We start from the raw sequence: 144,179 nt of genomic DNA, 5'->3' as shown, positions 1-144,179 counted from the left end.
GTCTGGCTGCTTTAAATATTGTTACCTGTCTGAATTCCTTGGGGTAGGATAGGGTAGGGTAGGGTAGAACATATCTATATGATGATGATGCATTAAGGGTAGAGTACAAAACAAGGTACTGCTACATCCAAAGAATGGCGATGGGTATTTTATAAAGCTCTTGGCCTCTGGCAATCTCCCCACAGTCTCCCTGACAATCAAGCTGGAACAAGACATTACAGGACCTGTGTAGCTGCTGCAGAAAGGAACAGCTCTGCGTCTCTTCCTCTTCTCTCCACAGTAACATAATTGTACAATGAAGACATCCCATTTCCAGTGGTGGGCGAGGAAAAAGGAAAGGTTCCTCCTGTGAAAGCACCGAGTCATTGCTGACTCCTAGAGGGACGCCGCTTGCACTGGTGTTTTCATGGCAGACTATAGTGGGGTGGTTTGCCATTGCCTTCCCCAGTCGTGACTACCTTTTCCCCAGCAAGCTGGGTACTCATTTTACTGACCTCGGAAGGATGGAGGGCTGAGTCGACCTGAGCCGGCTACCCGAGACCTGGCTTCCGCTGGGATCGAACTCAGGTCCCTCAGGATCAGGATCAGGAACTCAGGATCAGGTCTCAGTGGGGAGAGTTTCAGTTGCAATGCTGCTGCCTATCACTCTGCGCCACACAAGGCCAAAGGCCAAAGGAGCGGGTCCGAAGGCAAAAGAAGCTGGGCTGCAGTGACCAGCCTGTTTTAGCTTTAAGTTCTGTCTGCCAGTAAGGAAGCTTTAGGAGAGGCACTTCAACCTTTCGGAATGGTTTAGAACTGCACAAAAGCCAGGAAAACACCAAATGATAGGAGGTTGGGGGACAGGGCAGGGAAAGGGGGTGTGGTTGTCTGGGGAGCCCCCAAAGGCTGGATTGTGACCCCAGGCAGGTCAGATTTGGCCCCTGGGCCTGCGTTCTGCACCCCTGTTGTATTAATCAGAATGCATGATCTCAATTTTTATTTTCCCGGGGAGCAGCCAATGAGGTGGAACCACAGCAGGGAAACTGGAAGGGGAAGGTGTGTGGGGTTCCTGTTTTCAGCAGCAACCATGTGGTTTCTGAAACATCCAGGTTTGGCCTCAGATAACACACTATTACCTTCATCAGTTTTAGGTTTGGGTTTTTGCTTTTGAAAAATGGCTTGTTTGTTGGCGAGAGGCACCTGGAAATAGAACAATCCAACCTTTGAATCAGGGGCGGGCAACTTGTGGCCCTCCAGATCTTTTTGCCTACAACTTCCATCAGCCCTAGCCAGCATAGCCAGTAGTGAGGGATGATGGGAGTTGCAGGCCAAAACATCTGGAGCGCCACAAGTTGCCCAGCCCGTATTTAAGTGGAAAGGAACCCACCCTCTTTCAGTTAGAGAGGAAAGCCCACATGGTTTTTGTACTTGCTGGAATCTCACATGACCGGGGTGCGCATTTTATGCCTTTGAGTATATGTGGGTATTTCCACACTACACAGGACATGGTCTAGAAATGATCAGTATGGAGAGACAATTAATAAAGGCTGCTTTCAGACAGGTTGCTCCTTGTGCTAATAAATCATTGCTCTTCCGCTGTTAGCTACAAGAGGAATTGGAATCGACTTTACACACTATTGCGGACATTGCGCTTTTCTCTATGTTCATTCTGCTATGTTCCACCCACACCAGTGGCATGGGTGGAGAAGGGGAAGATCCAAGTCATTTGAGTGGTTGTTTTAAATCAACAAGTACAATCAATCCTTTAAAAATGAATAAAAGCCAATTATTTATTTAGTGCTCAACACTCACTCATTCAAATGGGTTCACATGTCGCTATCCATGAAATGTCAAAAAGCAATGTGCTTTAAGGTTGTTTTGGATCAGAAGTGTAAGCTGGATGTATTTAGTTAGGGGGGAAAGCATGTTGCTAAAATGGCAGTGTCAGGAAAGGTTTTTTTCTTAATTTTTTCCAATTGGTTGTATAGTGTTATAACACTGTAACACTCTTTCATTTAAGTAGCATTTCACTAATATTTTAACATTAAAAAAAAAACAACTATAGCCAGAAAAGCAAGTTAGCACTAATTAAAAGACTGAGTTTAAAACAAAAAGGGCAGATATAATGGTACCCACCACAAAGCGAATAGTGAATGTGTACTTACCTGTGATAGGTTCACCTGCCCAATATCAAAACCACATCAAAACCACTCTACTTTTTTTTTTTTTAAGGCAGAAGAATAGTGCTAAGGGCAGCTACACCTGTGGTGATCACGCTACTCTTCCTTCTCAAGAGGTTGGACTTCCTGCGGTAAGAAAAATAATGGAAGCAGCACTGGCAAAACACAGAAGGATTAGACAACACAACGTTCTGTGGACCCCCTGTACAATGTCAGTGAATGAGGCATGGCGATTCCACACTAAACACCTTGTGTGGAGGTTGTCCTGTCTTAGCTCGTGAGACCTGGGGTTCCCAGAGGAGACTGGGTTGTAGTGTTGGTACTGCCTGGGAAGTCAGGATCACATCTGGCACAGCCAGGTCATGTACAATGAAGCAAGGTCTCATCCAGTAAGGCAAGGTCAGGTTCCCAACAGGCAAGGCAAGGCAAGGTCTGTTGAGACCCTGGAGAGATCACTGGCTGAAACTCACCCAAGAAGAGCAGTTGTCTCAGTAACACCTAGAGGTCTTATGAAGCTTTATGAAGACTGGCAGGTCTGGACCAGCTGCGGTCTACTTCTTAAAGGATCATTGTCCGAGTTTGCAGCCACTGACTCCTCTGGACTGCATCATAGGGATGCTCTCTGGGTCCAAGGAGTCTGGTAAAGCCATGTGCTCTGGCCTGGAAGGTCCCAGTGTAGTATATGATAGACTGTACCCATAGGCCCAGTTTTGGTGCTAGCAGACCAGGGGCCAAATTGCCAGAGACAGATGACGTGGCTGAAGATGGGCTGGTAGTCAGGTTCTGGATCAAGCAAGGGGAGGAATAGCAGTCTGTGTGACTATCCAGTGAGACAAGCGGCCCGGGCTGAGGAGTAGCCTTGGACTACAGGGCTTTAGAGGTTCTGGTGGGTGACAGTTGGCTCTTGGGGTCAGCTGACAGTATTCAGGCTAGTACTGCAGGCTAGAGGGCACCCCTGAGCCACAGTCTCACTTGCAAGAGAGAGTGGAGCATCGATATGTGCCGGAGGTAGGCTGGTACTGGAGACCCCGGTCTGAGCCCATCCCTTAGGACTGGTGGTGAGGAAGAGATTTCAGTAGGGATGCCAAGATTTGCAACAAGGTCAAAACCCCCACTCTTAGGGAGCAATCCGACCGGGATAGGCAGCCGCCTCCGAACTCGGAGGTGACCGCCTTTGCAATGCAGAGCAGGAGAAGTGCGGAGGGGATCAGCCCCTCTGTGCTTCAGCCACCCTGCATTTGCGGCTAGACAGCCAGTTTCGGCTGTCTAGCCGTGGGAAAGCGGAGCAGGGGAAGCAGCTGCCGGAAGACATGTTGAATGTGATGTACCGGCATTTCTTCCTTCTCCGCCCTGGAATGCCCCCCGGAATGCCCTGTTCCTCTTCCGAGCGCAGGGCCATTCCGAGCTGCCTGTGAGGCAGTGTGGGAGAGGGGGAAGATCGGTTCCCAGAAACCGACATATCCTATGGCTGTCTAGCCACTGACTAGTGGCCAAAGGATTGCTCCCTTATATATATTTATTTTTTATTGTTACATTTATATCTTGCCTTTTTTTCTCTTGTAAGGAACCCAAGGCATGGGTTCCTTACAAGACCTTACATGGTCCTCATTTTCTCCATTTTAACTTCTCAACAACCCTGTGAGGTAGCTTAGGCTGACTGTCAGTGACTGGCCCAGTGAGCTGAGTGGGGGACTAGAACCCAGATCTCTTGAGTCCTGGTCCAACACGCTACACTACACCACACTGGCTCTGCACACTGCTGAAAAGAAAAGAAGAGTATTTTACAGTCATTTGTCATGGTTCTTTTTTAAATAAGGAAATTGTGAATGTGTACTTAGCTGTAATACGTTCACCTGCCCAATGTCAAAACCTCTGCCCACATCAGAACTACTCTTTTTTTTTTTTTTAAAGAAAGAAGATTAGCGCTAAGGAGATTATGCTACACTTCCTTCTCAAAAAAGTTGGATTTTCTGTGGTAAGAAAAATAACAGCACCTTGGAGAGCTCCTTTAGAGTTCTGACTGTTTCTGACTGAAACTAGGAGCAGATGCACCACCCCACTGACATTGGAGCCACCAGCCTCCACTGACTTAAAGGGATCTGATGGAAAATATAGAACAACTCTCTGGATGTAGGAAACTAAAGTTTTATTCTTCAAGTAGCCCAATGCTTTTCAACCTGGTGGCATATATTTCTGGGGCTTCTTCAGGGGCTGCAAAATTATCGACAATACAGCACATTATCCTGCATTTATATACATGACCAATTTAAAATATCATATTGGACTACATAAATGTGCTAATGCTATGCCTATGTGTACTGATTTAAAATTAGGAAATAGCCAGCAGAAATCTCTGGAAAGATGTCTCAAAGATTAAATCCTGCGATTGGTGACATACAGGCTATGAAAGCTGTCAATGGCTGCTAGAAATGGGTTGGAATTCCATGGCACACATGAAGCTCTTGTGTGCATATCGGCTGCCCCAAAGGAAGAAGGATATAGTTATATTATGGAATTCACTTCCACAAGATGTAGTGATGGGCACCCATTTGGATGGCTTTAAAAGAGGATTGGACAAATTCATGGAGGAGAAGGCTATCAATGGCTACTAGTCTTGATGGCAACATGCTACCTCCAGTGTCAGAGACAGTATGCCTTTGTACAGCAGTTGTTGGGGAACATGGGCGGGAGGGTGCTGTTGTGGGTTTCCCACAGGCAGCTGATCAGCTGCTGTGTGAACAGAATGCTGGATTAGATGGACCCTTGATCTGATCCAGCATGACTCTTATGTTCTTATGTTAATTTGTAAGCAGCAGTTTTTATATGTTTCCTTTAAATCATTTCAGCTGTTGCCATAATTCGAATCATAGAATAGTTGGGTTGGAAGGGTCCTATAAGACCATCGAGTACAACCCCCTGCTCAGTGCAGGAATCCAAGTGTCAGAGCATCCCTGACAGACGGCTGTCCAGCCTTGTCTTGAACGCCTCCAGTGGGGGAGAGCCCACCCCCTCCCTAGGTAGTTGGTTCCATTGTCGTATTGCTCTAACAGTCAGGAAGTTTTTCCTGATGTTCAGCCGGAATCTGGCTTCCTGTAACTTGGGCCCATTATTCTGTGTTCTGCACTCTGGGATGATAGAGAAGAGATCTCGGCCTTCCTCTCTGTGACAACCTTTCAACTGTACTGATTAGATTCAAGGTCTTTCATTTTTGGATGTATGCCACACTCTTAAGGAGTGTCTAGAAAGCTCTGTACCTTAACGAAAGTATGTGTGCGTGTGTGTGTGTGTGGGTGGGGGGAACTGATCCATTCACTGAGGCCAGATCCTTCTCTGTCTGAAACCCTGGAGAGCTGCTTCCAGCCACTGTAGACAATACTGGGTTAGATGAAGGTTAATCCAAATGTGATGGAAGTGCTGTGTGTTAAATCTGCTAGCCTGGATGGAGGTTTGGATGGGACTCGGGATGGGCTCACAGTACCCCTAAACAATCAGGTACACCGTCTGGGAGTGTTCAGTGGAAGCTGGTGGCTGCAATGTCATTGGGGCGGTGAATCCGCTCCAGTTTTCAGTCAGAACCAGTCAGAACTCTGAAGGAGCTCTCCAAGCACCTTGCACCTTGGAGAGCTCCTTTAGAGTTCTGACTGGTTCTGACTGAAATCCAGAGCGGATTCACCGCCCCAATGACATTGCAGCCACCAGCCTTCACTGGAAGTGTTCCTGGGCTCCATGCTGCCCTTGGAGGTGTAGGTGGAGCTGAATGCGAGGAGTGTTTTTTACTGACTTAGGCTGCTTCGGCAGCTGCAGCCCTATCTAGAGAAAACTGACCTAGACATAATGAGACATACCATGGTGACATCCCGCTTAGATTACTGTAATATGCTCCATGTGGGGCTGCCCTTGGAGATGGTTAGGACACTGTAACTGGTACTGGACATGGCAGCTGGAATGCTCGTGGGAGCTAGGTGCCCAGATCATATGACACCTGTTCTGTATCATCGACGTGGGCTGCCCATTTGCTTCCAGTCCCAAATCAAGGCAGTGGATGGTTTGGGCATTTAAGGCCCTAAATGCTTTGGGACCATCTTAAGGACCACCTTCAGCTGTATGAGCCAGCCCCACATCAGTGTCTAGACTCTGGCCTGCCAGTAAGAGCCATTCGAATGTCAGGTACTGTCAAGGTTGCCTCTGAGCATATAGAGTGCCAGAGCAGTTCAGATTCTGAGGAAGAGCTGGAACATGTGGGGGAGGAACTTTCCCAGGCTTCAGAGGCACAGCTGGATGAGGAGGCCCTCCCTTTACACAGCCCTGTGAGTGATAGCAAACAGGGGGAGGCGAGGGAAAGACAACCTGAACTCTTAGACACAAGACACAGATGCAGGCACAAGCAGGACATTGCAGGGGCTGAGCTTAGGTGCTCTGCCCGATTGGCTCAGTGTCAACAGCTGTGCCTAGAGGTGTCACGGGAGAGGGGGAGATCTTCCCCTCCCACCCCTTAAGTTAGGAGAGTTTGCCGCCTTTTTCCCAAACAGACCAATGTTCATAGTTTCCCTTTGAACTCCTTGAAGGCTGTTTCTTTTGTGTTCTGTGAGTCTCTAGCAATTTGCATCTGTATGCCTCATTAGGGTAAATGGAATTGAAGCCTTGGAAATGCAGCCACTGGTCTGAGTGTTGATTTGGCTCTTGGAGTTCTGAGCAGGGCAAAAGGGAATCCTGACAGGTACTAGGGATGAGGCTTTCTCAGTGGTGGCCCTGCATCTTTGGAACCCCCTCCCCTAGGGAGATGCCCTGAAAGGCACATTCAGACATCTTTTAAATAATAAAATGTATAATAAGGGCACGATCTTATGGGGAAGGTCGTCCGCCTCCGGACTCAGAGGCGGCCGACTATCCAATGCAAGGCAGGTGGGATCCTCTCCTCCGCACTCCGGCCACCCTGCATTTGCGGCTAGAAAGCTGATTTCGGCTGTCTAGCCAGGGCGGCTTGGAGAGGGGTGGGATGGGGGAGGCCGGATGGTGCATAGGAAGCATCCTACCAGCATTTCCGCTGTCCCCTTCCTTCCCCGCCCCCAAGAATGCCCCCTTTCCCCCCCGCTCCACACTGCAGTTCCGAGCGCACAGCCAGGGACCAACTGCGTTGCCTACAAGGCAGTGGGGGAGGCAGCAGGAAGGCAGTTTTCTGGGAACCGACCTTGGAACGTGGGCTCCAAGGTCGGTTCCTGAAAAATGAAAAATTCTATGGCCGTCTCACAGCTATAGGATTGCGCCCTAAAAATGTAGTCTTCCTTTTAAAAAGACACACTGATGAATAGCAATGCTTAACTTATCAAGGCCACCCTGTCGGCAGTTCTTGAAATCATTAAACACCAGTGCCAGGGGCAGAGGTGGGCACTATTGGGCAGTTGCAGAGGTCAAGATCCTCTTGGCGCTGCTCTTCCTTGCTGTGCCAGTGCTCATTCACCATTCTGAGCATGCAAGCCGTGAGGGGAGTGAAGAGACTGCGCACCGTCCTTCGTGTGCCCTGCCCTCTCCCTCTCGGGAGAATGCAGAGGGAGAGCAGGCAGGGAGAACAGACATGAGGAGAAGGTGAACCCGGGGAGGGGGCCCATCTTGCCCAAGAGCCCCCCAAAACCATGCAGCCGGCCTTGTTGCATGCCATTTCCTCCTCCTTCCTGCCAATCGTCCTTTTGGTGACACATCGGCTATATGTAGCTGGTATCTCAGCATAATACGTGCCTTGAAAAGTTTTTGCTTGAAAAACACCATTTCAGTCGCAAGCGGTGTTGTTTTTAAAAAGTACATTATTCTTAAAGCTCCGCTGAAACAACGCGTAAGAGACCTGAGACTGTTTAAACACTGCTGCCAGAGTTTCCAAAACTTAAAGAGTCAGAAAACAAAAATTTGAAGAATCGAGGGAAAACTCAGACACGAAGGAAGAAAAACTTATTTTGAGGGGAGAGATTTACTGGAGCACAATGGGCGGATGCAGGGTTGAGGGGTGAGCGGAATAGCATTTCTTGGTGTGGGTTTGGGTGTTTGTATTCACAATATGATGCAAAAGGACGACAATAGCAGGTGAGGTCAGCCAGTGCTTAGTCAGAGGGGGGCAGTGAGGCAAAGTTCTAGAAAACGGTGACACCATCCTGTTTCCCCATATCCTTCATCCTCTGGCCACCTCATGTTTTCCTGGAAAGCTCTGTGTTTGTGTGATACACTAATAGTCATTCATGCTATCACGCTACAAAACCACCTCGCCTCCAACACACAGCATGGGCCGCCTCTCTCTTTACTGGCAAGACAAGGTGGGCACTATTGTCTTCTCATTTCTTCGCCTTCCCTTTTCACCCCTTTCCTGCGCATCCGCCTTTCTGAGAAACATCAGAATCATCTTCTTTTTAGCAACATAATTATCATGGAATTAGGAGATACGTTTTTTCTTTCCTTTTGGTAACCCCCTCCCCTTAAAATGCAGCTGCAAAGGGTGCAGATTCAAGAAGAGCAGGAACACAGTGGGAATCTTTGTTTAATCTTTACCCCTGCAGGCCGTTTCCCCAATGAAAATCACACACACACCCCACCCTGGACGGACACACGGACACACACACACACACACACACAGATGTACACGCACACACATACAAGCCTGTTTTTCCACAGGGTGGGAATGTTTATTATTATTTATGATTTATTTAGTTTATTGTTAAGATGTATACCCGATTCACATCATCAGGACAGCTTACAATAAAATATTAAAAACACCATCAAATAACGCATCACATAAAAAACAGCAAATATTATTAATTAATTAATTAATTAAATTTATTAATCGCCCATCTGGCTGGTCACCCAGCCACTCTGGGTGATGTACAGAATATATAATAAAACAGTTTAAAACAATAAAATTCCACAGTAAAAACATCATTTTTCTAAAAATACCCTAACCCACCCCAAATGCCTGCCTGAACAACCACGTTTTTAATGTGCGGCAGAAGCTCGTTAAAGAGGGGGCATGGTGGAGTTCCTTAGGGAGGGAGTTCCCCAGAGTGGGGGCCACCACAGAGAAGGCCCTCTCCATGGCCAAATCCATAAAAGCAGCATAGAAATAATATATGAGCCAGAATAAAGTCTAAAAGCCTAGGAAAATGAAAAAGGCCCTTTGCCTGGCACCAGAGAGACATCAGAATGGGTGCCAGGTGAGCTTGTTGGTGGAGAGTGGTCCAAAAGTGGGGTGGCGCCACTAGCAGGACACTTGCATGGCCAGGCAGTCTTGCACCATGGTGGTGCTCTCTTTCATCCCACGGGTTTGACTGGTAGCACCAATGCCAGGACGCTTGGCCATCAGTGGGCTAGTGCTATTGTTGGCTGCTGGTAAGTATACGGTTGTATGGCTTCTGGGTTAGTTTAAAGAAGCCTCCCCCAAGCTGAGGAAGGGCCATAGCCCAGTGCCAGAGCCCCGGCTTTGCATACCAAAGGTCTCAGGTTCCATCTCCGGTATCTCCAGGTAGGGCTGGGAGACATTTCCTGACATTAGCTGTGCAGACTGGAGCTTATGGGAGTTGAAGTCCAAAACATCTGGAGGACACCAGGTTGGGGAAAGCTGGCAGAGCTTCTCTGTTCAGAGAACAGAGGGGGAGGAGGAAAGGTGCCTTCTGTATAGTGAATGAACTGGATCTGTTTCCGTCCAATACTTCTGTTAGCAACCCTTTTCACACCGTGGCTAAGCTTGTATCTGTGTGTGCGTGTGTATAGAAACGCTTGCTATTATGTATTTTTTCCTGGTCCTAACCTTTGTCTCATCAAGCCAATGATTCATCCTGTTCATTAGCTGAACTTTGTCTCTTCATCTGCTGGATCTCATTCAGCCGTGTTTCTCGTAATATAGCTGGTTCCCTGGCAGCTGATGTTCTCTCTCTCCCTCCCTCTCTCCTTTCCTCCCACTGTTTCCTCTTTGCTCTGGATTGCAACGCAAAAAAAGCAGTGAAGCAGCGTCACTCCTGGCCACATCCGCCTCTCACTCCGAGTGCCTCTAAATAGAATAAGAAAGGAGGATGTACCTGCTTCGAATGCCTGGGAGGCCTCTTGGTTAACTTTTTTTTTTTTAATAATAAAGGTTTGAGCTTGATTTGAGGCTAGCTGACACACACGAGACTGATGACTCTGCCTGTAAGAAAAGCTGCAAGGCAGTTTAAGAGCAATTGCTTGTGCCAACAGCTAATATGCAACACAGCTTGCAGTAAAATCTGTATTTGATTTGTCCCAGGCTCCACAACTGCAGGACCTGAAATGTTAATATTCCATAATATGCCTGAAAAGCAGGGTGGTCTGGATGGCCTATTCAAACCCTGTCTGTCTGCTCTAATTTTCTAATTAAACTTCTTGACGGAGTGTTGATTTGACTCAGGTCTCTAACTGCTACACCGTGTTGAATCCCCGCTGTTCTGTTTCCAGCCAAAACTGCGCTGATATTATGTGCAGTTCCAATGGTTCAAGTCCATCTCTTCTCGTCTTGTTTTGTCTTTCTCCTTTCCTTCCTCTTCTTGGGTGCTTCCAGACAGATAGCCCCTAGTGCTACCAATCAAAAGGCACTAGGCAGCTGTTCTGTCTTTCCCTCCTTCATGCAGTCCTTTGTGGTAACGAAAAAAAGTCAGAAGCATTGGTAGGAAAACGGAGGACTACAAATGGAAGACTGAATCTGGGCCACTCCTAAAATTCCATGTTTGAAGCAGGGTGATTGCAGAATAAAAGCCTCATCTGGAAGAAGCCTCCTCCATCCATCTATCCGTCTGCCCTGCTATCAAAATTTAGATTGCAAATTCCTTGGGCAAAGACGCATCATTATCTTTCTTTTTATTGTGTCATCCTGTAAAGCATCATGCACACTGATTGCACTATAACGATGGTGATGATGGTGATGTATTGCACAGAGAGCTGATCATGGCCCTCAGAGACAGACGACTTCAAATCATGCCTCTGCTGTGAACGTACTCAGTGTTGCTGGACAGGATGCAATCTGTCAGCCTCAGTTGTTCATCTGAAAACTGGGCTTTAGAATAATGTAAGAAGAGCCCTGCTGGATCAGAGCAAGAGTCCATCTAGCCCAGCATTCTGTGCTCACAGTGGCCAGCCAGCTGCCTGTGGAAAGCCCACAAGCGGGACAGGAGCGCCACAGCACCCTCCCGCCCATGTTCCCATAGCTCACGAGGCTGAACACAATGAAGACTCTGAAGCAATTGTGACAGGAAGGGTGATATGGAAAGTGTGAATAGGGCTTTCAAGTGAAGATAAAGATTTGATTGCTATATGATCAATGAAATGTCAATGTATATGATGAAAACTTCATTTATAGCACTGTTTTGATAATATTTAGGCAAGCTAACACCTCAGGCAGACCAGTGTCATTTGATAAAAATGCAAGCATTTGGGTTTCAAGGGTTGCTTTATTAGACAAAGAAGAGGGCTGGCTTCTTAACAAACAGGTTTGGGAGAAGGTGGGGCGGGGCAATATATGAGCAATGTCAATACACCATCTCAATATGAAATATGTACACAAGGAAGTCTAACTGAAGTAACCATCAAGTTTTTTGCCCTGTACCTTCTCCTGGTTAGACTGTTGTTGTTGTTGTTCAGTTGTTAAGTCATGTCTGACTCTTCGTGACCCCGTGGACCAGAGCACGCCAGGCCTTCCTGTCCTGCGCTCTTTCCTGAAGTGTGCTCAAGTTCATATTCATTGCATCGGTGATGCTGTCTAGCCATCTCATCCTCTGCCGTCCCCTTCTCCTTTGGCCTTCAATCTTTCCCAGCATCAGGGTCTTTTCCAGGGAGTTTTCTCTTCGCATTAGGTGGCCAAAATATTTGAGCTTCAGCTTCAGTATCTGTCCTTCCAATGAGCACTCAGGGTTGATTTCCTTTAGGATGGACTGATTTGACCTCCTTGCAGAGTCTTCTCCAGCACCACAGTTCGAAAGCATCAATTCTTTGGCGCTCAGCCTTCCTTATAGTCCAGCTCTCACAGCCATACATTACTACTGGGAAAACCATAGCTTTGATTTTTTGGACCTTTGTCGGCAAGGTGATGTCTCTGCTTCTTACTATGCTGTCTAGGTTTGCCATAGCTTTCCTCCCAAGGAGCAAGCATCTTTTAATTTCATGGCTGCAGTCACCATCTGCGGTGATCTTGGAGCCCAAGAAAATAAAATCTGTCATTTCTTCCCCTTCTATATGCCAGGAAGTGATGGGGCCAGATGCCATGATCTTCGTTTTTTTAGTGTTGAGTTTCAAACCAGCTTTTGCACTCTCCTCTTTCACCCTCAGCAAGAGGCTCTTTAGATCCTCTTCGCTTTCTGCCATTAGGGTGGTATCGTCTGTGTATCTGAGGTTGTTGATAATTCTCCCGGCAATCTGAATTCCGACCTGTGATTCATCCAACCCGGCGTTTCTCATGATGTACTCTGCATATAAGTTAAATAAGCAGGGCGACAATATGCAGCCTTGTCGTACTACTTTCCCAATTTCAAACCAATCGGTTGTTCCATGTCTGGTTCTTACTGTTGCTTCTTGACCCTCGTACAGGTTTCTCAGGAGACAGGTAAGGTGGTCTGGTACTCCCATCACTTTCAGAATTTGCCACAGTTTGTTGTGATCCACACAATCAAAGGCTTTAGCATAATCAATGAAGCAAAAATAGACATTTTTCTGGAATTCTCTTGCTTTCTCCATGATCCAGCGAATGTTGGCGATTTGATCTCTAGTTCCTCTGCCTCTTTGAAACCCAGCTTGTACTTCCGGTAGTTCTCGGTTCGCATACTGCTGAAGCCTAGCTTGTAGGATTTTGAGCATCACCTTGCTGGCATGTGAAATAAGTGCAATTGTATGGTAGCTTGAGCACTCTTTGGCATTGCCCTTCTTTGGAATTGGAATGTAAACTGACGTTTTCCAGTCTTGTGGCCACTGTTGAGTGTTCCAAATTTTGAGTGCATTTTGAGTGCAGCACTTTAACAGCATCATCTTTTAGGATTTTAAATAGCTCAGCTGGAATACTGTCATCTCCGCTAGCTTTGTTGTTAGTAATGCTTCCTAAGGCCCACTTGACTTCACTCTCTAGGATGTCCAGCTCAAGTTCAGTGAGCGCACTATCATGGCTATCGGGGACATTCAGATCTTTCCTGTATAGTTCTTCTGTGTATTCCTGCCACCTCTTCTTAATCTCATTTGCTTCTGTTAGATCCCTGCCTTCTTTGTCCTTCATCATGCCCGTCTTTGCACAAAACGTTCCCTTGAGATCTCCAATTTTCTTGAAAAGATCTCTAGTCTTTCCCATTCTATTGTTTTCCTCGATTTCTTTGCATTGTTCATTTAAGAAGGCCTTCTTGTCTCTCCTTGCTATTCTCTGGAGCTCTGCATTCAGTTGGATATATCTTCCCCTTTCTCCCTTGCTTTTCACTTCCCTTCTTTCCTCAGCTACTTGTAAAGCCTCATCAGACAGCCACTTGGCTTTCTTGCATTTCTTTTTCTTTGGGATGGATTTCGTTGCTGCCTCCTGAACAATGTTACGGACCTCCGTCCATAGTTCCTCAGGCACTCTATCTATTGGGTCTAATCCCTTAAATCTATTCCTCACCTCCACTGTATATTCATAAGGGATATGATTTAGGTCATACCTGAATGGTTTAGTGGGTTTCCCTATGTTCTTCAATTTAATCTGAAATTTTGCAAGAAGCAGCTCATGATCTGAGCCACAGTCAACTCCATATCTTTGTTTTTACTGACTGTATAGAGCTTCTCCATCTTTGGCTGCAAAGTACATAATCAATCTTATTTTGATATTGACCATCTGGTGATATCCATGTGTACAGTCACCTCTTGTGCTGTTGGAAAAGTGTGTTTGCTATGATCAGCGTGTTCTCTTGGCAAAACTCTATTAGCTTTTGTCCTGCTTCATTTTGTACACCAAGGCCATGCCTGCCTGTTATCCCGGTGATTTCTTGACTTCCTACTTTAGCATTCCAATCCCCTATGATGAAGAGGACATCTTTTTTTGGTGTTAGTTCTAGAAGGTGTTGTAGGTCTTCATAGAACCGATCAACCTCAGCTTCTTCGGCCTCAGTGGTTGGGGCATAGACTTGAATTACTGTGATATTGAATGGTTTGCCTTGGATTCGTACTGAGATCATTCTATCGTTTTTGAGATTGTACCCCAGTACTGCTTTTCCCACCCTTTTGTTGACTATGAGTGCTACTCCATTTCTTCTAAGGGATTCTTGCCCACAGTAGTAGATATAATGGTCACCTGAATTAAATTCGCCCATGCTTGTCCATTTTAGTTCGCTGATTCCCAAGAGGTCGATGTTCAATCTTGCCATCTCATGTTTGACCACCTCCAGATTACCTTGATTCGTTGTTCTTACATTCCAGGTTCCTAAACAATATTGTTCTTTACAGCATCGGATTTTCTTTTCACCACCAGACACATCCACAGCTGAGTGTCCTTTCAGCTTTGGCCCAGCCTCTTCACTCTTTCTGGTGCTACTTGGAAATTCCCTCTGCTCTTCCCCAGTAGTATATTGGACACCTTCCGACCTGAGGGGCTCATCTTCCGGTGTCATCTCTTTTAGCCTTGTGATACATTCCATGGGGTTTTCTTGGCAAGAATACTGGAGTGGGTTGCCATTTCCTTCTCCAGTGGACCACATTTTGTCAGAACTCTCCGCCATGACTTGTCCATCTTGGGTGGCCCTGCACGGCATAGCTTATGGCTTCACTGAGTTACGCAAGCCCCTTCGCCAGAACAAGGCAGTGGTCCATGAAGGGGTGTTTAGACTGTAACACGTCCTTAAAACTAGGAGCACCTTTTATCAGCTTTGGTTAGGTTTGCTAAGTTTGGCCTTTCCAGGAGAAGAGAGACCAGGGCACAATCCATCTTGCCCTAGTAACATCCAGGTTGGACTCTATGGGATGCTCTATGTGGGGCTACCTTTCAAAGAGGCTTGGGCATTGCAATTGGCCCAGAATACAGCTGCCAAGTTTTTGACCAGGTCAAAGCATACAGAGCAAATTACTCCAATATTGTATCATCATCACTGGCTCCCAATTTGTTTCTGAGAGCAATTCAAATTGCTGGTCTTAACATTTAAGGCCCTAATGGTCTGGGATGGGGATATCTTATTATTTATTTATTATTACATTTATATCCCAGTTTTTTTTCCTCGTGCAAGGTACCCAAGGTGGCTTACATGAGCCTCCTCCTCTCCATTTTATCCTCAGAACAACCCTGTGAGGTAGGTTAGGGTGAGAGTCAGTGACTGGCCCAAAGCCACCCACTGAATTTCATGGCCGAGTGGGGACTTGAACCTGGATCTCTTGAATCCCAGTACAACACTTTAACTGCTACACCACACTGGCCCTCTTAGAGACTTCTCCATCTCTAACTGCTTAGAGGTATATTTAAAAAAAATGGTAAGGAGTATGTAAATCTATTAAATAACAATTTAATAGTATTATTAATCATCATCATCTTGCTGTCTCCACCCATATATACTATTATTTTAGAGCAACATCAGAGATCCTTCCCCACACACTGAGCCATCATCTGAGATACAGCAGACAGAGACATGGGACAGGGCCTTTTTAATCATGGCACCCCAGTGCTGGAATGCTTCTCTGAAAGAGACCCCACTTGGTCCTGTCACTGATGGCCTTTAGCTGTGCTGTAAACTTGGCTTTTGGGGGGAGTGGGGTGGGGGAAATGCATTTGGCAGGATGATGAATTGTGATGAGCTTGGTAGGATGGATTGTGCCTCTTGGCTGGTTTTCTTCTGATTCTCTTCTTGATACTCATTGAATTCTCTTTTGATTTGTTAAAATGTATTACTGATTTTGTTGGCCATCTTGAGGAATCTTGGGTAGACTGGGATCTACTGGTAGATCTCTGGGTGATTTGCAGAAGATCATCAAGGGTTTCTGACTTCCAGTTGTATAACAATAGCAGCAACAGTATGATTTTTTACAGTTACGATGCACAACTGTGCAAGGGCTTTGACACAACTTTGATCACATAAAGAGATACACAACTGTGATTTTTGTGCTGTAGGATATAAAGAAGAATATAATTTTGGCAGGCTGTTAAGGAATGAGATGTGAAAGTCCTTTAGCAAGTGCTCACATCCTCAAAAGGAAGTCTGATCAATTTAAAGTCCTGTGGACATTATTTTTTTTACAAAAAAATGGGGTTAGCTAATCCCATTTTCCTGAGTGCAAAATGTCTCTCTTTACACACCCACACACACACACACACAGTCTTTATAATATCGGTTTTATTTACAAATAATCATGCAAACTCCTGATGTAGATCACTCAGTCACTAATCATGTATTTACATAAATTTGCACTGATCACTTTCTGTTTCTAGGCTGCTTCTCTGCCCCACCCACTCACTAAAGCCTGAGTCATTCCAAAGGTCTGGAGAGAGATTTCCAGCCATTAAGGAACATTAAACCCTTTAGTTAAGCTCTTAATCACCCATCAGTTGCCAGGTGATAGGTCCATTTACAATAATCATGACAACCCAAGCTTCTAACAATATTATTCTGGAAGGCAATCCAGGATCTATTGATTTATGGAGTTCTATAGGGAGTATTTTGATGTAGTGCAATCTTACATGATCTCTCACTGCCCCCCCTTTTAAAAGAACCTCTCTGGTCCACTGATGAATGTTTCATTTGCTAATTTGCAAAGCAAGTGTTCATGCTCTGGATCTCTTGATAACAAGAGGCTACTATGCTTGCAAAATTCACCCAATTACGTGAAACAGCATTTTGTTGATATCCAATGATAGTCAACGGGAGGCTCAAAGTTTTGGATTTCTACACTGTGATTCGCGTTCAGCCTCCGACTCAAATGGGTGGCCTCTGAATTGATCTGAGGCAAATTGGGCTGTTTTCTGAATCATCGAATTGGGGTCCAAATCAGATTTTGTGGTTGGTGCACACCTCTAGTAAGAATTCATAAACAGGATACTTAGAAGGATGCAGGTAACTACTTAGACTGGTGCAGGTAACTGAACGATACACTATCAGCTGATTTCTCCATTAAAAATGATGGGCCCTTGTGATATACAACAGTCCAAGTGTCATGGGCCAGAACCCTGAACCGTAATCTCAGTGGGTTGCGACCTCTCATGCTCAGAAGAGGCTCCGAAGTCAGTAGGGGAAGACCAAGCCACGGAAAGTCATCACAATACTTCTTTCTCCCCAGGATCCACTTCTCCAGAGGAAGCCCGGGGTGTGGCTCCCCTGCGTGCAGCTCTATGACTGTCCTCAGACTCGGAGGATTAGAGATGTGAAGCCCCAACCACTCCCATGTCTTGCAGCCTGAGGCTGCTTAAACAGGCCTGGCCCCCTCCAAAGTCAAAGCCTCAGTAAAGATAGAAGCAGAGCTAACTAGCCTCAATGCCAATAACTTCATATTTAAGCCTCAGTCTTGCTCTGATCTTGGTTGAAGTGACATACAGACAGCCCAGACAGGTTTGGGGTGCGGTGTCGTCAATATGCTGATGACACACAGCTCTGCCTCTTGTTCAAATCTTCACCAGGGTTGGCTGTGGAATCCCTGTCCAAATGCCTGGAGATGGTGAGTGGCTGGATGGGGCGGAATAAGCTGAAGCTGAACCCTGACAAGACCGAGGTACTTTTGGTGGGAGACAAGAGGAGGTTGGGAGATGTTGACCTGGTGTTGAATGGGGTACGGCTGCCCTTGAAAGACCAGGTCCGCAGCCTGGGGGTCATTTTAGACTCCCAGCTGTCCAATGAGGCTCAGGTGTCAGCTGTGAGCCGGGCAGCGCTGTACCAACTCCATCTGATATGGCGGCTGCGCCCCTACCTTCCCGACCATCTGATCCCAGCGGTAGTACATGCCCTGGTCTCCTCTTGTCTAGACTACTGTAATATGCTCTACGTGGGGTTACCTTTGAAGACAGTTTGGAAGCTGCAAGTGGTGCAGAACATGGCGGCTTGCCTGATTAAAGGCAGCCACCGGCGAGATCACATCACTCCAGTGCTGAAGGAGTTGCACTGGTTACCAGTTGTTTTCCGTGCCAAATTCAAGGTGTTGGTTTTGACCTTTAAAACCTTATATGGTTCCGGCCCAGCCTATCTGAAGGAACGCCTCCAGCAACACCAGACAGGCCTCGGATGGCCTTCTCTCTGTCCCATCAGCCAGGACAGCTAGGCTGGTGAGGACGAGGGAGAGGGCCTACTCTGTGGTGGCCCCCACTCTGTGGAACTCCCTCCCTAGGGAACTCTGCCATGCCCCCTCTTTAATGAGCTTCTGCCATGCACTGAAAACTTGGTTATTCAGGCAGGCATTTGAGGTGGGTTAGGGTATTTTTAATGTATGTTTTAATGTATAATTTTACTGTTCTAAATTGTACTGTACATCACTCAGAGTGGCTGGGTGACCGGCCAGATGGGCAATTAAGAAAATAAATAAATAAATAAATAAATAAGCCTTGTCAACTTCAAGCCCAAGCACCACATGGTGCTTTCCATGGTGCTGATCTCTGTCTGTCTTGCTTCCTGAGGAACCTGACCAAACCCGATCCCTACTTCTGATCAGAGCCATAACAGAACCCCACAACCCAACCTACACCTCAGAACATCATCAGAACCCCAAGGCTGAAATGGTACTCTGAGTCTTAAAGACACATCTGGGTTCTTTGGTAGTGATCCTGAGTATGTACTCTTCCTTAACCAGTATGATCCTGAATGTGCCCTCTTGCTGTATCAGATCTAGGAGCACGCAGTCCAGCATTCTTTGAAAGAATCCCAGCAAACTGCAGGTGGTAGCTCAGGATTCACAAATTCATGTGGAGTGGGAAAATTCCATGTTTAAAAGAAGGATGCCACTGAACACTAGTTTTTGGAGAACAGCAGGAGAGAGCTGTTGTATTCATAGCCTGTTCGCGGACTTCTCAGAGCAGGGGTTCCCAAGCTTTTTGGGGCCAGTGGGCACATTTGGAATGTTGAGAGGTCATGGACACTCTCATAAAATGGCTGCCATGGGGGAAGGGCTTGCCCATTCATAAAATGGCTGTTATGGTGGGCAGGGCTGGTCACAAAACAGTCCTTTCCCAGAAGGCAAAGTGATGAGATGAAAAGAAAAGTAACTAGCCCAAGGATCTAAGTACAAGGCAGAGGTGGTGGTTGAACTCCAAAACACAAAATCACTCTTTTGAACCCAAATAAAGATGGCTGGAGGGCAGCCCTTTGCTTTGCAGCATGCAGCCTCCCAGTTACATTCTTTAAAAAGAAAACAAAATGAAATCTTTTTAAAAACATCAGAAGAGGCAGGGAGTCTGAGGGGCTCCAGGAGAGGTTTTCTGTGGGTGCATTGTTTCCTGTCGGCACCATGCTGGAGACACCAGTCCCACAGGCATCTGGTTGGCCAATGCAGGAAGCAGGATGCTGGAACAGATAAGAGTTTTGGTCTGATCAAGCATAGTTCTTCTGATGTCTGCCACATGCCACCAAAAAGGGGGTGAACAGACTGTGTCGGACTTGGGCTCCCATGGAACTCACTGGGGTGCACCACGGTCTCTCAGCATAACAACTTCACAAGAGGCGAATAGAATGTGATACATGGTGCAAGGGGATAAGCGCATGAGCCAAATCCTCCATCCATTCACACACACATGCAAGCACCCCATGCATCCTTCATGCATGCATGCACACATATATGCACACACGCCCCCTCCCTTCTCCTCACTGCAGGCACCTGAAGACTCAAGCTCATTCTTTTTTTAAGGACCCCTCCTTTCCCAATCCCTGCCTAAACCCTTTCTCTCTCTGTCCCTCTTTTTAACACAACGAAGCACCCATCCATTCAGACACACAACCTGCCCCACCCCAGGCTGCTCCCAGCTCGCTCCCCCAACCCTCACTGGCTTCCTGTTGGGTTCCCTGCTGGTTTCCCACTGCCCTTCCTAGCTCCTCCCCACTGTTCTCTTTAGCTCTGCCCCCACCCTTACCAGAAAGAAGTGACAGGAGTCCCTTTTTCTTCCTGCCCCCTTTTATTCTTGGAACCTGGGTGAGCATCGGCCTGCAGCCATCTACCATTTCCTAAGAATGTCCCTGAGCCTCATGTGTGGCCCAAAAGGATTCTTGGGAAACGAAGATGGCAGAGGCTGGTGGCTCTCACTTTGCTTTGAAGTGATCCCAATGGCCAGTAAGAATATGAATATATATATATATATATATATATATATATATATATATATATATATAAAGTCCCAGGCATGGTCTGAAGGCACACGAGGCGGCCACCTTGCTGAAGCTAAGCAGGACTGGCTCTGGTTAGCACTTGGAGGGGAGACCACCTGGGAACCACCTGGACCACCTTCAGTTCCACTATGGAAGAAAGGTGGGATATAAATGAAATAATGAATGAATGAATGAATGAATAAAATTAAAGGTGGGAGGGCCAGGACACCTCGATGGGTGCCAAGAAAGGTGTCTGTGAAAACATTGGTGCCCAAGGGTGCCATGTTGCCTACCCTCCGGGCCCTGGATGCTGGTGGCTCCGATGTCCGTGGGGCAGTGAATCCGCTCCGGGTTTCAGTCAGAACCAGTCAGAACTCTAAAGGAGCTGTCCAAGGTGCTTCTGCACCTTGGACAGCTCCTTTAGAGTTCTGACTGGTTCTGACTGAAACCCGGAGCGGATTCACTGCCCCACGGACATCGGAGCCACCAGCCTCCGCTGTCAGTAGCTACCAGCTAGGTGCAAACTCCAGCTCCATTGGCAGAGTACCTCAGACTGTCACTTGCTGGGAAGCAACCCTCAGACAGGGCGGAAGCCTTCAAGACCAGGCTGTGGGACTTCTCGGTAGTGATGTGGGTTTCCACACCTTGGATAGCTCCTTTAGAGTTCTGACTGAAACCCGGAGCAGATTCACCGCCCCACTGACATCGGAGCCACCAGCCTCCACTGCCTCCCAGGGGAACTATACAAACTACAGTCCCTCTAAACCAGCCTTGCCCAACCTGGTGCCCTCCAGACATTTTGGATTTCATCTCCCATCAGCCCCAGAGAGCATGGCCAATGGTCGGGAATGCTGGGAGTTGTAGTCCAACACATCTGGAGCTCACCGTTGGGGAAGGTTATTCTGAACTATCTTACCATAACTGTAGAGGGGAAACTGTTCAAGGATACAAATGCGACCAAATAAACAAAGTACAAAAAGTGTTTTGCCTGCCATAGGCGAGGGCGCACTATTGCCACAGACAGCAGCTTCAAAGGGTAGTGCTCTTTCTTAAAAGGGAAACCTGCCTCAGTGAAGTCATATCCGGACACTACCACCATCCCATGCGTTCAACGGCATCTATTGAAACCCAGACTGCCCCTGAGATGGGTGTTTCCTACCGGGCCTGCCTCCGTGGGTGACCAATAGTGTTTCCAAGCATCAAAGCTCCTGAACCAAGGAAGAACAGAGCCATTGCTGTTCATCACGTCTGAGTGGCAGGAGCTGAGCTGCCCGCTCCGCGAACTGCACAGTGAGGTCCAAAGTTCCTAAAAAGAGCAGCGTGCTCCCCTGGCCAGCCTGGGCTGTTTGAAGGCTGTTGAACACCTGAGCGTCCCAGGGCAATTTTCTCAACAACTTCTCATTTGGGGCTGGAAAAGTCATGCTGGCTGGGAATGATAGGTGTTGCAGTCCAACACAGCTGGAGGGCACCAGTTTGGGGCAGGTTGTCATATACTGTCGAGCTACATCCAGAGTAATGACATTTGAAGGCATCTGAGAAGGGGTTCTCAGTTTACCTTAGGGTTCCCAAGGGGACACAGTGGAAGATGCCCAACCATTTTGGACATTCTGCTGCCTGAGGACAAGATGGCACCCCGCTACTCCACATACAGAAGATGACTGGACTGCCAGCTGAATCTTACTTCACAGCATCCTCCACCACAACTGAGGGCAGAGGGTTGGCTCGGGGGACACACAACGCTCTGCCTTCCAACACCTCGCGCTGCTCCCTGTCCCCAGTATCTGCCACCTGAGGCAGCTGCCCCATTCTACCTTATAGCAGGGCCAGTCCTGTGCAGTACAGTGACCTTGGGGATCCCCAGGATTCCTCATAAGCTAGTAAGGGGGTTTCCTGGAGAGAAGATCAGTTATGATGGGAAAGCATGCAAGCAGCTTGATTGTTTCCTGCACTGGGAGAGGGCAATCTCAGTTCACGGGCAACAGTGGGCCCTCAAAATACTGGACAGGATCCAGGGCAATGGGCAGTTGCGCTCTAGAATCCCTTGTTATGTGCAGGAATTCCTCGGCAGATAAATTGACATGGGAAGGGTTTCCTGAAGACAGGAAAAGGATGGGCTTAAAACATTTAGGGATCTGCAGGTCCAGACTTGCTTTACAATTATTATTTAAAGGTAATAACCTTAAATAACTGAAAGCCAATATGTCACTAATGGGGGCTCCACAAGTCAAGGCCCATTTCACACAACCAACAGCACCACTAACTCATTCTCCTTTGACTGGAGGAGGGCCAATGTTGTCCCTATCTTCAAAAGGGTAAAAAGGAGGAACCTGGGAACTACAGACCAGTCAGTCTGACATCCATCCCTGGGAAAATTCTGGAGCAGATGATAAAGCAATCAGCCTGTAAGCCCCTTGAAAACAATGTAGTGATTACTCGAAGCCAACATGGATAAGTGCCCCATGATATCCTGATGAGCAAACTAGCTCAAAGTGGGCTAGATGAAACAACGATCCGGTGGATCCACAGTTGGCTACAGAATCGGACTCAAAGAGTGCTTATCAATGGGATCTTCTCCAACTGGGGAGAGGTAAGGAGTGGGGTACCGCAGGGCTCAGTCCTGGGCCCAGTGCTCTTCAACATTTGTATTAATGACTTGGAGGAGGAGGTGCAGGGAATACTGATCAAATTTGCACATGACACCAAATTGGGCGGGATAGCTAATACCCTGGAAGACAGAAACAGAAGTCAAAGTGATCTTGATAGGCTAGAGCACTGGGCACAAAACAACAGAAATAAATTTAATAGGGATAAATGCCAAGTTCTGCACCTAGGAAAAATAAACCAAATGCACAGTTACAAGATGGGGGATACGTGGCTCAACCACACTACAAGCGAGAAGGATCTTGGAATTGTTGTCGATCACAGGCTGAATATGAGCCAACAATGTGATGTGGCTGCAAAAAAGACAGATGCTATTTCGGGCGGCATTAATAGAAGCATAGCTTCCAAATCCCAGGAAGTACTGGTTCCCCTCTGCTCAGCACTGGTTGGGCCTCATCTGGAGTGCTGTGTCTGGTTCTGGGCACCACACTTGAAGAAGGATGCAGACAAACTGGAGAGGGTTCAGAGGAGGGCAATGGGGATGATCAGGGGACTGGAAACAAGGCCCTATGAAGAGAGACTGAAAGAACTGGGCATGTTTAGCCTTGAGAGGAGAAGACTGAGGGGAGATATGATAGCGCTCTTTGAGTACTTGAAAGGTTGTCCCAGAGAGGAAGGCCAGGATCTCTTCTCGATCATCCCAGAGTGCAGGGCATGGAATAATGGGCTCAAGTTACAGGAAGCCAGATCCCAGCTGAACATCAGGAAAAACTTCCTGACTGTTACAGCAATACGACAATGGAACCCATTCCCTAGGGAGGTGGAGGGCTCTCCCACACTGGAGGCGTTCAAGACGAGGCTGGACGGCCATCTGTCAGGGATGCTCTGACTTGGATTCCTGCATTGAGCAGGGGGTTGGACTTGATGGCCTTGTAGGCCCCTTCCAACCCTACTATTCTATGATTCTACGACTCGCCCACCCTTTCTCATTATGCTGGGCTCTTCCACCATCTTGTATTCCTCCACCTTGAACCCAATGACCATACACATTCTCCTTAGCTCACTCCCTCTCTTTTCCTCTTCTGTATCTTCCACCTAAGCCACAACTGCTTTTTTGTCTTTCTTTTCTTTTCTTTTCTGTTCTTGCCTCGGAACTCTTCTAGTTCAGCAGAAGTTATTTTTATCCTTGGAGCTCTGGGTATTCCCTGGAGGAGCATTAGCACTTGTACTTCTGCCGCATACCTTTTTTTGTTTTTGTTTTTGTTTTGTTCATTCATTTAAAAGAATGGCAGCATTTTGAATCTTAATTACTATGTGGTTACAGATTTCCTGCACATCTACTGTTAAGCTGCATGTTTAGTAAGTCATTAGTCACTTTAAGAAAGTTAACAGAGAGCTGTGCTGGCCTTATTCCTTCACTTCAACCCTAATTTACATTTGATAACATGGAAGTTAAGGACATCAGGACATCAGAAGGGACATGCTGGATCAGCCCAAAGGTGTATCTAGTCCAGCATTTATTGATTTATTTATTACATTTCTATACCACCCAGTAGCCGAAGCTCTCTGGGCTGTTCTGTTCCCACAGTGCCCAGCCAGATCGCTGTGGGAAGCCTACAAGCAGAACAAGAGTGCAATAGCACCCTCCTGTCATCTTCCCCAGCAAGTACTGAACAGAATGCTGGACTAGATGGACCCTTGGTCTGATCCAGCAGTGTTCTTCTGATGTTCCTATGAGGTAGTATCTAGCCATCATACCTAGTAGTGATTGATAGCCTTATGCTCCATGAATTTGCCTAATCCGTTTAAAGTCATAGAATCATAGAATAGTAGGGTTGGAAGGGGCCTATAAGACCACAGAGTCCAGCCCCCTGCTCAATGCAGGACTCCAAGTCAAAGCATCCCTGACAGATCGCTGTCCAGCCACATCTTGAATGCCTCCAGTGCCCACAACCTCCCTAGGGAATGGTTTCCATTGTTGTTTTGCTCTAGCAGTCAGGACGTTTCTCCTGATGTTCAGCCGGAATCTGGCTCCCTGTCACTTGAGCCCATAATTCCGTGTCCTGCACTCTGGGATGATCGAGAAGAGATCCTGGCCTTCCTCTCTCTGACAACCTTTCAAGTACTTGAAGAGCGCTATCCTGTCTCCCCTCAGTCTTCTCTTCTCAAGGCTGAACATGCCCAGTTCTTTCAGTCTCTCCTCATAGGGCTTTGTTTCCAGTCCCCCGATCATCTTTGTTGCCCTCCTCTGAACCCTCTCCAGCTTGTCTGCGTCCTTCTTAAAGTGTGGCGCCCAGAACTGGACACAATACGCCAGATGCAGCCTAACCAGTGCTGAGTAGAGTGGAACTAGTAAGTCATCAGATTTGTTGCCTTTGCAGCTGACCCTGCAATGCAGAGAAGCTTGAATATGGCTGCCACTTTGGGCATGCTCCATAGCCCTGAGAGATATGATGTGGCTTTCAGACCATTGCACCTGGGACCCTCTGCATACAAAGCATGTGTTCTGCCACTGAGCTATGGTTCCTAAGGGAGGGGCTAGAACAGTAGCAGGGCGCCTGCTTTGCATGCCGAAAGACCCAGGTTCAATCCCTGGCTTCTTCAGGTAGGGCTAGGAAAGGAACTGGCCTGAAATCCTGGGGAACTGCTGCCAGTCAGTGTTGACAGTACTGGGCTAGATGGACCACAGATCTGACTCAGCATGAGGCATCTTCCTAGGTTCCTCCGCCCTGTAGCCCTTATCCACCATATGGAATAGCAGTGACCTGCCTTATCTGCCATGGACGTTGGTGGCTCTGATGTCAGTGGAGCAGTGAATCTGCTCTGGGGTTCAGCACCTCAGACAGCTCCTTTAGAGTTCTGACTGGTTCTGACTGCAACTCAGAGCAGATTCACAGCCCGAGTGACATCGGAGCCACCAGCCTCCACGGCTTACCTGACTTTGTAAAGATTGCTGAGGTGATGAATGTGAGGCATTGTGAACATTCAGAGAAAGCTATATAAATCCCAGTCACAATAATGTATTATTGCATTGTTAATAATGAGGTACTTTAATCTCAACAGGTTACATATATTTGCTGATTGCAAAAACTCCCAGGCTAACTGCTATTGTGAAATAGTGAAATTAAAAGTCCCAGTGAAATCCTAATGAAGATACTAATAATGTTGGGTCACTACGAAGGAGTGAAGTGCTCTTTGATTCCTTGGCTTCTATCCTAGAAGCAAAGGGTCAGTCCGAACAGTTTCCAAATTTAGTAGGAATTAAAAAGGAACTGTAAAAGGCAAATGTTGATTTTTAATTATTTCTGTTTTATTCAAACCACTTTTATTATACATGAAACCATAGCAAAGAACAATGACAACAATAGAGGAAATTCTCTGTCTTTCACAAACGTGGATTAAATCTGGGGATGATGATGGTAAAGTGGGGAACAGGAATGAGAGCATTTTGGAGTTCAGAGAAGGGAAGAATAAGTACATCAGGAGAATAAAGTTGGGAGGGAAACATGATAATGAATTCAAAATGGGGAATGTATTATGGGGGAACATAGGATAAGTAGAGGACATAATTTTTATTATTGATACATGCTATCAGTATGGAGGTGATGGACTCGACCTTGGGGGAGCTGGGGATGGTGACGGCCGAAAGGAAGCTCTGGAGTGGGCTGGTCCATGAAGTCAGGAAGAGTTGGAAGCGACTGACCGAATAAACAACAACAAATCAGTATGTTAGGGACTTCACAGTTTAAGCAGACATTCAGGTCCCTGCCCTGTGGCACTTTCAATCACAATTTTAAAAGCAGGGAAACAACAGCAGGAGGGAGAGGCATGGGGTATCACATGCCAAGTGAGGGTTAAAGGAGAATTCTGTGTGTGTGTGTTAGGGCACAATCCTATGCATGTTCAGACAGAAAAAAGTCCTACAACTCCCAACATTTCCCAGTAAGGCTGGCTGGGGAATGCTGCGAATCATAGAATAGTAGGGTTGGAAGGGGCCTACAAGGCCATCGAGTCCAACCCCCTGCTCAATGCAGGAATCCAAGTCAGAGCATCCCTGACAAATGGCTGTCCAGCCTCGTCTTGAACACCTCCAGTGTGGGAGAGCCCACCACCTCCCTAGGGAATGGGTTCCATTGTCGTATTGCTCTAACAGTCAGGAAGTTTTTCCTGATGTTCAGCTGGAATCTGGCTGAATCAGTCTGAGGTACTCTGCCAATGGAGCTGGAGTTTGCACCTAGCTGGTAGCTACTGACAGCGGAGGCTGGTGGCTCCGATGTCCGTGGGGCAGTGAATCCGCTCCGGGTTTCAGTCAGAACCAGTCAGAACTCTAAAGTCAGAACTAGCCCACTTTGAGCTAGTTTGCTCATCAGGATATCATGGGGCACTTTGTCGAAAGCTTTGCTGAAGTCGAGGTATTTGATGTCTACAGCATTCCCACGGTCTACAAGGGAGGTTACTTTATCAAAAAATGAGATTGAGATCAGATTTGTCTGGCAGGACTTGTTTTTGACAAATCCATGTTGGCTTCGAGTAATCACGGCATTGTTGTCAAGGTGCTTCCAGATGGATTCCTTTATCATCTGCTCCAGAATTTTCCCAGGGATTGATGTCAGACTGACTGGTCTGTAGTTCCCAGGTTCCTCCTTTTTACCCTTTTTGAAGATAGGGACAACGTTAGCCCTCCTCCAGTCATCTGGCACTTCCCCCGTCCTCCATGATTTCTCAAAGAGAATAGACAGCGGTTCTGAGAGTTCTTCTGCCAGTTCCTTTATGACTCTAGGATGCAGTTCATCTGGCCCTGGAGATTTGAACTCATTCAAAGTAATTAGGTGTTCCTTGACCATATGTCTATCGATCTCAAGCTGCAATCCTGCCCCTTCAGCCTGTACTTCGCCTTTGCCAGGGGGGTCATAGACCCTCTTTTGGGAGAAGACTGAGCCAAAGTAGGAATTGAGCACTTCTGCCTTTTCTTTGTCATCTGTTATTGTTTTGCCATCCTTATTTAATAGCTGAACCACCATGTCTTTCCTCTGCCTTTTACTTTGCACGTAGCTGAAGAAAGCCTTTTTGTTGTTTTTAGCCTCCCTCACTAACCTCAGCTCGTTCTCAGCTTTAGACTTCCTGACGCCATCCCTGCAATTCTGTGCTACCTGCCTGTACTCTTCCTTTGTTACCTGGCCTTATTTCCACTTCCTATGTGTGTCCTTTTTTGTTTTCAGGTCATCCGTAAGCTTTTTGTGAAGCCACATTGGCTTCTTCTGTTGTCTTCCACCTTTTCTTCTTGTTGGAATTGTTTGTAATTGTGCCTTGAGAATTTCCTTTTTTAAAAGCTCCCACCCATCTTGGACTCCTTTTCTCATTAGTGTTGCTTGCCATGGGACCTTACTGATCATTGTTCTGAGTTTATTCAAATCAGCTTTCCAAAAATCCAGGGTACGCATTTGACTACACTCGGCTTTTGCTTCCCTTAGAACCAAGAACTCAAGTACAAGATGGTCGCTTTCCCCCAGAGTTCCTGTAACTGCTACTTTATCCACTAAGTCATCTCTGTTGGTTGTAGGACTTTTTTTTCTGTCTAAACATGCATAGGATTGCGCCCTTAATATGTCAAGTAGGTAAGAAGTCGAGTGGATAGATGTGCCATTTGACGTGAGACAGCTGGACAATAACATCCACAGTTGGGAAGAAAGACAGAATCAGGGCCCACCTAGGTGCTTAGCTCCAAAACGTATTTTTACTTCAGTGCGAGGTTTCACTTCTGTTGCAAGGATGAATGTAAAATGAAAGTGACCACATCTGAACTTGCACAGAGCAGCTTCATTTATTTACTTTTTAAAAAAAAAAACCCTACTCCTTGAAATCCGTGGGATTTTATTCCAAATAAATTGTGTAATAGCCTCTTTCCCACTAGGGAAAGGCATAGCCTGGTCTGACTCTGCTCAGTTGCAGACAGTTGCCAATAATTTAAAAAACAAAAATGTCCACGAAATAGGCAGAGACAAAAATGTCCACGAAATAGGCAAATAGCCAGTATTTGCGTGGTCAGCAGAATATATATCCTGTGCTGTTTGTTGTTTTGCATTATATTGCATTTGATTCTTTTACATTGTATTTCATATTTTAACTGTGTTTTAAAATGGCATTTGAGTTTTTTGTTGTTCAGTCGTTCAGTCGTGTCCTACTCTTCGTGACCCCATGGACTATAGCACGCCAGGCCTTCCTGTCCTGCGCTCTCTCCCGGAGCGTGCTCAAGTCCATATTCATTGCATCGGTGATGCTATTTGAGCTTTTAACTGGTTGCAATCCGTTTGGAGAACATTAGTTATTGGGCGGATTGGAAATGTACTAAATAACTAAAATAAATACACAGCTAGGAAGGTGTTTGAGTGGCCAGAGGGGAGGAGCCAGGATGGGTGGTGGGCGGGCCAGGGTGATGTCTGAGCCCTCAGTGGCTGGAGGTTGTGTTTGACTGGTTAGGGGAGGAGCCAAAGGGCAGTATTTAAGCTGTCAGGGGACAGGACAAGGGCCAGGATTTGAGTGTTGCAGTGGACAAAGTCCGGATGGTTTTTGAGTAACTGTTGCAGAAATCAGAGTCGGAGAGACTATGGAGTGAAGGAAAAAGAGTTTTTCTTTATTTAACGCGCGGGCTTTATGGCTGGAATAACTTCCAAAGTGCCAAAAGCCCTGAAGTACATCAGCAAATTGTTTTTATAGATATTGTGACACATAGGCAAAATCTCCCCCGCCCCTTTCCGTGTGGTTTTTCAGTATTCAGCATTTCCTCTTCTAGCACAATTGTTTATAGCCCAGGAAATGGGTTATAGGACATGATAAACTGAGAACATGATTAACAACTCTGACCTTAGCCTTGTTGACAAGATAAGAAATTCCTGCATCTTTTCAGCTTGCAAAACGTATTCGAAGGAGAAAGAGCTCAGCAAAAGCATGAGGCTACTTAGTCTGACCCTCTACATTGCTACTACATAACTAATAGGGGTGGAGGTAGGAGGCCGTGTTTGAGCCTGGCGGACTGGAGTGTATGGTAAATCAGGGGTGGTCAGACTTCAGGCTTGCCGGGTCGATTTCCTTTTTTTTTTTTTTTACTAGACCCCTGAGATCCCCCAACCGGAGCCTGGTGCGAAAGACACGCACTTAGGGTACGTCGGCAGAAACAAAAGTCTCGCAACTCCCAGCTATGTTGGGGCATGCCGGGAGTTGCAGGCCCTTTCTCTGCCGAAACATGGGCCGGAGCGCGCCTTCAGCCTTGACGCTGTCACGAGGCTCTGCGTTGCTTTTGCTGCAACTCAGGCCAACGGGGCTACCGGCCTCTCGAAACAGCCGTCTGTAGGCAGAGCGGGGCAGAGAGATATTACTGGCTGTAATACGCCCGGAGAACGCTAGGGAGCGGGCGGACTAGAAATGTGCTCAATGACTACATTTGCTCCTCTCTCTCAATAAAAGCAAAGCGGCTCACACACACCATAAGGCAACAACAGGGGGCGACAGCACGCGTGAGCCTCCCCCTCCCCACGCTCGCCCTGCCCAGGGACTCAACGAAGCCGGACCGGACAGAGGACTGGGGAGGCGTTCAAAAGCGCGCGGCGGCCCCTTTAAGAGCCGCTCCGCCCCGCCCCGCCCCTTCTTCCCTCGCCCCTCTCCCAAGAGGCTCGCAGACTGCGGCGAAAAGTCGAGACATACTTCCGGTTCCCCATCGAACCCCTGCGCACGGCGTACGCACGTCGCTGGCGGGGGACGGGGGGGGGCGACGGGGAGCGACACCCGTCGGACAGTGAAGCTCAGCCAGGCCACCACAGAGGTGCGGAGGGGCAGAGCGGCGCCGCGTCTCTCCTTTTTGCCCGGCCTGGGGCGGCGCGCCCCGCTTCGGCTCGCGCGGGAGCCGGAAGCGGGCGCGCGCGCGCGCGCGCAGGGGACCCCGCGTTCCGCCCTCGCTCTACGGCGCCGCCGCCGCCCCCCCCCCGTCGCTGCTGCCGCTGCTGCTGACAAGATGGCGGCGGCTGCGGCCTCAGGCTTCGGCCCCGGCGGGCCCCCCGAGAGCCGCGCCCTGGCCTACGCCCTGCACCGCTGGAGCAGCTTCTCCTCCACGTACCTGCCCGAGTGAGTGGCCCGCTTCCGCGGCGCCCCCCGGCGAGGCCGCGGGGCGTGTGGGGGGCGGGCAGGGGGCCTGGGGGGGGAGGGGAGGGGAGGGGGGGAGGGGAGGGGCGGCGTGTGCCGCGAGAGCCTGGAGGGGGTTTCTCCAGCCGGGGGCGGGAGAGGCGTTTCGTGCAGTTATTCATGCGGTTGTTACGTTCGCGCCCCGCCTCTTTCCTTCTCGCAAGGGGCCCGAGGCTGCGTACATGGCTCCCCCCCTCCCCCCCCCATTGTTGCCCTGACAACAGCCCTGCGAGGTAGGTTAGGGCGAGAGTCGGCGACTGACCTTCATGGCCGGGTGGGGGTTTGGACGCGCTTCACCCGAGCCCCAGCCCAACCCCCCGACTGCTGCGCCACACTGGCTCTCGAGTAGAGATGTATGGATTTTGTTAAACTTGTGCCACCCGTGTTCTTACTACGTTTATGTCCCGCCTTTTTTCCTCTCGCAAGGAGCCCAGGGCTGTGTACGTGGGTCTCCTCCTCTTCCTTCCCTCCAACTTTGTCCCGACAACAACCCTGCGAGGTAGGCTAGGGTGCGAATCAGTGACTGGCCCGAAGTGAGATTCATGGCTGGGTGGGGATTTGAACCCGGATCACCCGAGTCCCAGCCCAACACCCTAACCACAGCACCGCACTGGCTTTCAAGTAGGGATGTATGGATTTTGTTAAATCTGTTTTATCTGCGTTCTTATTACATTTATGTCCTGCCTTTTTTCTTGTTGCAAGGGGCCCAAGGCAGCTTACACGATCCTCCTCCTTTCTGTTTTATCCTCACAACAACCCTGTGAGGTAGGTTAGGCTGAGAGTTGGTGAGCTTCATGGCCTAGTGGGATCTAGAACCCGGGTCTCCCCAGGCCTAGTCTAACACTCTAACCACTACACCACACTGGCTCTCAGATATAGTAGACTTTGGGGTGAAAGGGGACAGGCATTGGAAGTAGTCTTAGGGGAATGTTTGTATGTGTGTGGGGGGTTTTCTGTTGGGTCTAGAGCAGCCCTCCCCAAACTGGTGCCCTCCAGATGCGTTGGACTACAACCCCCATCACCCCAGCTGAGGGGGGTGGGAATTGTAGCCCAACGCCCTCTGGAGGGTGCCAGGTTGGGGAGGGTTTTTCTAAAGAGTAATCTGGGGTGGGAAATAGGTTAAGGGACCCAGGGTTTGAACTGTGAGGGATTGAGGATCTGTCCCCCTTTTGTGATGATCCCCCTTAAGTGCAGATTTTTTTAGAATGCTCAAGCAGGGGCATTCTTGCTTCCCTTTGCATTCTTGCAATCCCTCTCATTGAGAGAGGAGTGAGGGGTGGGTCTGGCCTGGGGGGATTTCATGAGTGGGTCCTATTACACTTTCCCTCATAATTTGAGTACTGGCTAAGGCTGTGTTTGGTTCTGCAGGATGCTGTGTGATGTTGTGATGTGTGTCTCTTGAGGAAGGCATGGCTGGGGTTGAGAAGGGAATGAGCTGAGCACTGAGGGGAACAAACCACACCACCACCACCAGTCTTTCTGTGGTTTTAGTTTACCAAAACTAACAGTTATTGTGGCCAACCTCTGGTGGTGGGGAAACAACCCACAAAGCAGACTTTGTGTGTGATGGAGTGGGGTCCTATCTAAGCCATGCAATTTAAAATGCCACAGGACTTTTTTCTTACAACAGACTTAATCTGATTATCTTTCTGAAATGCGTGCATTGAAGTTAAGGGTGGGGCAGACAAGAGGTTCAGCAGTATGCTGGGGAAGTGGGAGGGATGGCAGTGTGTGTGTGGGATGAGGGGGGTTGCAAGAATGCAAGGGGGCGCAAACATGTTGCAGATTTAGTTTTTAAGCTGCTGGGGGCAGGGAGCTGCCTCTGTCTTATTACTTTATAAGATGCCATGTATACTCATGCTGTAATAAAATTACTTGACAGTATCTGGAGGTGGAATGTCCTTGGGATGCATAGTTTGGAGTGGGGTTGGATATGTAGAAAAGGGCTACATGGCCTAGGGTTGAGGCAGAAAGGGGACAAACTGTCTTGAATGTTGGAAGCTGGAGGACTTAGGGCCAAGTCAAAGGTGGGCTGTTAAAATACAAAGATCTTCAGTACCTGAACCTGTGTGGAGGTCAAGCAGGATTTGTGGGAAAGGTAAGGTTAGGGTGTTTTGCAAGACTGACAATGGAGAAGGTAGGAAGGTACTGGCTTTCAGAATGGAATTAGAATTGATGCCAGGAAAATAGGGGTCTGCCCAAGATGGTTGGCTTGGCATTTGGAAAATGGAGTTATCTAACACTTGGAATGATTTCAGTGCATGTGGCCTATGCGTGATTCTGATGCAGGCTGTGGCTAATTTGTTTTCAACAGAAAGACATTTGCATCTATTCACACTCTCTCTGTTAACATAATTCAAGCCTGAAACCCTGGAGAGCCGCTGCCAGTCAGTGTTGACAATACTAGGCTGGATGGACCAATGGTCCGACTCGGTGTAAGGCAGCTTTTATGTTCCTATGACTGAGTAAGATATGGTTGGGCCTCGTTCTACCACTCAGTTAGTGTGGGTGAGACGGGGGGGTGTGGGGGAGAGAAAGATAAAGTAAACAGAACTAGATTTCTGTGACATTATTTCACCTTTCACTTTTGGACTCTGAAGTCAATTTAGACTTGAAAGCTCATGTGCTGTTTGTTCACTGAATATTTACTGTTGGAAGTGACTTCTGTGCTCCATGTGTATCGGATTTTGTCCCTGAGAGACAAGATGCTTTGCTCTTATTTGTAAAGAGTGTTTTTTTTTTTTTTAACTTTAGGAGTGATTACACCCCCCTTTGATCTGCTGGGTTGTGCTAATTTTTAGGATGTATCTGCACAGCACTTTTCTGTGTTATTAATTTAATGCTGTAGTAGAAACCTGGAAATGTAGAGAACATACAAGAAGCATTCCTCACTGAAGAAGATAACTTAGAGGCGTTCAAAAGCCCATCACACAGACTGTGCAGCTGGGACTGATACTTGGCTAGTCCTGGTCTGTTGATTGGACTGCCAAGAACAACAGAAGCCTGCATGGGGAATGTAGGTTGTTAATCTCCCCCATGCTGATCAGCATCAAGTGCCTTTCCCGGATGTGGAGTTTCTGATCATAGGGCAACCAACATTTGCCCTTGAAAATGGCTAGGGTGCTTGGTTTTGATGGGTCAGCTTGGAGAAAGACCTTTGATTGAGTCTTGTGAATTCTGTGTTTCCTGGAATAACTGGGTACTGATACGGAACTACCAATTTGAAGTGAAATAAAGGGAAATGTATGGACAGCCATTGGTTTGTGGCACAATTTCTCTTTCCTGGGTGTGGTCCATTAAAAACTGTGGTCGAGGCCATTGGAGATGGGAGAGGAAAACACTGTTGGATAGGCTCAATTTGTTAACTTTTCTCTAATTTGGTTGCCATGATAACCTGTAAGAAGAGTTTACCTCCAAAATAAGCATAGTTTATTGAGAAGATGTCCATTTATGTAGTATTTGTCACAGCCTTTGACAATCTGTATTTGCTTGTTTACATTGATGTATTAGGTTGTCCTAGAAATATAGCTTTTAGGCTGGCCTCTGTAAGTCTGTCCTTCATTCTGACTGCCTAGTTCTCCAATTTCCATGATGAGCCTTCCCAAGATGTGACTAAAGTTCTGTGTCTCCACATACAGATATGACAAGTTAGTGGAAGTCAAGGGAAAGGGGATGGCTTTTGGAGAGCCAGAGCATGCTTTAAGATTGTCACAGAAACGTACAGAAAGAAACTGCCTCCTTTGATCCTACAGAAATGATAAAAATGATCAGAAATGGCAGTTGAGTACTCTGTTGTCTGTTTTGGGTTAGGGCTCTCTTGCCCTGCCCTGTTCAGAGGTGTATAACTGGGAGGTGGGTGGGGGAGTAAGAGCTCACTCTTCTCTTGACTGCTGCGTACACCTTTTGGGCAAGCCCTACCTAAAGAGTGCATGTCACCGTCTTTGTCTTTCCAGATTTGTGCTGCATGACTTTGCATTTTGTGTTCTGAAAGTATTTCAGGACTTTTTTTCCCAAAGGAACTATCATCAGGTTAATATCAGTAATGACTTATTGGGCCTCAGTTCTTTTCCTCTATCAGTCTTTTATCAGCAGAGTTGTTCAGGTTTCTTGAGGGTTATTGACAAATACAGAATTGCATAGAGGTGACAATGAGATACCCAGTGGACTGCAGTAATGATCTCCCTTTGAGAGCAGTGGTTTGGGATGCAACTAAACAGACAATACAAGTGAAAACAAGGTGTCTTGTTGCTTAGGACGCAGAATAATATTGGCTCTTAACTGAAAAATGTAAATTTCTAGCAGTGTGGGACTGAGATATAATTTTGAAAGGCACGTAGGAATAGGAGGTGGCGTGGATCAGAGATGGCACTTAACACTCCAATTTCTTGTAGCTCACACAGAACCAAACATGGTTTCTTGGAAGTATGTTTTGTTGAGCAATTGCACAGAAATGGACCCTACCTGAAGCCCATGGCCTTGGACCTCTGTTTTGCATGTCTTTGATGATAAAACTTTGGAGACTGCCTACTGTTTGAAGTGCATTTGGTGAGATTGTATTGGTTGCTTCCAAATGAGTTGCTTACTGTGCATAGGGACATATGAAAGCTAATCTAACTAAGACATGCTACTACTATGGCCTATGTCCAACATTTTCCCCTACATTAACCATATATTCCCCCATGATGCTGAGAGACCAGTTTCAATAACAGTTGTTTAAAAATGGGTTTGTCCAAACTCATTGGTTGAGGTCTTTGGTTCTAGCCTCTCAGACATTCTCTGTTTATTGGTATTGCAACATCCCCTTTGAATGTTGAGGAAATTGGATAAATATTGGTACACACATTCAGGAGGTAGTTTTACATTTCCAGTATCAACCAGTTTGATCTCTGCACCCATTTTCTGGGGAAGGGCAGGAAAGATGCTAAACACATTAATGCAATGTCTGTGTTGAAGACTGAGATGATTTGAATTTATTTATTTTATATTTATGCTGCTGTATAGCATAAAGTACTTGGGGTGGCTCACACAATAAAGCAAGTTTAAAACAGGTTAAAATCAACACATACGTAGTACAATTCTAAAATGCTTAGAGGAAGAGAAATGTCTTCCCTTGGTGCCCAAAAGATAAGTACAGGTACCAAGTGAGCCTCCTTGCAGAGGATATTTCATTAATGGGACACCACAACTAAGAAGGCTGTCTCTCTCTTATAGCTACCTGCCTAGCCTCATTCCATGGGGGCAGCATGAGGAGGGCAGCTTCAGAAGATGATCTAAGGGAGGTACATATGGGAGGACACAGTCCTTTAGATACTCTGGCCCCAAGCCACTTAGGAATGTAAAGGGCAATGCCAACCCTTTGAATTGGGCCTGGAAATGGACTGGAAGCCTGTGCAGCTGACAAAGCACTGGCATCACATGATTATATCAACCAGTTAGGGCACAGTCCTGTGGCCGCTAGACAGTGGCTAGACAGCCATAGGATTGGTTGGTTTCCAGGAACTGACCTTGGAGCCCACACTCTGAGGTTGGTTCCCAGGGAGCCATCACCCTGCCCCCTCCCCTGCTGCCTCATAGGCGGCACAGATTGTCCCCAGGCTCTGTGCTTGTAAGAGCAGTGAGGAGCAGGGCAAAAGGGGGTGGGGAGTGAGGAAGTGCCGGTATGATGCTTCCTATGCATTGTCCGGCTGCCCCACCCACTTTCTGACATCCTGTGGCCAGACAGCCGAAATCAGCCATCTAGCTGCGAATGCAGGATGGCTGGAGCGCGGAGGAAAGGGTAGATTCCTGAGTTCGCAGGCAGCCGCCTATCCCAATAGGATTGCTCCCTCCGTAGTCCCAGTTAGTAGCCTAGCAGTTCTGGTTTGGACTAACTGAAGCTTCCGAATAATTTGCAAAGGTAGCTCCATGTACAGTGCATTGCAGTAAGCCAGCCAGGAGGTTACCTGATCATGGATAACTGTGGCTGGGCTATCTCTGTCCAGATAAGGTCACAGCTGGTGTATCGGCCTCAGCTGATAAAAGGTGTGGCATTAGTGGCATTCTAACCACTGATGCCACCTGTGTCTACAGTGACAATGATGGATTCAGAAGCACAGCCAAGCTGCGCACCTGATCCTTCAGGTAGAGGACAACTCCCTCCAGAACAGGTTGAACACCACTCAGCTGGGTAGATGAACTAACAGTACCTCGTCTGGATTGAGCTTCAGTTTATTGGGCTGCATGCAGTCCAGTCAGCCAGGGATTGGGATGCTGCTATCAGGACCTGGAATGTGTTATCCACAATGCCCTCCGCCTCTCTCAGCTTCTCAAATTCCCTAAAGGCTTGAGCTCATTATACTGAGTACACACTCACGACTTCTGTCCAGTAGGCAGTGAGTAAGCCAGTGTTAATGATTCAGATTAATGTACTGGGCCAGTGGGAAGCTCAGGAGCTTTCTATTTCTTTAGGTATCACATTCAGTCTTTCTAGGTAGAGCTCAGGGCAGGTTATTTATCCTTGCAACAACCCTTTCAGGTAGATGAGGCCGCGAGTACACTTTAGGTAACTAGAGCTTCATGAGTAGGTGGGGATTTGAACTGAGGCCTCCCCTATCCCAAGGCTGCTACCTATCATCTACCTATGTTAGCTGTTTTAATTAATTATAGAATCATAGAAGAATCATAGAATTATAGGGTTGGAAGGGGCCTACAAGACCATCGAGTCCAACCCCCTGCTCAGTGCAGGAAGCCTGATTCCCAGGCGGTCTCCCATCAAAGTACTAACCAGGGCTGACCCTGCTTAGCTTCTGAGATCAGACGAGATCAGGTGCATCCTGACCTTTGCTGCACGTAGGCTTCCTTTCCTGGGGTTCTGTAGCATCTCTTCAGCTTCTCTGTGCTTGGGGTTGTTCCCTGGCAATTCTTTCCCTGGCAATCCAGTGTCCCTTGCTGTTCTCCTTGTAAACATATAGCCAAGGCATTGGGTAATTCTTACTGTTTTTGGCTGTTCCTACTTACAAGCAATTATCAGTTGGGTGTGTGAGCAGGGGCATGCTGGGGAAAAGTAATGTCTGCCTAGCAAAGCAGAAGGAAGAAAAAACAAGGTATGTATGGGGGATAATTCTTGCAGAAATGTAGCATGCAAACTTTAGTACTTTACCTGAGCTCTTGCTTACTTTTCATTGTCCTTTTTACTATTTGTATGAAGGCAGCGGGAGAACCTGTAAAGTGGCATGCAGCAAAGTCTGCCTTCATTCCCTTAAAGAACAGAATAAATTGTGTTGGACTGAGAACTGCAAATTCGGCTTGGCTGAGCTGTAACTGGACAGCTAGGATTGTCATCCAGAAGAAGACACTTCAGAAGTTGAGACTCTGTCAGGTCACAATCTTAGTGACTTGAGTTACTAGGATTTTTCTATTTGGATTTTTCTCCCATTGATTAATGCATCTTGCTTTTCTTTTTTTGGCCCAAATGGTTTTGCTCAAGAACCAACAGACTTTACGTCGGAGCAAAGCAGATAAATTTACATCTTATTTTCTCCTGGGTGAAGGAAATGGGCATGGCTCTCTGTCCACTTATGTGGTGATGTTTCAGAAGTTAAACAGGTCTCTGCTTGGTTGGGGCTGGACAGGAGAATCCATAAAATCCCCATATGAACTATCTTTAGCTTCCGGAAGGAAGACTGGAAACTCCATATAGCTAATAGTTATAATGTGTAGCAGGGCACGTAGTTGTGTGAGTGAATGCATGCACTACATGGATAAAACCCCACATTCAAGCCCTGACATCTCCAGTTAAAGAATCACAGATATCAGGGCAGTGGAAGACCTCTCTCTGCATGAGACCTTGGAGAGCTGCAGCCAGTTGGAGCAGATAATACTGGGCTAGGTTGACCAATGGCCTTGCTCCCTGCAAAACAGCTTCTTATCTTATATATTATAGAACAGCCTAGCAGTGTTGGCCAAAGTCCAGGGCACATGGTGGTTGTGATATTATGCATAGTATGGCAGCTGCTATATGATAAATCAAAATGTCAGTCAAGAAGGATGTGTTACTTTTTCTAGAGCTTCAGAGGATGGCTTGCTGTTCTCCTTGTAAACACATAACAAGGACAGGAGCAATGTGATTTGAAGTTCCACTAGCAAGCCTGGTCTACCTGAGTTGGAAAAGCTCTTGACTGGTTTTGGTGATCGCTGTAATTCAGCCATGCTCCAAAAGAGACCCCTCTTTTTTTTCCTTGTAGCTATAGGTAATGCAGTTATTATTGTTGAGTAGGATTTTTTTTCATATTACTAATAAAGTGTTGCAATAAAATTGGTATACGTAAGACTAAGCAAAGCAAATACTAGTTGAGAGAGGATGGTTTTACTGCCTGAAAATGGGAGTGCTCCTGACATTTAGCTATTCGTGTCTTTATGCAGCCCTGGAAGATTTAGTTGTTTGGTCCTTTAGTATATTGAAGATATTAATGATTGAACACTTCTGATCGATTATGTCTGATCACCCCATTCAAAACTTTCAAAGGACAAGATTTGTTTTTTGAATGCCTGCTCAGCCAATTTAGTTTCTTGTCTCCTCCCCAAGCATTCTGTGTGTTAAAAAGTAAGAAAATTGCAGCTACACTGTTTTCTTCAGCTGTGTTTTCTGAAATGGAGAGAGCGCAAAGTGTTTCTGCTATGGTCATCTTAATTCCATGCAAACAGAACTCATTAAAAAAGAGCCAACCCACAACTTTTTATGTGCATGATTCAGCTTTTAATGGCTAAATAATCTCCTTTATAATTACAGTAGGGTGTTTTTTTGAGGCTACACAGAGTATAGGGTGTGTGGATCTTGTTGAAAGGCTTCTGGTCATAAAAGGTGCATTACTGTTCACAGAAGTGTGCACATTTTAAATATTTTAACAAGGGAAGTCTTGGGCTTCCATGGACATACCAAAATTAAGGCAATCTATAAAATGCCTGATAAAACTGCTAGCAATAGTTAGGCCTTCTTATGGAGTACTTCCCAATGCTCTACGAGCCAATTTAAGATGGTTTGTTTTGTAGAATTAAGATGCTGTCAAGCATCAGTTTGGAGTTCTGATGCAAATGGTGCCTAAACAACTATCTGTGAAAGATGTTTTTATTGGGCATGCATCTTCCTGCAAAAGCATGTCTGCTTAGTTTGGAGCAAGCACCCCCCCCCAAAAAAAAAGCTCAGAGCCTCTTGGTAACATTCAAGTTTCACCCACTCCTGTTGCTTAATTGCAGTTCATTTAATACTTTGTTGTCTGGGGATGTCCTTTGATCTGGGTTGCTGATTGTTTATCACCTGCCCTATATCTGAAGGCCTGCTGTGGGTGGCAACATATGTACATCATTTTGAATGAGTTGTAGGCATGTATCAGGGTGATTTCTGTGGGATGTGGTGGCTGCATGCTTCTGCATCTGCTTGACCAGATGTTTCTCACACTCTTGCATCTTACATCAAAGCTCTGTGTGGGCAGTGGACACTTTTCTCTGCATGGCATAGTTGAAGCATGGTGTAGCAGCAGCTGTGCTCCCTCACAGATGGGCATGCATCTCTGGAATAGAAGTAGGGAGATGGCAGCCTCCCCCATCGTTGCAATGGAACTTCCCTGGTAACCAGTCAATCTGTTCCAGCCTCCTGCTTCCTTTCCTTCAGCTTGAGGCCTAAAAGGAGTGGAGAGGGAATGATTGGACTTCGAGGAAGTACCCCACAGCCCGATTCCTCTCCCCATCTTCTACTTAATAGATTGGGGGCTGGGAGGAAAACGGAGTCTTTGGCTGGCCATGTCATCTGTCCCCATTGATGTGAGTTTTCTGGAAAATTTCCAATTCAAAAATTTCCAGAAAATCTTCCTATGCAAATTAGGTTAAAAGTGTTTAGTTTGCATTTACTGATGCCCTAGAGAGTGATTTAATTTAGCATATTTATTGTACTTCTATTTAATAAACAACAAAGCTAAAGTACCCATGTTAATATAAAGTATTTGACCTGACATAGCTGAGGGGGGAAAATTAAAGCATAATTAATGTGATTTAAATGGTGTGTTGAAATTTGAATGGGAATACTTGTCAAAATTTAAACACAATAGCATGTACTTCCCTTGCATTGTTTAAATGTAAGAAAGAAACAAAGGTACTGAAAATTGTTGACACGCTAATTCAGCCTTCCCCAACCTGGTGCCCTCCAGATGTGATGGACTACAACTCCCAGCATCCTTCAGTCAGCATAACTTCCTTGGGGAAGGCTGTGCTAATTTTAGCAATCCAAAGAACTGTGTATGATATGCTGACAGCCACTCATCTTTTTCAGTAGAGTTCAACTCTCCTCCATTGAGGTCGTTGGGGCACCTTCAGTGTTGCTGCCACTATTGATTAGTTCCATTTCACACTGAGACCTCCCTCCCTCCCTCTCTCTCTCTCTCTCTTTCTCTCTCAAAATGACATATATGCATTCTCTCACATACTTGCTAGGGATAATCATTCCTGAAAAACATTAATTACAACTTTGAAACTGCCATGCTTGCCTAATACTGTATTTGCAATTGGCATCTGTTCGTTGTTACAAATGAACTTATGTAACAGAAAATTTCCTGCAAAAAAAGCGCTGGAAATGTTTCTGTTTTGGAAAACTTTCTGACCTGCATCATGTTCTGCCCCACTCTGTGCTCCTGGCCTGCAGCATCTCCATGTTTGCTTTCTGTGCAGGGAGCTGAATGCAGGTGGGCTGGAATGTGGGGTTGTGAGGGCAGGGGAGGTCAGGCTTGGCTCATGGGCAATCTCCCAGGTGCTGTGTGGGTGTGCACACAGCCTGTAGAGGGGCAGGCAAGTGGGCCAGAGTGAGGGAGGTTCAGGCTCTTGCACAACCCACAGGAGGGCGGTGTTCCTGCACTGGGCCAGGTCTTGTCTCTGTGGTGTTCCATGCTCTGTAAGGGGGTGTGGGGAGGCAGGAGGGCTGGCCAGAGCAGGATATGGAATGGAGAGAGAGAGTTAGCACATGCTTGTGCACCCTTAGTAATAAGACAGCAGTCCTAAAAGTACACTTACTTGGAAGTGGAGTTTACTTCTGAGTAAACATGTCTGGGTAAACAGCTGGATCAGGCTACTGATTCTCTACTGTGTTCTGTCATTCTTTTCATCCTAACAACAATCCGGTGAGGGATGTCATGATTAGGAAGTGCATCTTACATCACTGAAGCTGTGGCACCGTGCGCCCCCACCCCCTCTTCACATGGTATTTGTATATTTTTAAAGTACTGTTAGCTGCCCTGATAAACTGGAAGGTAAAAGAAAGCAAATACTTGTTCCCACCAAATGCAGTAAAAATAGCCATAAATATATTCTGGAAGATGTTTCTTCTTGGAAGGAAAAGAGTTCCAGTGGTAGAACTCTACATTCCCTTAAATGCTGGTGTACAGACAGTAGGAAGAAGCTACTATTGGCTTACTATAGACAGCTGCTTTGAGAAGGAATATGTTTCTTAGGACTTGGATAAGTCTTCTGACACAAACCCCTTCTCCCAAAGAGCTTTGCCATCAAGCCCTCTTTATTTGAGCAGCAGCAGTTCCTTCTTCTATGGTGGGGGAAAAGGGAAATCTAGCAATGTACATGCATTTTTGAAGCAACCTATGCTTGGGCATCTCCATGAGTTTTGTTGACTGGTGACACATGTGGGCTTCTGATTTTTTTCTTTTTGCTTTCCGTTGGAGCCCCAAGTCTTCATATTTCTAATGTGGATGTAGGAGGCTGATGTCCACGTAATTCTGGTTTGAAGTGAGGAGGAGTGCACTTTAAGAAATCTGTAGCTCACAGGATACAGATTTATGTAACATGTGTTTCCCTTTTCAAATTTTATTTATGTATTTATTTATAAAATGTATATCCTGCCCTTAATCACAAAATAATCCCAGGGTGGGTCACAATATACAGTGTATAATTAAAACTAACACAAATGCACAAGATCTGGTCATTATCAAAAGTTCCATATATACCACCTGTCAACTATCTTGCTCTAATGGATAGGTCTAACCATCTGATGGCCCTGTCAAAAATGCTGGTGCAAGTCTAACCTCTAGAGTATTCTAGAGCAGGGGTGCCACTCCTGAGAAAGCCCTATTACAACTTCTGGAAGTGTGGACTTTTATTAGGTGGTGGTATAATAAAAAAGGCCTCCCCAGCAGATCTCAATTCACAGGCGCAAAGTATCCTCCAAAGAGCTCAAACCTGCATATTTCCTTTATAGCAACCTGTCATGGATGCTACAGAGAGATAATGGCTTACCCAAGGCCACTGAGTGGACTTAATAGCTGAGTGGGAATGTCAAGCTGGGTTTGCAGCATCTAACTTGGCACTAGCCATTAAGTTGTAGAGGTCCACAAATCATAGTATCCAGTGTTGTAGATTGCCAGGTACCCAGCTTGCAATAACTGGCCATGAGGTCTCTTATTTCTTTTGCTGTGTTTTGGTAATATCTAGGGCTGCAGTGTTTACTTGATTGATCAGTTACATGAATCAGGTAAACCCTTTGATTAACTTGAAAGGGGTTCTAGATTTTAAACATTTTAGTTTTTAATAGGAATTGAAGGTGACAGGAATTGGTGTAGAAAAACCATACTTCTAAATTGGTGCCTGCTGTGACATACACAGGCATAATCAAAAATCAAATGTGTTTTTTCTTCCAAGCTTTAATCCCTACTCAGTTTTATATAGATGTGCATAGGGGGGTTTTTATTTAAAAAAAGTTGGGGCAATAACCTTAGTAATATCTTTTTAATGTATTTTGTGTTTTCTTGAGAATGACTCTGAGATGTGCATTGTATCTATGATTATCTTCAAAATAAGAGCCAAGTTATAATGGCCAGTGCGGCATGAAATAATTTGACCTATTGGCATAACACTCTCTGACTTCAGCTTTGCTAGATGATGATGCAGGCATCATCATTACTTGGCAATGAGTAAAGCCAGAGGAACATAGAAGTACAGTCAGGGCCAGAAATATTGGAACAAGGATAACTGTTTTGGCAGTTGGCCTCTGTACACCACCACATTGGCGTTGAAAGGAAACACAACCAGATGGGAGTGAAGTCAGGACTTTCAGCTATAATTCAAGGGGTTTGACAAAAGTGGGGCACTACCCATTCAGGAAGTACAGCCAGTGGCATCCCCCCCCCCATTGTTGGTGGCTCATAAGTAATGGAATGAATGGCTGACAAGCAGCTGCATGGCCAGGGGTGGCCTGTTTCCTGGGCACCCCATGACCAATCAAGCAGATAAAAGGACTAGAGGTGGTTCTGAGTGTTACATTTGCATTTGGCAGCTGTTCACTGGAACTCTGAACATGAGGTCCAAAGAGGTGTCTCTGCGAGTGAAGGAGGCCATCATTAGGCTGAGGAAACAAAATAAACCAGAGAGATAGCAAAAACATTGGGAGTGGCCAACACAACAGTTTGGAACATCCTGAAGAAGAAGGACTTAACTGGCAAGCTCAGCAACAGCAAAAGGCCTGGAAGACCATGGAAGACTGCTAAAGTGGATGACCACAGAATTCCCCTCATGGTGAAGAGGAACCCTTTCACAACATCTAGCCAGGTCAAGAATGCTCTTGAGGAGGTAGGCATGTCATTGTCAACATCTACAGTCAAGAGATGGCTTTATGAATGTAAATACAGAGGCTTCACAACAAGGTGCAAACCACTGGTAATGCTCAAGAACAGAAAGGCCAGATTAGCCTTTGCCAGCAAACACCTAAAAAAGCCTGCCCAGTTCTGGAATAAGATTCTTTGGACTGATGAAACCAAGATTGTACCAGAAAGATGGGAAAAGTATGGAGAAGGAAAGGAACAGCTCATGATCCAAAGCATACCACATCATCTGTCAAACATGATGGAGGCAGTGTTATGGCATGGGCATGTATGGCTGCCAGTGGAGCCGGGTCACTGGTATTTATTGATGACCTGACTGCTGATAAAAGCAGCAGGATGAATTCTGAAGTGTATAGGGCTAGACTTTCTGCTCAGATTCAGCCGAATGCTGCCAAACTGGTAGGGACGCCACTTCATATTGCAGATGGATAATGACCCAAAACATACAGCAAAAGCTACCCAAGAGTTTCTCCAGGCAAAGAAGTGGGATGTTCCTCAATGGCCAAGTCAGTCACCTGATCTCCACCCAATAGAGCATGCTTTTCACTTACTGAAGACAAGACTGAAGACAGAAAGACCCACAAACAAGCAGCAGTTGAAGGCAGCTGCAGTAAAGGTCTGGCAAAGCATCTCGAGGGAGGAAACTCAGCGTTTGGTCATGGGTTCCAGACTTCAGGCAGTCCTTGACTGCAAAGGATTTTCATCCAGGTATTGAAGGCGATCCTTAAGTTTGAAATGATGTTGGTTTGTTCCATTACTTATGAGCTCCAACAATGGGTGTGTGTGTATGCCACTGGCTGTCCTTCCTGAATGGGTAGTGCCCCACTTTTGTCAAACCCCTTGAATTACAGCTGAAAGTCCTGACTTCGCTCCCATCTGGGTGTGTTTCCTTTCAACTTCAATGTGGTGGTGTACAGAGGCCAACTGCCAAAACAGTTATCCTTGTTCCAATATTTCTGGCCCTGACTGTATGTGTCTCTGCAGGCTATGACTGCGAAGCCCTGGAATTAGACTTCACTAGCTTACTAGGAGCTGTTAGTACCTACTTGATTCATATCTTTTGGAGATAAGCAGAAAGTTTCTCAGTGCTTTTCCTTATGCCATTTTTAGGTAACTCTTTGAGAAGATGTGAACCACTATAGAGTTCCCAAAATCCATATTAGTGTAATACCTTTATTAGACCAACTGAAAGGGCACAAAAATATGCATGTTTTTTAGATCTACAGATCTCTTAATCAGGCAAGATGTTACAAAAAGCAGGTTGGGTGGGGGAGTATAGGAGAAAAAGAAGTTAGGCTGACTTCATATTGAAGTCAGGATGTCTGCCAGTCAGAGTCTTAAGATGATATGGTGGAGGAAGGGTTGCAAACATTCAAATCAGGCACTTTCAGGTTTCACTGTCCCTAGACCTACTGGAAGCAAGAAAGTGGCAGACCAATGCTGATTCTCCATTTTTGAAAATGTAAAATCCACATGTTGACTCAGAACTGTCTCCATTCTGAGCGAACCAGTTTTCTTGAAAACAGAAGTAGAGAGTAACTTGGTAATCTTTTATTAACAAAGCTAGAGATAATTTTTGATGCTATTCTAGGTAAAAGAAAGTACGTAAAAGCCAAATTCAGTGCCATACCTAGTAGTTGGAGGGGATGAACCATCAGAGAATAAAGTCTCAGTTTCAGGTGGTATGAAATCCTCTTCCTCAGATGTTGGGTCCTGCTGTTGAATGGCTAAATTCTGTATTCCCCAAATCACAAAAAAAGCAGAGGTAGCTGTGTTGACCATAATAAAAATTCCAAAATCCGTATTAGTGCAATACCTTTATTATGCCAACTCAAAGGTCACAAAAATTGTGCAAACTTTGGAGATCTCCAGATCTTAAACCTGGCTTTAAAACAGAGTAGAATAGTATCTATGTTCTGTGTCCTCTAACAGAATCTGGAACTAGGACCGTATTTCTTGAATGTGTTTAACTGCATACAGTACAGTCTGCTGATCTTCTTAAAAAAAGAAAGAAATCAGAAAAGCCTCAGAGATGACTATATTTCAGGTAATCCTTCCCCTAGTTGCCAAGGTTATTTAAGATGTGCAGAGCTTTCTGAGTGAAACCTGGGCTGACATCTTGTGCTGTGTATACTCCAACTATGCAAAAACTTGGCAGCTTGGTGTTGGATGAGCTGGAGGGCAGTTCTAGATTGCCACCTTGTTTGATACCTCTTGCCTCAAGACTGAAGTTATAAATAGGCACTCATCTGGTTGCCTGCGATGAGTGAAAATAATGTCTACTTTAGGTGATGTTGCAGGGAAGCTTTTGTAAAGTAGAATTACTGTGCACATCCACTTTATTTGCAAGCCGAAGGGTGAGTAATGGCTCTGTTTTATGGACACACACTTCAGAGCACATGGTCTTTAGTGACACATGAGCAAAACCAGAAGCTTCCAGATGTAACATTGACTTCCTTGGTGCTGTTGCTAACACATCTGTTTGTATACTGTCATCATGGTTAGATATTGGCATTCCCTGTTGCTATTGCTGAAGTTTTGTTGTCCGTGGTACTTCCTTCTGCCAAATCATATATAGAATCTTCTTCTGCATCTGATAGCACATCACTTTCTTGAACACTGTCTTCATGCTCATGTATTAGTATTGAAATACTGTCTATTGGAGTTGCAGGGGTTTCATTGTAGCACTAATCATTGAGTAAGATGTGCTGAAAAATGATCTTGAGCTTGATGCTGTAGCTGCTGTTTCACTTACTTGTTTATGCCGTCTGTTGCTTGCGCCACTTTCAGATCTCCTCTTCATAGTGAATGGTGACATATTAAAATATGGAATTAAAAATTAAAATATGGAATGAAAAATAAATTCAAAAACATCATAAAACCAAATCATTCTGAGAAATACAAATAATTAGAATTGACAAAAAAAATAGTAGTTAAATTTTGACTATTTTATTTTTCCACACACACAAAGTATAACAATTGAAGTATTTTTGACAGATGCAAAATGTCAGAATTTTTGTGGCAAAATAATGTCACTTTAGAATTTTTGATGAAACGAGTATTATGCTGATTATGGTTTGAATGATAGCTATGTGTCCCTTGTAACCTATAGACTAAATTCTGTTTTAAAAGTTCCACCACAGATGGCAGTGTCCTACAATATACTTGTGCTATTCACAGGATAATTACAGGATTTATAAAAAATATTAATTCATAGTGCACTACAGGCACTGAACATTGCACCTCTCTCAGCTCTGTATAAGCAGCCACAGGTAAGATAGTTGGTCTTCAAACAGCTACTGGGGGCAGGGAAGAGGCTGCCGCCAGCAACTGGATGGTGGTGAAATGCCAAAATCTATTTTGCTGCATTATCTTTGTTAGGCCAACTAAAATATGATTCTGTGTGTGTGTGTCCGCGCACAAGCTTTCAAGAATGCCAGATCTCTTCATCAAGCATGACATTAAAAAGGTCAGAGGGAGGAGGGGAGGGGAAAAAAGGTGACTGGATGGTATCACGTCATCTACAGATCCAGTCTAGTTAGTCCCATGTGTGGGAGGAGTCGTCTGCCGGTCATATGATATTTAGAGGAGGGCTCTGCCACCCTTGGGTACCCTGGGAAGAAGGATGTGGGAGAAAATGTTGCATCCTCCATTTTGGGGAATATAAAGTTGATCCATTCTCAGAAATGTTTTCCATCCTGGTTGAAGCACAGGTGCTTGTTTTGCCAGTGAGAAATTAGGCAGTCTTTATATTAGTAAGGCAGGAGTTGCTGTTTTAGGTAATAAAAGTCAATTGAAGCCCATTTCTTCATTTCCTCCCATGTTTAAAATGTCTAGTGTGGGCACTGGGGTAAAATGGGATTTACATTATTACTGGAAGAAAGGTTGGATTTTCATACCTTGCTGTGGGCAGATCTGAATCCTCTTTTGGAAGTTAGGAGCATCTGGTCAGGATGGGGAGTGGTGCAGGGATAGGCAAGCTGGTGCCCTCCAGATTTTCTGGATTACAACATCATCGTCTCTGACCATTAGTCAGGCTGCCTGGGGCTTATGTGAGTTGTAGTCCAAAAGATCTGGAGAGTACCAGGTTGTTTACCCCTGGAGGGGAACCAACAGTTTGCATTGGATTTGAAAGGCAGTCCTAATTCAGAATAGGCTCAGGGAAGAAGTGGTATTGTCTGATAATGCACAGTAGTATGCAGGGAACATATAGGAGGAAAACAGTCTTTCTACATAGTAGCTGTGCTTTGTTGGAATAGGACTTTGGAAACTAATCAAGTGCCGTGAACTTTTGTTTGTGTCTTTTAGGAATATTTTAGTGGACAAGCCCAATGATCAGTCTTCACGGTGGTCTTCTGAAAGCAACTACCCTCCACAAGTAAGTGCTTTAATTTTACTTCAGAATTTTGAATCTCTTAATCACCACCACCACCACCACCACCAAAAGTAACTTCTCTGAACTATCTGGACTTATCTGCTGTATTGCAAGGCCATTCTGCCTGGGTTGGTTTTCAGTGGGTGGCATTAGTGTTTGTATTTAAACTGTGAATATTATCTAATTAGATCTGTGTTGGTTCTTGATTCTTATCATGAGGTTTTTTTGCTCTGGCCTGAGACCCTGGCGTAGAATAGGCTGAAGGAGGAACCAACATCTTGAAGGGATCCCTTGAACAGACAAGAGTGGTAAAGTAGCCATCCAGCATATTGCTGGGAAACAGGCAGCTTACAAATTTTAAGAAGTCATGAGTGGGCAAAGCACACTGTGCCATAAAAGGAATCCTTGATGCCTAGGTGCTAGTATTTAATTTATTCATTTATTAATTACATTTATATCCCACCTTTTTTCCTCCTTAAGGAACCCAAGGTGGTGTACATAATCTCCCCCCCCCCTTTCAGTTTTATTTATTACAACAACCCTGTGAGGTAGGTTGTTCTGAGTGTGTGACTGGCCCAAAGTCACCCATTGAGCTTCCATGGTCAGGTGGGGACGAGAACCCAGATCTCCCAACTCCCAGCCCAACTACCTGGAACTTTCCCCCCATGTATCGGTTACTTCTTTTTCCTCATTAGCTTTTCCTGGGGGATAGGGGCAGGAGTGGGCTCTCCCACACTGGAGGCATTCAAGATGAGGCTGGACAGCCATCTGTCAGGGATGCTCTGACTTGGATTCCTGCATTGAGCAGGTTGGACTTGATGGTCTTATAGGCCCCTTCCAACCCTACGATTCTGTGATTCTATGAGTGGTGATGGGAGGGGGAAGCGTGGTGCAGGAAACAGTTCCTTTACCTGCAAGCCAACTTTAGTATACTTGGATTCTTGGGGATGAAAGGGCTATATGAGCTTTCTCTCTTAATTTGTCACCTGTAAAGGACTAGTGGATTTCCTGAGGAAGCACTGATTCTGATGTGGGTAGGACTTAGGCTACTGATGGGGTTTTATCCCGTTTATTTTTAGCATTAATTTTGAGCAAAATGTATCTCTGAACTTAGTTTTAAAAACAAACAAACCTAGTATTCCAGCTAAAAATAACCAGCTAAGTAATCCTGTTCTACGCTTCCTCTGTGCATCTACCAGATAGCCTTTAATAGTTCCTCTTGGCAAAAATTCCTTTTTTTGATACTCAGCAATGTGATAACAGTACATTAACGTTGCCTTGAGGGTATTATGCAATTTTGTATTGTTATAGCACCCTAGAGGCTTTAAGTGAATTTGGGGCTTTGCTGTATCAGGTGCTCCGCAGGTGCGTGGTGACTGGCAGCCTACTGAGCAATGAAACTTATTTTCTGAATGTATGAATGGGTAATTCTTGGGCTGGAATTTGGCAAAAGGACTGGCTGGGTGGTGAGAGATGGTACATCACTTTTGAAATGGAAGTGTAGGGTGTATGTCTTCCCTTGTACCATGTGATGTGTTATTTATTATTTTATTTATTTATTTATTTAATTTATTTATTTCATTTCTATACCGCCCAATAGCTGAAGCTCCCTGGGCGGTTCACAAAAATTAAAACCAAAGAGCACACAATAAAACTATTCAAAATATATAAAACATTAAAACCACAGTAAACAATACAAGCAGACTAAAACCAGAATGTTATGCTGGCTTCACTCGTCAAAATTTCTAAAGGCCATATTGCACCTCGTAGTATGAAGCATTTTCTCATGAAATGAGTTAATCTTTGTAGTGGTGAATATCTTATCTGGAGGCCATTTTATTCATTGACAACAGGGATGCACTCGCATTATGTGCAAACGGGCATCCTTGTATGTTGCCTACCTGTGCACTTGGGGTCAATTCATACGTAATTAATTAATTAATTACTAGTGTTTGTACCCTGCCTTTCTATCATTGATTCTCAAGCTAGGTATTCACCTAAGGATTTTACAATCATTTTTTAAAACGTATATCTTGCAGGCATAGCTCATAAAAGCCCACAGGATGACTTGCAACATGAAAAATCCATAAAAACATTATATTGATAAAATTTCACAGATTGAAAGCAGAACTGCTTTACTATAATAACAATACACAGCAGCCAGAAAATTTCCAATAAACTGCAGTAAACATGTAGACAGGAGTGATCCAGTAGACGTTGTTTACTTGGACTTCGAAAAGGTTTTTGACAAAGTCCCTCACCAAATACTCCTGAACAAACTTAGCAGTCATGGAATAACAGGGCAGGTCCTCTTATGGATCAGTAAGTGGTTAAAGAACAGAAAGCAGAGAATAGGAATAAATGCTAAATTCTCCCAATGGAGGCAAATAAGTAGTGGGGTCCCACAGGGATCTGTATTAGGATCAATGCTTTTCAACCTGTTCGTAAATGATCTGTAATTAGGAGTGAGCAGTGAAGTGGCCAAGTTTGTGGATGACACCAAATTATTAAGGGTGGTTAAAACAAAAAGGGATTGTGAAGACTCCAGAAGGACCTCACCAAACTGGGAGAATGGGCATCTAAATGGCAAACACGGTTCAGTGTAAGCCAGTGTAAAGTGATGCACATTGGGGCAAAAAATCTCAACTTAAGTATAGCCTGATGGGATTTGAGCTAGCAGTGACCAACCAGGAAAGAGATCTTGGGACTGTGGTGGACAGCTCAATGAAGATGTCAACACAGTGTGTGGCCACTGTAAAAAAGGCAAACTGCATGTTAGGCATAATTAGAAAAGGAATTGAGAATAAAACTGCCAATATCATACTGCCCCTATACAAATCTATGGTGCGACCACACTTGGAATACTGTGTCCCCTTTCTGGTCACCACACCTAAAAAAAGATATTGTAGAGCTGGAACAATTGCAGAAAAGGGCAATTAAGTGATCAAGGGGCTGGAACATCTCCTCTATGAGAGAAGGTTACAACAGCTGGGATTTAGCTTGGAAAAAAGGAGGGCAAGGGCAATGGGAGACATGATAGAGGTCTACAAAATTATGCATGGTGTGGAGAATGTGGAGACATTTTTCTCTCTCTTTCAAAATACTAGAACTCAGGGTCATCCTATGAAGCTGATTGGTGGGAGATTCAGGACAGATAAAAGGAAGTACTTCTTCACACAGAGCATAGTTAAACTATGGAACTTGCTACCACAGGGTGTAGTGATGGCCACCAATTTGGATGGCTTTTAAAGGGGGTTGGACCAATTCCTGGAGGAAAGGGCTATCAATGGCTACTAATCTTGATCGCTCTGTGCTACCTCCAGTGCCAGAGGCAGTGAGCGTATGTACACCAGTTGCTGGGGAACGTGGGTGGGAGGGTGCTGTTGTGCGCATGCTTGTGGGTTCCCGGTCGACAGCTGGTTGGCCACTATGTGAAGAGAACGCTGGACTAGATGGGCCCTTGGCCTGATCGAACATGGCTCTTCTTAGGTTCTTACGTTTTTAAGAGGATCTGCACAAAATGTATTATCTAAAAAAGTATTGTGTGAAATGTTTGGAAACATGTGCATCATACGTTCATCAGAGAAGTAAGATTGAGTGGCTCCCACTCCTTGTCATATGTACACTCTATTTTGAGCCCAGATTTGCTACTGTGTAATGTGTGAAAAGGCTCTCCTCTTCGTTTCCTCCATTAGGGTGGTCGGAAGAAGTGCGGAACAGAATTTTCATACCCAATTAACATATTCCTCTTACACTGTCCTTTGGTTTGTTTTAAGATTCTCGTTAGTGCTGAATGCTTTGGCATTGTTATATGTCAAATGTAAAACAAGAACAAAAATCCATATCTTTTATCCTCTCTAGTATCTCATCTTAAAACTTGAAAGACCTGCCATAGTCCAGAGTATCACATTTGGCAAATATGAAAAGACCCATGTCTGTAATTTAAAGAAGTTTAAAGTTTTTGGTGGGATGAATGAAGAAAACATGACAGATCTGTTATCAAGGTAAGATATTTCAATGTCTGGTCATGTTTTTTATGTTTTTCATTGCAGGACTAATAGAGCTGATTATACTCATCACTGAAATGTGCTCTAGTGAAGGACCCCCCCCTTCTGCTTGGTTTATGCTTCCATTTTTCACTCACAACTGGTGGAGTGGTAAAAAGCCAGGAGTTTTGACTAAATCATGTCCTTTGGGTTAAAAGCATCAAACATGCCATGGACATGCAGGGATTATCCCTAAATGTTTTCTGAATGGATTTCACCTCATCTCCACTTCAGTTTTGAAATAGATGTGTTTTTTAAATGTTTATACTTCTTTCTTAAGAGCAGATCTCCTCTGCATCAAGAGAATGGGCCAGTTTGCCCATTAAATAACCCATAGTGGCCTATTTTAATCCCTGGTGCATGCCAGGCGCTCTTTCCCTAATTACCCACTCAGGTGTGGCTGGTGTTATCTGAACCTGGGTGGCATGTCTTGTTTGAGGGGAAAACAACCCTCAAATAACCCTACAACAGGACATGATGTCCTGTTTTGATCATGCAAATTGGGTAACTGTTTCCAGTGGTGCATGTAAGCTCCCAATAGGATTGTAAGGTCCCCTGCGCTTGACAGCATTTTTCACCCAAACAAAACATTTTGACAAATGCGATGGCATGCCAGCTTGTAGGGGCAGTTTGGCTGTATTATTTGGGGTGGCCCTAAGCTCATGGTCGGTTCACACCTCAAGTTCAATATTAATTTCTATGTGTGTTGGATATATTAGGGCCGCGGTGGCTTAGTGGTTAAGACGCTGAACTGCAGACTGGAAGGTCGGCAGGTCAGCAGTTCGAGACCCGAGTGCCGCGTGACGGAGTGAGCTCCCGTCTTCAGTCCCAGCTTCTGCCAACCTAGCAGTTCGAAAGCAAGAAATTGCAAGTAGATAAATAGGTACCACCTCGGCGGGAAAGGTAACAGCGTTCCGTGCACCTCGGTGTTCAGTCATGCCGGCCACATGACCACGGAAGTGTCTTCGGACAGCGCTGGCTCTTCGGCTTAGAAACGGGGATGAGCACCTCACCCTAGAGTCGGACACGACTGGTTGGGGACACCTTTATGTTGGATATTAGCATGGATATGCTTGGGCTCTGACGAAGTGTTGGGCTGGATGCAGGTCTGTGGCATCCTGTAGAAGCTACTCTCCTTGAGGTTTTGTTATATAATATGGGGAGACCCAAGGCTTAGTTTGGGGTGCAAACTCCCAGTTCTGGATTTATTTGAACACAATTTAGCTATTATTGCTATAGTGGCACTATGCTTGACGGTGTCTGATGCCCAAATGTAGTGTGGCTAGAAGTGTTGCTGTGGCAACTTGTAGTGGAGGTGTGGCTGATCTGGGTCCTGGACACCCCCCCCACACACACACACTCTTTGCTGGTGCTGCCTTAAGCAGGTTGCTTCATCTTGCTGCATGGCAAGGCTGGTCCTTGGTAAGATTTGCCCCTGGTAAATTGGTGAAATGGCCCTTGGCAAATTGTGATTATATGCAAACCCCGTGATTGCTACAAGTCTGCCACTGACTTTCCATCTCTTGGGGTGTAGACCATGTTAAAAATCCCATCCAGTATTGTTGATCACATATGGCAAGAGTTTTTCTCCTGGGCCATGTACTAAAAGACAGAATAACAAATTTGTTAGTCTCTGTCTCTCCTCCCTTGCTCCTCCATTCGAGGTATATTTCTTACAGGGATCCATATCAAAAAATGTTTAGTATGGGTCAATATATGTTTGCCAAATTTCATACTTTTAACACTCATGCATGATTTTAGGTTTGGCAGCTCTGTTAGCCATGTAGTGATGAGTTAGGCTGAGCACTTATCTAGCTGGATCTGAAGGAAGTTCCTTTTGGTTCCTGTGGGAAAGCCCCTGGTTCACTCAGGCTACAGTCCCAGTTCTGGAACCTCATCGGAACCCCAGACAACTCACTGCTTTACAAGCCACTGGCAAAAAGCAAATACTTTACCCTGAGCATAGCTCCTTATGAGATTATTACAATACTAGAATCCCAAAATGTGTCTAGTTATTTCAAAACAGCTCAAGAACTTCCTCCTTCCTCACCTCTGTGGTGCCTAATCACATCTTATGCTCTTCTATGCTCATTCTTTATTCCTTCCTATCTCAGATTCCTTGCTCTGGACAACTCCCTCTTTCCTCCTGCTTGCCTTAGTCCCTTCTTACTCCTTCGTTCATTTAAACTAAAATAACTGTGCTAACTTTCCATAAAAATGATCTACAAAGCAACTCAAATATAAGAAAACCCATCATACAAATGTAGCAGCATAAAAACACAGCAGCTGAGCAGAACAAAGAGAAAAACTGCATGATTTAAAAAACAAAAGATGGAGGGTAAACAGCGTGCTCCCTCAAAAGCTCAAAGGGAAATAATAGTCTGCCCAAGAACTTGCAAGGAAAGAAGCCAGGTGAGTCTCCCTACAGAGAGAGTTCCAAAGCTGGGACACAACTATAGAGAAAACAATATCTGATGAAGGGTGCTTTGCCATGTTAAACATGTGTTGCGCAGGTGTCCATATTTTTGAATAATTCCCAAAACTTTCCTGTGCTATGTGGGCCTTGTTTCCTAGTTGTGTGAAGACTTTAATTTGTGTGCTTTCTCCAAACTTACTAAGAAGGTAGGCTGGTTGGCCACTTTAAGCCCTTGGGAACTAGTGGGCAGCTGACATAAGAAAATTTTATGCCCAAATATAAAACTTGATCAGTTATTGAACCATGATCAAGTGTGTTAGTACAATATGGACATAGGTGCCACATAAAATCTCTCCTCTAGTTACCTGCCACTAAATGCAGTCCTGTCTCTTGTTAACCCACCATACCACAGAGCAAGGCCTGCAAAGAGGATCCAAGCAATTAGGAAGGTTTCTATAGGAATTGCCCCTGGCTTGCTCCTTGCTTCTCTTCCCCTTCCATTTTGTTGCATGCATTCAAAGTAAGATATGAATGTTTCATTTGGAGCATGAAAAATGCTTTCCAAATTGATTCTCATATGCTTTCGAACTGTGGTGCTGGAGAAGACTCTTACGAGTCCCCTGGACTGCAAGGAGGTCAGATCAGTCCATCCTAAAGGAAATCAACCCTGACTGCTCATTGGAAGGACAGATACTGAAGCTGAAGCTCAAATATTTTGGCCACCTAATGCGAAGGGAAAACTCTCTGGAAAAGACCCTGATGCTGGGAAAGATTGAAGGCAAAAGGAGAAGGGGACGGCAGAGGATGAGATGGCTAGATAGCATCACCGATGCAGTGAATATGAACTTGAACACACTCTGGGATAGAGCGGAGGACAGGAAGGCCTGGCGTGCTATGGTCCCTGGAGTCACGAAGAGTCGGACACGGCTTAATGACTGAACAACAACATATTTCTAAGAAGTTAACATTCAAACTTAAGGATCTCATTTGAAATTGGGGAAATGATATACAGACACGGAACATGCCATGATTGGTGTGTGTGTGACTACTGGTCTCCTGACCCTTAGTTCCCCAGTACAAATGTTCTCAGTAGTATTGGGGAATAGTACTTTACAGCAACCTCTCTCAACATACTTAGTTTTGAACCAGGAACAATATAAAATATATTTACTACTTAGCCCTAAAGTCCTTGGTAAACTTTAATAACCTTGTATTTTTCCCTTCACAGTGGCTTAAAGAATGACTATAACAAAGAAACATTCACCTTGAAGCATAAAATTGATGAGCAGATGTTCCCTTGTCGATTTATTAAGATAGGTAAATATAGTTTTTCCTGGTGTTCATGTTATCAGTTTTCTCTCATCTCTATTCATGTTTGTGATGACCTTGTATTTGTGAGTCTTTTTATTTCATCATCTCTTTAGGCTGATTACCCAGCCAGTGGTATTAGGAATGAATAAAAGCTTTTTTTGTAACCTCGAAGCGTTGCAGCTGTAATGCACTGTGCCTTGGGATGCTCTTGAAGAAGATTTCGAGGCGTCTGCAACTAATGCAGAATGTAGTATCTCTTATCTTTGGTCAGGTGCATATTCTGATGTTGTTCTGGGCTCTGTGCTGGCTTTCTGTATTCCTGAGAACACAGTTGGAAAGTGCTAGCTTCATTGTACAGACTCACCAACAATTTGGGACTCGTGTCTTGAAGCATCCCTCCAGTGTGGCATTGGCTGAGACCATCCTGCTGACAATAAATAAATAACTTGCCAATAAGGGGAAATACTTTTTTATTGCTGGGATTATCAACATGGCTCAACATGCAAAACTAGGCATAGTGTGTGTGTTGTCCTTTTCCTCTGAGTAATGACGGCCATATCTGAAGTCTTAGACCCTGGTACATAAGTAGAGCCATGCTATCAGACAAAAAAATCCATCTTGTTGTCCAGTGTTCTGCATTGCACAGTGGGAAGCCTTTCAAAAGCTAATTGGCAAGGTTTGGAGATGGGGGCTATTGCAGGATATTTGTCTTCAGCATCTGGTTATCAGAGGTGTATTGGATCTGAATTTGGGGTGTCTGTATAAGTACCATGGGCATGGCTAGTAGCCATTAGTAGCTCTATCATCCATCAACTTGTGTAATCCTTCCACTCTTAAAGGTGGCCTAGAAATCATTTTAAAATACATAAATAATAATTTTTGTAAAAGTCCTTCTAAGGCTATCATCACATTTCGAGGCAGCGATTCTATGAATTAATTATGCATCGTAGAATCATAGAATTGTAGGGTTGGAAGGGGCCTACAGGACCATCGAGTCCAACCCCCTGCTCAGTGCAGGAATCTAAGTCAAAGCATCCCTGACAGATGGCTGTCCAGCCTCATCTTGAATACCTCCAGTGTGGGATTGCCCACCACCTCCCTAGGTAATTGGTTCCTTTGCCGTATTGCTTTAACAGTCAGGACGTTTTTCTGATGTTCAGCTGGGATCTGGCTTCCTGTAACTTATTATGACAACTACTTCCTTTTGTCAGTCCTACATTCAGTGAATTTCACTGGATGACCCTGAATTCTAGTACTGTGACTGAAGGAGAATAACTAAGCTGTCCTCTTTCTTTACTTCATGCATAACTTCATAAAACTCTATCATGTCCCCCCCTTTAGTTGTCTTTTTTCCAGTCTTGTGATCGTTTTGGTTTCCCTTTTCCCAGGGGGTGTGTAGCTTGCAGACAGGTTTGAGCTTCAGGTCTTCTCATTTTAGAAATTAGATGGAGAAGAAATTATGAATGGAATACAGAGCTGTGGATCTGTGTGAAATGGGAGGATGGCTAGATGCAGTCAGCTGGAGGTCAGTCTGCATCAGCATTGAGCTGCCACTTAAATTTCCTATATGTGAAATACCAAATGTCAGTTCTTTTTATCAAGCCAATTCATTGTGGCACCTAGGTCATACTGCCCCATTAGGAAAATGAAACATAATGGCATCCCACAGAGAGCTGTGTTTGTAAGCAACTTTAATTATCAATAGTGTATGTTGATCCTTTTGATAAAATAATACAGTTTTTCCCCCCAATGGATTCTGCTATTTGCTAATTTTATTGCTTGAAGCAGTGATTTAAGCTAGAAAATTGTTTGAAAAGACAGCTTCCTCTACCAATACTGAATTTAGCATTATGGTTTATGGTGGTATGAGGATAAATTTCCTTGAGTGTGCTTTGGAAGGGTATCTTAGTACAAAACCAAACTGGGTAGTGTTCATATTGGAATGGGTTATAGGAAGATGAAAATAGGACAGTTCAAAAAGGTGGAAGAAAATGGGGAGCCACTAGGCCTGTGATGCTACTTGCTAGTGGGTCATCATGTGAATTTGAATTGCCCTTGGAGTTAATAGCGATTCTGAACTTGAAGTAGATTTTTAAGGTTTTTAAGATTTTAAGATTTTTAAGACTTGTATACTAGTCTGGCTGTCTGAGAGATTCTCCCAGAATTTTTTCCTGGGAGGTACTGTGGCATAGTTGCTGCCTGCTGTTTGGGGGCTCCCACAGTCATTCTGTCTGTTGACCTGTCTATCCTAATGAATGACTGAAATGTGCACATGGATAAAGCATGGGATGCATTAATTATAATTTATATAATTATAAGGGAAGAGAAAATTGATGGGAAGAAAAGCTCAATTGAAGGTGCTGGTGCTTACATTAAAAGCCATAGATGCATCCTACCATGCAAACCTGTCTGTGCATTAAGATTATCAGAGGAGGTCCTTTCTCCATGTTAGGAGAACTGCAGTATACATTGACAAAAGAGGTGCATCTCTGTGGTGGCACTCTCACTTTGGAATGCTCTCCCAAGGGAGGTAACACCTAGTGCCAACACTGTATTTCTTCTGGCACGTGGTTAAAACCTTTTTATTTGCCCAGGCATTTAAAATTTAGTGTATTTTTAGCTGACTATCGTTTTATGCCTCTCAATGTTTACTGTATTGTGTAAACTTCTAATGTGCTGAAATTTTATGTATACCATCCTGTAATCCATTTTTTTGATGAAGGCATAGTTTATAAATTTATAATAGCTTAATATTTATAAAAATTTAATTTTATATAAATTTTATTTGGTTTTGGTAGAGAGAGGCCACCAAGAGTGCCCCTCTATTTATATTTGGGCTGAGGTAGCCATGGGCCAAAGAGGAAGAGGTGGGCTCAGATGTGAGCAAGCCTTAAGCCTTTTAGGGCTTTCAGATTAAAACCAGTTCCGTGAACTCTTCCTGGAATGCTTTGGAGAATGTGGACTAAGATTTGTAAACCACTTAGAGAACAAGCGCTATATAAATAATCCCCTTGGAAATCGCAATATTTATTTATTTCATTTCTATACTGCCCAATAGCCAAAGCTCAATTGAGAGGTGATATAAATATGTAAATAAAAATACTAGCGCTAAGTACTTTTCTCTTTTTCCCCAAATGATGTCCCTAAATTATGGTGGCTTTGCGAGGCCTCATTTGAATCTATAACATGATCAACGCAGACATCAGGAGGCACTGAACTTGGGTAACAACAAAAACCAAGCCCCAAATTTCTGGCCCTCCTAGCTGAGGGAGGAAGTGCTTGCAAATGAATATCCATCTTGGAACCTCTGGAATGCAGGGCTGGGCAGCAGTCTCTGAATTAAGGGAACTGGATTAGGTAAATAAAACAAGGACATTTGGTTTGATTTGCATCATGATTGTTGGGTGGCCCTGCCCATTAAATATAACAAGCTGGCAGGTTTTTCCTAACTTGCGCTTATGTCCCAATTGTTTCTGCTCTGTTTTAAAAGAATTCTCATGACAGATGAGAGACCACACCAATAATCCTGTTTTATGCTGTCTTCATTAATTCTTTGGGTATTTTTGCCTCTTGATACCCGTTTCTTATTTAGAACAGGGCTGGGGAACTTGTGGCCCTCCAGATGTTGTTGGACTGCAGCTCTCATCAGCCCTAGCCAGCATAGTCAATGGTGATGGATGATGGGAATTGTAGTCCAACAACATCTGGAGGGCCACAAGTTGCCCGCCACTGTTTTAGAACCTTTAGTCCCTTCCCCCTCCTCCCTTCCCCCTTTGATTCTTACGTGTTTACATCCAGGCTTTTAAAAACACAATGGGACATAGCAGATTTAGGGGAAACAATAACTTGTGAGGAATAATTTCAGTATTATCACTTCTGCTGTAGGCTAGATGTTGGGGTAACTGTTGTTCCTCTTAGCTCCCCCCCCCCAACCTCCCGTGCTTGAGTTGGGCAGTGTACAGTACAGTACACTATCAATGGCTACTAGCTATATGCCACTTCCAGTATCAGAGGCAATGTGCTTATGTATCCCAGTTGCTGGGGAACATGACAGGGGAGGTGCTGTTGCACTCATGATCTACTTGTGGCTTTCCTACATTATGGCCCCTGTGTCAACAGAATGCTGGACTAGATTGACCTGTGGTCTGATCCAGAATGGCTCTTCTTATGACCAGTGTGAGCTGCATAATCTTGTAAAATAAATCCCCTCTCCCAGTGCAGAACCACCCTTTTGAGTCCTTTTTAATCACTAGGAATGCCAATAATATGTTGCAATGTAGTGTTAGATGCAATATGGCCTAGTAATAGTGTGCCATAGACTCTCCAGCCTACCTGTCTGTTAGCCATGATAGCTAAATGAAGCCTCCATGTTTGGAGGCAGTATACTTCTGAATAACATATGCTGGGGAGAAATGGGAAAGCTGCTACCTGCTTGTGGGTTTCTGAGAAGTATCTGCCTAGCTGCTTTTGGAACTGGAACGTTGGGCTTAGATGGACCTTTTTGTCTGCTCCAGCTGGACTGCTCTTATGGTAACAGAATCCACAGTATAGTATCTGGACGGAGAGGTAGCAGCAGCCTTCAAAGAGAGGGGGATGGTTGTGGAAAAGGAAGTTCTAAAACTTTGATGGAAGGGACATTTCTGCAGAAGAGTTTGGAGGATTAACGATGGAAGATGTAAGGAGAGATGTTTTCAAAGCTTGAGTGTATCCACTTGAATTTCTACGGATCTGAAGGTGTTCTAAGCTTGTGACGTTCGCAGCACAGCCTGTAAACCGTATACGTGTGGTGCATGGGTTGCACTGGGAACACTGCTCATAAGCAGTCGTTCTATCTGTGTTCTTCTGCTTCCTCCCTCTTGGGTCTAAAATATTGAAATTAAGGAAATGGCCTTTCTTTTTAGCTACTTGCCTTGTGCAGATTTCTTTTGAGCAAGTGGCCAGAAAAGCTGCAGTTAATGCCAAAACCTGAAGAAGAGTTTGGTGCAACTCAAAAGCTTGCTTTTATTTTCAAGGCTTGCTGGGCCAGTAATAGAGATCATTTCACTTGCGTTGTGTTTCTCACTTGGTGGAACCGATGTGGTTGCAAAGAGCCACCTTGCCTCTTGCTTTAGTCCCTGTGCAAGAAAAGGTGTGGTGTATGTTTAGTCGTTTGTGAAGTGCATTGCAGGTATTTTCTGTTGCAGGTACATTGTGTGATGTGGCTCTAAGACTTCTCTGCTTGACTTTTCACCCTGGGACCTTGGGAACTGTTACTCTGTGATTGGATCTCTAATAGAAATAATACTTTGCAAAACTACAATTCCCAGGATACTTTTTGGGAAGTCTGGATACTTAAACCAGTTAAACTTGTAAGGCAGATGGTGCCCTGGATGCCAGAGAACAAAAAGCTTGCATTAAAATTATTATCTACAGAATATAAATATCTTGAAAGGGTTTTTTTTTCCTGATCATCTTTGTTCTAGTTCTTAAATGTAATATAGCACAAGGCATAAAAAGTTGTCTTGCACAACTGATGTCAAACTGGGAGGATGTTTAGCTGTAGAGTGAGAATAAAAGCTGAGATTCTTGGCTTTCTACCATCCTGTGGAAACCACCTGATTGTTCAAGCTAGAATGCCAGGTTTCCCAATTTATATTGTCATTATGGTCAAGCTTACTTTCTGGACCAAACTTTCCAAGTTTCCAAGCTTTCCATTTTCAGGGAACCATTTTCACATTGACTTGTCTGCTCAGGAATGCCCCCCCCCCCCAAACACACACAGACATGCACACATGCCATGAAACCCCTGTACATTTTGGAAGTCCCTAGGATGTACATTTATGTCCCTTGGCTGTACAGACAGTGCTGGTGTTAAGCCTCATAGTTGCTGTATGTGACCTCAGAGTGCACACTTGAACATCACCTCCTGCATCTGTGCACTACTGGAAAACCCCCCCTGTAATTGCGGGCAGGCGCTATTTCAAGGAAGCTTGTCTCCTGTTACTGGTCATCTTATTGAGGACCTTCTAATAAGCGTCTGAGGAACCCCAAGTTTACTGGAATGCACTTGGAATACCACTGCTCAGTATTATTTAACTGCATTGTTTAATCTACATCTTATTCATTAACCTTTGTCTAATGTATAGGCATATCTTAAAGGGCACTACTTAACTTGATTTTAAAGTTCCATTTTTGGAGCTGGACAACACTTAACCACCAGAACTGGGAACGTGGCCAAGATGAGGGGTCAGTGGCCCTTTCCTTAGGTGCAACAGCAGTGCTTTATTCAAAATGATCAAAGGGGCGGTGTTAGGAATATAATTGCTTCCATATAAAATTATGGCCTAGTGCTCTCACACAAATTTGTGTGATGAACTACATTTGAGCTTTCCACCTATTATGACTCCATTATTTCAGGTTTATGTTAAGCCTCCCAGGGTGGCAATATTATATATGTAGTGCATTATTCTAAATGCCATTGGAATTCATTAGGTTTTGTTAGTATTTCAACTGTGTGTACAACTGCTGATGGTCAGTCCTTTGTTGCCAAATGCTTTAGAAATAAGAGTAATGTTTCAATGGAAGGAATCTTAATTCTGATTTTATCTCGCCTTTCCACAAAGGAGCTCAGGCTGCTGCACTTTAGTCCCCCGCATTTTTAATCTCATAACACCACTGTGAGGGAGGTTAGGTTGTGAAATGATGACTGGCCCAAGGTGAAGGTGTGTCTACAGTGCATAGCCTTGTGTTTCCTCTGAAATTTGGAAGCATGTCTTATGGTTTGCAGTTCATGCGGGTTGAGAATTGCCCTTCACCAGCAGAGACCCAAAGCTTAATTTGACTCTGTGGCATAGCCCCGGCACTTCAGGATTAACCCTAGGGTGTGTGACTACTTTGAGTATGTGCAGGTAACCCTAAGCAGCCCCCACCCATCTGGGAGTATGGTGAAGGGTTTCCAGGTCAGAGGCTGTGACTTGCTCTCGGGTTTGGGGGCTCTCATCTCTTCAGAAACGTAAGCTCTGCAGTTATCTATTGTTGCAGTGCTGCTATGACATCTAAGGGGTTTTATGCATGTGTGTATGGGGAGAGAGCACACAAACAGAACACATGGGAGGGGGCAATTGCAGCTGTCACTCCATATGGTACTGTGAACCTGGCTTCAATCCATGGCATGTGGAAAGTAGTTTTATCATAGAGGTACAAGTTGGGGGCTTGTGTTCTGCAGGATGGGATGATGGATTTTTAGCTTCTGGATGGTGGGAGTGTATACACAGGCCATGAACCTCTAAAGTGAATTGGGGTTGGTCAAGCAGATATATTCATCTTACTGTACATATAAGTGACACACCCGTATGTGACTGAGGCTTCTACAGTGGCACTTCCTTTCACCATGGGAATCAAGGAACTAGTTAATTATATTTGCACAGTTAAATTGTGATTTTGGTGAGTTGTGCAAAGCTGAGTTGCAGGCTGATCCTAGGATTTGCTACTGCAGCATATACATTCTTGGAATGAAGCATACAAACAGGCACACCTGTACAAATGCTCACAGGTTACATACAGCCTAACCCTCTAGCTCCATTCATAGCTCCCCAGTGCATGGCTCTGCTTCCTTCCCCTTGCTTCTAACAAGCCGCTCTTCTGTTCCTTTCTTCCTCTGCTTGGCTTGAGTTGCAGTCCTTTGAGATCTCCTAACATGGGGGTCCGATAGGTTCTGGTACCTCATTCCCACAGTGAGACAGTCCAACAGAACTGGGCTAGATAAAGACAAGTCCATGTTATTGTCTTAGTACTTACATACACTAATAGCTGTTGGTTTGTCCTGTTTTCTTAAATGGTCCAGAGGTGTTTTATGTCACCTGGGAGGAATGATGTCAGATGAGCCAAAGTCTGCCACCTGTGGTCAGTAAGAATCAACATTTCAGTACATGATGCTCATTGTCCTTCTTATCCTTCCCTAGTTCCGCTGCTGTCATGGGGTCCCAGCTTCAATTTTAGCATCTGGTATGTTGAACTCAGTGGCATCGATGATCCAGATGTGGTTCAGCCCTGTCTTAATTGGTACAGCAAGGTAGGCCTGTGTATGAAATGGCTGCAGAACTGCTGGGTATGTATGGGAGGGAGAAGCAACTTCAGTTTACTGGCCAAATAGCATTTTGCTCAATGGATCATAAGTTACACAGCTGAATTCCAACAGTTAACTAATGTATGGCACTCATAGCATTTTAAAAAAATCAATATTCTTACAGACAAAATAGTGTGATATGGTGCTTTAGGTTTGGCAGAGTGCCTGTGAATGAAATGCTTTTGAAAAATATACTGTTTTTTATTTGAAGTATGTTCATTTCAAAATGGATGTACTTACATTTTTGTGTGACAGCATTTTTATAACTTTTCTTGGTTATTTCATACTATGAAATTGTTGATTTTATTTATTTATTTATTTATTCATTTCATTTCATTTCATTTCATTTCTATACTACCCAATAGCCAAAGCTGTCTGGGTGGTTTACAAAAATTAAAACCAAAAAGCACACAGTAAAACAATATAAAATATAAAAACATTAAAACCACAATATAACAATACAACCAGAATAAAACCAGAGTAAAACCTAGCAGCAATGCAGAGATTTAAAATACAGTTTTAAAACAGCAAAGCTAAAAGACTAAAAAACTAAAATGCTAAAATGCCTGGGAAAATAAAAAGGCCTTCACCTGGCACCGGAAGGAATACAATGTTGGTGCCAAGCGAACCTCACTAGGGAGGTCATTCCACAGCTAGGGTGCCCCAGCAGAAAAGGCCCTCCTCCTAGGAGCCACCTGCCTCACTTCCTTTGGCAGGGGCTCATGGGGAAGGGCTGCTGAAGATGACCTTAAGGTCCAAGCAGGCACATATGGGAGGAGGCTATCCTTCAGATAACCTGGCCCCAAGCTGTTTAAGGCTTTGAATGTTAATAGTCCTTTGAATTGAGCCCAGAAATGGACTGGCAGCCAGTGCAGCTGGAAAAGTACTGGCGTAATATGAGCTCATTGGCCAGTCCCTGTTAACAATCTTGCTGCCCTATTTTGGACCAGCTGAAGCTTCCGGACCATTTTCAAAGGCGGCCCCACATATAATGCATTGCAGTAATCCAGACGAGAAGTTATCAGAGCATGGATAACTGTAGCTAGGCTATCTCTTTCCAGATAAGGGCATAGTTTGTATACCAGCCTAAGCTGATAGAAAGTGCTCTGGGCCACTGAGTTCACCTGTGCCTCAAGTGACAGTTCTGGGTCCAAGAGCATCCCCAGTTTACGAACGTGATCCTTTAGGGGGAGTGCAACCCCCTCCAGAACAGGTTGAATATCACCTAGCCGGGCAGACGAACCACCCACTAACAGTACCTCCATCTTCTCTGGATTGAGTTTCAGTTTATTGGCCCTCATCCCATCCATTACCATGCCCAGGCACTGATTCAGAACAGCCACTGCCTCACCTGGTTTTGATGAGAAAGAGAGGTAGAGCTGGGTGTCATCCGCATATTGATGGCACCTCAGCCCACACCTCCGGATAACCTCCCCCAGTGGTTTCATGTAGATGTTAAACAGCATGGGGGATAAAATAGAGCCCTGTGGAACCCCATGGCATAATTGCCATGGCACAGAGTAGTAATCACCCAGCACCACCTTCTGGAATCGGCCATCCAAGTAGGAGCGGAACCACTGCAGTGCAGTGCCTCCAACTCCCAACCCAGACAACCTATCCAGAAAGATACCATGGTTGATGGTATTGAAAGCCGCTGAGAGGTCCAGGAGAATCAACAGGGTCTCACTCCCCCTGTCCATCTCCCGGGAGAGGTCATCCCACAGAGCAACCAAGGCAGTTTCTATTCCAAAACCAGGCCTGAAGCCCGAATGAAATGGATCTAAATAATCTGTTTCATTCAAGAGTGCCTGGAGCTGTCCTGCAACCACCCGCTTAAGCACCTTGCCCAGGAAGGGGATGTTGGCCATTGGCCTATAATTGTTAACGTCCTCCAGGTTAGGCTTTTTCAGGAATGGCTTGATTACCACCTCTTTTAAAGAGGCCAGCACCACTCCCTTTCTCAAGGAGGAATTTACAACCTCCTGGACCCAGCTGGACATCCCCTATTTGTTTGATGTAATAAACCATGAAGGGCAAGGGTCAAGCACACAAGTGGTCTTTCAGACTTGGCCAAGCGCCTTGTCCACATCCTCAGGCCTCAATAACTGAAACTCATCCAATAAAACTGGACCAGACAGTGCTCTGAACACCTCTACCAATGGAACTGCAGTAATCGTGGTGTCCAATTCATGACGAATCTGAGCGACTTTATCTTCAAAGTGCTGCACAAACTCATCACAGCATGCAACTGAGGGTTCCAAAGTGTCTCTCCCTGGCCTGGAATGTAACAGTCATTCCATGAGCCACTCGGAAAAGTTCCGCTGGACGACACTGAGAAGATGCAATGCTGGTGGAAAAGAACTGTCTCTTTGCCACCCTCACCGCCACAGAGTAGGCTCAGTAATGAGCTCTAGCCTGTGTTCGGTCAGACTCAGCATGAGTTTTCCTCCACCTGCGTTCTAGCCGTCTCCCCTCGTGCTGCATTGCCCTCAGCTCAGGTGTATACCAAGGAGCTGGCTGGGCTCTGCTTAGAGGGAGAGGGCGCTTGGGCATGATCGTGTCAACCACCTGAGTCACCTCTGCATTCCACAGAGCAACCTGCGCTTTGACAGGAGCACCAGCCATACCAGTAAGAAAACCCCCAGAGCCCTCTGGAATCCATCAGAATCCATTAGCCTCTGGGGGCGGACTTTTTCAATAGGTCCCCCTCCCTTGCAGAGGGGGAAGGCTGCCAAAAGTCTAAACCTCAGCAGGAAGTGATCTGACCATGTCAAAGGGACAGATGTTAATTCCTCCACTTTCAGATCACCATCCTCCTGCCCAGTCCAGAATACCAGATCAAGCGTGTGTCCTTTTACATGTGTTGGGCCGATGACATATTGGGACAGCCCCATGGTTGTCATGGCGGCCATGAAGTCCTGAGCCACCCCAGATACAGTGGCCTCGGCATGGAAGTTGAGATCCCCCAGGACCATCATCCCAGGGGTCCTCAACACCAAGTCTGAGACCACCTCTGTCAGCTCAGGCAGGGAGTCTGATGGGCAGCAGGGTGGGCGGTACACCAGCAGAATCCCTCATCTGTCCCGGGTACCCAATGCAAGGTACAGACACTCAAGAGCGGCACTTGAATGAGCAGGAAGCCTAGTTCGACCCCTTTAGAACTAAAAAGATTTTGAGTTGGAGGCTGTAAAAAGCCGCCAACTGCAGTCCTGAAAAGCTGAAGCAATCAGAGTAGATGCACAGAACTAAATGAACCAGTGGTCTGACTTGGTATAAGGCAGCTTCAGACGTTTCTGTAGAAGAATTGTTTATGACTAGGGCTGGTTTTGGAGCAGTTTGACTAGAAAGCTCGTGTAAGAATAATCATATGTTTTTGGGATTAAAAAAAATACAGAAGAGTAAATCGGCATGGAACCTCTTGATTTCTCTGGGTATAAGACATTGCAGAGAGTTCTTGGTTTCTAAGAGCTCTTCCGGTGCAGTGGATAACAGTGATGGATGTGGACCCAGGAGATTCAGATCCTCACAGGGTATTTCTGGGAATAAAATGGGGTAAACCCATATATGCTGCCCTGAATTCCTTAGAGGAAGACCAAGGTAAAATTTTCATATTTGAAGATAAATTGAATATTCTCTTGAAAACTCCCCCCCCCCCCACTCTGGAGGGCTTTGGTCTTCCCATGGGCCAAACACAAGCCCGCTGGTACATTCAGCAGCAGTTGGTGTTTGGGTGGGAGATCTATGGTAAAGTTCTCATAGGTTTTCTTGTGTTCCAGTAGTACCGTGAACAGGAAGCCATTCGCCTCTGCCTGAAGCACTTTCGCCAGCACAACTACACTGAGGCATTTGAATCCTTGCAGAAGAAAACCAAGATTGCGCTGGAGCACCCCATGCTGACAGACCTTCATGACAAGCTAGTCCTGAAGGGAGATTTCAACGCTTGTGAAGAGTTGATAGAAAAAGCTGTGAATGGTAAGGGGCAGTGGGGTGGCAAGACGTGCTTTGGATTGTGGAGGTGGGCAACTGGTGATTGGATGCCTTAGCTCTAGATGGGCTTTTTGGTGTCCCTTTCAGTTCTTGATTTTTGTTACATCATCAGTGAAATGGATCTCTCACCTTGTCAAGATGATAATGCAGACTTCGTTCAGACTGTTGGCACTGCAACCTTCTCTGCACCTTGGGAGGCAGCCAACCCCAAACAAAACATTTAGAACAGGAATTTTCATGTTGACATTCTGTCACTCTTCTCAGAAGAGTATTACCTAATGTTGCGATAGGACCACTGTCTGCGTGTGTGTGTGTGTGAGAGAGAGAGAGAGAGAGAGATCCTGGAGCCCTGCTGCATGTCACATCCATCATGTCAAATGGAGTCATGTGCAAGCCAGGCTCTGACTTTTGAGAACTCTAAAGCTTCACCAGAGATGGGCAGAGAAGTCTGGAGGGGGATCTTGTAGGCAAACGCAGGGAAACAACAGCTCCTGGCTACCTTTCTCCATCCCTGTGTTTTCCTGCTTAACTTATCTCTCCTTGTGCAGCCAATTGTCCCGAGGGGTTGAAAGGGGAACGTTAGCTGCTAAAAGAGATAAGATAAGCAGAGAAATAATAGATGGGGGAAGGTGGCCAGAGGCTGCTGCTTCACTGTGCCTCCATTCCTGTCCAGACTGCCTTGTCTGTCTCCAGTGGACTGTCAGAATTCTCAGCCGTCAGAGCGTGGCTTACATGTGGCTACTTTTGATGTAATGAATGTAATGGGTAGCCAGGTTTTCAGAGTTCCAGTGCAAAAGGAATGTTAGATGGGATTACTAAGCCAGCAGAGCAGCTTGCCATGCAGCTAGATTTATTGCCACGGAGTTCAGGTCATTTTGTCTTTGGGAAATAGTTGGCTTCCAAATGCAGTGCCTCTGAGGAGTGTGGTGTTTTTCCTCCAGGTTTGATTAGCTGGTGACTCTAGGGGATGTTGGGACCAGTTCACGCACTGAACTGGAACGGGCTCTCTGTACGCATGGTGCTGGAGCATGAATGCTCTTGTGCCTCCAGCATGCTACACAGGTTTTACCACCCTCCAACAAGTGTGGGTAAGACAACATAAGCGTGTACATTTTATAACCTGTGTCATATGTAGCACTGTAGAGTCATGGTGGGGGTGCACAAGCATTTGTGTTCCCCCATCATATGTATGGAGGATCTGTTCCTGGAAGTGTGTGAGCTGGCCCACGGTGTTCCACTCTAGTATGCTGTAAAGACTGCTTAATTGTATTGTGTCACTTTGTCTTGTTAAACTTATCCCTTGTTAGACAGGCACAGGGCATGTTTTCCATCCCTTATATTGTATTCTCTAGTCCAAGGAATAAAAATGTGGTATTTCCTTATATCGAATGTTCCTGAATATGAGAATACCATGTCCGTGCTCACAGAAGTACTGGTTCTGGTGTTAGCGATGGAGGTGGATGACTTTCATCTCTCTGGCTGTGATCCAACAGAGTTAAGCAGGTTCAGTCTCACTTAACTCAATAGGTGTGTGATAGCTTAACTCAGTGTGGCTTGTGGCCTCTGTAGTTCCAGGACTGTATCAAGTGACAGGTGTCTCTCCCCGCCTACCCTTGCTGATTTAGGAGAATTGGGTGGCGCTCTCCCATGTTGCATGCCAGGTGTGAGGAGAGCCATGGTTAGAGGCAAGAAGGAGGCTTCCCAGTGTATGCACTTGAGATTACCTCAGAGTGAACTTTAACCAAATAAGAGTTTGTCAGAGGCTGGGATGGAGTCCAGGAATCCTTTTTCCACAGGTGTATCCCTCAGTTGCCTGAGCTAAACTCAGACCAAAGAATGAGGTAGCTGTTTACCAACTGGCAAAGGCTTTGGCAGCTTGTATAGAAACACCTTCTGGCTGTGTGTTTCTTTGAAGACTTTACTGAGATGCCCACATCCTACTTGTCACATCAACACTTCCTCCAGAAAACTTCTTAAGTGGCTTGGGCTTGCATTTCCTTGACTTAATTGGCCAAATGTGGCATACAAATAAAGCTGTCAGGAATACTAAATGACTGGTTTTGCATATAAACGGGCGTGGCTTTTTTCTTAGAAATGTCATATGCCACATCGGCCGGGTTTGCACATCAATTTAAGCCATGGTGGTTTATAAGCTATTCACAGTAGCTTATACGCTACTGTATCCCCCACATGATCGGACAAATAAGGTAGTGTGCCTAGCTTATATGCCCGCCGTCACCCTTCCTCCCTTTACAGTCCTCCTGCTCGGCTGGGATGGTATCCCAGCTTCCTTTGCTCTAGATACCACTCCCCATTCTCATGCCACAGCTATGTCACATTCCTCTCTCTGAGCCACCCAAAAGAGTGAAAACCCCGTTTGCACCAAAAAGGGGGTAGTATCTATAACCCTTCAAAGTTTTCAGGATAGGGACAAAACTTTGTACACAGCTTCCCCTAGTAGGGAGGCACCTGAAGCTCCATCAGAACCCTGCATCCGTTCTCCCACACCCCCAGTTCCTTTCGTTTCCACTGCTGGCAGTAGTGTGTTTTTGAAACAGGGCTCTTTTCCCGCTGTGCACTGTGTCGCAGTACCACTGTTTCGCAGTAGTGCTGTTTCGCCCATTCACAGCTTTGCAGTTCCACGCTTTGGATATAGGGCGATTGGCACGCTATGATGCTGCTCTTTATTTTTCCTTTCCACTATGTTGCCTAGCACAGTAGTATGCTTTCAGTGTTTCAGGGGCGGTTTAGAGCTGTTCTCTTTGGCTTTCTGTACCTGGCTGCTAGGCAGATCTGAGAAACAGATCTGCTGGCTGCAGCAGGGGGGTGGTAGCAGTTTTGACCGCTTTTGCCAAGTGACTCTGTAGGTGATCTTTAAACCACTCTTGAAGCTGCTGTGGAGCACCAGACGACACAGTAAGCCACGAAGGTTTAAATAAATCTCACAGCAGACCATGGCTTATCAGAGTGGTTTATTTTGGCTTAATAAGCCACCCTGGCAGGGGAAAACTGCCCACAGATGACACGATAAGCCATGGTGGTTTATAAGCTACTGTGCGTAGCTTATAAACCACCATGGCTTATCGTGACATGCAAAGCCAGTCGTCATAATTTGTCACAGTGTTGGACGGGGAACAGGACTGGGTGGGGAGAAAGGGGGAGGACCAAAGGACTAAAGCAAGCTGTAGCCAGGAGCAGTTCTGTCTTTGTATTTTTTCCTAGTAGGCGGACATCCCTTTATCCTGCACTTGCTAGATAATGTCTTTTCAGTGTTTCTTGGCTGTCAGCCACACATTCCCCCCTCTCTCCCCCATCTCTTCTGAAATTCTCAGAAAATGTGCAAATGGAAACACAGGCAGCTGCCGGACTTCCTCTCGGAAATAAAAAAAGGTTTCCCTGAATCTCAGCTGTTTCACAGCCATGGCTGAAATACCTCATGTTTGGATTCATTCCTGGAGCTTCCAGGCAACCTGTATTCTGGCTGGCAAAAAATGTTCATAGTCATATAATAGAAATACCAAATGTAGGGTTACTTTAATGGTCGTGGTTGAATTATCTCCAAAATGCAGGCAACTGCCAAGAGTTCAGAAGCATTTCTCTTGCCAACCTTGTGAAAAATCTATACTTGTAAATTAACAAACACCAGCCAACGCTGTTAGGATGTCTTCTTGTCCATTTTCAGGGCCTGCATATCTGTTGACAGTAAATGGCTAGGGCCTGATTCTGATGTAATGGTTTTCCTCTTCCAAGGAATACATGTGGAAAACGTAACATCTGAATGACAAATCCCCTGGCTGTTGCAGAAAAGGGATTAGACCTCATGACCGGGCAGGAAGATAATATCCTGCCCGCTGGTATCTTTCTTCAGAAGCCAACTGGGCTTTCATTGTTTCCCACATGGATTCCTTCATGCATGTTTCTACAGAGAGGAAAAGTACTGCGTTTGAAATTGTGTATTTAGTCGTTTTTTCTCAGAATTTGTGCTGTTGGGGAGGTGTGTGGGTGCCTTTCTATAACACTGTTCTCATGCTGCTGAGTTTTGCATTTCTGAACTGTGTCAAGATATGGTGTATCTCAGTGCGTCTTGTTTATGCCACCTTGTGAGGGCAATGCCCTAAAAGGTGGTGTATGAATACTTGAAATAATAACTAGGAGAGACAGCTGATTTGCCTATGACCTACAGTTGCCACTGTGGTGGCTTCGCTGTTCTGGCAGGTAAGAGCACCAAACTGAAGATGACCCTGATTGACCCTACCCATTGTAAGGGAAGATGTTTACTCCATCTTCCCTCCTGTAGCTTGGCATTGGGCTGCTTGGGTGTTCTAAGGGACAGGGTTATTGAGCCAGGTGAATGTTGGGATCAGAGGGGAGAGGCCTAGATGGGGAGGGGAGGGGATGAAGGTGCTCCTTTGGAAAGATGCAGTGGTGGGAGAGAGTTAGAATGCTGTATTGTCTATGGAACTGGGATAGTTTGAGAGCAGGATAATGTGTGTGCGCATATGTGTGTTTGAACTTCTCTTTCTGGTATGTATATTAATTAATTAATTAATTAAATTTATTAATTGCCTATCTGGCTGGTCACCCAGCCACTCTGAGCGATGTACAACAAAAGAACAGTTTAAAACAATAAAATAGAGGGAGATGGTGATGGGGTGGCAGTTCTGGTGGTGTTTTTTATTTATTTATACACACACACACACCACCACATTATTAAATATAACATTTAATAAATGAAATGGGGGACAGTACAACCAGGACATTTTTGGCATAAATTCCCCAACCTTTACTATCATGGTTTGGACAGTCTTGGAGAGATTCCAGGAACTATGCGTGGCTTTTAAGCCTTCTGTCCCCGGTAGAAACTTTATTCAGCCACTTCTCTGGCTTTGGGGATTTCAATAGGCCTTGCTCTCACACTTTCAAGAATGCATTCACAGCCATAAAACAGATGAATCCTGTTATACTCAAGAAGCTGGAGTCTGTGCTCACCTAGTAGCAGTTTCTGCACTGTCACAAAATTGCTGCACAGCTGCAGCCTGATACAAAGCCTTATGGGAGCTGCTGTGGCATGCTTGGTTTCCCCTTTCACTGAATGAGTACTCTCAACTATTCGTCAAGTAGCACAGGCATGTGGGATTTGGGGCTCCTCTCCCATTTTCATCCCCTATAATTCTGTGTGTGTGGAAGAGAGGGTGGTGCAAGCCTTGAGTCCGTTTGACCTCAGCTGGGAAGGAGGATGTTGTTGCCCAGTTATGTCTCAGCAGACTCCTCCTTGGCCCCCTTTCTCATCAGGGAGAGTCATAGAGTTCCTTCCCCTTTCCTCTGATTTTTATATGTTACTTTTATATGTATTCATTAAAAGCACCTTTATCTCACTCTTCAGCTGAAAAAGGCTTCCAAAGATCAGTAGTAAAGATGGTCTCTTCTCTCAGGCTTACCATCTAAAAGATCACAACACAAAAGGAAAAAGGGTCCGGAGGAAGGGAGAAGGAAAATATTAAACTCAGATGCTAGCTCTTCATTAACAAAGTTCGCTGGGTAGTAATCAGCAGGTCATAATGCTGGGTCTAAGCACAATGGTAGGGCTGCTGCTTCCTCTCCCAATGGCCTCAACAGTGGCAGTTGGGAGCTGAGGGGAGGGGGGCTGTCAGCTGGAGCTGTCTCTAGACACGATGGAGCCTGCCTAAGTGTGTCCATTTCTTGGCTTTCTTGCCTTGCAATTCCTCCTCTCTCAGCCCTCCGCCACCACAGTGCCCCAGAACCCCCCCCCCCCAATCATATTGCGAGTACAAGCCTTGAACCATTTCAGACTCTGTACTGGTCTCATCGTATTGAGCCCGCCAAACACCTGTTTCTGGTCCCATATTTGCAGAGCTTTTAAAAGATTGTACTGAATTATGAAATGCTTAATTAGCAACCACCAAAGCTGCTTCTTTGGAGAAAAAAAAATCTGTAAACTAAATTTCCTTGGAATTGAAAGGCAAATGCTGCTTCTAGAGAAAATGTATTACTCAAGCCCTGTTTGTGTGTGTTGTGTAAAAACTGCAGGGAAGCAAAATGTGACTTGATTATCTGTTTTATACTCCCCAGAAGCTGTGATAAGGAACAGCTAATGGGGGATCTTTCCAGAGTGTTTTGCCCAGTTCTCTGCTTTTGCCTGCTTAGGGCATACTATAATTTGCTGAATATGAGCAATTTGGGGGTGGAGGGGTGAGAGCATTGGAGCATCCCACTCCTGTGGGATGGCCAGTCTTTTCAAAACTGGAGTCCACCTTGAACCCCAACCGATCTTTTCATATTTGCATATTTTTTGGTCTTTGCTTTGCTCATTCAGCTCTTTCTCCCATTTTAACCCTTTGAAAAAAGTGATTGTGTCACCACTGGTGAAGCCCACTTTAAGTCGGAATATGACCCAGTTGTCGGTCATTGCAGGGAGACTCAAGCAGTTTTCTTCCCCCTTCACTTCTGGATGCATCCTGAGATATTGTGGATTTGATATGTAGGGGCAAGGTAGGACAGTCACCCTGCCAAAAATTGGAGTACGATCACATCTGGTAGGTGGACAGTCTGTGGGCTACCCAGCAAGCCCCTGCTTTGCAACCAAGCTTGTTCAAGAGTTGTATTGGTGACTCGAACTCAACCTGCAAGAACTGAAAAATGACATGCTTGCAGTATCCCTGTGAGTTCCATATGGATTGTTTTTATTTTGGTCTTCTTGGGAGAGCTTTGGTAACAATACAGACACTGGAACTTGCCCAGTGCTGGAAGACCTGAATGCCACTTAAGTAATGACCTGTCCCATATTGATGTTCTGGGAGGTGGTGTTGTAAACAAGTGTGAGAATTGTTTCTAATTTCCAGCTGAAAGCCTTAGCCTAAACTACTATTTCGTTACAAACATCTGACCAGACTAATCTGACCCAGGTTAGCTCCGTAGTGTGGGCTGTCCAGTGCATTGTTGGGACATCTTGCTTGAGTGCTTTGGCTGCCTTGGCAAAAAGTGCAAGGAATGCAGTAGGAGAGGTGAAGTGCTTTTTACAAGATTCAACCAATCCCCTCTGCCCTCCTGCACAATGTCAACTCACTGGTGGTTCATTTTTCAAAACAAGCCTTTGTTGGTTTGTAACACAACGGGAATGAAAGTAGAATTGCTGCCAACAGAGAGCCGTTTCTGGGAAGAAGCCTGGAAGAACTCCAGACCAGTGTCCCATGCAAAAGAAGCTGGGTTAGAAGGAAGCTACAAACACAGCGGGGGCGGGAGGGAGAATTGTATGTGCCACAAGTCATCATGGGATGTGTCAAGTGGAGGTCCCAACCCTTTAAAAGCACTGCACTGTGCTTCAATTTTAGGAGTCAATGCAGAGCTTCACTGCAGACATGAAATGCAAAGGATTTCTGGCTCTGAAGCTTTCTCATCCTCTAAATGAGTACAAGATTCAACTTGCTTCAGTCAAGTTGGGGAAGCTTACATCTGGCCTTCTGAACCACTAGTGATGCTTCCTAGCAGCTTCTCTAGCTGCAACTGCTTCTCTCCTATCTCTCCCAGCAATATCTGCCCCTGTAGAAGGAAATGAGAGCTTGCTTTACTTCCACCCGGTTGCTGGTGAAGCCATTGATTTGGTCTTCCGCGTGTTGCATCTCCTTTTATTCCCTACGTTTCATTCTTTTATCACTTTCTCAGTGATTTTAAGGGCTGTTTTTCGATGAGAACTACAGTGCAGACAAGGCCTGCATAATGATTGTACATGGCTTTCCCTTTTCGTATCATAATCCCAACACTGATCATACCACATGAAAAATAGACATTTCTAACAAAATGTCTGTATTAGGTAAGCCTCGAAGGTGCTATTTAAGTGATGGATGGAAAACACTGGGGTGGTGGTGGTTGAGAATATGAATCCAAAGATTTTTCTCCTGTAGGTCACTCCTTTAATGTTCTTTGAGACTTGTTTTGATCCATTATTGGGATTCCTTTCACTTGAGGAAATTAAAAAAAACCCAGCTTTGTTTATTTGTTCAGGGATGCCTGTGAGGTACAAAAGGTAGGACCCATGGGCCACCGGAGGCCCCCCCAAGGCTTGTCTGGTGGGCCCCCCAACCTCCCCCCCCCAAACCCCCCCACACACTGGAAAAAGTCTCTAAGACTGGGCTCTATGATTCCTGCCATAGAAGCCTTGTTTGCAGAGCATCCCTGGAGTGTCCTAGGAACCAGTTTTGTGGGAAGCCTGCTTGGACATCTCCCATAGCCATTTTCTCCTATTCCCTTTGATGGCAGTTTTAATTAAGGTACTTCCTCTGATGAAATAAGACTATAGGATAATCTGGGTGCAGGAGAAAATGGCTATGGGAGATGTTCAAGCAGGCTTCCCACAGAGCTGGTTGTGGCTTTCTAGCCTCGTTGGATGGAAGCTTTTTGGTTCCCTTTCCTCTCCTGCTTGAGTCCATGTCAAACCATATCCCATCTTCCTTATCACTGGACGATGGGATGTATTGCTTGATGCCAACTTTAGGTTCTCAGAAAAATGGGGGAGAAGCCCTTCGATAGTTGCTCATAGGCTGAATTTCCAACCTTTTCTCATTTGGCCTGGAAAAAGTTTAGGAATATATCCTGTAGTTATTTATTTATTATATTTCTATACTGCCCAATTGCCAAAGCTCTCTGGGTGGTTCACAACAATTAGAACCATAAAATATAACATGATGAAACAATATAAAAGTTCAAAACTATGGTATAATACCAAAATAAGACCTGGTAGCAGTGTAAAGATTTAAAATACATCAATGTATTTAAAAACAATAGCTGAAAGACTAAAAATTCTAGTATTGTTCTTCACCCACTGGAACCAAGAAGACAGCCAGTTGGGTGACGAATTGGTTGCTGCCCCAAAGATGCCCTTGTCCCAGTAAGTTCGGTTTCTGCAGAAGTTTAATGAGCCAGCCTTTGGTGTCGTGTCCCCCCCCCCCCCTGAAAGCTTTCTACTTGCTTGATGTGGATTTTGTCTTGTTATCCTTCATAATGCAATATAAGTGGTTTTTCATAAATGTATTCATAGTTTTTATTTATTAGCAGTATTTGTAGCCTGCTTCTCTATGAAATACTCAAGGTAGTTTTAATTTTGCTTAATGCTAGTTTTTTCTTTTTAAAGAAATGGTATTTAAAGCATGTTTTTAACATCTGAAAGTGGCTTTTTCCATGAAGCAATGGGATGGATATTGCTGCTAACAGTTTCTTTTGTGTGTTGTTAAACAGATGGTTTGTTCAACCAGTACATCAGTCAACAGGAATACAAACCACGATGGGGTCAGATCATCCCCAAAAGCACCAAAGGTGAGACAGTACCATAAAACAGATAGCATTTTCTGTATCCATGGGAAGGGGCCGTGGCTCAGTGGTAGAGCCCCTGCTTTGCATGTAGAAGGTCCCAGGACCTATTCTCAGCATCTCCAGGTAGGGCAGGAAAAACTCTCCTGAAACCCTGGAGAGCCGCTGCCAGTTAGCGACAATAGTGTCAGGCAAGATGGGCCACTGGTCTAACTCAGTATAAGGCAACTTCCTATCTTCCTAACGTCCTGTAACATGGCCTGTGATGGGCTATTCTTGAAGACCTTCCAGGAGCTTAAGCTAGCACAGAATGTGGTAGTCAGGATCCTCCCGGGGTTGGCCGCAGGGATGTTAGACAGCTGGTGAGATGAGCTGTGTGCTGCCAAGCCCAGCTCAAGGGGTTTGTTATGTCCTTGAAAACCATAAAATGCCCTGGCTTCTGAGAACACATCCACCCACATGAGCCTGCTGCAGAGAGGCTTTGCTTCAGTTCTGTCCTTGCATACTGTAATGTCTTGTGAGAGCTCAAGGCACAGCTTTCTAGTACAGTGATGCTGTGGTCTTAGAATCAGTTGCCTAGAGTTGGAATCAACCATGTGAACCATTGGTCTGTTTAGCTCAGCATTACCAAATCAGACAGGCAGCGTCTCTCTGGGGTTTGGGGCTAAAAGGCCTTTCCTAGCCCTGCTGAGATCCTTTTAACTAGCAGTGTCAACCACTGAACCTGGGACCATCTGCAGACAAAACCGGGGCTCTGCCACTGAGTTACAGCTGTGTATTAGTATATTTCGTATGGGAAAAGAGCGTGTTGCCTTGGGCATGTTTTTAAGATGGAAAACTGATGGATAAATAACTTTGCAACTGCTATGTTAATACATCTTTCAATGTGATGCCGTTTTGGGGGAGAAAAGAATACCTAAGGAATTAGGTTACAGTTGTGCGCTGAATGGTTCCTCGTTTTTCAGGCACCTCTGTATTGGAGCAGGAAGTAATTCTCAATGGGTGTAATTTCACCGCTGTCTTCCCCCTGCCCCCACATTTAAATGAATAAGAGCTGAGCTAGGGCACAGATGCTTTTAAGATTATTTGATTTTTAAAAGCTCTAAAATAAGTCTCCATTGCAGTAAACAATATTACATAAAATACCAAAGCACCTGCATTTCAGGATCGTTCAGAACTGCAAATGAACCAACAGTCTTTGTGACCAAACTTTCTCTGTGCTAGGACTTGACACATTCCTGAAATTGTCCTGCATGTTGATAGCTGTAATGGATTCAAGGAGATGTGTTAGTGCTTGGCTTTAAGTTCCTCTTTCATTTTGTTTTCAGCAGAGGAAAGTGCACTTTCATGGTGTGCATATCTCACACTGGGGCAGATGGAACAAACTATCTTATAATAAATAAACCTATTCATGACATGATTCTCCCACCCTTCCTTCAAGGAGCTCAGGGGTGGCATACATTGTCCCTCCCATTTTATCTCTGCAACAACTTCGTAAGATAGTTTAAGCTGAGAGAAAGGGTCTGGTGCAAGATCATCCAATAAGCTTTTTGTCTGAGCAGGAATTAAGTCCAGCACTCTCGGCGGTATGCCCTGCTGGCTTGCTCTCTTCCTTCTATGTTTCTTCTGGTGGTTCATATTAGAGTAAATAATTCCCACAATAAAACAAAAGTATTTGGCTATTCTAAGCATAAGCTGCTTGAATGCAGTTAAACATCTTGAAAAAATGTGTAATTAGGATTCTTTTTTCTTAAACATAAACAAGGTGATGGTGAGGACAGCAGGCCTGGAATGAGAGGTGGTCATCAAATGGTCATTGATGTTCAAACAGGTGAGCAGCCTTTTGATTATTTTAAATTAAAATATGGCAGTTCTACTTTTGTGGGTGATCGTTACATGATTTGGCTTAAACTGTTGAACTTGAGAAGATGGCAAAAGGAAGGCCATTCCTGAATAAAGAGAGGCTGCTTGTAGACCCAGGACACCCCCCCCCCCAATGCAACGGTGTGGACAAATCTGATTCATTGGAGAAGCGCAGTATAGTCACAGGTGAAAAGCAGATTTAAATAAATAAATCCTTATGAGCCAAAGGACATACAAGGTCAGGGTTGAGCTCTTTGGACTGGCTTTCTTGGGCCCCCGTCTTGGTGCCTCAGCCCCACCAGTTACCAGCTTTAGCCTGATTAGTTGCTAGGACAACTTAGGAAGCCTTCTGGGAACTGCGTTCAGATTTTGCATCAGACGTTTCCAGCCTTTCCAACGTGCGGCTGTTGGCCCTGTCTGTCTGTCTGTCTGTCTGTCTGTCTGTCTGTCTGTCTGTCACTCCTTTTCTCCTGGACCCCTCCTTTCCCTTTCTTCATCTGTATTCCTCGCTGGCTTGTCCCTCCCAATCTCCTCCATCAACTTCCCTGCCTGGAGAGTGGAATGGAGGTCATCTGATCATAGCTTGGAGTGTCCTGGTTTTGATTGCTTGACTGTCTGGATTTGTTGGGCTTTCATTCTATGAAGACTGACGTGTGTTGGGTTTCATTTTTGGGCTGTGGCCCAAAGTGCTGGGGGGCGAGACCCTCCAATGTCCTAAGCAGTCATATTTTGGGCTCACCGTCATTGCTTTGTTTTTAATTTGTGCAACAGTTGAATGCCTCTAGGGGTCAGGGAAGGCTTGCTGTCTTCCTCTAAGGATTTTGCGACGGCCACAGCCAGAGATGTGATGTCATCAAGTGGGGTGGACATATGGTTGAGGGCCAAGAAAAAGATCTCTTGGAGTGGCTCAGTGACTGGGTTTTGCTTCATGCTTGGGGTCCAATAGTAAGGAGGAAATCTTTCCACTGGGTAGATTGACTAATGGTCTGAGTCTATTTTTTGTTTTCCATTACCTCAGCCATAATAAACTTAATCCCAATTTACTTTGTTGCTTGTGTAAACAGCACTTTTATTGATCTGAAATTCTGAATTCTGATACAAAGCTGCTTTAGTGTCCCAGGACCATTCATCTAGGGAGTAGTAATGAAGCCCGATCTCCTCTCCCCCTCTTTCTTTGCACTTTTATGTTCATTGAAGCCTGAATTACATTTCATGATTACTCAGTTTATTGTGGTGATCTTGACTCCCCAAGTTTTCTAAGCTGACTTGAAGACTTTGAAGAAGTGGAATAAAAAATAATAATCTGTAAATAAAAATTGCGAACTCATTCTGAAGTATAACTTGCTTGCTTTTAACCTCTGCCACATTTTTTTCAGCATAGCATTCTTTATACACAGACTTCTAAATTAAGAGAAATGCCCTAAGTTAAGATATGTCCTAAATTAACTTTAAAGCAACCCAGGTTTCTTTTTGGTTAAATAATTGCCCCTAAATACTTGCTTTCCATTTTTATTTTCTCTCTCACGTTTTATTGTCAGACTGAAAGTCCTCAGGCAGGGATATGTTTTTTAATAATTCTTTATAGCACCTAGTTATAGTCACTTAATTACGTTTAAAATGACAGCAGGATTGTTAAAGAAGTGTTAACACAGCTGGGAAGCACCGCCTAGTGGGTAGAAAATGTTAAGGATTTGAGTTCTTCAGAATACTAAAATTTTTATTATACAAACATGAAAAAATAATGGGCAATAAAATTCCTGTATGAAGATTAGTTTCTGCAATTCAACAGTTTGTCCCAACAAATTGAATTTAGAGCTTCCAAACATTAGGGGGTGTTTGACCCCCGAAATGTCTTTGGGAACATCTGAGTGATAGCTCTCAATTTGGCACAGAGATGTTATTCATGTATGGACTGGCTTATAGGGTAAGCTTTTTTTCATAGTGGGGGTCAAAAATGTCCCAGATTGGCATTTTATGTTTCCTCTTAGAAAAAAAATGGAACAGTTTTCAATATGCTGTCCCTCTGAAGGCATGACTTGCAAAATACTCATATTACACAGTACTGCAAAACTGCCAGAACTTGTATGAATTGGGAGGTAGTTGGTAAGGGCAGAAAATGGGTTCATCTTTGGGGAGGACTGGATTTTGCAAAGAAACCCCCTCCCTGCCAGGTCTGGGATGACTTTAGACACCAGGAGGCAGAAATACTGTCAGGAAATATTAACGCTCTGTTTTACTAATGGCACATTCTAGAGACGATAAGGGCATGCCTGATTTGACAGAACTTCATCAGCGTATTCATTTTCCAGAATGTCCCGCCACTATTAAGACTTCATTAACTGACTGATAGGAGACAGTCTGATTCCCATCTCAGTGGACAATCCTGTCAAAAGACTAAAACAGGTTTGGAGCAAATGTATGCATTTGTTCTGTGAGCTGTTTGTCTCTATGAGTATGGAAATTTCAGGAAACTGCAGGATGGAAGTTAAGCAAAATATGATATGCCTTTGGAGGAAGGCTGGGTTAAAACTTCGAGATCAGAGCTTGCACTATGGCTTCAGCTTGATTTTCTAGAGCAGCTGGCAGCATATGCCTGTTGGATTTTTGGGAGGAACCATGGCTTACTGATACGGCATGTCCTTTGCCCCTGGAAAGGCCCAGGTTCAGACCATCACACGTGGCAGAGGTGGGACAGTCAATTTCCTGAGTCTTGGGAGAGCCACTGCCAGGCAGAGGAGACAATATTGAGCAAGATGGTATGTCTTGGTGGCCCATCTTTTGCTGTCAGGTCATTGGGTTAATATTCAGTGCAGATTTTGGTTTTCTCAGATTTATTCTTTGTGGTCTCCGCAGTCGCACACGTGGGTTCTGCAACATGAAGAGCGGACCTTGGAATATTCTAGTGCTCGAGCCAGGGAACTAGCATTCATATCTGGAATTTCTTAGCCTACAGCATGTGCCATGAGGGGTGGAAGAAGCGCCTTCCCGCTCTGTCCTTTTCTGACTGCTGTGAAAGCAGCATTTCAGAGAATATTTTTTCTATTTTTGTTCCCCCGATGAGGATATTCTTTCTGTCCTATTCTCCCCCCCGCCCCCAAATGATGGCACGTTGTTGTTGTTGTTGTTGTTATTATTATTATATTTATATCCCGCCTTTTCCCCAATACTGGGATTCACATGTTTGTATTCTTGGTCTGGTTTTCTCTCTGTTGTTCACCGTGTGCCTGTGCTGTGCATCAGCTGTATTTTAAAAGTGCCACATGTGCAGGGGCAAGGTTCTGATGTTTGCGATCGGTGCCTGATGTCTGGGAGGATTTTACTAGGGGGATTGGTGCTCCCACTGTTTAAAGGTTACCAAACAGATGCATTTGCTGCGATGAGCATATGAGCATATGATCTGGGGCAGTTGAAAAGTGGGTGCGGAACTTTAAGGGTACCAACGTTAGAATTTCAAGTTAGGCTCCTCTTGTTGTGATTCTGGCCAGCTACTGCTGATGGGTCAGCAGCAGGCATCTGTCATCTCCTGCCAGCACCGTTCAATGGCTGCATGTGCTTTACTGCTCTAAGCTGCAGCCACAGAGCCAGGGAGCAGCAGCAGCGGCGCCCCTCTGCCTGGCCTGCTGCTTGTCCTTTAAGTCTCTGACCAAGCTGAGTTACATAACTTTTTCATCTAACACCTTGAAAACATATCTAATTGTTCTGAACAGAAGAAGTGAGCATGGCATGCTTTAACAATGTCATCTTAATAACTGTTCATCTCTGAGGTCAGTTTTGTGCCCAGAACAGCTGCCTGTGCCACTCCGCCCTAGATATTCTACTGGATAAAGACTGTCTTGGTCCATGGAGCTGTGACACAGGCCTGCTTCATCCTGATCTGCCTCTTTTTTTCTTTAAAATTCATTCCAGTTCTGGCTCTGCTGAATAAATTGACTTCCGTTTTGCTTAACTAAATTTGGAAGGGCCCAGCTGGTTCTCTTAGGCTCACTGGACCCCCCCTCCCCAGCATACCTCTATACTTCCGTTCTGTTCCACATGCATGCTGCCCTTCTCATTATGGGTGCAAATCTGAAAAACAGACTAGTGCAGGCTGAATCAGTGCAAAGGCTGTTCGGGGTCCCAGAGTCAGAGGAAGCCTCCCACCACCAATAAGATAAAATGTGATGGTGTTATTAAACTATTAATAGTATTATAGCTTGCTTGGGGATGAATCAGCACTTGGCTTGCCAGCCAGCCACTTCCTAGAGATCCCTGCTGCCAACTGATTACACGTATGGTAGGCATCTGTCTTGGTATTTTGCTTAATGCCCTGCAAAGGTAGGGCCACCTCTGTTGAAGCTTTGTATGTACGACATGATGTGTTTGCTCTAACCTGACAGTACTGTGGAACTGATGGTAATGCCTGTCAAAGGATGCTTACATAACTAGTCAGCATAGCTGCAATTTAGCGATACAGCAATGTGTTTTCATAACCAGGGGTCGGATGTTTGTCTCTGGAATCAAGCAAGCACAGAACTTACTATCTCATAGAGCATCTCCTCCACCTTCAGCCCAGCAGCTAATGTGCTAATCAAGCCTTGCTCCAAATACTAGCAGTTGTTTTTAGCATGGTTGCTTCAGAATTAGGGAATTCCTCCCCTTACAAGATTGGACGGTGTGGCTCTATGCTGTTTGGCAGGGAGTGGGAGGGCCAGAGATGCATCTGTTGAGATGTGTTTGTGGAGAATAGATGAGGGTCTGATTTTCTGTTAGAGAAATTGGCTTCTGTTCTTTGGAATCCTATATTGTGCTATGATGATTTTGACTGCTCTCATACATTTTAATCGCTTGAGGTTTTAGCATAGGTTTTAAGGGAAAGGGCCATAGCTGTATAGTAGAGCACATGCTTTGCATGCAAAAGGTACCTGGAATTTTCAGATAGGGCTGAGAAAAAAACTTCAGTCTAAACTCCTGGAGAGCTGCTGGCTGTCAGTGTAGATAATACTGAGCTAGATAGACCAGTGATCTGACTGAGTATAAGCCAATTTCCAATTTTTTTTTACTGGTTTTTAAAAATGTGGTTAAATTTATATAAACTGCCTTGGGAGCTGTCAGCTGAAAGGCAGTCTGTAAATGGTAAATAAAAACCATGTGCAGAGTTTGGCTTTCTGAATTTCAGCTTTTTTTAAAAAAAGTAAATTTCTTTCTTTCATGAGTCTGGAGAAGCTTGAAAATGTGTCAGTGCATCTTGAAATTGCAAGACAGCAAGCCTTCACTGGTTTGGGGCTGGGCTGGGCTGGGCTTCAGCTCATTAACTAGCAGAAGCATAAAATAAAATTTTGTTCAGTTGCAAACCTCCAGGAATCCCTTACACTCACCCACTTCGTTGCACCAGTTATCCCTTGGAAGCCATTTCCAGTGGGCTCTGCATGATTATTGTAAAGTGTGTGAGCAGGAAAAAAAGGTGGGGAGCGCTAATAGGAGACACAACCCGAAAACGCTGCTGATTGTGGTGTCAGAATAAGGTAAGTGGTAACTACATTGTAAGATGGAAGAGTCTGTGCACTCATGGACAATGTTAGAGGCATGTATTAGAGTAATTGGCTTGGGAGACAGTAGAGACAGAAAAGAGGCTAAAGTTTGAGAAACGGACTGGACTGTTTTGAAGATGCTCATTTTAGACTGGCACATGTCTGAAATACTTTCAGGATAAATGGGCAGAGCAGGCCAAGAGATTTGCTTGCTTTAGTTCCATCTACTGAGAGAACATTGAGTTCCACCAAAGCAGATCTGACAAATGGTTAATTACCGAAGAGGCTGGTCTGAGTGTAACTGTGTGGGCTGAGGACTTTGGTTGTCCACCAGAATACCTCTCTGGCACTTAGGGCTCTTTTGTGAGCCTCTGTAATAAAAAGAACGTTTGGCTTAAAAGGGGAAAATATTGAGGAATATGTTAATAGACTAAAATATTTTGAAAAAGCATCCACAGAGGAAGCACAAGCGTTCACCATATTGACCCGATGGGATGAAGAGAAATGAGTTTAAGGCAGAATGAAGAGCTTTATGTTCAACATTGGGAAGATCTTTCTAATTAAAAGCAATTCACCAATGGAACAAGCTGCCTATGAAGGCCATGTGGTCTTTCACTGGAAGCTTGAATGAAATGGCTAGATAATCATTTGTGGGGTGGGGCGTGGGGATGCTCCAAAGACAGTGGGACTAAGATGGACTTTGTGATTTTTAAAATGTGGACTTTAAAAGTTGGAATGTCACCAGAGGAACAGCTGTAAGTGCTAGCACAAGCAGTTATGTTAAAATAATACTTCATTACATAGGCAGTGTTTTCTCTGTAATTGTTAAGTTTAATTGTGGATCAAAAATAACTTTTGTTATTTATAGCACAGAGTAGGAAAAGGAACCATGCCCATCAGCTAGGGAGATGGGAAAAGAGGGAAATGTTACTCATTCTGCAGTAGAAGATGGGTGATGGCTATATCTTTGACCTGTAGTACAGTTGTGGAGTAAGATAAAAAGCAAACATACCTCTCTGTCATTTGCCATCTAAGAATTCAGCTAATGACTGTGGTGATCCACTCCCTTTTGAATGCTTGTAGATTTTATTTCCAACAATTTCCATCAGATTAATTTCCGTTTGCGGTCATCACAGCCTCTAAGCTTTGCATGATGTTTTGTCCAAGGCCCAGTAGGATAGGTGGCATGTGCCAAATTTGTGTTTTCTCTCCCTCAGTCATCAATTGGGCCATTGTAGTAAATGTGGGTTTTGTGAGCTGTGAGAACTTAGGCACACAAAAGGACTTGCTCTTTGCAAGGAACATTGGCTGCCCTGTGTCCAGAAAGGAAGGGTAATTAAAGTTAATGACCCAAGGTACCCTTTTGGCGGCAACACCCGTGGCGGCTGCTAGTGCTATCACAGGCATAGGTCAACATCCAGCTCTCTTAACCCCATTTTTAAAACTGATTCAGTATTGCCTCATATGGCAAGTTGGCTGGATATCTCTTAAGTAATACTAAGTATTTTTCATAAATAATCTTAGGATGGAATCCTTCAAGGCTGCTTAAAAAAAAAAATCCCTAAAGGAGTGATTTTCAAACTTCCTTCCGGGAATGCTTTCCATATCACCTTGTCTACTAAGGAACTTCTGCGTACTGCAGAGAATTTTGAGGCCTGCTCTAGGGAGCACTGTGAACCTGGACTGACTTTGTCCCTTCCAGAACACACCTGATCTCTCCTGTGTCTGCATGTTGCTTGGGAAGATCAGTTTTGGGAGTCGTGGTCTACCAAGTAGCTCATCCACCACCGCCGGACATCTCATGGATGATCTCCTCCCCCCAACCCCAGTTCCCCAGAATTCAGTTCAAAGATCACTGAGGTCTAAAGATGATCTCTTGTGCTAGCTTTATTGAAGTTAACAAAATTGCTAGCGTTAAAACAGAACAGAGCTACCTCCTGGCTACTACTTGACCCTGCCAGGGAAATGCTTGACTCTTTCACCTCTTTGTGGTGGTGGTGGTTGGAAGGCGCCTGCCAGTGATCTGGACAGGTCTTTTGTAATACTTTTAATTTTCTCTTATGACATTGACATAATGAGTTGTATCAGAAGAGGGACTGTGGTGCTTAGTCCAAAGAAAACCTGAAACAGTTTTTGAGTAGGTTGTGGTAGAAACTCCATTTGTATGATGGCTTCTCCAATGATCATGGTCTCTCCCCTTCTTCAAGGTTATCGTGTGTGTGTGTGAGATCATTCCCATCCCGTGAGGTGTTTGTGAACTGCCTAGGGAGATTTGGCTATTGGGTGGTATATATATATGGAATGAATGAATGAATCCCTTCACTCTTTCTACTGTTCACTCATTACTTGATGGATCTCAAGATGAGCCACATTCAGGATAAAGGGTGTTGGGACTGGAAGAAGTGTGCAGTCAGTAGCCAAGTAATCACTGACTAATTTCCCCATCATTTCTGGATAACTGATACTTTACTGTTTGTGGTAGGGGTGATTATAACATTCAGCTGGAAGGCACTTGGGTATTTTCATTCATCCCTCTCCCTGATAGAGGATTCTCTGTATACCAAGCTCTATCCATATAATTTGACTGGTTCCCCCTTCTCCTCATTTGCTCACTTGCTCCTTTCTCCCTCTCTCTGACCCCTTTCTTCCCAAACTGTTTAGGAAGCATGGAAGGGGGAGAAATGGTTGGAAGCCTCAGGGTGTATGTAAGAAGAGTTGATCTGAGTGTCACCATTTGCCAGCCCCTAATGTAACAGGACCATCTTATAGCAGAGATAATACCCCACTCAGGTATAAGCTAACTCAGAAAATGCAACTTGCTCTTCGTAAAGGGCCATTAGAACTCAGAAAATCTGTAAAAGTCTTTGTGCACTTGTCTAACTTGAATCCTAGTTTTGTAATAGAGGTATCCTTGAATGTACGTGGATATATCTTTATTTTATCTAATTGCACAGCATAGCTTTTTATCCCCCCCAAAAAAAAATTATTGGCTCATTAGAGGCACTTAAGGCCACTTTTGACATATAAATAGCATCAAAGTCTATATGCCTTCAGAATCTTCAAATAGTTAGGGAACTTCTCATCCAAGTTCAGTTAGAATTCATTTCTGTTTTCATGGGTTGTGCCTTAACCCTGACCAGCAGTTTGCTGGTGGCAAACTATCATATTCCAGAAGAGGTGAGTTCTAAATCTCTGGAAGTGTCCAGTTGTTGCAAGCAAACATTCTAACAGTGCATTTTATGTGTTAAGCAATGTGATTCACAAATTAATGGCTCTTTTTAAAAATTTTGATTAGAAACAGTTTATTTGTTTGGCGGCTGGGATGGGACTCAGGACCTGGCTGACTTCTGGGCATACAGCGTGAAGGAAAACCAGTGGACATGTATATCAAGAGATACTGAAAAAGAGGCAAGTATTTTCTTTTGTTTTCTTATGAGTGCATTGTGTGATCTGAGTCTGGTGTTTGCCAAGATAACACAATTCTTAAACATGCCAATTGTAGCTCAGCCTTGAGCCAGTAGTTATGTCGGAAACTAACATTCCCTCCCCGCTTGTTCTAAGAGAATATGAAGTCATGACCCTTTTGGGTCTCAAATGTCTTTCATAATAGCTGATGGAAAAGTTGGCTGTTCCATTGCTGAGAAATAAACAAGATGCTTTGGCAGAACAGGATGAAAAAATATTTGAAGGTTTTGAAGCTGATTTGGAGTCACTAGTACAGAAAGTTGCTGCTGAATGTCTCCAAATAGACTTGGAGAAGGAGCACTTAACTAAATTAAACTTTAGGAAGAGATACTTGTCTCTTCCTCCTCCCCCTAAGGGCTGGGCTGGTGCAGCATAGTGGCTTAGATAATGAGAGATGAATTGAGGGACTTTGGTTTGGCTGCCCTTCCCACCATGCAGTCTCTAGGTGGCCTTAAGCAAGTGCTCTCAGCCTCAGAGCCCCATCTGCAACAGGAGGATAATATTGATCCACCTCACCGAGTTCCTGTAAGGATTAAAACCAGGTAATGTAGATTAAGTGTGTTGAACGCTTGAAAGTGGTGTGTGTGTGTGTGTGTGTGTATGTATATGCACGCACCTGCAAAATCTGGAGTTGCTGTTGCTGCTTGTGCGGGTATTAGTTTGGGAGAGGAAAGTAAGGAGTGGGTCTCCTCTTGCAGGAAAGGAACCGACTTCCTGCTTGGTGTAGTTGATTTAGTTAGAAACATAGGAAGCTGCCTTACACTGAGTTAGACCCTTGATCCATCTAGCCCAGTATTGTCCATACTGAGTGGCAGTGGCTCTCCAGGGTTTCAGGATTCTTTCCTAGCCCTACCTGGAGTTGCTGGAGATTGAACCTGGAACCTTCTGCATTCAAAGCATGAGCTGTTCCACTGAGCTACAGTCCTGCCCTCCAGGCCAAGAAGCTCACTCTTGTGGCAAAAGTCTGAGGCAAACTGCTGAGGTCACAGTTGAAACCGGATAAATAAGTTCAACAAGGGAGATGCTTCCAATGTTCCTGTAAAAGGAAGGGCGGTATGTTCATAAACAAGCCACTAAAAGGAACAATCTGTTGTACAGAGCTGCTGAGAATATTGAATGGATTCTAAGAATTTTTTTGTTTCGCTTTTGAAATACAGCATATTTGTTCAAATCTGAAGCCTAAGTGGTCTTGTGTGAGACTTAGGTTACAATCCTATACGCAGTTACCTGTGAGTAGGCCCCAGTGACTTACTGGGACTGACTTCTGAGTAAACATGCATAAGATTGAGCTGTTTATTTGCCACTTTTAATGGCTGTCTTTCCCTAGGGAATGGCAAGTAGCCAAAGTGTTAAAATGAGGTATTCTTTTGCTCTCTCCTGACCTTTAATTATTTTAATCTATTTTTTCAAATTAAAATAATAATTTTTATGGCGTTTCTGTTTGTTTATTCGGTCAGTCGCTTCCGCCTCTTCGTGACTTCATGGACCAGCCCACGCCAGAGCTTCCTGTCGGCCGTCACCACCCCCAGCTCCCCCAAGGTCGAGTCCGTCACCTCCAGAATATCATCCATCCATCTTGCCCTTGGTCAGCCCCTCTTCCTTTTGCCTTCCACTTTCCCTAGCATCAGCATCTTCTCCAGGGTATCCTGTCTTCTCATGATGTGGCCAAAGTACTTCAGTTTTGCCTTTAATATCCTTCCCTCAAGTGAGCAGTCTGGCTTTCTTTCCTGGAGGATGGACTGGTTTGATCTTCTTGCAGTCCAAGGCACTCTCAGAATTTTCCTCCAGCACCACAGTTCAAAAGCATCTATCTTCCTTCACGCAGCCTTCCTTATGGTCCAGCTCTCGCAGCCATAGGTTACTGCGGGGAATACCATTGCTTTCACTATGCGGACCTTTGTTGTCAGTGTGATGTCTCTGCTCTTAACTATTTTATCAAGATTTGTCATTGCTGTCCTCCCAAGAAGTAAACGTCTTCTGATTTCCTGGCTGCAGTCAGCGTCTGCAGTAATCTTTGCACCTAGAAAGACAAAGTCTGTCACTGCCTCCACGTTTTCTCCCTCTATTTGCCAGTTATCAATCAAGCTGGTTGCCATAATCTTGTTTTTTTTTAGGTTTAACTGCAACCCAGCTTTTGCACTTTCTTCTTTCACCTTTGTCATAAGGTTCCTCAGCTCCTCCTTGCTTTCAGCCATCAAAGTGGTATCATCTGCATATCTGAGATTGTTCATGTTTCTTCCAGCGATTTTAACTCCAGCCTTGGCTTCACCAAGCCCAGCACGTCGCATGATGTGTTCTGCGTACAGGTTGAATAGGTAGGGTGAGAGTATACAACCCTGCCGTACTCCTTTCCCAATCTTAAACCAGCCCGTTGTTCCGTGGTCTGTTCTTACCGTTGCTACTTGGTCGTTATACACATTCCTCAGGAGGCAGACAAGATGACTTGGTATCCCCATCCCACCAAGAACTTGCCACAATTTGTGATGATCCACACAGTCGAAGGCTTTAGAATAGTCAATAAAACAGAAATAGATGTTTTTCTGAAATTCCCTGGCTTTCTCCATTATCCAGCGGATATTGGCAATTTGGTCTCTAGTTCCTCTGCCTTTTCTAAACCCAGCTTGTACATCGGGCAATTCTCGTTCCATGAATTGCTGGAGTCTACCTTGCAAGATCTTGAGCATTACTTTACTGGCATGTGAAATAAGTGCCACTGTTCGATAGTTTAAACATTCTTTGGTGCTTCCCTTTTTTGGTATGGGGATATAAGTTGATTTTTTCCAATCTGTTGGCCATTCTTGTGTTTTCCAAATTTGCTGGCATATGGCATGCATCACCTTGACAGCATCATCTTGCAAGATTTTAAACAGTTCAGCTGGGATACCGTCATCTCCTGCTGCCTTGTTATTAGCAATGCTTCTTAAGGCCCATTCAACCTCACTCTTCAGGATGTCTGGCTCTAGCTCACTGACCACAAATCTCACTTGACCATCAGATCTATCCCCGATATTATTATCCTTCCTATACAGATCTTCCGTATATTCTTGCCATCTTTTCTTGATCTCTTCTGCTTCTGTTAGGTCCTTGCCATCTTTGTTTTTGATCATACCCATTTTTGCCTGGAATTTACCTCCGATGTTTCTAATTTTCTGGAAGAGGTCTCTTGTCCTTCCTATTCTGTTATCTTCTTCTGCTTCCGCGCATTGCTTGTTTAAAAATAATTCCTTATCTCTTCTGGCTAACCTCTGGAATTTTGCATTTAATTGGGCATATCTCCCCCGATCACTGTTGCCTTTTGCTTTCCTTCTTTCTTGGGCTGCTTCCAGTGTCTCAGCAGACAGCCATCTTGCCTTCTTGGTTTTCTTTTTCTTTGGGATGTTTTTTGTTGCCACCTCCTGAACAATGTTGCGAACTTCTGTCCATAGTTCTTCTGGGACCCTATCTACTAAATCTAGTCCCTGAAATCTATTCTTCACCTCCACCGCATATTCATGAGGAATATTAGTGAGCTCATATCTAACTGATCTGTGGGTCTTCCCTATTCTCTTTAGTCTGATTCTAAATTGTGCAATAAGAAGTTCGTGATCTGAACTACAATCAGCTCCAGGTCTTGTTTTTACCGACTGCATAGATGTCCGCCACCTTTGGCTACAAAGGATGTAGTCAATCTGATTTCGGTGTCGACCGTCTGGTGAAGTCCATGTATAAAGTTGTCTCTTAGGTTGTTGGAAGAGAGTGTTTGTTATGCACAGTGAGTTGTCTTGGCAAAATTCTATCAGCCTATGCCCCACTTCATTTTGTTCTCCCAGACCATGCTTGCCTGTAATTCCAGGTGTCGTTTGACTACCCACCTTAGCATTCCAGTCTCCTGTAATGAAAATACATCTTTTTTTGGTGTACTATCCAGTAGGTGCTGCAGATCCTCATAGAACTGATCTATTTCTGCTTCTTCAGCATCTGTGGTTGGGGCATATATTTGGATCACTGTGATGTTAAATGGCTTACCCTGAATTCAAATTGAGGTCATTCTGTCATTGTTTGGATTGTATCCAAGCACTGCTTTAACCACTTTATTATTAATTATGAAGGCTACTCCATTTCTTCTGTGGTCCTCTTGTCCACAGTAGTAGATCTGGTGGTCATTTGATGTGAAGTGGCCCATTCCAGTCCATTTCTGTCTCCTACGTGTTGGTTTTAGATATTACATGGTTTATTTGATTGTATTTTGTTAATTTTAAAGCTTTGCAACCCGGCCAGACAACTTGATTTATTGGCGTTTCTGTACCACCCAATAAATCAAGTTGTCTGGCCGGTTTACAAAGCTTTAAAATTAACAAAATACTATCAAATAAACCATGTAATATCTAAAACCAACACGTAGGAGACACTGTGCTGGCCTCTAGATCATGTGGGCATCGGCTATTTATCCCAATGTGTCCTTGGGACCCAAGCATGGGGGTGGTGGGAGGAGTGGGTACCCTTCACCTCGGTCCATGGCACCCAGGTCTGGCTATAAGCCCATTATCATGAGGAAACAAATGAGGCTAAATTGTAGTGAATGCAGCTGATTATGCAAACTTATTTCCCTGTGTCTGGGCATCTGTGTGGAGTGTCCAGGTAAGATCTTTTGAGATGTTCTGTTTCCGGTCCAAGAACAGAACAAGTGAAGATTTTAATACTGAGGTGTTGGCTCAGGTGCCCCTGTGGGTAGTGGAAGAGAGAGCAAGCATATTTGTACAGGACATTTTAGGACTTGTAGTTTGAGAGGCAGAGATGTGTGCCATCTGTCAGGGTGGACACTGAGCCCATAGAATCCCAGAGTAGTTCTGATTCTGAGGAAGAGCAGTCGCTCCTGGGAGAGGAGCGCGCTCCTCTTTCCCAGGGCCAACAGCTGACGGAGATTCCTCCCACCAGCATTCCTAGCTTAGATAGCAGTCCAGGGAGTGACAGAGCGCGGATAGCAAACTTGGTGGATGCGCGATGCCGACGCAGAGAGCGGCACCAAATGGAGGGCACAGGAGGCGTAGTGCCCGGTTGGCGCGCAAACAACGGCTGTGCCCAGAGGATCCAAGGGAAAAGGGGAGGGACTCTCCCTACTCCTTAAGTTCAGGGGTCTGCTAGTAATTCCTTTTCAAATGGGGACCAAGCTGTCAAGGGCTCCTTGGAGGCCTCTCTCAGTCTAATCTAGTAGCTAAGTCCAGACACAGACAAAGGGATTCCTTTCAAAGCTTTATTCTTCTTTTACAACTTAACAACTCTACTGTTTGCAACTAGATCTGAGCAGCACAGTACCTATGCCCTAAGTTGGAACAGTTGGTCCCCGTTTGAAAGGGAATTACTGGCAGACCCCTGAACTTAAGGACTAGGGAGAGTCCCTCCCCTTTTCCCTTGGATCCTCTGGGCGCAACCGTTGTTTGCGCGCCACCTGGGCACTACGCCTCCTTTCTGTGCCCTCCATTTGGCGCCGCTCTCTGCGTCGGCGTCGCGCGTCCACCAAGTTTGCTATCCGCGCTCTGTCACTCCCTGGACTGCTATCTAAGCTAGGAATGCTGGTGGGAGGAATCTCCGTCAGCTGTTGGCCCTGGGAAAGAGGAGCACGCTCCTCTCCCAGGAGCGACTGCTCTTCCTCAGAATCAGAACTATTCTGGGATTCTGTGGGCTCAGTGTCCACCCTGACACCATCTTACATGACATGGCATCCCAAGGACACAACACCCCACAGTTTCCTGTGCACAGATGGGAGGCAAAAGGATGTGGCACCAACACAGAAGGACAAGCATCATAATAATTAGGGCTACTGAGATCCCACAGATAGTGGGATTCAGTGTTGCTAATAGGCATTATATATTCCAAAACATATGTGAGCAAATGATCTATGCAGTCTACAGACCTGAAGCCTAAAACAACATTGAATATACATGTTGTTGTTGTTGTTCAGTCGTTAAGTCGTGTCCGACTCTTCGTGACCCCATGTTCCATAGCACGCCAGGCCTTCCTGTCCACCGCTCTCTCCTGGAGTGTGCTCAAGTTCATGAATATACATATACATACATGCTATACTGCCATGTCTGGCTATAAAGACAAATCAGGGTAAAATACAAGAAGCTTTAAACTGAGGCACCTAAGAAGCTAAAGGGCACCATTCAGTCCTCTCCTTTTGTGAAACAGATGAAGGATCCTGTGGGGAACAGGGCGCATGTTACATGTTTGTACGGGGCCCAGATAAAAGATGATTGTCCACTGCCTCTCCCCCTACCCCAGGGTTGGGCAACATATGGCCTGTGGGCTGAATGCAGTCCCCATAGCCCCCCAATGAAGTCCCCGCCACCCCCTGAAAAAAAAAATCAACAAAATGGTATTAGGAGCTGCTGTGAAGCATCAAAATGGTCAAAATTAGTTTGTTTTGGTGCTGTGTGGCAGCTCTGGATGCCGCTTGGTTTTGTTTTCTTTTTTTAATTCCATAAATGCCATCCACCTTGTTGCAAGGCCAGTTTTTTAATGAGCAAAATGAAGGTATGGAGTGGTGGGCAATGTTGACTTTCGGGTGTGGGGAAGCTAGACCTGATCCCTGCTCAATCATGAAATTTAGTGGATGGCTTCAGGCAAGTCAGTGTTTCGTTGCTTAAGGCTGATTGGCATATATGCTTCTTGATGCTTTATCACGTAACAACTCCTGGCTAAATGTGTGAACTGCCTCCATTGTGTTGAGGTGATGTCAAGCGATAGGTTTCTGCGGTTTTAATTTTGTCTGCCTCATATGTGTAAGCCACGGGTGTTGAAGCTCTTTCAGTCTGGGCCCAAATCCCACTATGGGGAAACCCCAAGGGTGCATTGCAGTGGTGGGCAGGGCCAAAGGCAAAAGTGTGGAGCCAACATACCAAAAATACCATAATGTATTGGTGTAAAGTTCTTACTGCCAGTATCCAAGTCCTTGGAGAGGCTTTAAATTAGAATGGGGGGAAAATTTCCCAAATCTGGACATAATCTGGACATCACCAGATTATTGGTGGTTGAGGGAAGGGGGCATGACACCTTGGGGAACCCCAGAGGGTCAGATTTGGCCCCCAAGTGTGAGATTCTGCACCTCTGATGTAAGCAGTCAGTCAAAGTCGTGACCAAATGGAGAACATGCAGGTTTGAGTGGGGGCCTGCCCATAGCAGGAATGTCCTGTGTTTGTGGGAGCTCCTTTATAAACTTGGCTCCTTCCTTCAGATTACAGTTAGATAGGAATGTCAAGAGAGATGGTATTAACAGCATAGCTGAAAGAAAAGCCACGGGCACTCTATGCTAACTCCTCCTGTGGCACTACTCTCATCTCCTACCTTCGTCACAGCCAATTGAAGCGGGCAGCAACAGCGTGTGGTACAGCCTTCCTGAGACTGTACCACTTCAAAATGCAGGTGAAGAGGAATTGCATATTTGAATGCTTAGCTACACAAAAACCATAGGTGACTAGCCTACTGGGAAGAAAGGTTGGCTAGGACCTTTCTCTCCTACACACATCAGGTTAACATGAACTTAATTTGTCCTCATTGCAGCTGTTTGTCCCCGATAATTTGTCCTCATTGCAGCTGTTTGTCCCCGATAATTTGTCCTCATTGCAGCTGTTTGTCCCAGACGTATCATTTGAATATTTGGGTCTTTGAGTGCACCCAGCCCTGGGGATAAGGAAGTGAGAGCATGGCTGCTGGAATGTTTACAAAGGAAGGAATAGAGAAGAGTAAAACATTTGCTCTGTGGCAATGGCTTGTGATCCAGATGCAAATGTTTGTTTTCCCAAGGACACAGCAAAGGCTGATGTCAGTGTAGCCTGCTGGTAATGTCTCTCTTGGCTACAGTCCCATGCAGTGAAAGGCCCTGGCTTCTTTGAGGTGGAACAGTCTCCAAAGGTGCTTATTAGTCCAAGAGCCAATTCAAATTAAAACATTACTTAACAAGAGGATCCAGCAAGAAGGGGTAACAAATCTGAGAAGGCAAACCTCCCCCTACAAAAAGGAATTGTGTAAGCTTACCAAGAACATGAAATGGGTTAACAGCCAGTAAAACAGAAAGTTACAGGCTTGAGATGACAGCATTGTCAACACCTTTGAGTCTTCAACATGACAGTGTTAAACCTTGCACTAATCATGGGCCAGAACTACTCTTTACATCAAACGCTCTGCCAAAACAGCAGCTCCACGCTTAATTTCTAGGACAACTTGCCCACATTCTGATGTTGAATGTCATCCAGGAAAGTTATAAAAGTGAAGTGTGGCAACCCGGTCCTCTTCAAATAGGTGTAGGAGAAAATTTTTGTGCAAACACTAATTTTAAACATGACATAATGCAAGGTGAAAGCTTGGTAGCAGCATCATTTTAGGTGGTTGGGCATGGATGACCAGAACATACAGCTTTACACAGCTCAGGACTGCAATACCAGACAGCTCACGTCTCTCAGCATAAACATACCCGGGTGCTACAATCAACATTTGAGGCCTTCTTCTGAGTGTCTCCTCCGAGGGGGACCTAGAAAGCGGCAACAAGGAAAAGGGCCTTCTTGATATGGCCCCCCAATTGTGGAATGCTCTCTCCGGTGAGGTCTGCCTGGCGCCAATACTGTCATCGTTCCGGCGCCAGGTTAAGGCTGTCCTCTACTCGCAGGCATTTGATGGCATACGATGGGGCAATTATGTCAGTTGTTTTTGTCCAGTATCCCTTTCTAACTGTTTTTAGCTGTTTTAAATTGTTTTTAAGTTTTGTATGTTAAAGATTTTATATTATGTTTTCATTGTCTTGTATTTGTGGCTTGTAATTTTTGTGAACCACTCAGAGAGCTTTGGGCATTGGGATGTATAGAAATAATAATAATAATAATACTATTACTATTATTATTATTGTTGTTGTTGTTGTTGTTCAGGAAGTTCTTGATGGCATCTCTTGGTCCTAAACTGGTTCTATGATACACATCTTTTTGAGAAGATTCCTGAAGTATAATTTTCTAGAATCATTTCTACTGTCATGCAGTTTCTCATGCCGAGTTCAATATAGGCCCAGTCTGTTGGAGGTCTGTCTCAGAAATGGCTTCTTATATTGGACATTCAACTTCAAAACAGCCCTAGAACAGAAATTGTGCAGAACACTTGGATCATGAAACAATACTCCCTTTTATTTTATTTTCTTCTAGAGTTGTCCAGTCATAGATACTTCCCCTGCTAAATCATAAAGCATTCATTAGTACTTAAAAGTAAGCACTGCAATTTTTATAAATTGAGCTAGTATTTTCATTAAAATTCAAAATACATATTTTTAAAACTGTAAAAGCAAATAGATCAATAAAACAGTGGTTGGAATTTACTCATCAGTCAGGAAATGCTTGCCTGAAAAGAAAAAACTTCAGCAAACACCGAAAACAAAGTCACGTAGGTGCATACTTGATCTCAGTCGGAGCGGCATTCCATAGAGCAGGAGCTGCCACACTAAGGCCCTGTTCCTAGTGGCTTCCGAGCAGATCTCCAACCCATGTGGGCCCATGAGGAGTGCCTTCTCAAAAGGCCTCGGTGATCAGGAAGGATGATAAGGGAGATGGTGTGTCGTCAAGTCTCCTAGTTTCTTTAATGAGCTTCTGCTGCGCATTAAAAACGTGGTTGTTCAGGCAGGCATTTGGGGTGGGTTAGGATATTTTTAGAAACATGGTGTTTTTATTGTAGAATTTTATTGTTTTAAACTGCTCTGTTATATGCTTTGTACATCACCTAGAGTGGTTGGGTGACTGGCCAGATGGGCGATTATTTATTTATTTTTATTTTATTTATTAAATTTATTAAAGTGGGACATTTGTTAATTCAGAGCTTACCAGCTCAGTAGTTCTAGATGTTTAGTTTCTGTGTAATTCAGCCACACCTCAGACTTGGAATCCTTCCTGTCTGTTTATTGAACCAGCCAATCTGTTCTTTACATCAGGTACATACAATCCTTACAATTCAGAGGCAACAAACCCACCAGGGCCTTGGAAATCGATGTTCAAGGTGCATCTCTTGCCATTTGTTGTCTAGCATTTTGTAAAGGAAACACTGGCATGGTCTAGCCTACAATACCTCTGTCTTTAAACCAGTGACTGAATTAGACACTGTACATTTTGCTATTCCCAGGCAGGATGAAATTGCCTAAAATTGAATCATTAGTTTCTTGTTTTCCCCTTCAGCACATGCCATATGCTCTTTAAAGTTGCCATTTTTTAGAAAATAGGTTTTAAAGAAGATTTTGGCCCACTCTGCGTCTTTCGTAGTTCAGTGTTAGCTGAACAGACGTACATTGCAAAATTTATGAATAGATGTTTCTTGGGCTGGTTGTGCCAAAACGCTCCCATGGGAGGGCTTTGGAATGGTTCCCAGGAAGGAGTTGCACATGGACACATTTTTTTGGAATGAAAAGCCATGTGGATGTTGCAAGGAAAGGTCAGTAGGGTGTTCCATGTTACATTCTTCCACCATCTCAGTGCACTTTCATGGAGGGGAACAAATTGTGTGTTGGAATTGGCTCCTGTGATTGGCTTGAGGAAAGACAATCTTAAGGCTTCTTAAACATAAGAAGCTGTGCATTGTATTAATTGGGCTACCTTGGAACAACCGCTAGGCCATTCCATGTGGAATTTCTTCCCTATGGGAAGCCTTTTAGGCTTGTTTTGTTTAGGGTTTTAAAGATGAATGAAAACATTAGTTCCACCTCCACTGTGCTTGTGTTGGGAGGGATGTATGTATGTAGGCACAGTTCTCGCAAAACAGCATATAGGTTGATGTACCTCTGTCTGGACTGTACCAATTTGTATTGCAGAGGGGGCTCACATGGTGAGATGCATCCAAAAATGAATAAATCCCTGCATGTAGAAAGCAGGCATATACAAGGAGAGAGGTTCTAACTTAGCCTTCTCTCTGAAGTGTCAGTTCTCACTGTGCAGTGAATTTTGTTGTATTGGAGGAGCATTCGGTCAGGTGAGCCCCCACACTATTGTGTGAATTGGTACAGTCCAGACATTGGTTTATCACCTTTATATGTTTTGTGAGAAGGCCACAGAGATGCTCTGCTGCCGATTTTGTATGTTTTATTAAGTTGTCATGCTAAAAGGTTTTTATAGCAATGGTAGTTGATTTTAATTGTGAGATGCTTGCTGGCCTCTGCTGGGCTGAAAGGCAGGATATGCATCTCTAATAAGAGAATGTCTGTCCATCTGTCTGTGCCATAGCATCATTTTTAGCATTCTAGTTTTTTAGCTCTGCTGTCTTAAATCTGCTATTGCATTTTAAATAACTGCACTGCTGCTAGGTTTTGCTCTGGTTGTATTTTTATTCTGTAGTTTTAATCTTTTATATTTTATATTGTATTTTCTGTTGTATTTTTGTGGTTTTAATTTTGTGAACTGCCCAGAGAGGCAGGAAGGGATCTTTCCAGCCCCCCACCAGAGGTTTTTTCCAACTAGGGTGTGGGGAATTCTAGCTGGCACATCCTCACTAGAGCTACGTTCCCTTCCGAGAAGTCAAAGCATTCTGAAAAACTCATACCCAACACAGAACTCCCGTGATGAAAACTCTCGAGCATAGGTTGGGTAGTGTGCATTCAATAATTAAACAACATTACATGTCTAAAAAAAAGGGTGGGAAAAGCAGTACTGGGGTACAATCTTAAAAATTATAGAATGATCTCAGTACGAATCCAAGGCAAACCATTCAACATCACAGTAATTCAAGTCTATGCCCCAACCACTGAGGCCGAAGAAGCTGAGGTTGATCGGTTCTATGAAGACCTACAACACCTTCTAGAACTAACACCCAAAAAAGATGTCCTCTTCATCATAGGGGATTGGAATGCTAAAGTAGGAAGTCAAGAAATCACCGGGATAACAGGCAGGCATGGCCTTGGTGTACCAAATGAAGCAGGACAAAAGCTAATAGAGTTTTGCCAAGAGAACATGCTGATCATAGCAAACACTCTTTTCCAACAGCATAAGAGGCGACTCTACACATGGACGTCACCAGATGGTCAATATCGAAATCAGATTGATTATGTCCTTTGCAGCCAAAGATGGAGAAGCTCCATACAGTCAGTAAAAACAAGACCTGGAGCTGACTGTGGCTCAGATCATGAGCTGCTTCTTGCAAAATTTCGGCTTAAATTGAAGAACGTCGGGAAAACCACTAAACCGTTCAGGTATGACCTCAGTCATATCCCTTCTGAATATACAGTGGAGGTGAGGAATAGATTTCAGGGATTAGACCTGATAGACAGAGTGCCTGAGGAACTATGGACGGAGGTCCGTAACATTGTTCAGGAGGCAGCAACAAAATCCGTCCCAAAGAAAAAGAAATGCAAGAAAGCCAAGTGGCTGTCTGATGAGGCTTTACAAGTAGCTGAGGAAAGAAGGGAAGCGAAAAGCAAGGGAGAAAGGGGAAGATATACCCAACTGAATGCAGAGTTCCAGAGAATAGCAAGGAGAGACAAGAAGGCCTTCTTAAATGAACAATGCAAAGAAATCGAGGAAAACAACAGAATGGGAAAGACTAGAGATCTCTTCAAGAAAATTGGAGATCTCAAGGGAACGTTTTGTGCAAAGACGGGCATGATCAAGGACAAAGAAGGCAGGGACCTAACAGAAGCAGGTGAGATTAAGAAGAGGTGGCAAGAATACACAGAAGAACTATACAGGAAAGATCTGAATGTCCCTGATAGCCATGATAGTGCGGTCACTGAACTTGAGCCGGACATCCTAGAGAGTGAAGTCAAGTGGGCCTTAGGAAGCATTAGTAACAACAAAGCTAGCGGAGATGACAGTATTCCAGCCGAGCTATTTAAAATCCTAAAAGACGATATTGTTAAAGTGCTGCATTCAATATGCCAACAAATCTGGAACACTCAACAGTGGCCACAAGACTGGAAAAGGTCAGTTTACATCCCAATTCCAAAGAAGGGCAACGCCAAAGAGTGTTCCAACTACCGCACCATTGCGCTCATTTCACATGCCAGCAAGGTGATGCTCAAAATCCTACAAGCTAGGCTTCAGCAGTATGCGAACCGAGAACTACCGGAAGTACAAGCTGGGTTTAGAAGAGGCAGAGGAACTAGAGATCAAATCGCCAACATTCGCTGCATCATGGAGAAAGCAAGAGAATTCCAGAAAAACGTCTATTTCTGCTTCATTGACTACGCTAAAGCCTTTGATTGTGTGGATCACAAAAAACTGTGGCAAATTCTGAAAGTGATGGGAGTACCAGACCACCTTACCCGTCTCCTGAGAAACCTGTACGAGGGTCAAGAAGCAACAGTAAGAACCAGACATGGAACAACCAATTGGTTCAAAATTGGGAAAGGAGTACGACAAGGCTGCATATTGTCACCCTGCTTATTTAACTTATATGCAGAGTACATCATGAGAAATGCTGGGTTGGATGAATCAGAGGTCGGAATTCAGATTGCCGGGAGAATTATCAACAACCTCCGATATGCAGACGATACCACCCTAATGGCAGAAAGCGAAGAGGATCTCAAGAGCCTCTTGTTGAGGGTGAAAGAGGAGAGTGCAAAAGCTGGTTTGAAACTCAACATTAAAAAAACGAAGATCATGGCATCTGGCCCTATCACTTCCTGGCATATAGAAGGGGAAGAAATGGAAGCAGTGACAGATTTTACTTTCTTGGGCTCCAAGATCACCGCAGACGGTGACTGTAGCCATGAAATTAAAAGACGCTTGCTCCTTGGGAGGAAAGCTATGGCCAACCTAGACAGCATAGTAAGAAGCAGAGACATCACCTTGCCGACAAAGGTCCGTCTAATCAATGCTATGGTTTTCCCAGTAGTAATGTATGGCTGTGAGAGCTGGACTATAAGGAAGGCTGAGCGCCGAAGAATTGATGCTTTCGAACTGTGGTGCTGGAGAAGACTCTTACGAGTCCCCTGGACTGCAAGGAGGTCAAATCAGTCCATCCTAAAGGAAATCAACCCTGAGTGCTCATTGGAAGGACAGATACTGAAGCTGAGGCTCCAATATTTTGGCCACCTAATGCGAAGAGAAAACTCCCTGGAAAAGACCCTGATGCTGGGAAAGACTGAAGGCAAAAGGAGAAGGGGACGGCAGAGGATGAGATGGCTAGATAGCATCACGGATGCAATGAATATGAACTTGAGCACGCTCCGGGAGAGAGCGCAGGACAGGAAGGCCTGGCGTGCTATGGTCCATGGGGTCACGAAGAGTCGGACACGACTGAACGACTGAACAACAACAACAACATGTCTAAACGGTCAGTGAATATGGACTATCACACCAGAAAGGTTCAAAGTTTCACATGTCTACGGCCCAAGGAACATCATCATATGTAGTTAAAAGCCAAATCAGTGGGTGGATTATGACAGCCAAATAGGGCTACTGAGAAACAAGAGAAAGCTATCAACATGCCCAGAGGAACTCCAGAGCTTGCAGAAGTAGTAAACAAGTATTTAGGGGCAAAAAGTAATGTAAAAAAATCTCAAATCCACCCCAAGGAGGACACAGTTGCCACAAAATACTGAATGTCTGGTTTGTGTATGGGAGTGGGGGCTACTAGAATGGGGTATCCTGGAAGAAGGCATGGCTGGCACACTGAGCAGGAGCACTCCACACTTCAGCGTTTTTGTTGCGGCTTCCAGTTGTGTTTACTAATTAGATACCAAATGCAATCAACTTGCACTAAAACCAGGGCAGCCTTGGGAGTTTGCCTTTAAAGGCAATGTTTAAACATGCAAGCCAATATGCTACAAGATGAGATTGTGCTGGGAATTAGCACTACAGGACAGATTAACTGAACAGAACAGCCCTTGAACCACCAACAGCAGTGGAAGAAATAGTTAATTCAGCACAAGAGTATGCTGTCGCGCTTGTGTCCTGCTTGTGGGTTCCTGGTCGACAGCTGGTTGGCCACTGAACCGAATGCTGGACTACATGGACCCTTGGTCTGATCCAGCATGGCCCTTCTTATGCTCTCATGAGTGTATAGTTGATCAGCAGTGGCAAATTAAGGGTAAGGAAACGCTAACATGCTTACAGAGAATCACATAGTTGGAAGGCACCATAAGGGTTATTTAGTCCTTCGACAGTGCAGGAAATCCACTGTTACAGCCTCCCAGGTAGGTGGCCACCCAACCTTTCCTTAAACGCTTCTAACAGAGTTCTTGTAGAAAGACTCTCACCTGATTGTGGCCAGCAGGCATAGGATTGTAAGTTGAAAATCAATAACCTTTCCAGCTCAAGCCTTGGGTTAAAAGGGCCCTTGATCTGGACGTTCCAGAATGAAGCCACCTTTGAAACAGCCCGCTTCACACTGATCAACTTGTCACCCCAGAGGTTAAACGTTATGGGCCTTCTTCATGGAGTGGACTGAGGCTGACAAGTGCACACAGCATAACAGCCAGCCTTCGCTTTTAGGTCTCCAAATGATACCTGTGAGGAAATGGCAACCTGTAACTGCGATTGCTTAATTATTCAAAAGCTATTCCCAAGAACTAAAGGAGAAGTACAAATTTTCTTCCTGATACAACACGATTGAATGACTGAGCATGTGAACAGCAAAGAACCGCCACACGATTATATCAGGAGTAACGTTTTACAGGAAGTGCGAGTCGAGTTACTTTAAGAGGGCAGCTTGCTACAGCTGTTATATTAAAAACTGTGGACCATTGAGCACTGCCCTAACAGATATGTGAATTTCCTTTGGACAGAACAGCCAATAAATACCATGCCTCAAGGAGATGAGAGTCCCTTGCTGGCAGACAGGCTGAGTCGCTGCAACACTGAAACTGATTTACCGGGTATCTTCATATTTTCTTACTTAAACACTAGTGAAGGGACCAGGCTTCATATGGATTGGAAGAGCTTAGTTTGATACAGCAAAGCTGTCAAGCAAAGTTATGCAGGCGTCAGGCTGTGTCCTCCCTGTCTGAGAAAGCCATACCTGCTGGCACCCCTAGGCACAGCCTCTGCCATGGTCCACCCCTATATCCCCCTGATTGGGGGTCTGTCCACTCCATGCTTGGGAGGGGGGGGTTCCACAGCAGGGAAAGGGGCAGGCTTATAACTCTGTCCCTCGGCCTACTAATCTCTCCTAGCTTCAAGGTGTATGAAGTGCACTGTGCAAAGCTATGTGCTGGTTAGGGAAATCTGCCCCTAGTGGCTGAAGAGGTTAGTGCGGGTTTCAACTACATCGACATACTTAAAATGAATTAAAATTAAGTTTTTAAAAACAAAATAATCCTGAGGTGCACACTCCTAAGGTCCCCTTAGTATGCATGCCAAGTTTCAGGGTCTAGGTTCCATGGAGAACTGCTGGTAGTCAAGATGAGTATACTGGCTAGATGGACCAATGAGTTGTCTCAGTATAAGACAGCTTCACATCTTCATGCGACTTGCAGAATTTGGACCCTGCCTCATAGTTCCCGTAGGTGGTTGTTAAAATGGCCTTACAGTTGCCAGGTGTTGTTCAAAGTAATAGGAAGCAGGGCAGCTTGAGTTGAAACAGGCCTTCTAATTGAATTGCGAGCCATAAGGGTCAATATGTTCCTTGTCAAAATTTGGTGTGGATATTAGAATGCTTAGCAAGTGTGACTAAAGAGTGTCTCGTCTTCAGGGTTTGTCTTCCCACTCCTACTGAATCTTTCCATGGGTAGTATCAGGTTTTCTTGACTCAGAGGTTATGTCCTGCCAAAGTCCACTGCCACTCAACACCACCTTATTCCTGTTATTTCAACTCCAAGCTGTGGCTCTTGACTCTGACCTACCGGTCTCCACGCATTCCTCAGGACAGAGGTGGAGCTGTTTTGGAGATGCACGATTGCAAATTCCTCCCCCAAATTGCCGCAGGTTGTTATTGTTCCTTATTCTTTGTTGCCCTTCCTCCAAAGTTCTTCCCATCTCCATGTTATCCTCACAACAACCCTGGATGTTAGGCTAGACCGAGGGTAGTGACTGGGCCAAGGTCTCCATACAAATTTTATGGGTGGCTGTGGGTTTGAACCCAGGTTGCCGTACTCCTAGTTCAGCATTCTGCTCTTTGCCTCGCATTGGCCATTGCACATGGGTTGTACTCCAGTCTTTGTGAACGACCTAAAGGCATAACTTATGTCTCATTTTCTCTGCTCAGCAGAATGGCCCCAGTGCCAGGTCATGTCACAAGATGTGCATTGACATCCAGCGAAGACAAATTTACACACTGGGCCGTTACCTGGATTCCTCTGTGAGGAACAGCAAGTCTCTGAAAAGTGATTTTTATCGCTATGACATTGACACAAACACGTGGATGTTGCTGAGTGAAGACACTGCAGCAGATGGTGGCCCTAAGCTAGTGTTTGACCATCAGGTCAGTATGTGTTGCATGTTACGAGCAGCAGCATTGCTGTCGTCGCTGATTAATTTTGCATCATTCGTATGCGTGGTAATTTACAAAGAAGGCGAAGCCAGGTCCCCGGCTTAAGTGGCTTAAAATTAAAAAAGAAAGGTCACAAGGAAGATAATAGAGGATAGGGAAGGAAGTAGAGGCAGGGGGTAAACAGGGAAAGCATGTGCTGTTACTTTCATTAGTATACCTTGTTGAAGTTGTGGGGCACGTTCCACCCCTTTTCTTTCTCAGCCACCCTCCTTTCCTTCGTTTTGTAATTAATGCCCTACCCAGATATCACCCCAAATCAATTTTCCCCTTCTTCTGGCTTTAATCTAGTAAAGCACCATGTTAGCGACCCAAGGGTTGTGGGGAGCGATGTAGAACAGGCTTGCTAACGTAAAGGGGATTGGAGAGAGGAAAATTAGAATAGAGACAAACGGTAAAAAATCACAAAAAGATTAAACGCTTGATCTACGGTTCAGCTGTTTCACTCGACTAAGCCATTAATGACCTCTTGTGAAGTTTTAATTGAGTCTTTAGGACTTCAGAATACTGATTCTTTAGTCACTCTGTCCACTGCACCACAGTTTCTATCCAGTCATGGTCAGTGAATTCAGCATATGGAAGAATGGAGGGCCTTTTCAATCGAGTTATTCTGAGGCCAACTTCAGAGGCTCAAAGAATAGTCAGTGGTTAAACCTCAGTGAGCAGTTCTGATACTTTTTTAAAAAAACTAGTCCTCTTTATTAAAGCGTATCGTGTAAGTGGCTTTTCAGGAAAATGCCTCACTCATTGCAGATGTGCATGGATTCAGAGAAACACATGATCTACACCTTTGGAGGAAGGATTTTGACGTGCAACGGCAGCGTGGATGACAGCAGAGCCAGTGAGCCACAGTTCAGCGGCCTCTTTGCTTTTGACTGTCGATGCCGGCTGTGGAAGCTCTTGCGAGAAGACTCCTGCAATGCTGGCCCTGAGGACATCCAATCCAGAATAGGACACTGCATGTTGTTCCATTCAGTAAGAACTAGCACTGCCTAGGATTACTTTATTTTATAGCCTCACTCTGCTTAGAGTGGTTAAAAACCCACAACAATATTAAAAAATAAGTCCATAATTAATTGGTAATCAACTAAAGTTTTGATTAATCAGTGCGTGGGGGCAATTTTAATCACCTGGATTGTGAACTAAGGAGATGTTTCTGTTTTTTCCAAGCTATTTTGGATCTGGTATGTTACTGTAATAGGGAATAGAAAGAAAATATAAAGGACGATCTTACTGCCAAATAAGTGCTACCTTTTTTCTTTTTAAATGCAAGGGGTTTCACCCTCTCATTTTAATACCTCAAAACACACCTGTATTAACGTTTTGGTGATAAGCAGGTATTTACATTGAATGTATGGAATCCTCAGTTAAAGTAGTATAAGAATCCCCCTTTATGGAACTCACCTTTACCTATGTGGTTCAGGAGCTATTGACGAGCTTGCTACTTACGTGTTATTTAGCTCTTTTTACAGAGATCCTATGAGGATTTTTGGGGTCCTCTTTTTTTAGTCAGAATAGTAGGTTAGCCATTACTGTGTATGTTAACATAAAGATGTTACTAAAACTGGCCCAGTTTCTTTTTTTTAGCAGCTGGATTATCCACAGGATTTTGTGTGGGTATGGGGATGTAGTAGATGGTAGCTGTGATAGAATATTTGTTGCTCCTTTTTCTTACTCCTTTCTTGTTTTTTGATGTAAATCTGTCATCAAATGTTATATCTCGTTAAATATATAGTTAAAGGTTATTGTTTTACAGTAAACTCCTAAATCTAATCAACATAATCACTTAATCATTCAGTTAATGGGCAAACTAAAAATTCTTTAAGTAGTTGCTGATCCTCATCAAAAGGATAGAAAATATACCAGGTTACACATTTAAAACATATGTTAACACAAGTATTGATTTAATACTTGTGTTAACATATGTTTTAAATGTGTAACCTGGTATATTTTCTATCCTTTTGATGAGGATCAGCAACTGCTTAAAGAATTTTCAGTTTTCCCATTAACTGAATAATTAAGTGATTGTGTTGATTAGATTTAGGAGTTTACTGTGAAACAATAACCTTTAACTATATCTTTGCCTTCTGTGTGCCTCTCACAGTCACCCGTCATCTCATTCTTCTATTCTCCTTCCCTCAATTGGTGACCTAAAGGAGACCAGTTCTTGGCCTCTAAGCTCCGCTAACTGGTGGCATTGTGCTGTGCTACCAAATTTAGCTGATGTAAGTAGCTCCTCTGTGGGCGTTATGTACAGGCTCTTTTGCGCAAGTATTTTTGAACAGTTCCCATTTTAAGTTGTGTCCCAGTGAACCCTTGAACTATTGTAAACTTCCCCCGAGTTTAAAGAGGAGTTTGACTTGAGAGCTGCTGTTCAGGAAACTTTGAAAATGAATTGTGTAGGCTGCATCTGCCTCTGGGTCAGAACTCTGTGCCTACAAATTTCTTGCATTGAGCACTTTTAAGTACACTCAAATGCCTTCTTTTTCTTTCCTTCAGAAAAATCGCTGCCTGTATGTGTTTGGTGGGCAGAGGTCAAAAACATACTTGAATGACTTCTTCAGTTACGACGTAGACAGTGATCATGTGGATATCATATCAGATGGCACGAAGAAAGATTCAGGGATGGGTGAGATTCAGTGCATATGTTTTAATTTGTGTCAGTACCAATAGAAGGCTCTTGACCTTAGCCCATAACTTCCACTGTCACTGCATCAGGATATGAGAATACAGAACACTTACAGCTTGTCTACTCTGCTTAAAGATACCCAGAGTTCTTTCAGAGGCAAATGAGCCACTTCTTTCATGGCTGTCATGCAGAAAATCTCTCCCTCTCCCTCTCCCTCTCCCTCTCCCTCTCACACACACACACACACACACACACACACACACATACACACGAGGGGGAGGGAGGGACACACAATACAGAGAGAGAGAGAGAGATTTATACAGCAACCAAACTCAGGGTGTTTCATAGCACCTCACTTTGCTATCTTGGATCGCTGTGAGGATTAAATTGCATATTATGTTAATTGCATGAAACATAAGAACATCAGAAGAGCCACGCTGGGTCAGACCAAGGGTCCATCTAGTCCAGCATTCTGTTCACACAGTGGCCGACCAGCTGTCGACCAGGAACCCACAAGCAGGACACGAGTGCAACAGCACCCTCCCACCCATGTTCTCCAGCAACATGGGTTGCTGGAGCATGGGTTGCTGTACATAGGCTCACTGCTTCTGGTAATGGAGGTGGCACATAGCCATCAGGACTAGTAGCCATTGATAGCCTTTTCCTCCAGGAATTTGTCCAACCCCCTTTTAAAGCCATCCAAATTGGTGGCGATCACTACATCCTGTTGTAGCACATTCCATAGTTTCACTATGGGATGTGTGAAGAAGTCCTTTCTTTTGTCTGTCCTGAATTGCCTGAATTACAGGTGATCCTGTACAGAATCTCATGTCCTGAATTATGAAGCAAATATGTAATTAAAAAATGTAGATAGCTGCTGCATGGCCCCCTGAACAGGATCAGGACTGTGCAGCACCAATGGAAACCTCCCCCCTGAGCGTAATGGCAGCTGGAAGGGTGTGTATGACTTTGCTGGAGCGGAAAGAGTTAACTTCCCCTCCACAAACTTGATCCAGCTCAGTGTCCCCCAAACTATATACAGTAGCTATTTACATTTTCAAAACTACATTTTAATTGCTTTCATGCAACTCTCATTATTACCATCTCTCTTTACCATCTAAATCCAAGGAAGCCAGTGTTGCTCTGAATCAGTATCTGTTGGCAGTGGACTGGATGAGGATGAACAAACTGAAGCTTAATTCAGAAAAAACAGAGGTGCTCCTGGTTAGTCAAAAGGCAGATCAGGGAATAGGGATTCGACCTGTGCTGGATGGGGTTACACTCCCCTGGAAGACTCAGTCTCACAATTTGAATGTACCCCTGGATTCAACCCTGACCCTAGATACCCAGTTTCAGCTGTGGCCAGGTATGCGTTTGCTTCTGTGCCTTTCCTAGAGATGTCTCATCTGGCCATGGTGACACATGCTTTAGTTATATCCTGTGTGGATAACCGTAGCATAGTCTACGTGAGGCAGCCTTTGAAAACTGTTTAGAAACCTCAGCTTGCCTAGAATACAGCTAGACTGTTGACTGGTGCTGGATGCAGGGAGCATGCGAGTCCCCTGTCACAACAGTTTCACTGGCTACCAGTGTGTTTCCAGGCACAACTCAAAGTGCTGCTTATGACTTATAAAGCCCTATACGGCTTGGGACCAGGCTGCCAGAAAGACCACCTTCTCCCATACAAGCTGGCCCAGAGGAGGCGGTTCTTTTGGTCCCACCACCACCAGAGGTATGTTTGGTGAGGACATGAGAGAGGGCCTTCTGGGGGGATGCTCCTGAGCTGTGGAACTCCCTGCTGTGGGAAGCTAAGTTAGCTCCTTGTGTGTTCTTCTGCCTGTAGGCAAATACTTTTTTTATTCAGGCAGGTCTTTGACATCTAAATTGATTGGCTGCTAAAGTGGGTTTTTAGTGGCTGGGTGCTGTTTAGTTCTTTTATGTTTTTCATTTATTTGCTTTTACGTAATTTTTAGTGTTTTGTTTTAATCTCTGTTTCATTACTGCTATTTGCCTTGAGTCCCATTTTGGTGGAAAGGTGAATGAATGAATGGTTTGCCTCTGAGTATCCAGAAAAATATACAAGTTCAATCACCCTAAATGGTGGCCAAATCATAGGTGCCATTGCTGATCCAGAGAGAGATTGGTGGCAAATCAAGAATTATTCAGAAGTTGTGTGTTTTTTAATGCCTTTCAGCTAGCTTTCCCTAGCAGTGAATTATGTAAATGAGAGCTGGGCAGCAAAGCTGTAGTTGCTTCCAACCTCCTTTAGAGTCCAAAGGGCTAAGCCAGCTGTAGAAGTCATCTGAATGGTCTCCTGGTGATTTGTTGTTTTATTTGTTTTTTGCTGAAAAAGCAGATGCTGAAGGCTCACAAAGGTAGAGTCTGGTGGGGTAGGGAATGACAAATGGGCTGCTTAATTCTTCTTTGCTCAAGATTCTCCCCTCCAGCTGCTTTTGTCCATTGTGGAGGGAAAGATAGGGACCTCTGTGTCTTTCTCCCTGAGGCTGGAAAGCAGGTTATGCGAATGATCACAGTGAGTGGGGCAAATGGCTAAGCAGCAGCAGCCCTCACCCCCAACTGTTGTTCTGCTCAACCTTTCAGTCTCCTGCTGCTTTCTAGTCTTTTTAAAAGCCATCTGGAGACTGTTGAAATCTCTCCTGCATAACATCTAGTTTGTCCTAAGGATCCCAGTTTCTTTGATTCAGATTGGAGTACTAGAGGAGTCTCTGTGATAGCAGATGAAATCAGATGGGCGTAATGTAAGAGAGTTTGCCCTGGGGCTTCAACTTTGTTTTCCATGGCTGGCATCTGAAGAGCAACTGCAGGCATGTGCCCAGTTGGATGGATATTAGACCCCCCCCCCCAATTTGAACATCAGACCCTGCCCTACCTCGTATGTATTACAGCTCTTGATACCCTCCCAAGTTTCAAAAGTGGTTTGCTGCGTGTTGTATGGGTGTGGGCTGCTCTGTGAGAAAGTGCAAGCCCAAATTTATTATTTGCTTTTAAAAATGTATATCTTGCCATGTGTTCCAGAAGAGACTCACAATTAATACACAAATACTATTGGTTGCATGGAAATAATGGATTCTAGATCATGGGTCTGGGCATACCAAGCCCCATCTGTACATTTTGTCCCTCTCTGATTGCTATGAAATGGGAGAAGGGCTGAAGAGGTAGAATGCTGCGGGGCAGGGAAGGATCACTGAGGTGGAAAGCATCTTCAAGTTGGAAGGGAGTAGCTGCATACTCTATACCCTTCCATCACCATCCTCACCCTCTTGTCTTGTCTGAACCACACGTCCTGGACTGAATATATTTAAAGTGCGCTTTTAATTATCCTATTAGCATTTTTTTAAAAAAATGTTGGCTATGGAACTAAGGCAGTGGATGACCTGTCCCAGATCACATGGTATGTTCCTGACTGAGAAGGAGCACTGCTACCTGCGGTTTAACAGGTTGACTAGGGTACAGAACCCCGAAGGCACATCCAAACACTCTATAGCCATGAGCACTACGACTCTAATTTAAACGAATTTGCAGTCCTCAAACACATCCTTCCCCAACCCGGTGCCATCCAGGTGTTTTGGTCTACAACTCCCACCAACCCTAACTTTTGGCCATGATGGGATTTGTAGTCCAAAACATTTGGAAGGTAGCATTTCAGAGAAGGCTGGTCTAAAATATGCATTTGCTCAAATTAAATAGTGATCTGGAATATTTTCTTAATCATGTACACCACACCTTAAGGCAGCCTTCCCTAATCTGGTGTCCTCCAGATTTTTGGACTACAACTCCCATAAGCCCCAGCTTGCATGACCAATAGCCAGGGATCATGAGAGTTGTAGTCAAAAACATGTGGAGGGCACTAATTTTGGGGAGGCTGCTCAGGAGTGTCCCTTTCCATCTCTTTTGAAATTACCTCCCTCTTCATTACCCAAACACATTGATGAACAGCATGTGGCTTCTTGTTTTTTAGTGGCCACCTGCGATGAGTTCACTTTCCATGGAAAACAGATCCTGTCTTATGGCTAAGCACATTCAGCCATGTTCTCCTGGCCAAACATATTAATTGCACATTGCAGTTAGACAAAGGAGAACAACATAATTAGCCCTCTTTTTTAACTGTCCTGCTCATGTTGAATAGCCGACTCTGTAAGCAAGTGACTCATTTAGAAATCATGAATGAATAGAATTCTAGTTCACTGTCCTCGTGTGTCTGAGAAAGTAAATAAACAGCCCTGAACATTTCCCTTGTTTGTGAAGGGAAATGTTAGAATTAGCCCCTCTTAACAAGGAAGAACAAAAGTCCATTCTGTTGAAAACTGCAAATGCTGATGATGAGTTGCTTTAGCTGGAGGGTCTCATTGAATACAGGCAGTTTTGAATACAGGAAGAGATCATCTCTCCCCCCCCCCCCCGCCTGCCCGCGCGCAACACACTCATTAGATTAACCAATTCTGCTGGCTGTAGAAAGGGATTTGTTGTTGTTGTTCAGTCGTGTCCGACTCTTCGTGACCCCATGGACCATAGCACGGGATTAGACAAATTCAAATTCAAGGCGGAGGTGATAGTTGATTTAGCTATAATAGCTACATAGTGCATCCATGTTCAGAGGCAGTGTACCTCTGAATACTATTCACGGAGGACAAGTAAAGTCGGAAGACTGTTGGATTTGTGTCCTACTTATGAGCTTCTTGGAAACATCTGGCTAGCCACAGGATGGAAACAGGTTGTTGGAAGCAATACTAGGCTAGATGGATCCTTTGGTCAGTTCTTAATGACATTAAGATTAGCTTCTCTTTACACGAATGATGCCTTGTTTTGGCCGTGGAAGCCAATCCTCAGCCACATCCTTGGGACAATGCTTGTGTTGTAAGAAACCAGACTGATGCTGGTGTTGACATTACCAAAGTAAGCTGTTGCATGACATGTTTACATCAGGTGTTGGAGCAAAATAATCCAACGAGATCTGATGCGATCATGATGCCCTTGGATGTCAGGGAGCCCAGGTTTAAATCCTTGCTCTGTTTTGGAGCTCGCTGGGTGCCCTCGAGCTAGTTGCTGTTCTCTCAGGCTCAGTTGCCACTGGATTCCTCAGAGGGAGGCAGACGCAAATGTGGGCCAGGATTCAAAGTGCTGTGCAACTAGCTCCATGTGTTCCAGGAGGCTTCAGGCTTGTGTTTGTTAATTTACACCTATGCACCCAAACCAACATGGCAAACTTCTTTTGGATTTGAGGGTGAATTCAAAAGCAGTTAGTGATATGGCATGGGGTGTATACCTGCTGCTCAAAGGGACTTACAACTGCAAGAATGTCATTGGATGAACACAGACCCTTAGATGTGCCTAAAATAGGTCCTTGGATACCAGCTTCGTTAAGTGAATAACCCCTAATTTGGCACTACATGTAGTTGAAGGTCCTTAACTATGGTGTCTTGGAGATTAAGGATGTTAATGTGTTTTGGCTGTGCTCTACCGCCATATAAATGTTGCCCTTGGACACACAATTATGGCCTGGGCACGTTTGCCGAGGGACACCAAAGGGTCACACCAGATGGCCTGATGCTGCAGTTGATGCTCTGAAAGGAACTTTGTTATTGTCTTTGGTCCCTTGACTCTGTGCCAGGCACTCCTATTTCACAACAGTGGCTGCTTTTTAAAGAATAGCACCCTTTTTTTGTTTCGGTTTCGGTTCCGGTACTGAACTGAATTCCAGAGTCTTAATATAACTCTGTTGATTGCATACATTATCTGGCGACTTTCCATCCTTAAATAGATGTTTACAGCCTTAATGAAAAACATAATTCTTGTAGGACATTGGGAGACCCTTCAGATTGATTGTTGGAATGCGTTTGGCAGCTGTCCCAAATGCCATTATTCCAGCTTCTATCTACTGACTGTTTTTTGGCTAGCATGTATCATTCTATCCACCGATGGGTTCTAGATTTAGTGTGTACTCAGCACCTGTTGCGAATTATGGATGCTTAGTTCTTTGTTGTTGTTGTTACCAACAATAAGAGTGTGGGTGGGAATGTACCTAGCAATTTTGATGGGTGAGCCAGAAAAATAGCTGGTTTGCTGGTATCATGAGAGAAACGGCTGTGATCCAGACTTGTTTAGGAAGTAGGTGCCATTTTTATGTAGCTTCTCTCACCCGTTTCTGGCAATACTTCTTTTCGTATATAAAAGCTGAGCTGTAGCATTTTCTGCTTTTAATAGCCTTGGCAGAGTATATAGTACAATAGCTTCAGTTCAGAGGCTTTGTGTGATCATGTCATGCAAATTAAGTGAGGGTGAAAAGAGTTCTGCATATTTAAGATCCTTTTCTACACATTTATTTACAATTATTTTTTAGGCTGCCTTTAAGGGTCAAAACTTACCCTTAATGGGTTGTACGGCTGTCACCCCATTAAAGAAATCTTACTAGATTAATCAAATGAGTTTTAATTAATTTATTAAAACTGCATACATTTGCATGAAGCAGTACTTCCAAAGAAAATAATACTTATTTCGACTGTAGATGACACATCTGTACATTGCAGACACCTTCTGAGAAAAGGCATTTCCTCTGGTGCCAGAGAGAGAAGGGAAATGCCTTTCCAAGATTGCACCTGCCATCTACTGTTTCTGCAAGTTGTTGTTGTTGTTGTTGTTGTTCAGTCGTTCAGTCGTGTCCGACTCTTAGTGACCCCAGGGACCATAGCACGCCAGGCCTTCCTGTCCTGCGCTCTCTCCCAGAGTGTGCTCAAGTCCATATTCATTGCATCGGTGATGCTATCTAGCCATCTCATCCTCTGCCGTCCCCTTCTCCTTTTGCCTTCAGTCTTTCCCAGCATCAGGGTCTTTTCCAGAGAGTTTTCTCTTCGCATTAGGTGGCCAAAATATTGGAGCTTCAGCTTCAGTATCTGTCCTTCCAATGAGCACTCAGGGTTGATTTCCTTTAGGATGGACTGATTTGACCTCCTTGCAGTCCAGGGGACTCGTAAGAGTCTTCTCCAGCACCACAGTTGAAAAGCATCAATTCTTCGGCGCTCAGCCTTCCTTATAGTCCAGCTCTCACAGCCATACGTTACTACTGGGAAAACCATAGCTTTGATTAGACGGACCTTTGTCGGCAAGGTGATGTCTCTGCTTCTTACTATGCTGTCTAGGTTTGCCATAGCTTTCCTCCCAAGGAGCAAGCGTCTTTTAATTTCATGGCTACAGTCACCGTCTGCGGTGATCTTGGAGCCCAAGAAAGTAAAATCTGTCACTGCTTCCATTTCTTCCCCTTCTATATGCCAGGAAGTGATAGGGCCAGATGCCATGATCTTAGTTGTTTTAATGTTGAGTTTCAAACCAGCTTTTGCACTCTCCACTTTCACCCTCAACAAGAGGCTCTTGAGATCCTCTTCACTTTCTGCCATTAGGGTGGTATCGTCTACATACTGCAGATTGTTGATAATTCTCCCAGCAATCTTAATTCCGACCTCTGATTCATCCAACCCGGCATTTCTCATGATGTACTCTGCATATAAGTGAAATAAGCAGGGCAACAATATGCAGCCTTGTCGTACTCCTTTCCCAATTTTGAACCACTCGGTTGTTCCATGTCCGGTTCTTACTGTTGCTTCTTGACCCTCGTACAGGTTTCTCAGGAGACAGGTAAGGTGGTCTGGTACTCCCATCTCTTTAAGAATTTGCCACAGTTTGTTGTGATCCACACAATCAAAGGCTTTAGCGTAGTCAATGAAGCAGAAATAGACGTTTTTCTGGAATTCTCTTCCTTTCTCCATGATGCAGCGAAAGTTGGCGATTTGATCTCTAGTTCCTCTGCCTCTTTGAAACCCAGCTTGTACTCCCGGTAGTTCTCGGTTCGCATACTGCTGAAGCCTAGCTTGTAGGATTTTGAGCATCACCTTGCTGGCATGTGAAATGAGCGCAATTGTGCGGTAGTTTGAACACTCTTTGGCATTGCCCTTCTTTGGCATTGGAATGTAAACTGACCTTTTCCAGTCTTGCGGCCATTGTTGAGTGTTCCAAATTTGTTGGCATATTGAATGCAGCACTTTAACAGCATCATCTTTTAGGATTTTAAATAGCTCAGCTGGAATACTGTCATCTCCGCTAGCTTTGTTGTTACTAATGCTTCCTAAGGCCCACTTGACTTCACTTTCTAGGATGTCCAGCTCAAGTTCAGTGACCGCACTATCATGGCTATCAGGGACATTCAGATCTTTCCTGTATAGTTCTTCTGTGTATTCTTTCCACCTCTTCTTAATCTCATTTGCTTCTGTTAGGTCCCTGCCTTCTTTGTCCTTGATCATGCCCGTCTTTGCACAAAACGTTCCCTTGAGATCTCCAATTTTCTTGAAGAGATCTCTAGTCTTTCCCATTCTGTTGTTTTCCTCGATTTCTTTGCATTGTTCATTTAAGAAGGCCTTCTTGTCTCTCCTTGCTATTCTCTGGAACTCTGCATTCAGTTGGATATATCTTCCCCTTTCTCCCTTGCTTTTCGCTTCCCTTCTTTCCTCAGCTACTTGTAAAGCCTCATCAGACAGCCACTTGGCTTTCTTGCATTTCTTTTTCTTTGGGATGGATTTCATTGCTGCCTCCTGAACAATGTTACGGACCTCCGTCCATAGTTCCTCAGGCACTCTGTCTATCAGGTCTAATCCCTGAAATCTATTCCTCACCTCCACTATATATTCATAAGGGATATGATTTAGGTCATACCTGAATGGTTTAGTGGTTTTCCCTATGTTCTTCAATTTAAGCCGAAATTTTGCAACAAGAAGCTCATGATCTGAGCCACAGTCAGCTCCAGGTCTTGTTTTTACTGCCTGTATAGAGCTTCTCCATCTTTGGCTGCAAAGGACATAATCAATCTGATTTCAATATTGACCATCTGGTGATGTCCATGTGTAGAGTCATCTCTTGTGCTGTTGGAAAAGAGTGTTTGCTATGATCAGCGAGTTCTCTTGGCAAAACTCTATTAGCCTTTGTCCTGCTTCATTTTGTACACCAAGGCCATGCTTGCCTGTTATCCCGGTGATTTCTTGACTTCCTACTTTAGCATTCCAATCCCCTATGATGAGGAGGACATCTTTTTTTGGTGCTAGTTCTAGAACGTCTTGTAGGTCTTCATAGAACCGATCAACCTCAGCTTCTTCCGGCATCAGTGGTTGGGGCATAGACTTGAATTACTGTGATGTTGAATGGTTTGCCTTGGATTCGTACTGAGATCATTCTGTTGTTTTTGAGATTGTACCCCAGTACTGCTTTTCCCACCCTTTTGTTGACTATGAGTGCTACTCCATTTCTTCTAAGGGATTCTTGCCCACAATAGTAGATATGATGGTCACCTGAATTAAATTCGCCCATGCCGGTCCATTTTAGTTCGCTGATTCCCAAGATGTCGATGTTCAATCTTGCCATCTCCTGTTTGACCACCTCCAGCTTACCTTGATTCATTGATCTGACATTCCAGGTTCCTAAACAATATTGTTCTTTACAGCATCGGATTTTCTTTTCACCACCAGACACATCCACAGCTGAGTGTCCTTTCGGCTTTGGCCCAGCCGCTTCAGTCTTTCTGGTGCTACTTGAAAATACCCTCTGCTCTTCCCCAGTAGTATATTGGACACCTTCCGACCTGAGGGGCTCATCTTCCGGTGTCATATCTTTTAGCCTTGTGTTAGGTTCCATGGGGTTTTCTTGGCAAGAATACTGGAGTGGGTTGCCATTTCCTTCTCCAGTGGACCACATTTTGTCAGAACTCTCTGCCATGACCTGTCCATCTTGGGTGGCCCTGCACGGCATAGTTTATGGCTTCACTGAGTTACACAAGCCCCTTCGCCACAACAAGGCAGTGATCCATGAAGGGGGTTTCTGCAAGTACTTACATTAAAAAAGCAAACATTTTAAAAATACATTACTGGTTTTAATTGGAGGTGCCATTTTAGCCAATTTTAAAAGGTTGTTAATCTATTAATCGGATTTGGATTGACGAAAGCTTGCACTCCTAGTAACTATATGTCAGTGTCAAGCATGGACAGATTCAGTGGCCTTCTAATGCTTCTCAAATATGCTTGAATTTAGGCGTAAGTGAATACCCAGGTGGAAAGGCTTGAATGGTTGAAGAGCAGCTGCCAAGAGCTCTCTTGCTGTAGATCTTCACGAAAGAGCCAAAAGGTGGTGCCTTTTTAGCAATCCCCAATACCTACTAAACATGTCAAAAATACATTCTGGAAGAGGCTTATAAGACCCCCAGCCACTTGGCATCCTTCTCTGCTTTAATGGGACGCACAGCTTCCACTTTAAGCAGCTGAGATGCTTTAGGTGCTGTGATCTTTGTTGGAGGGTAGGACGTCAGCATTCTCAACAAGAGTATTTCAGAATATAGGACTAACTGTTGGCACAAAGTATGCAAATCCTACCCTTGTGCTCAAGAAAAAATATCTGGTTCTCAACTATGCTTGCTTAGTTCCATCAAAGCCCAGGGACGTAGGCATGTGTTAACTGGGTGTGTGCTTGCAGCCTCTGTTAGCTTGGATACGCATATCTTTCAGAAGTGGGGTTTCAAATGGGTTAAATACCAGTGCAACATCTCTTCAGAAGATCTCAGCCCACGAGTTCCTTCTCTGGTGTTCCAGCTGCAGTCTTATCAGCTTAATTACTATAAGGTACTTTCTGTGCTGGTAGTCTGGGCTCCCCATTAAACTTTTGGGATGAGCTTTTTGAGTTTGAAGGTATGACGTTGGCCTCAGTGGAGGCTGGTGGCTCCAATATCATTGGGCCAGTGATTCTGCTCCAGGTTTCAGTCAGAACTCTAAAGGAGCTATCCAAGGTGCTTCCGCATCTTGGATAGCTCCTTTTAGAGTTCTGCCTGAAACCTGGAGAGGATTCACCGGCCCACTGACATCGGAGCCATCAGCTTCCACTTGTTGGAGTAAATGTGGCCTCTTGGGTAACTTAACATTGGGCAGCTTAATTCTGTATCTTTCAGTATAATACTTGACCTCCTTAGAAAGCCCCAGTTGCTGCAATAGGAGGGAAGAGTGAGTGTGTAGTTGTTTCATGGGCTTCTTGCTTCTCTGTGTTGCTCCTTCCTGGACTCTAGAGGGTAGGTAAAGCCTTCTGTGTGGCCCTGCTCCCCCCCTTTTTTTGTTTGATGTATTTCTACATCTGGAATGAAGGCTGAGAGTAGGACTGCCATCGGTACTGCCAGGCATCACCATCATTTTCCATTTCGCCATTACTGCAGTGTATTTTATCACTGGTTCATGGACAGTGCTGGGGTCAGCACCTGCCCATTCTAATTAAAGGGATAGTTACCTTCATTGGTGCTGCCTTCAGCAATGGTACTGCTCCTGACCATATGCACACACCCAATGCATGTGGCAGTGGCGTGCTAGTGCTGCCACTAGGGAAATACAGTAGTGGTATGTATGCACTATACATGCTGAGGGGTGCATGCATGGGGTAGTAACTTTTAAATGCTCTTCTGTGCATGTTGGTGCAAGTAGAGGCTTGGTTGCAGTCAGCACCTGGGGTGACTAGATTGCGGCCATGAGTCTGAGGGCCTGCAATAAATTGTGTTGCTATTCTAAGGCAAGCAGAGGACATCCCCCCTCTGGCCAAATGCCCACTTGGGGTAGGGATTTGTAGCAGTGGGTGCATTTTGAAAATGCATTCTTGGACTGGCTCTGAGCCTTTTATTCTTTTGCAAGTGACCCTGCTTAATTCCTCTCCTGTTATAGGAAAGACTTTCAGGTGGGCTGCTCTTCTGTCTTTCTTATGAGGTTTTTCTGTCTTTGGTTTTTAACATTAAAAGTGTGTTTTCACTAAAAGTAACTGTGCAAGATTTACAGTAATATTCAAGATTTTGGTAGGATAATGTTAAGTAATATTATCAGTGATGTGTAGGAACTCTTAGAAATGTATTGCCCTGTAAAGAGGAGGTATTCTTAAAGAAAAGAAAAAAAAGAATTGTTCTTTGAATGAGAACCTGTGTACCTTTTTAAAAGCAAGCAGAACTGTCCAGCTATTCTGTTTTGACATGGCGTAGTGTACACAGGCATGTGCCATATTCCATTGACTTATGCTGTCTAGAAAACAAAGTCCTCTTGTGAGCTCTGTGCTACATTTCTTTGGATCATAACTGAAGGCGAAGCAACTACATCCATCTGTATTTAGCCGTTTGTTTTGCCATCAGCCAGTTTCCATCCTACTTGGCTTTATAAAATCTTGTTTTAGAATAAGTTTATAAAGTTATGCATGGTGTGGAGAAGGTGGATAGACAAGATTTTTTCATTCTCTTGAAACACTAGAACTTGGGAAGGTCACCTAATGCAGTTGGTTGGCAGGAAATTTTGGACAGGCAGAAGAACATCCTTCACACAACATCTTAACAGATTTGACTGCTGCAAGTTGAGGTGATGGTCATTGCTTTGGATAGATTTTTAAAAGGATGAGTCAAATTCGTGGCAGGTGAGAGATCTAGCAATTGCCGGGTGCACACGATCAGTGGGGAAACTATGCAGTATGGCTTGTTTCCACACCCATGCTGCTCGGGTGCTCACCATTTCCTTAATTAGCCACACTGTTGCTGTGTCATCCGAGCCTGGTGCGCAGCGGGGGTGTTTTCTAACCCACCCCTCAACCCCTACTACAAGCCATGTGTTGTGGGGTGGATTAGAAGGAACCCCACTGACGACACGACAACCTGTGATGTGGCACAGGTAATTAAGCAGAAGGCGGACACACAAGCAGCATGGGCAGGGGAAACAACCCATACTGTGTACTTTCCCCTGCTGATTATGCGAACCCAGCCAATGGATGCCACCTAAACGGAGCTTGCATGTTCAGAGGCAAGATGACTCTGAATTCCTGTTGCTGGAAGGGGTTCAAACAATTTCATGCCTTGTCTGTGGATTTCCTTGAAGTGCCTGGCTGGCCACTGTTTGGAACAGTATGTTGAACTGGATGGACCTTTTTGGTCTGATTTAGTGGGGCTTCTCTTATGTTCCTACATTGGCTCTTGGAAATCTACCTGGGATGAGATGCAGAGTGCCTCTCCTTCTCCCCACCCTATATTGTGGATGGAACCTAAGGAGTGATTTAACAAGATCATTGCCACCTTGCAATCTGGGTCAGGGTCATTGTACCACCTTTCCCTCCATGCTGCTTTTTATGCTGCTTTTTATACAGGCATGTGTAATATTGCCCCCCCCCCCCATCTAGGCAAATAGTTTGAAGGGGGAGGCAGGATTTTCAGCAGGTAAACTTTGTGGGGGGTGGGGTAGCCCACCTATCTCAGCGGTCACAGTCTGAATCTGAATTGCACCTTGTGGCTGCTGTTTAACACCTTTAAGGTGCGAGTGGTCCGATCACAGCTTTTGCTGTGTCTCATTTAGTTTGGCTGTAATCCAGGGGCAGATGTAACGCGTAAAGGGCAAGAATGACTTAAACACCTTCTTTGCATCGTCCAAATGTGTTCCTGCCTCATATGTAGACCGTGACCCTGTCAGTTTTCTGTGCCTTGAATTCTAAAGAGTTCACGGATAACCCTGTTTTCCTCCACTGTACTAATGAGGTAGCACATGTGAAACAAGGGAGGGGCAGAGGGGTTTTTTGGTTGTGGTCAGGATTTTTCTGTACATCTGAGCCACGTGCTGCCTCCTTTTGTTTTGTGGGGATCTGAGTGCTGTCTAGAACTGCTTAATCATGGTGTGATTTTTTCCTGCCTTCACAGGGAGGGGCATGTTGGGGAAAAAGCAGCAACCAGCAAGACTGGGATGCTTGTACACTGTGTTCCGCATATGACTATCTGTAAAGCACCATTAGTCATATACTGAATTTTCCTTCCTTTGGAAGGAGCCTTCTGCGTACAAAATTAGGTTTGCACACACACTTTCAAAGTGCAAGTGCGCGCGCGCCAATGGTATTTCTAAGCATTTTTTTCCTGGACCACTTGTCTGGATGCCAGGAACTTTCACCAAGCCATCCTTCCCACTGTAAACTGATCCAGAAGGAGAGGAGAGAAAAACAGAACCAGCACACGAGAGATCGCGTGCTGGTCACACATGCTTGCTGAAATGCCGGTTGCCCTGGGAAACGGGAACTGAGACTTGCCCGATAAACAATTGGAGCAGCCAATTATTTGATTGTGCTTTTATGGGAATTAATGTGAAACCTCCACCGATCCTCCACTGTGTTCAACTGACATCTTAATCGGAAAGTGAAATCAGGACAGCTTTGGTACATCTCTTTTGCAGCTTTCCTAGAAATTGCCCACAAAAGGAGCCTCTCTTTCCAAATACCCTTTAAACCTGGGGGAAAGTACACCAGTGATGTCATGGGTTCTAGAGCCAATGCTTGCATTCAGCTGATCATATGTCAGCTTAATGCAAGCCTTGTTCCCACCACACACGCAGCCCCTTCTCCTCTCAGCACGCCCTGAATGCAGGGCCAGAGTCTCAAATCAGCCATAGTTTCCTGTTTTGTCTGAACTAGGAAACTGTGGTTACTACCCTTGGAACAAGCCAGAATCTTAAGCCACGGTTTGAAATTGGTTTAAGATCTTTGCGTGTTCCAAAGCTGGTAACCAGAGATCCTGGTTCAAATGAAATGGCAAACTGGTTAATTGAAGACAGAATCCCTGCTTGCTCAGTGGTAGAGCCTCCGCTTTGCATGCAGAAGGTTCCAGGTTCAGTCTCCGGCATTTCCGGAAAAACTCCTGCCTGAAACGTTGGAGATTTGCTGCTGCCAGTCAGTGTTGACAATACAGGGCTAGATGGACCAACGGTCTGACTCAGTAGAAGGCAGCTTCCTATGTTCTAAGGCACGGATACTATATTCAGGCAAGGAGAGAAGGGGCTGCGTGTGTGGACAAAATGCTCATTCGTATCTCATCCCACTAAACTGAGATATGATGGTTTGGACCAGGCACGTTTGTGCATTAGTTTGACTGTATTTCTATTTGCATCTCTCTGCTCTTCTCGCATTCCCTGAGTAAGGCGCCCTCCACCATTGTTCACAGGGTGGTTGTAAGGAAGAAATGGGATGAGGAAGGCTGATGGCATGGGGTACTCAGCTACGTGGAGGAAGGCCAGAATAAAAATATAACTATGAATAATAGAAAATCAGGTAGTGAGAACATGTGCATCTAGAAGTCAGAATTGCTTCCTTATCTATGGGGTACGCAGATAGTTTGCCCTCCCCTTTTACAGCCATCGGACATAGGGAGGGGTGCTGGTGATTCACCAGACTTCAAAGTGGTGTGGTTCCAGTCAATCCCCATTCCAGAAGCAGTAGATCTAATGTGGGGGGAGCACTACGTGGAGAAAGTACTGTGATCTGTGATGAGCCTGGATAGAATTGGAAATCTTCATGCAGTCATTGTCTGGGTGCTAGGCGAAGTATGTGTGAACATCGCAACATCAGGAGAGGGGCCATGGCTCAGTGGTGGAGCGCCTGCTTTGCGTGTAGAGGGAAATCCCTGGAGAGCCGCTGCCAGTCAGTGTTGATGGTACTGGCCTGGATGGACCAGTATTCTGACTCGGTGTAAGGCAGCTTCCTAGGTTCATATGTTTCTAACATTATATGTATATTTGTGCCTCTCAGATAATGCTGATTTTGATCTAAAAGGTATTTTCTATACCCTGATTGACAGGTGTTACTGCATTAAACTTCAGAACAAAGCTTAAAAGTCTTGGAACACAGATTTTATATATAGCTTTGTTCTGACGTTTAATGCAGTACCAGCTGCCATTCCAGGACACTGATAGGTTCCTTTTTAGAACAAAATTATCCGAATGTTGTTTTTTAAAAGCTGCATTAACAACCTCAATAAATCATGCTTATCAAAGAGCAGGTGCTATAAACTTCATCTCCAAAAGAACCACTATTGTGAAAGTTGGCATATATAAAGAGGCAAAATATGGGCTGGCTGAGTTGCTGTGGCTGTTTCCGATCCTGAGCTAGAGCAAGAAATCTGGATTAGATTTTTGAATTCTATGATTTTTCTGCCACCTAGTGGTCTGGCATCTGCCCGGTTGTTCAAATAGATGTGTTTAGCAACAGTGCACTAGCAGCTGCCATCATAAAATGTAATACTCCTTTGCATGCGCTCTCTCTCCCCTTCTCACCCCCCTCCCTGCCCCCCCTCCACTCCATCAACAGTTCCAATGACTGGCTTCACCCAAAGAGCTACAATCGATCCAGAACTGAACGAAATCCATGTGTTATCTGGACTTAGCAAAGACAAAGAGAAAAGGGAAGAGAATGTTCGGAATTCCTTCTGGATTTACGACATTGTACGGAACAGCTGGTAAGCAGCAGAAGTTTTTTTTTTCTCTGGGGGAAAAGAAAGTGCATGGCTCTTTGTGGTAGTTTGCAGATCTACCAATGCAGTGGCAAAACATCCTTATTGTGGGATTTCATGTCCCTCTAACAACGGGTAAGCAGCTGATGTGGAGCTTTATGCGCTACGCTGTTTATAAAATCCTGCGGGTGGAAAGAGGAGCAGTTTGCCCACACTGCTTAACGTTCCTTGAAGTTAGTCACTTGCCCAAAGAAAGCAGCCTCCAGGGAAGCAGTTTGCCATACCTGCTGCTAAAGCGACCAGGAGTTGCATGGTTTACATGTGCAGGCAAATGAACTGGTACGAAAGTCAGATTAAATGTTTTGCAGTGTTTGTTAGGGTGAATTAGAAACAGGTTCATTTACACCTGTTAATGCTATTTAGCCGTCATCTGGTCCCACAAAGAAGGTAGAAGCTTCGGAAAAGTAATGTGTACAAATGCACCCATAACTGCATTGCGAAGGTGGTGTTGGTAGTGGGATTTGTTTTATCCTTTTCTGCTGCTTTTACCTTTTATACTGCTCTGAGGACTCTTGTTTAGTGGGTGGCATCTAAAGGTCATAACGTTTTAAAAAATTGTGCCTTGGAATGCACCTCCTAGATATATTGTTCTGCAAGACTAGGACTTAGTATATTGTCTGTTTCTGGATTCTGGCATAATGTCAGGAATGTTGAGCATCTTAGCATTTTAAAGAAGGGAAAATGTTTCTGGCACTCGTGGTTTGCTGAGAGAAGAACTCAAAGGGACAACAGCAGCAAAGCAGTTAGATATGCCAGGAAATTAAGGGATCCTTTTCCTTCAGCAAATGTTTAATGGGGCCACTTCTGGAGTGGTAGTGACTTCTCAGTTTGAGTCAACAGCAGACTCTTGGGGGCTTATGGGACATTTGGAGAAGCTTCTTGTATCTTTACAAAAGCTAATAAAGATTAAATAATAATAAATTCCTGTGGAAATACTTCACTGTGATTTTTATATACATTGAAAGCTACAATTAATAGTCAGCACTAACTTAGTGCTGATTATCTAGATCCATTTCAATCGGGCTTCAGGCCTGGTTTTGGAATGGAAATTGCCTTGGCTGCACTGTGGGATGACCTCTCCCAGGAGAGGGACAGTGGGAGTGCGACCCTGTTGATTCTCCTGGACCTCTCAGCAGCTTACGATACCATCAACCATGGTATCCTTCTGGATAGGTTGCCTGGGTTGGGAGTTGGAGGCTCTGCACTGCAGTGGTTGCGCTCCTACTTGGATGGCCGATTCTAGAAGGTGGTGCTGGGGGATTATTGCTCTGTGCCATGGCAATTATGCCATGGGGTTCCACAGTGCTCTGTTTTAACCCCCAAGCTGTTTAACATCTACATGAAACCGCTGGGGGAGGTTATCCGGAGGTGTGGGCTGAGGTGCCATCAATATGCGGATGACACCCAGCTCTACCTCTCTTTCTCATCAAACCCAGATGAGGCAGTGGCTGTTCCGAATCAGGGCCTGGGCACGGTAATGGACTGGATGAGGGCCAATAAACTGAAACTCAATCCAGACAAGACAGAGGTACTGTTAGTGGGTGGTTCATCTTCCCGGCTAGGTGATATTCAACCTGTTCTGGAGGGGGTTGCACTCCCCCTAAAGGATCAGGTTCATAGTTTGGGGGTGCTCTTGGACCCAGAACTGTCACTTAAGGCACAGGTGAACTCAGTGGCACAGAGCACTTTTTATCAGCTTAGGCTGGTATACCAACTACGCACTTATCTGGACAAAGATAGCCTAGGTACAGTTATCCATGCTCTGATAACTTCTTGTCTGGATTACTGCAATGCGTTATATGTGGGGCTGCCTTTGAAAACGGTCTGGAAGCTTCAGCTGGTCCAAAATAGGGCAGCAAGATTGTTAACAGGGACTGGCCAATGAGCTCATATTACGCTCATTTTCCAGGCCCAATTCAAAGAGCTGGTATATTAACATTCAAAGCCCTAAACGACTTGGGGCCAGGTTATGTGAAGGATCGCCTCCTCCCATATGTGCCTGCCCGGACCTTAAGGTCATCGTCAGCAGCCCTCCTCCATGAGCCCCTGCCAAAGGAAGTGAGGCGGGTGGCTCCTAGGAGGAGGACCTTTTCTGCTGGGGCACCCAGCTGTGGAATGACCTTCCTAGTGAGGTTCGCCTGGCACCTACATTGTATTCCGTCCAGCACCAGGTAAAGACCTTTTTACTTTCCCAGGCATTTTACCATTTTAGCTTTTTAGACTTTTAGCTTTGCTGTTTTAAATCTGTATTTTAAATCTCTGCATTGCTGCTATGTTTTACTCTGGTTTTATTCTGGTTGTATTGTTATACTGTGGTTTTAATGTTTTGCATATTTTATATTGTTTTATTTTGTGCTCTGTGGTTTTAATTTTTGTGAACTGCCCAGAGAGCTTCGGCTGTTGGGTGGTATAGAGATAGATAGATAGATAGATAGATAGATAGATAGTGATAGGCCTGTATGGAAGTGACATGGAGATTATAGTGCCTGGTATGTGGGATTCCCTTCAGAGGCTGTTTGGAAATTTCACCTGATCCCAAATAACAGCTTCTTAGGTTACTAACCAAGACCAGACAAAGGGATTGTCAGGAGGTCGCCCCTGCTGCCTTCTGAAATCCTCAAGTAGCCAGAATCAACACACAGACAATAGGTCTCTTTTCCAAGGCTTTATTAACATTCAACCTAATGACGGTTTCAGATGCTAATTGCTTGCTCCTGCAAGTGAGACTTAAGAGAGCTGCCTACTCGGGGGTTCTAGCCTTAGGAATCAGTTGATCTCCATTTGGAGGGTAAGGCGGGAAACCTCTGAACTTATGGGCTAGGAGGAGAGAGTCCACCCCTTTCCCATGGGTCATCGGGGCACTGCTGTTGCCGTCGCGCCAAGTGGGCTGAGGGCCTCCTCTCAGCACCTGCCATCTCCCGCTTGACGCTGTGCTGGCGCCTAGCGTCCAGAAACTGCTGTTGCGCCTCCCTTTCCCTGCCAGGGTCACTGTCACTCTTAGGAATGTGTACCAGGAGGAGCTCTCCCCCCGGCTGTGCCTCTGAACAGTATGCAGGTTCCTCTCCCATGGTTTCTATCTCTTCCTCAGAATCAGAACTGCTTTGGGGCTCTCTGGGCTCCGATCCAACCCTGACATCGATCACATCTTCTTGTCATTAAAAAAAGCTGTCCTTGCGGCTGGCTTGTTTCCAGGCACTATGCAAAGTGCTGGTGCATACCTTTTAAAGCCTGGCTACCTAAAGGGCTACCTTTCTTCCTCATGAGCCTGCCTGAAGTACCAAGGTCACCATCAGAGGTCCTTCTCCAAGTCCGGTATGGTGTCTGGAGAGAAGGGCCTCTTAGGTTATGCCGCCCTGTATGTGGAATTTCCTCCACTAGGGACAAGTAGGAGGAGTGCTCACCTGGGCCTGAATTTGATATCCTATTGGTGTCAGGCAAAGACCTTGTTATTCACCCAGGCTTTCCAGCATGTCTAAGCTAGTTTAATCTGGCAGGTTTGGGGGTTTTTTTTGCTGGCACTGCTGGATTTTATCTCTCTGCTGTTCTGCTTTGTGTGACACTGTTTTAACATTACATTGTTTTTATGATTGCTGTGAGCCACCCTGGAAATGTCGTTAAACTGAAGGTTGGCATAAAAATGTGTTTAAAGTAAATGAGCAAGCCTGCAATGGGGAAAGGGCTGGAACAGATGGGAGAGGGAATGTTTGGTAGCATAGGAGGAGTAGGCAAGGTGTTTCAGGAAAGGCCTTTATTTCTTTAAAATAAAAAAGTGGGCTTTGCAGAGGGGGAGATACCCTGTCCAAAGTGCAGGGGGCATCATAAGATGGGGACGAAAGGAGGAGACAAAGGGGTGTATCCAGGGTTAGTCCTAGTTAGAGTAGCCCCATTGAAATGAATGGAACGTAAGTTAGACTAACATTGGATACATCCCAGGGTTCCTGTCCAGAGCCTTGTTCTTTAGCTCCTTCCTGTGTTGAATAAAAGAAGAGACTGTTGTATCAGACCTCATCCAGGGGTGTGAACATGTGGGCTCCCTGATGTTGTTAGACTGCAGTTCCCATCATCCCTGACCATTGGCCACACTGTCTGGGTTTGATGGGAGTTGGAATGTTTCCAACAGGGGCCAGCCAGTATTATCGAGGGTTAGACCATAAGCAGAGAGTGAATGCTGCACCCTCCCCACCCCCACTTATTCCCAATATGTGATATTCCAGAGGTATCTAGTATTTAAAGGTACACTGCCTTTATATACCAGGTATACTGGAGGTTCAACTTAGTTACCATAGCTGATAGCTCTTGTTAGACGCCCTCCTCCATGAATTTGCCTGTACCTGTTTTTCTTGGACGTGTTTCTCCCTCCTGCTTGAGAAACATCCTGGCAATGTTCTTTAACTTGGTGGCTGTCATGAGAGTTCACTGCTGTTCACAATAGCTTCTTTCATAGTTCAGAGCATTTTTTATTCTTTCTTTTTTTAAAGATGACTTTGATTATAAATCCCATGAGCTTTATTACATTGGGGATAAGTCCAGATTCAGGTAGGCCTTTATTTGATTGGTAGGTAGTTTATTGATGGTGGTAATTATTTAAGCTGCTACTAGACAGGACTTCTCTTATGAGAGAGAACATGCTACATAAACCGATGCTAGTGAACCCTTGACGCCAGGCAGGTGTGGAGTGCTTCAACTAATACTTTATTTCAGGTCATGTGTCTACAAGAATGATCAAGCAGCCAAAGAGAATCCGAGCAGAAGCCTCCAAGAGGAAGAGCCCTGCCCACGCTTTGCACACCAGCTTGTATATGATGAGTTGCACAAGGTAGGCCCGTTGGGACTCAGTGTGGTCATGTTAACCACACTAGCGATTAAAGGACAGGGTGAAGTGCCTCTGAGGCGGGATGGTGGCTCTCCAGGTTGCCACTGTAAGGTGACAAGAGGAGCCGGACTGGATTGCATCAGTCGCCTCATTCTCCACCCTTGGCTCTGTGATTGTGGCAACCTGGAGTCCTCAGTGGAAGGGACATCAGGTCATTGTGGAAGGGACATCAGGTCATTGTGTGCATGTTGTTTTCTATTGGTGGAGGATAGGCTGCATCTTGGAGCAAAGGTGCCCTCTTTCTCTGGCCTGCCGTGATTGCCCTCTTTCTCTGGCCTGCCTTGCCTCTGGATGTCAAAGGTGTCAGGGTCTGAAACTCCACTTTGGGTCAAGTGTACATATGTACATACTTCTGGAGAAAAGGGAGAGCACATCAACCAGAAGTCCAGTGAGACCAAGGCCCAGAAGCTAGTAAATGGTTTCATCTCCAATTAATTTATGTAGTACTTTTCAACATACAGGTCGGTTCTCCAGTCTTCTCCTTTTCTTTAACTGCTTGCTGTAGCTATTTTCACAGCAAGCCTTCTGCTGAAGGGTTTCCTATTTGACCAGTGGTAGTGGTGTTTAAACTACTGCTGGGTTCAGCAGTAGTTTATGCTTTCCTTGGATGTTTGAAAAAAGAATGCAGACATTTCTTGAACAGAAACTTCTTCTGTCTTCCTGGTCAGAAATAATTGGACCGTGTGTGTATGCATCTGTGCATCCTTTCCAGATACTGCATCGCCCTCTCTACTCCTCTATGCAATATAAGGGGATGCAGGACTGTGGCTACTTTGCTTCTCTGCATTTTCAGGGGGTGCCAAGTACATGTGCAATAAACATAACTTGTCAAAGGCTGCGCTGGCTTGCTCAACAACAACAAAAGGGATCAAAACGCAGCTATAAAGCCAAAATAAGTCAAGAAAAAGACAGCTGTAGTTTTCCTTGAATGAGTTAGAAGCAAGAAGTTCTAAGCACTCCTTTGGAAGTTTTGGATGAAATCAAGAATTTCTCCTGATAAAGAGGAATTCTCAAAACAAACCTGGAACAACAAAACATTGGTGCAGCTGTCTCTTTTTTGTCTTACGTTGGTGTGCTCCACATTTTGATTGAGCCATGTTGATATTCATGATCAGACACCTTCATTCTTGTTCTTCAAGGTTCATTATTTGTTTGGAGGGAATCCAGGCAAATCCTGTTCTCCAAAGATGCGGCTGGATGACTTCTGGTCCCTGAAGCTCTGCCGGCCTTCCAAGGAATACCTGCTACGCCACTGCAAATACCTAATAAGGAAACACAGGTACAGGCCTGCAGGAGCCTGCAGTACCAAGTCACTTTTCACTAAGAAGTGAAGGCACGGGGGTGGGGTGGGGGGGATGACAATGTTATCCAGTTCCTTTATATGCAGCTTTTAATCTCAGTGGATAACAGGGTATCATGTTCCTAATTACTGTCGTCACAGTGTGTGTGACCATTTTCCTGAAATTATATATGGCTTTTTTTTTTTTTAGGAACTCATAAGTGCTACCTATTTTGAATTAAAATTTAGAAGTCTGCAGGCAAAGAATTGGCAGGTCTTGAACAGTTTCTGTGAAATTTAGCCCTCCTCATCTCTTGGCTTCCCTTTGTACCAAAGACACACTGTTCTTTTGTTTCTAGGCCTTAGGAGCAGCCCCTGTGTTAACCATCCCAGGCAAGCCAGTAGTTCTCTCCTTGTGGCGGCAGGACTAATATTCAGTATTCTGTGGCTGACCTTTTCCCCTTCAGTTAGAATATGTGTTTGAGCAGTCTGTGAACTTGCAGTAGTTCCGTCACTCCCTAGAAGTGTGTCATAGATGACGGCCAGTTTCAGCCTGCTTTATAAAAATTCACACACATGCTGTTGTATTGCTATTCTTGCAGATGCTACAAAGGCAGTGGATGTTTGCTAATCTGCCTCTTGAGGGGATCTTTCTGGAAGCACATTCATTTCTTAACTGCCACAACCCCTCCAGCTGCAAACTAAAGGTCTCATCCTACCTGAGCACATGGGCTCCACAAATTCAAACATTTTACCGCTAGGTAGAGCCCAGCTGTATTATAGTGTGTGATGGCCATGAGTGGGTCAAGCTGCACAGCAGCATCATATACATCTCCAGCCCCCAGACGCAGGGAGGCATCCCTTCCTGAAATCACTTCTTCCAGGCACTTAAAAAAGGATATTGAAGAGTTAGAAAAAATACAGAAAAGAGCAACTAAAGCGATTAAGGGCGCAATTCTGTGGCCTATAGACAACGGCTAAACAGCTGTAGGATTGGTCAGTTCCTGGAGAACTGCCCCCCCCCCCTCCGTGTTGTAGGTGGCACAGATTGTTCTTGTGCTCCATGCTCGGAAGAGCAGTGCAAAGTGGAGCAAAAGGGCGTTCCTGGGGGTGGGGAGTTTGTAAGTGTCGGTACGACAGTTCCTATGTGTCGTCTGGCCTCCCCACCCTGTGCTCTGACGTCCTGCAGCTAGACAGCCGAAATCAGCCATCTAGCCATGAATGCTGGGCAGCTGGAGCACAGAGGAGCCGATTCCCTCCAAGCTCCTCCTGCCCTGCATTGGATAGGTGGTCGTCTCCGAGTTCAGAGGCAGCTATCTATCTGCACAGAATTGCTCCCTTAAGGGCTGAAGCAACTCCCCTGCCTGGGAAGGCTGCAACATCTGGGACTGTTTAGCTTAGAGAAAAGGCAAGTCATGCAGGGCATAGTTAAACTGTGGAGTTCACTTCCACAAGATACAGTGATGGCCACTAATTTGGATGGCTTTAAAGGGGGATTCAACAAATTCCTGGAGGAGGAGGCTATCAATGGCTACTAGTCCTGATGGCTATATGCTACCTCCAGTATCGATGACAGTATGTTGATGTACACCAGTTATGGAGAACATGAGTAGGAAGGTGCTATTGCACTCATGTCCTTCTTGTGGATTTCAGGCAGCTGGTTGACCACTGTGTGAACAGAATGCTGGACTAGATGGACTTTGGTCTGATCCCGCACAGCTCTTCTTATGTCCTTATGATTTTCATGGTTGGCCGCTAGGGCAGTGACAGCCCCCATAGATTCGGTGGAGAACAATGGAAGGGGCTTCTCACGGGAGGTATCCACCTTACCCAGTTCTTGGCTGGTGGGGAAAGGAGGCTTCTCGTGCCCCAGGATTCTTTCCCTTTCTCAAGACTAGTGCCCCGTTGTTTGAGAACCTAGGTGTTACCTAGGTGATCCCTAGTCATGGAGGTCTCCCGTTATGATCCTGGATTCATATGTGGGGAATGCTATAGTTTCTAGTGTAGAAGTTAAAGAAGCAGAATGCAGTTTTTGGGGTCTGCTTCTCTGTCCTGAGAAGGAGGGAAATAAATTTGTAATGGGTCAGCAATGACACAGTTCCAAAAACACCCAGTAAAATAATGAAATAAAGTTTGTATAAGGAAGCCCTGTCATGGCCTTGTTGTTCTGCCTGCCAAAGGGAATGTTGCATTGCAAAATGTCCTGATTAGATGCAGCTTAGCTCTTCAAAGAGAAATTTGTTCAAGATCTTGACTCTAGGCCAACCTACCTTGCAGGGTCATTAAGCTAAAATAGCGGAGGAGGAGACAGAAAACCATGTAAGCCTTCCTCAGCTCCTTGAATGATGAGTGGGATATAAATATAGTAATTTATTAAGTAACTTCTTTATCAAGTAATATAAACATTAAACCTTTTGCTCTGAAGAACTTACGTTGTGGGTTTCTGTGTTCTGAAGACAACATTCTTCAAATACCAGGCTTTTGCTATCTACTGGTCCTGTAGCTAACTTCTACATGGACAGATTGCCCTTAAAATAATTACAGTTTAGTGGTGGACATCTGTAGTTGTATTCTCTCTTTCACCACTTTAGATTAAGTACATTTATTTGAGTTTTTGCCACAACTGAGTGGTATTTGCAACCTTAGTGGCTTACAATCACTATAGAATATGAATGTGAAAACTTCTTGTTCTGGATGTCCCTGATTTTTTAATTGGCTCAGTCAAGTTAAAATCCAAGTCACTTCCCCTGATCTGGCCTTCTCCCAAACACCTTTAAAGTTGAGCCTCTATTTCACATGGAGTTCTGATCTCCTGCTTTTTCAGGCAACCCTGCAGAAATGGTGGTGTGTAGCTTTGTATCCCTTAAGTAGATGGTAGGTTATTTCTTATAGCAGCTGAACTTTCAAAAGAAGATGCAGGGAAGATCTCTTAAGCTGTCTCCAGCGTCTGTGCCCTAAATCCTTGCCTCACATGTCTCTACAGGTTTGAAGAGAAGGCCCAGGTGGACCCGCTAAGTGCCCTGAAATACCTGCAGAATGACTTGTTTGTCACTGTGGATCACTCAGACCCCGAGGAAACAAAAGAGGTAAGGGATAGCTTGCCTCCTGTTCCCATTAACCTGGAATGGCTCATATTCCAGAGTAACGCAGGTGTGTTCATGAATTTGCACATCTGTAAACACTAAAGCGGCACAACACTGAAGCTCTGGACACCTGGTTTTCCGGCTAGTAAACTGGATGTGTATGATATTTCACTCAGGAGGGGTGGGGAGATAAATGTGTGGTATATTGGATTGTTTGACATCTCAAGACTTTAATATTTTTAATGGTTATTTTCCATGGCCTTATTAATGACTGGCGCAAAGTAACAATTGGATTTTGATCCTTACTTTTAGCTTCCTGTATTTTAAGTAGATGTTGTGACCTGAAACTGTTGAGCAGGTCCAAACTGCCTTGTTTGTTACAAGCCAACAAACTATTCATAATCTGCTGAGTGCTTTTCAGTCTTTATTGGATTCATCCTTGTAACACCGTAAAGTAGATTACTCACTGCCTCCTGCCCCTCCCCATTTTACAGATAGGAAAGAGGGACTTCTCCGATAGTCATATCTAGTGGGTCTTCATGTTTTTATAGCAACTCCATTAGTAGCATAGAATGGACTAGCCCTGTCCTTAAAGGCACGGAATTCAGCAGAGGCAACTCCTGTAGAAGAGAAGGGATTGTCCCATTGTTCTGAGTTGGGCATGTAGAGTGAACTGACACTCCACTTCTACGGCAATGGGAACTCCCACGGCCAGTTCATATCGAGCAGAATCAAGTGGTAAAGCTTTTCCTGGAATGTACCACTTCAGGCTGCAAGGTGGGGGTGGGGGTGTGGGTGTTTCCATGTTCCAATGCTCAGTGGAAAAACACCCCCGCCGCCCACAGAGATAAATAGCAAGATCCAGCCTAGCGTTCTCCCTGAAGTGCTAGTTTTCTATGCGCGTGCAATCTTTTAAATATGGGAATTGCATTCAGGCTCATGATAGTTTCACTTGCAGCCAGAAGTGGTACATTTCAGGAAAAAGCTTTGTCATGTAATCTTGCTTGAATGTAACTGGAGGTCAAAGAGAAGCATTTACCTCCCTTGGCAACTGGTTGAATTTCTCATGGGAGGGCCTGCCTTGCAAATTGAGAACTATAACTGTAGAAAACGTTGAATGTATATATTTTTTTAAAGAGCTGATGCCGGTGCTTGGAAATGGCTCCAGCTGTTTGAGGTCAGAGTGCCAAATTAAACAAACTGCATGTTCTGGACAGAACAGCTTTTGGCTGGATGCTCAGTTACTCTAATGTGGCATAAATGAAGGACATCAGTGGTATCCTTCTATTGCCTGATTAAAGGCAGCCGCCGGCGAGATCACATCACTCCTGTGCTGAAGGAGTTGCACTGGTTATCAGTTCTTTTCCGGGCCAAATTCAAGGTGTTGGTTTTGACCTTTAAAACCCTATATGGTTCCGGCCCAGCCTATCTTAAGGAGCGCCTCCAGCAACACCAGACAGGCCACTTAACAAGATCAGCCTCGGATGGCCTTCTCTCTGTCCCATCAGCCAGGACAGCTAGACGGGTGGGGACGAGGGAGAGGGCCTTTTCTGTGGTGGCCCCCACTCTGTGGAACTCCGTGCCTAGGGAACTCTGCCATGCCCCTTCATTAATGAGCTTCCGTTGTGCATTAAAAACGTGGTTGTTCAGGCAGGCATTTGGGGTGGGTTAGGGTATTTTAGAAAACGTTTTTATTGTAGAATTTTATTGTTTTAAACTGTTTTATTATATTCTGTACATCGCCCAGAGTGGCTGGGTGACCAGCCAGATGGGTGATTAATAAATTTAATAGTAGTAGTAGTAATAATAATAATAATATCCCTGAGAGAGAGAGGAGAGGGGAGGAGGAATTACTATGTGTTTATTTTAGCTTCCCATCCTGGAGAGAACTTGTAGACCATTGTAGCCCCTGCAGGTTAGTTGGCATGTATTCACTATTACTGAAACTGTTCACTCCATTTTCTGACTCAAAAAAAGAAAAGGCAAAACAAAGCTGTCTCAGAGCAGCTGTGACCACCTCACCTGTGGATTTTCAGGAGCTAATATGGCCATACGGTAAGGACAGAAACAAAGGTCCATCTCGTCCAGCATCCTGTTTCCCACAGTGGCCAACCAGATGCCTCTGGGAAGCCTTTCTAGCAGGGCATGAAAGCCAGAGCAGCTCCCCAGGAACTGCTATTCACAGGTATTCTGTTGAGGTTCCATGTAACTGTTGTGGCTACCAACCATGGGTGGACCTGTCGTTGACAAATTTGTCTAACCACTTAAAAAAAAAAAAAGCCATCTGTGCTAGTGGCCATCATGACAATTTGTGGTGGGGAATTCCTTTAAGCTCTATGTTGTGTGTCATACACAAGCGTAAGCTTTTAAGCCAAGGATAGGTCATTGGACAGATTTCGAACCCATTGCTCTACTTACGTAAGATCTTGGCACTGTGTGCTGGAGGCGTGTGGTCCAGTAGCCTTGGCGTCCGGCCTTGGGTCACAGCTGGCTACCAAGGCCTCTGTCCATGCCTAAGAACCATATGTGCATCTGAATGCTGAAAACCTCCCCTGAGTTTGGCCTTGAGGGAAGCAAGCATCCTGATGCCATGTTGTCTAGCACTTAACATACTTTCAGTTGGTTTCCTCCAAAGTCCAGGAAAGTCAGACATCCACACAAAACTTAATCAGAGAACAAGCCTGCTTCAAAGCTCACGTTGAGGCAGAGCGTAAAACTATGCAAGTAAGTTGCACGTGGAAGTGTGCAAATCTTTTATTTCCGTTGGAATAGTTGAAAAAGTCTTCCTGCTGCCACGTGCTGTGTCCTCATTCTGCTGGAAGCCAGGCTTGATAGTGTAGTCTGACTTGCTTGTAATAAGCAGCATTTTTTGTTAAGGGCTCACTGGCTTTTGCGAAATCCAAGATGACAGCTTAATAAATGACTGTGGTTGGAAAGACTTGGTGTAAAAACAAGAGTGGCTGATGCCTCAGAATTTATTGCCAACAGAATGTAAATCCTCAGTTTGGCTGCTTTAGACACCCCGCCCCCCAACAAAGGGCTTTAATTGCTGCTCTTCAAAAAGCTTTTATTTTCCCTTTGGAAACACTGAAACGAACAATCTCTTGTTTTCCCCCCCAGTTCCAGCTACTTGCTTCAGCCCTCTTCAGGTCTGGCTCAGATCTGAGTACTCTGGGTGAGTATGCTTCGGATCAGCAGGAATAGCAGCTTTGCAGCTGTCTCAAAAAGCCTCTGTCTTAAATCCCCAGAAACGTCATGGGATCAGTTTCAAGCTCTCAGTACGCCAGACACAGTGCCGGTGGTGTTAGCCACATAAATGCGGAGGCTTTGGTCAAAACAAATGAACTAGTACCGCGTCATCCTGGAAGCCAGCAGCCCTTGGCTGGGGAGGGGCGGGGGTGGTGGGGGCGGTGAGTCTGAACTCCACTTGCTATGATAAAGTGCTCAGTTAAAGTGGGTTAGTTCAGGCTGTTCTTCCCAGTCCTGGGCAAGTCTCCCTCCTTGGGCAGCATGTCAAGGAAAACAGCAACTTTTTAAACTTCACGGAACCCAAATTCAGCTCCCCAAATCATAATAAGCTGCCCTTCACACTCCCCCCCCTCGCCCCCAAACAAAAAAAGGCTGCCATCTTTTATAATAGTGGCTTGAATGCTTGCTGGGTCTCTTCCTGTAAGCCCCTGCAAAGCAGGGCTTGAGGCTGTGTACCCCCACTCCCAGGCACTGCTTCCATCAAGTGACACCAGCTAGGAGACAGAGAGCAATATGAACGTGGTTTTGGAAACATGGGAATTGCAGACCTGGTGCTGGCTGGGGAATGCTGGGAGTCATAGGACTTCTTTCTTTCTAAACATGGATAGGATTCTGCCCTTCAGTACTTGAAACAGAATACAAAGGCTAGACACCCAAGGCAGTCTTTGAGGATTGGTCCTAGCTTAAATGTCCCTCGAGGCAACGCTTAAAGTGCCGTAGCTTTGTGGGAGCTGCTGTATTATGGATTCTTCGCACTGCGCTGCTGTGGCTTGTGAAAAGCTTGCAAGTTCAGATCTTTACTGTGAAATCATTGCCTCCAATCTGGGCTGGGTAATGTGGCCTCATCCGTGTGGTTGCAGGGCTTCGTATGCCACAGCAGCACTGTGGGGTGAACCTGCAGGAAAGCTACTCCCACAGCTTTACTGTGACATTTCAAGGGTATATTAGAGGCCAAGGCTGGGTTTCTTTTCAGTGGTGGATCTCTTATGTGATGTACCCAGTGTCCATTAAATAGATGTTTGCATGTTGTCCAGCTGTTTTGAATAATTTAGTACGCCGCTTCCTTTTTTTTGTTGCTAAAGTGAAAGTTTGAACCCGCAGTTTGTTGTACAGAATATTCATTTTACCCAACAGTAACCATAACACAGTGTCCAAAGCCTATATTCCAGATAATACTTCCTCTGTTTCAAACTACTTCTGACCCAGCTCACAAGATTTTCTGCTGCTGGTTTTCAGTTTAGCTGATTGCTGCTCTCTGTGTTATCTGCTCTAGTTTTTGATTCTTCTTGTAAGCTGCCTTGGGAGGGCTTCTGCTCTGAAAGGCAGCCAAGAAAGATTCTAAATAAATAAATAAATAAATAAATAAATGCATGTATGTTTTAAAAAACCAGATGGTCATGCCTTTGCATTCTGCTTTTGCTTTAAGGATCTTAGGGTTGCATATATGATGGGGCTACGTATTTTATCCTCACGATAACCCTGCAAAGTAGGTTAGGTTGGGATATAGTGGCTGGCCCAAGACCACCAGGGAGCTTAATGGCTGAGCAGGGATTGAAATCCAGATCTCTCTTGTCCACATATTACAATATCCTAGTCAGGAAAGTGTGGCTCAGTGACTGTGTTTGCACTTCTGCTTGGAATAGGCACTATAGATCACCCATTCTAGCCCCACATTCTGCCATGCCAAGCGGGTCCATGCTGAGGGATCTGTTGCTGAAATAATGGTACAGAGAATAGCTCAGCAACAGAGCACAAGCCTTACCTGCTCAAGTTCCTAGGTTCTGTCTCCTGCATCTCCATTAAAAAGGATCTCTCTAACTGGGCTGAAAGAAAACCTCTGCAAGCTGCATGGTTGGAGTAAATAGTACTGGGCTAGATCAGGGCAACTTGTGGCCCTCCAGATGTTTTGGCCTACAACTCCCATGATCCCTCATCATTGGCTATGCTGGGTAGGTCTGATGGGAGTTGTAGCCCAAAACATCCAGAGGGCCACATGTGGCCCACCTTTGGGCTAGATTAATTATTGGTCTGACTTGTTGTGTAAAGCAGCTCCACGTAACACCCCACACGCTGTCCGTATGGCCAAGGGAGGGGATGCTTGGCCCTCTTAGTGCAATGAAAAGGGTTTGTGCAAGCTTTTACTTGGATACCGTCCACCCAGTTGGGTTTCTCTCAGAAGAGCTTTCATAGAACCTTCTGAGGACAACCTTCCTTCAATATTTCACCTCTCAGGTTTATTTTTTTTATATAGTACATTTTTAATCTGCCCAATAACTAATGTTCTCTGGGTGGATTACAACCAGTTAATCAGGTACAACCAGTTTCTGCCTTGTGAAAGAGTTCTCTGACTTCCCAAGTTGTCCACCCTCTGAAAGCTTGACTTCTCTCATCTCCCCTTTCTCCATCTCTAGGGTTTTCGGATGTTGATCACATCTATGCCCAACGGACGCAGCTATTTGATACCTTAGTGAACTTCTTTCCTGACAACATGACGCCTCCCAAAGGCAACCTGGTAGACCTCATTACTCTGTGACCAGGCAGTTGCCAGACACATGGAAGGAGGGGGAAGACAGTTTTTTGTTTTCAGTATTTTTAATTTTGTGTGTGTGTGTGTGTGTGTGTGTGTGTGCGCGCGCGTGCACGTGCGTTTGCACATTGATTGACTGACTGGTGGACAGCAGTAATAGAGTATCCCAGCTTTGAAAGGGGCTTTATGGATAATACCAAATGGGATTAGGATAATAAAATGTAATTGATGTTCTTCTAGTGGAAAAAATATATATTTTCTGACCTTGACTTTTTAGAGGTTAATGAACATGGACAAAAAGAAAGCAACCATGTGGTCATCTGACTTGTTTGCACCCCGGGGGCCTGGAAAGTATAAACCGATGACGTGGAAAATTTGAGGAGTTGGGCAGGGTGGGGTGGGGGGCTTGTAATGTTGTCCCAACATGTGCTTTGCTGATTTTTAGCTTTACTCTTGGCATTTGTTAACACTGGCAGCAGACACTGGTGGAAATGAGGGTTGTTTGTGTGTGTCCATCTCTCTCTGTTGACTTGAGTCTTGTAACTGCGACTTGGCTGTGTGAAGGAAAGCAAATTCATGGCCATCTCATCTGGGAGGAGCTAGCGCCCCCTGGTGAACAACTGAGATCTGGCTGAGAAATGGGAATAAAAAGTACTGTCAGGGCAGAACTATACTTAAAACATGAACTCGTGATAATACAACTACAGCCCCACTTCTGGTGAGAAGCAGGAGAAGGTGGAGAAGGGGTGGTATGATGTTGCTTTACTCTTTCCCTACCCATAGCTTTTGTGCTGGAAACCAACACACACACACACACACACACACACACACACAGAGCTCCTCCATATTGCCCCCCTCCTGAAACTGCTTTTCTTTACAAGAAATGGCCATTGTGGTCATGTGTTGTATCCATGTCTGATATGTAGTTCTGCCCCTTGGTTGGTGCTAACACAACTATGTGGGTTCTGTTCTTTGAACCAGTCCATGCCAAGCCTGTTGGGTGCTATCTAAAACCTCAGAAGTGGAGAACACTGGCCGCACCTATTTTTTGCGAGCCCTTTTGTTAGAGGAGGCTTCGTATTTGTTCTGTTTTATCAATAAAAACTCTAATTAGGTATTCAGAAGAGCTTGGGGCTTCCATGTTTGATGCCCCCTGGCTACACAGCTGCTTGGTAGCTCTGCTGATGTTTGTAAGTCAGGTTACAAACCATGGGCTGTACAAGCGGCTTGCTGCTTTTATCAGGGGTGTGTGCGTGTGTGAGAGAGAGAACGCTGGCTGGTTGGCTTCATAACCCATTTTAACCTGTTCAGTGACCATTTGCATGGGAACGCCTTCCACTCCTAGTTTGGAACGGTAGGGCTAGCGTGGAAAGCTTGCTAATGACAAGGTAGGTTCACATGGCCCAGAAGGAATCCCACGCTAACTCTCTCCACTTGACTATGCAGATGCCATAACTCAGGTTTAACCTGTAGTCATAGCACTGTATGGATTGAAACAGCGTTTGCATATGTTTGGCTGTGCATTTGCCCCCCTTTAAACCTTCATGCAGGCATGCCTTCTAGACATGGGTTTCAAATGCTGTCATGACAAACACATGCATTTGAAAGCAGGTGGTTCCTGCTCTTCCCCACCCACCCCAATCACCACTCCCAGGTTTTTACACTAAAGGCTTTGGCACCAACACGTGTAGTATTAGGGTGCAGAACGTTCGCCCCACATGGTAATAGTTTGATGCCCAAGCACACGCAGCTCAAATTAACAGAGAGCTTCGACTATAGGGTGGTGTAGAAATTTAGTTAATTAACAAACAAGCAAGCAATCTGGTAAAGAGAATGCACCTGTTTTAAGAATAAGCTATGTAATGGCTTGAAAGTGTAAGTTTGCATTTTGTTCAGCAACAACAAAGATGTTTTCATGAATGCCATGTCACTAGCCCTGGGAATGAAAGCCATGCCATGGTAGTTGGCATGTAGATCCCTTTCCAGCACCAGACAGCCTTTTTCACAGGGAATCATGTTGAGAGAACCACAGGGGGAATGGGGGAAACCTGCCCAAGTTGGTCCCTATGGATTTTTAGGCGCTCTTCCCCAACATTCCCTGGGCCTTCATAACTTTCTGGATTTCCTTGTGTTCCCAAAGGATGCAGTCTTAAGGGAAGTGGTCCTCACCACCGCTTTATAAATTAAGCAGCTGAAGTCATATAATTGGGGAAGGGCAGATGTAAAAATCTTTAACATTTATCTGGTATTTGAAATACCACGAACGTAGCTTATGATATTCCTTGCATTGGAAGGAATATATGTTTGCCTCTTCAGATTTCAGAGGCACTATGAATTTATCCCTCTGCAACTGTGAATGGCACAATTTCGGTTTGGCTTGGCTTGGCTTGTGTTTTAGGACCAGCTTTGAATCTCAAATGAAACCTCAAGCAGGCAACGCTGCGGATTTCTGGGTGCAGTTTCCAAGCATGACTGTGCCTGAGCTCCTGCAGGGAAACCCGTGGGACTAGAACAAAAAGGGCACAGTGGCAGCACTTGGCAGATGGGGCCAAAATCAACACTAAAAAGCTTGCAGGGCTTAAGCTGTTTGCTGAAAGTTTTAAGTCATGCGATCTTCTGCAGATTCAGTAAAATGATAGGACACATTTTAGAGGTGATTTGCTGAAACGCATCCGAGAAAATATTTTTAAAAGGCCCTAGTGGCAGGAGAACAAGGTCCAGTTGACCTAGCCAGATCAGCATGTTGAGAATTTGGATGAAGTGGATCTGTAGAAATTGGTACCTGGTGACATTATAGCTGTATCGAGACATCATGATACACCGTGGCTTATGGTGACCTACCCAAGCTACGAAGAAAATGGAGAAATCCCAGGTGTAATGTCTCCCATTTTCTGTCTTCCACTGTTTTTTTTCTGTGCACGTGTCTCCCCTTCTCTTTTTATCCTTCCCAAGCTACAGCCTGCCTCAGGCTCCCATGCTTGCCCCCTGTCCTCTTCCTGCATGGCTAGGAGGACGACTTCAGAAGCTTTTACTTCTGCTTCCAGTTTGTCTTTTTGTCTGAACCAGAAGTTGGCTTGTTCTAAAACTGACCATAGTTCGTGTTAAGCCACGATCCCTGGTTCAGACAAAATGACAAGTCAAGGATTAACTAAATGCAAAAGCTTCCTAAGTTCACCCACCCAGCTGCAAAGAGGGAGAGGAGGGGGAACCAGCCCAAGGCTCACTGTGGCACAGGCTCGCAGCACTAAACTGTGGTTTATTGTGCTGTCCCAATGCAGCTAGTAAATGAGGGCTGGAGTGTGACATGATTGACGTGTGGCAGAGAAATCTGGCGACTTAAGTGCCATATTTTGAAAATCACAATTCGTTTTTATTTTGCTTTGTGTGGAGCACGTTTTTTTCTGTTTGAAATGAACTTTGTAGTTGTCAGGTGTGCCAATATTGGTTTTGACAACTGGACAAGTGTTATGAAATTGTTATATCTGCACCAGTAGAACATTACTGGGTGCGGGGTGGGTAGGTCTCCTTAATTAAACCTGAAAGATTCAC

The 144,179-nt window shown here is 44.8% G+C and overlaps 1 protein-coding gene across 3 annotated transcripts; it reads left to right on the top strand.

Moving 5' to 3' along the window:
- The first annotated feature begins 30,679 nt into the window (after positions 1–30,679).
- On the top strand, positions 30,680–141,750 carry MKLN1 (muskelin 1). Of its 3 annotated transcripts, none has more exons than XM_084809061.1 (18): positions 30,680–30,824; positions 49,117–49,186; positions 53,045–53,187; positions 56,874–56,962; positions 64,897–65,006; positions 68,840–69,032; positions 78,297–78,374; positions 80,134–80,199; positions 89,034–89,146; positions 106,343–106,555; positions 107,375–107,596; positions 109,121–109,250; positions 125,418–125,565; positions 130,321–130,435; positions 131,632–131,771; positions 134,755–134,857; positions 137,975–138,029; positions 140,515–141,750. In XM_084809061.1, the coding sequence occupies exons 3-18, from the start codon at positions 53,153–53,155 to the stop codon at positions 140,634–140,636; spliced, it is 1,932 nt and encodes a 643-aa protein (XP_084665187.1). In that variant the 5' UTR covers positions 30,680–30,824; positions 49,117–49,186; positions 53,045–53,152; the 3' UTR covers positions 140,637–141,750. The 3 variants fall into 3 exon arrangements, with proteins under 3 accessions (XP_084665187.1, XP_084665185.1, XP_084665184.1); XM_084809059.1 differs by lacking the exon at positions 30,680–30,824 and adding an exon at positions 30,993–31,123; XM_084809058.1 differs by lacking the exon at positions 30,680–30,824 and adding an exon at positions 30,993–31,123 and having other exon boundaries at positions 106,340–106,555.
- Positions 141,751–144,179: the final 2,429 nt, after the last annotated feature.

The sequence above is a fragment of the Heloderma suspectum genome, chromosome 7, assembly GCF_057233095.1.
Source record: "Heloderma suspectum isolate Gila_16-S chromosome 7, 16-S_ref, whole genome shotgun sequence".
Taxonomy (NCBI): Eukaryota; Metazoa; Chordata; class Lepidosauria; order Squamata; family Helodermatidae; genus Heloderma; species Heloderma suspectum.
Note: the sequence above shows the minus strand (reverse complement) of the source record. Positions and strands in the feature narration are given on the sequence as shown.

Bases quoted from the DNA above. Each gene is read 5' to 3' on its own strand.
- MKLN1 (XM_084809058.1), top strand. From the start codon at position 31,014: ATGGCGGCGGCTGCGGCCTCAGGCTTCGGCCCCGGCGGGCCCCCCGAG. The intron at 125,566-130,320 runs GTAAGCAGCAGA...ACTTTATTTCAG, and splicing joins GACATTGTACGGAACAGCTG to GTCATGTGTCTACAAGAATG. The intron at 130,436-131,631 runs GTAGGCCCGTTG...TTGTTCTTCAAG, and splicing joins TATATGATGAGTTGCACAAG to GTTCATTATTTGTTTGGAGG.